This window comes from Pseudoliparis swirei, chromosome 6, assembly GCF_029220125.1.
Source record: "Pseudoliparis swirei isolate HS2019 ecotype Mariana Trench chromosome 6, NWPU_hadal_v1, whole genome shotgun sequence".
In the NCBI taxonomy this organism is placed as follows: domain Eukaryota; kingdom Metazoa; phylum Chordata; class Actinopteri; order Perciformes; family Liparidae; genus Pseudoliparis; species Pseudoliparis swirei.
Window position 1 is genome coordinate 5,579,213 of NC_079393.1, and position 118,161 is coordinate 5,697,373.

The following is a 118,161-nucleotide window of genomic DNA, read 5'->3' on the forward strand; positions in this document are numbered from 1 at the left end:
CCGCCTTGCACATACACACACACACACACACACACACACACACACACACACACACACACACACACGTATACACAGACACACACACAGACACGCACACACATACACTCACAAACTCGCACACACAGACACACACATACAATCACAAGCGCACACACACACAGATGCACAGACACACACACACTCACACACAGAGACACACGCACACAGACACACAGAGACACACACACACAGACACACAGAGACACACACACACAGACACACACAGAGACACACACACAGACACACACACACACAGACACACATACAGAGAGACACACAGAGACACACAGAGACACACACACAGACACACACACACAAACACACACACACACACACACAGACACACAGACACACACATACAGACACACACACGTTTGAATCTGCAGGATTTTTTCCTCAATCGTGATTTTATTGAGTAGTGATCTAAATTCTGGGCCGATGAAGCGGACACACGGTGAACTGGAGACAGGAAGTACTCACAGGTTAACACGTGCCCGCGACGGAACATTTTAATTCCCTTCTGTGGAAATGTTCTGGAAGAAACCGAAAAGTGAGTTTGTCATCTTCTCGTTGGACGTATACGACTTGTTTATGACCAGGTTTAAAAAACCCACATGGATTAATCAATTGTTTTAATAGTAAATAAATTGTAATAATTTAGAATTTTGAATTTTGTGGAAAAACCTGAGCACCAGGTTAAAAAAAACACTTGGATTAATGAATTGTTTTAATAGTAAATATATTGTAACAATTTAGAATTTTGTATTTGAATTTGGAATTTGAATTTTGTATTTTGTGGGAAAACCTGTGCTCCAGGTTACTAAAACCCACTTGGTTAAACATATTCAGTATTAAAACAATTGATTTTTCTTTGTGTGGAAAAACCTGAGCACCAGGTTAAAAAAAACCACTTGGATTAATGAATTGTTTTAATAGTAAATATATTTAACTAATTTTGTATTTTGGGGGGAATCTGAGCACCTGGGTAATAAAACCCACTGAATGTTGAATGAATAGCGTTTGTCATTCACACACTGATGGAGGATCTACCTCCATCAGCGCATCACCTGCCTATCAGGACTACATTCACAAACCGTAGTACAACTACAGGGGCAATGGCCGACCCCTGTTCCCCGTGACCCGTCGGCGCTCCCAGGATCACGAGCGTCTCAAACTCCTCCACCACGTTAAGGTGGCGGTTCACGGAGATTTTTTTTTGTGGGAAAAACCTGAGCACCAGGTTAAAAAAACCCACTTGGATTAATCAATTGTTTTAATAGTAAATAAATTGTAATAATTTAGAATTTTGTATTTGAATTTGGAATTTGAATTCTGGATTTTGTGGGAAAACCTGAGCTCCAGGTTAATAAAACCCACTTCGTTAAACATATTTAGTAAAACAATTGATTTTTCTTTGTGTGGAAAAACCTGAGCACCAGGTTAAAAAAAATCACTTGGATTAATCAATTGTTATAATAGTAAATATATTTAACTAATTTTGAATTTTGTATATTTGGGGGGGGGGGGGGAATCTGAGCACCTGGGTAATAAAACCCACTTGGTTAAACATATTTAGTATTAAAACAATAGATTTTTTGTGTGTGGAAAAACCTGAGCACCAGGTTAAAAAAAACACTTGGATTAATGAATTGTTTTAATCGTAAATATATTTAACTAATTTTGAATTTTGTATTTTGGGGGGGGGGGGGAATCTGAGCACGTGGGTAATAAAACCCACTGAATGTTGAATGAATAGCGTTTGTCATTCACACACTGATGGAGGATCTACCTCCATCAGCGCATCACCTGCCTATCAGGACTACATTCACAAACCGTAGTACAACTACAGGGGCAATGGCCGACCCCTGTTCCCCGTGACCCGTCGGCGCTCCCAGGATCACGAGCCTCTCAAACTCCTCCACCACGTTAAGGTGGCGGTTCACGGAGATTTTTTTTGTGGGAAAAACCTGAGCACCAGGTTAAAAAAAACCACTTGGATTAATCAATTGTTTTAATAGTAAATAAATTGTAGTAATTTAGAATTTTGTATTTGAATTTGGAATTTGAATTTTGGATTTTGTGGGAAAACCTGAGCTCCAGGTTAATAAAACCCACTTGGTTAAACATATTTAGTATTAAAACAATAGATTTTTTGTGTGTGGAAAAACCTGAGCACCAGGTTTAAAAACCCACTTGGATTAATCAATTGTTTTAATAGTAAATATATTTAACTAATTTTGTATTTGGGGGGGGGGGGCATCTGGGTAATAAAACCCACTGAATGTTGAATGGATAGCGTTTGTCATTTACACACTGATGGAGGATCTACCTCCATCAGCGCATCACCTGCCTATCAGGACTACATTCATAAACCGTAGTACAACTACAGGGGCAATGGCCGACCCCTGTTCCCCGTGACCTGTCGGCGCTGGAACCGGCTCCCGACGGGGAACGGGAGTCGGCCTTCGCACTGACGGATGACCGACAGGTTACGAGTCGGCACTTGGACCAACTCCCTTGACCCGTGGCCGCTGCGGCCGGCTCCCGACGGGGAACGGGAGTTGGCCGCATCGCCGGCGGGTCACGGGGAACGGGAGTCGGCCGCAGCGGCGGCGGGTCACGGGGAAAGGGAGTCGGCCGCAGCGGCGGCGGGTCACGGGGAAAGGGAGTCGGCCGCAGCTACGGGGGCAATTTGGAGTCGAGTCATTTACACACTGATGGAGGATCTACCTCCATCAGTGTGTAAATGACGGATGGAGGATCTACCTCCATCAGTGTGTAAATGACGGATGGAGGATCTACCTCCATCAGCGCAGCACCTGCCCATCAGGACTACATTCACAAACCGTAGATCAACTACGGGGGCAATTTGGAGTCGAGTGTCTTGCCCAAGGACACATCAACATTGGCTACCAGAGCCTGGGAGTCTTCCCATGAACAGCGCTTTGTTTCACACACTGTCATTTCCACACTGATGGAGGATCTACCTCCATCAGTGTAGCACCTTCTGTCTACCACGAGACTAACCACTTTTTATTCTCCTCCCTTCATCTTCTTCTTCATCTTGTCCAACTCTGTGTCTCTGTCCTTCATCTTTCTCCCAAAGCAGCCTAGAGTCCTCCTCTTGAGCCGGAGACAGACGTTCTCCAGGATCTGTCTTTCGTCTGTGAGCTGCTGGATCTCTGACTCGTGGCTTTGTTGTTTCTGAACCAGGACCTGCTTCTCCAGCTCCAACCGCTCTGCCGTGTCGATCTGCTCCTGACACTTTTCCTCCACAGCTTTGCATTCTGAGAGCAAATTCTTAATTCTCGTCGCCAAGCCATTTGCCGTCAGGGCGCTCTTCTCTTCAAGAGCGTCATATTTGTCCTGCCAGGACTGGTTGCTCTGGCTGAGCAGCTGCTTTTGGGCCTCAAGTGTCTCAGTGAGACTGAGGATCTTCTCTTCCAGTTGGCTTAAGTGAACTCTGGGCTTAACTGTCAGTGTCTCGCATCTCTTTCTTTCCAGGTCACACACTTGTGTGCATGGGGCTGAAATAACACTCACCGTCTCCTCCTCTTGGTTTTCCACAACCACTTGCTTCCCTTTTTTCTTATTCTGCTTCACCTTTATCTTTTTCTGCTTCACCTCCATCTTATTCTTCATCTTGTCCAACTCTGTGTCTCTGTCCTGCATCTTTCTCCCAAAGAAGCCTAGATTCTTCTTCTTGAGCTGGAGACTGACGTCCTCCAGCATCTTGTTTTGGGCTGTGAGCTGCTGGACCTGCTTGGTCTCTGACTCGTGGTTCTGTTGTTTCTGAGTCAGGACCTGATTTTCCAGTTCCAACCGCTTTGTCTCGGTGAGCAGCTCCTCCAACTGTTCCTCAAACTTTTCCGTCATAGCAAGGCGTTCTGAGAGCAAATTCTGTATTGTTGTCTCCCAATAATCTCCTGTCAGGACAGTCCTCTGTTCAAGAGCCTCACATTTGTCCTGCAAGGCCTGGTTTTGGCTTTCAAGTGTCTGGATCTTTTCTTCCAGTGTCTCTGAGCTTTGGGACTTCTCAAAGAGATGTTCGTTCTCTTCCTTGAGAAAGTGAATTGTCTCAGTTTTCTCATCGAGACGCATCCTCAGACTCTGGATTTCATCTTCAGAATGAAAAATAACCCATTTCAGATGGGCTATATGTTCGTGAGACAATGGAAATTCCCAAGATTGATATTGACCTTGAGGAGGTTCCTGAAGAAGTTCTTGAGTATGGCCCTGAGATTGTTCCTGAGGATGTTCCTGAGGAAGTTCTTGAGGATGGTCCTGTGGAAGGTCTTGTTGATTGTCCTTAAGACGGCGCTGATGACTCCTCTGACGATGGCCTTGTCCACGGCGCCGAGGACGGCCTTGAATAAGTTCTTGAGGATGTTCCTGAGGAAGTTCTTGAGGATGTTCCTGAGGAAGTTCTTGAGGATGGTCCTGTGGAAGGTCTTGTTGATTGTCCTGAGGACGGCCCAGAGGACGTTGCTGGCGACGACCGTGACGGCGGCCAGCGCCGTGTCTTTCGTTATTTCCGCAATCCATGAAGCAAAGGTTTCTGTGGTGAGTCTTTAACAAGACGGTTGTGGTGTATTAATGACTTTGGCGCTGGTTGTCAGTAATAACTTGCCGTGAAGATCCGGAGAAAAAAAGGATTGAAGATGTGCCTTGGCCAGTTGGGTCTCTATATAAAGGTTTCCCCACAGAAAAGTGGCTTTGATGTGACATCATCGTGATGTCACAACATTCTATTCTATTCTGTTTCAAGATCAAAGGTCAACTTGAAGTGTCATATGACTTGTTGTCACAAAGGACAACTTTTCAGACTTGCGACACTTGATCACATGATCACTGCAGAAAAATGTCCCTTCAAAATAAAAGCACAGGATTTTTTTTCTTAAATTCTTTTTAAGAAAATGAAATCATGTTTTTCAAGCCATTGCGGGCGTGGCGTGCAACATCCGGCCCGCAGGCCTTGTTTTTGACTTCAAAATAAAAGCACAGGATTTTTTCTTCTTCATTTTTTAAAAAGAAAAGCCCATCTTGTCTTTCAAGCCGCCGCGGCCGTGGCGTGCAACATCTGGCCCTGCGGGCCTTGTGTTTGACTTCAAAATAAAAGCACAGGATTTTTATTTTTTCATTTTATTTTAAGAAAAGGCAATCATGTCTTTCAAGCCGCCCCGTGCGTGGCGGGCAGCATTCGGCCCTGCGGGCCTTGTGTTTGACTGTGTTGTTGCTTCTGGTTATTACTGCTGTGCGACGCGGAGCCGGGAGACCGAGGGAGGAGGAGGAGGAGGAGCAAAACCAAAACAATAACAAACAAAAGCCTCCAGCTCCGGAAGGAAGAGACAAACGTAAAGATTAGGGCTGGGCACGTTAACGCGTTAATCTTGCGTTAACGCATCAATTAATTAACGCCGACAATTATTTTATCGCGCGTTAACGCAGGTTTTATTATTTATTTTATTCTTGTAAAAGTTTGTTGCTTTTCAATTTAAAGTTCTTAAAGACGGCGGAGTCGACAGAAACAAAGTCATATGTAACCACTGCCAAGATGAATTGTCTTATCACCGGAGTACTTCCAGTCTTAAATATCATTTAAATGCTAAACACACCGTTGATGCAGCGAATCATACAACCAAACACAAGGGAGCGAGGCTTCGGCAGACGACGCTGCAGGGAGGAGATCAACCAAGAGAAGCGAACCAATGCCACAGCGAAGTGGATCGCTACAGACTGCAGGCCGATTAGTCTTGTGGAAGACGTCGGTCTGAGACGCCCTCAAGACACACATCACACGGAGAATACAGATTTTATGGCACTTTAGTTCATATGGCAGTACATTTAAAATAAGTGTCAAGTTCTAGGAATTGACAAACTGCACTGAAAGTGTTTTCTGGTGTCTCACTCTAACAGGGACAACAAATGTTATGGCACTTTCATTCATATGGCAGAACATTTAAAATAGAAGTGCGCTATACACTACTTTTGAATTAATTATTGGATTTTGCGTATACAAATGCGATTAATCGTGATTAATCAGGGAAATCATGCGATTAATCGCGATAAAATGTTTTAATCATTGCCCAGCCCTAGTAAAGATATGACATATATATATAAATACATATATTCAAATATATATATATAAATATATATATATATATGTAAATAAATAAATATATCTATATCTAAATAAATAATTAAAATAAATATATAAAAATACATACAGTATATATATATATAAATAAATATAGACATACAAATATATATATATATTTTAAAAACCTGCATCCCCACACACGAGAAAGCTGAGCAGACATCTGCGTGGTGCCTCTCAGGGAGCTGATTGCTCTGCGGTGAGGGTGCCAGGGCCTCCGGGCTGCAGGCACAATACCAGCTCTGTCGCCGTGACAATAGCTCCACTCTCCGAGTCAGAAGTTGCGGAAGCGCCGTCATTAGTCGGATGAAAAGCTGTTGAAAAGTTCAGGAGTGTGCACTCCGAGGAAGAAATCACGCAGAAGAGCTTTTGGGGAGAGGGAGGAGGGGATGGAGAGCCCCCCCCCCCCCCTCAGCCGGTGCTGCCTTTGAGGAACTCATTGTTAGGGCTGCCAGTGGGAGGCATGGAGGGCCCTGCTGGCATGTGTCGGCCTCACTCCTCGTCAGGGCCTCAGCACCATGACGGCCAAGTGAGTAAAGGGTGTGTGTGTGTGTGTGTGTGTTTTGTGAAGTGGCTGAAAGCTGCAGGTACTGTAAGGGAGGTGACGTCTGGGGGAGATGTTCAGCCTCTCTGCTCTCACTGTACAATCCGGGGGACCACCCACGGAGGTTCCCAGCTCCTCCGAGTCTCACGCCAAGCTGCCAAGAGCCGTCGTCTCTCAGGCCACACACAACAACGTGAGACATTAAAATATTCATTGTTGTTGTTTGAGTGATGAGAAAGAGGGTGGTTTATTTTACACATTACGTTGTGGTCGTTTTAAAGCATTTATAGTGTCATTGGCTCTTCAGAGCTCGTTGAATTACTGGAGTTAATGACAACAATTTGGCTCCGTGTTCCCCAAAATGACCAGTTTCTGAACAAGTGGAATATGAATGCTTTTGGTAAAAATATAGCATGATATTGATTGATCTATTTTTTAAATAAAATGATTACCAGAATCAAGTAAAAGATTAAAATGTGTTTGTTTTTATTTATTTAGAAGATTACTTTTGAAAGGCTAATAACCTAAAATAAAGTAATTAGGTGGTTTCACTTAATCGTAAAGGAAGCTAAAGTCACCCATGTACAGGACTGTCTCAGAAAATTAGAATATTGTGATGAAGTTCTTTATTTTCTGTAATGCAATTAAAAAAACAAAAATGTCATGCATTCTGGATTCATTACAAATCAACTGAAATATTGCAAGCCTTTTATTCTGATTTATTGCTGATTATGGTTTACAGCTTAAGAAAACTCAAATATCCTATCTCTAAATATTAGAATATCATGAAAAAGTATACTAGTAGGGTATTAAACAAATCACTTGAATTGTCTAATTAACTCGAAACACCTGCAAGGGTTTCCTGAGCCTTGACAAACACTCAGCTGTTATAAATCTTTTTTTTTACTTGGTCTGAGGAAATATTAAAATTTTATGAGATAGGATTTTAGAGTTTTCTTAAGCTGTAAGCCATAATCAGCAATATTAAAAGAATAAAAGGCTTGCAATATTTCAGTTGATTTGTAATGAATCCAGAATGCATGACATTTTTGTTTTTTAAAATTGCATTACAGAAAATAAAGAACTTTATCACAATATTCTAATTTTCTGAGACAGTCCTGTATGTATGCAAATATATATCCTGTATGTGTACAATGCGAGGGGCTCTTTGTTGGTGGACAGATGGAGGACTCCCTCTGCAGGATCCTAGAGGGATGACATCCTCTGATGGAGGTTTTCACCAGACTGGAACTTGTGGCTCTGGACTGTAATGTCCTTTTTTTAATCCTCCATGTCTTCAGAGATTTCTGTAAATTAAATCATTATGATGTTAAAGCAGAATTATAATCACGTGTCAGTACTTCCAAGTATTAAATAAATAAATAAATATAACAAAATAAATATATCCAGAATAATGTAATTTATTTAAATAATGTGAAGTTGATCTGATGAAGTAGCAGAAAATTTATGAATTTAATAAGATCGATTCATTTTGAGGTCCAGTGTGAGATCTGGCGACATCTAGTGGCGAGTTTGCAGATGGCAGCAAACTGAAACTTCTCCAGAGCGCTGGGTTTGTCCGCTCTGGGCTGCCGTAGAAACACGGCGCGGGACGAGTAGAATATCTGAACATCCTAATAATAATAGCTCCAATTTAGTCGGATACAAAAATAGTTAACAGTTTTGCAGGCAAAAGGAACATATTCCAGACCTCGTCACCGATTTATGGCATTTTCTTAAGAAACAGATTTGTAAGCTTTTAGCATATCATAAAAAGATATAGTTTAACAATTTTGTACAATTAAGTACAACAATGATTAAATGCACTGGCTGGTTTTAGTGTTCTGGAACTGGTTTTACCCCCCTTGCAGTACTTACTGTAATATATCGATTTATTTAAAATGATGTGCATGAGGCCCGTTTGCTTCTTGAAGTGTTAAATACCAGGAAGTAACATTTAAATACTGTATTTCGAAGAAACACAAGAATAATATGTGGATATTTAATGTGTAAAAAACAAAAAAGATGATCTTTCCCGCCAGTTCACTGAAACACGAATGATTTGTCAAGTGTGAACAAATAAAAAAACTAAATCAACAACTTCACAAAAGGCTCCGTAAGCTACAAATGTCGTTTTTATTATTACTTTAAATAATGTCTAAATAAAGGGACCTAAGACATGCTCGCGTGACTTCCTCCAATATCAAAAATATGGTGTGGGGGGGTGATGATTGCAGCAGAAATCTATCCAGGGAGGGCAGCGTGCGCCTCGAGGCCGAGACCGCTGTGGAGTCTATTCACCTGAAGACAAATTAAATTAAAGTCCCAGCATCCCCCTCGGACGGTGTCGGGTGTAAAAAAAAAAAAAGAGGGCGGGGCAGTGATTCTCCTCTTCTTCGTTTTTTCTTTTTCCAAACCAACGAAATGTAACATTCAGAAAAAAAACCCAGAAGTCATTCCTCATATATAAAAAAAAAATTAAATAAAATGAAAGACCTGGATACATTTCTACTTTTCCACAATTTTTTTTTTTACTCCTGAAAATTAAAAAAAGTAAAGACATAAAAAAAGGAACACAACAAAGGGGGGCAGGGGAAGAAAAGAAAAGAAATGCTATTTTTATAATCAACTCCCTTTGGTAAAAACTGTAATAAATGGTTTTGCATTTGTCTTTTTCATATACATACTAACTTTAGCCATTTATCACTAAAGTCCACAGTAAGCTTGGAAAGTATTACTAGCACGACAACACAGATCTGTCATAAAAAGTCTGAGACTATATACAGTGTATTTACAACGTGAACGACGTGTGGACAGTCCTCACAGAATGAGACAAAACGTGTATGTGTGTGTGTACATGCGTGTGTGTGTGTGTGTGTACAAGCTGGTGTATTGGCAGAGGGCATTTTAAAAAGGTTCACTTCCAGGGCGGCGAGGATCATTTGTGTTAATAGAACTATATATAATATATATATACACACAACACATACACTGGAATACATGTCAGTATCTGACATCCACGAGCTAGACCATTTTACAGTATGAGACCAAAACTGTGTTGTGTGGCAAAAAAAAAAAAAAGTTCTTCTATTTTCAGTTGTTGTTTTTGTACATAAATGCACCCGTCCTGTTTGACCCGACAGTAACTGTTTGGGGCTCAGGAACAGTTCCTAATAATGCTGCCACGTGTGTCTCGGGAGAGGAAGTGTAACTACCCCCCCTCCCCCCCCGCTCCGTCTTGTGATAGGTTACATAATTGTGATTTGACCGTGATGCAGGAATGTCAGACCCCGATCCCCCGGACTGTTGTGCTCCTGTCCAAACCTTCAAATAAACGGTTGAGAAAGGTTTACCTCCTTTCTAAATAAGTGCACTTGTCCACCACATTGTGTCGTCCCCCCCCACGGATACTGTAGAACAACACGATCGTAAGGAAACATTCCCCGTGCGACCGATTCACCTCGATGGAGGTCTCACTCTGACGGCTTCTGACAAAATGGGAAAAAAAATCGAAAACGAAGCTCAGTTGTGATAAAAAAGTACAAAAGAAAAAAAAAAAAAGCACCCCTCTCTCTCTCTCTCTCTCTCATGGGCTCACCGTTTACGTCGCTGAGCCCCCGTAGAAAAGAAAAAAAAAGAGGGGCTCAGGGACGTGAGACGTGGCTCCGAGTGCTGGTGAGTGCCGGGTCGCCGTGACGATTCCTATGTTTTGGCACCGAAAAGGCCCTGGAAAAAAAATAAAACTGGGCCCAGCAGAAAACGCTGGTAAAATCAGTAATCCTGCCGCCCCGTGTGCAACACACACACACACACACACACGGTAGCTAGCTTAGTTGTGCTGCCACGTCGACCTTTAAAAACACGTTAATAAGCCCTCGTCCATACCTCCGCTCCTGACCTGTTTGACCCCAACACCCCCACGAAATCAGTGTCTCTCTCTCCTCCCGTTCGCCCTCGGCTACGGCGCCTTGGCGGCCGGCGGGCCGTATTTGACGCGGTACTTGTTGATGTTCACGAAGTGGAGGATCTCGGGCTGGCAGCTGGTGGTGCAGGGCAGCAGGCCCTCGCGCGCGCTGCCCATCAGCCACTTGGTGGTGTCGGCGCCCATGTCGCGGGTCACGTGCTCCGTGGCCCACGTGTCCACCCAGGCCTGGAAGCGCGTGTGCAGCCGCGTGCTGACCCGCTCGTGTGACTGGGGGGGGGGGGGGGGGGGTGAGAGAGAGAGAGAGAGAGAGAGAGAGTGAGAAGGGGGGGAGACGATGTTATCGGGGTTCACACACACGTTGACTGGTGGATTTCCACGACTTTAAACCCAAATTTCCATGACCAAACATTTTGTGAAATCTCAGGTGTGTACATGAAAAATGTCGTATTTAAACTAATGAGAATTCCAAAGCATACAGTATATAACTTTAAATGACTCACATTAATGAGAGACAATAGTTTGATTAAAAGAATAAACATGCATGTCTTTTAATTAAGGTGCGTTCACTTGCAGGGCGGAGAAATGTGCGCTGCGAATACGAGAGCGTATGCCGGCTTATATTTTGAGCGTTATTTAAAAAAAAGCATATTTCATTATTTAAAACTCAGCACATATGAATATAACACATTTACATGACTTTTCGAGAAAATACGAATGACGCCCGAAGTTTTTTTTAAATGATTTTTTTTTACATCTGCAGCCTCTATTGACGTTTAAAGTTTTGAATGTCTGTCCCAAAAATAAATAAAAATGTAAAGTGTTATTGTAGCTATGTCACGCTGCTGTTAAGATTGCTTTGGGAAAGCGAATCGTTTTTTAACCCAATGAACTTTGTTTTTATTTAAAAAGGCTAAACACCAACAAATACCGATTGAAGGAGAATCTTTTAGTTTGATGAAGAAAAAAATTTAAAAACGTGGGAAATTATTACATAAATCTTTCTCACTACATTGTGACTTTACACCGGAGATGTTTGAAGTCTTGTTTGCCAGCCTCCATGTCACAGGGTGTCAGACGTCTGCATATCTTTGCGTTAATTAAATCCCGAGACGCAACGCCCTCACCGCTCCCCTCCAGGAAAACGGAGATTTGTGTTTTTCTTTTCTTTATTTATTTATTTTTCTTCCTTGTCTAATTCTTCGTATAGTTGGTTGTTATGTAATTTTTATTTATTCGTTGTCGTTTTGGATTGTCTGGTGTAACTTGTAAAAACTTAAAATAAAATGATTGAAAGAAAGAGAAAGGGAGCTGGTCAGAACGGCCCTGTACCTGGTGAGCGCGCAGCAGGGCGGTGCGTCTGTACATGTAGTCCTCAGACTTGAAGACGTACACCATCTTGTAGGAGTTGAGTTTGAACATGCACTCCATCTTCTCCTTCTCCAGGGACTTCTTGCCTCCCTCGCAGGCCTCCTTGTCCAGCTGCTCACGGCCCTTCTGGTACTTCCTGATCCGCCTCAGATTCCTGGGAGCAAAACAACAACAAAAACACGATGAGAGCCGGCACAAAATAATCGATTATCGGTTAATTTAAAATCAAGATGGCACACGTGTTAGACTTTTTGTTTGTTGACATTTGATATTTTTTAATTTATTTGTAACCCTTGTGTCGCCTTCGGGTCAATATGACCCGATTCAATGTTTAACCCTCCTGTTACCTTTATATTTACTAACATATTTTACCCTTGAGGTCAATATGACCCCAGCTATTAAAATCTCCAGAAAATTATTAGAATTAATATTGTTTTCCAAGTTTAAGTGTGAGGTACTTTATGTTTGTTTCTTGACTCCCGAAAGAACACCGACATTAAACATTGAATCGGGTCAAATTGACCCGAAGGCGACAGGAGGGTTAAATATTGAATCGGGTCAAAATGACCCGAAGGCAACACAAGGGTTAAAGGACAGGGGGAGGTAGCAAGACACTGATGTTATGCAAGTAAAATAAAAAGTCCTTACCATTAACATCACCCTACTTTTTCTGCGTCAAAAGACATAAAACTGCATTCACAATTCAAAACTAATATTAGGCAAATTTGAAGAAAATCAAAAATGCACGCCGATGCGACGACTCACCTGGGAAGAAAAACGGGCTTCTGAGCGAGGTGCTCCCTCAGCTCCGGGGTGGTGGAATCGGGGTTTAAGTAGCGGTCGACGTAATCGGACCAGCGCTGCGAACGAGAGGACAAGGAGGAGGCGGAGTTTCAGACGCGAGTTCGGCACATGCACGCTACCACCAACACCGGGATGACCAAAAGGTTGGCAATCGGTCCTTACTGGTTTTACCACTCCCAGATGGGAAAGTAGACCCTCTTACTAGACAGAATGTAAAAACAACTTTTATTTGCATTTATTCGCTAGGTATTTAGCTTCCTCACTTAATATGAAGATAATACTCGAATATAAATACTCACTGACCATTGAGAATCGTTCACTGCCGCTAAGCGCCAGAGTGCAAGACCAGTCAAAAAGCCCCAAAAATATATCGGCCCCCCAAGTCCTTCTAATTGTGTCCGTCACAGACGACTTTTGTTTTACCGGTTTGTCCAAAAAGAAAAAAGGGAAAAAGAAAAAACGTTAAAAAAGCGACCGTCTTTGACGGGACGGGTCGGTTTCATACCTCGTTCTCCATCGGCTCGTCGGAGTTCTCCTCCTCGGTGTCGAGCAGCTCCACCAAGAGCTGCACCTGCGACCGGGTCCTCGAAAACATCACCTGAGAGAAGAGACGGAGGTCAAACGAGTGTGAAGCCAAATAAAGATACGTGTGAAGCGTGTGAAGCCAGGACGTCCCGAGGGCCCAGAGGCCTGAGGGTCAACGTGTTACGGCTCAGTTCCACGGCGTGGTTTGACTTTAACTCCCGTTTGGTCCTTTTCTATACTTCCTTCTAAATATATAATTACATAATATAAGTGATAATAAACACTCAGGGTGGTTGTCAGCGGATTTCCATCACGACGATGTGACCAATCAGTGCTCGGCAGTGTTTTAAGTCGACCTTCTAATAACGTGGGGGTAAAAAAAAAAATACCACAACTATCAACAACTTTTGCTGATGCGAAACCAAAAAGGCGAGCAGAGCCGTGTCTTTCAGTGGAAATGCAACATTAGGTTGAAATTCTGAATTTCAGTGGTTCAGAATTGTTTAATAAATGGAAAAATGGAAAACAAAAACAACTTTTTCTTGCTCTCATGTCACTTTCCCATCAAACTGAAGTGAATAGTAAAAGTTAAATTAAGCCTTCAAAGTGCATCAAACGGAATATTTGCTCGTGGGTGAAAGTTCAGCTTACACCTTACATAAAGAAAAATACTGTGGCAGCGGGGTGTGTTTAAGCTCGGCTGCAGAGTGGGTGGAGCGGGGGTGTGGTTCAGGGAACGGTGTCCGATTGTCATCAGCTGGTCTGAGGACAATCAGACCAGCTGATGACAATCTGTGTTTGTGTATCTGCGAGGCTTTGTCTCCATAAAGGAGCTGGACAGGAGGAAGATGGGGGGTGCTGAGCAGAGACACGGTCTGCTGTCTGGAAACAATAAAATATATTACGAATAACCATCCGACTACTCATTCCATGGTGCTTGAAGGGGGGAACCTACTAGTGCCGGCGAGAGGCGTGTCACACTGGAGCCAAACGTGGAGCCTCTTTTCTTTGGGAAAAAAAAAAAGCAACAATTTTTTTTCGAAAAGCACATGGAGAGCAGTCAGCAACACTCGGATCTGCCGACCCAGCTTTTGATGGCGCTGGGTCAGATGCTGGAGGGGATGGCAGCTATACAGCGGGACCAGGCAGAGGCGAACCGGCAACTCTTGGGGACACTACTGGCCCAGGCAGAGAGGCAGACGGAAGCCCTGGAACGGCTCGCCGCCCGGACAGCTGCGGCTCCACCAGACCCTCCACCCTTGGCGGGGGTGGAGGTCTCTAAGATGACAACGGCAGACGACGTCCAATCATTTCTGGAGATGTTTGAGGTGACGGCGGAGGCGTGTGGCTGGCCGGCGGGGGAGTGGGCGGTCCGTCTACTGCCTCTTCTCACCGGGGAGGCGCAGACAGCGGCGCTGTCGCTGTCCCCGACAGCGCGGCGCGATTACGCAGCCGTGCGTAAAGCCGTCATCGATCGGCTGGGACTGACTCCGCAGGATCACCAGCGGAGGTTCCGGGAGGCAACGCTGGGACCCAAAGACCGGCCGGTTGCCTACGCACACCAGCTGAAGGACGCCGCCACCAGATGGCTACAGCCCGGGAACTCCGGAGGGGCGCAGGCGGCGGTGGAGAAAGTCGTCAGGGAGCAGTTCGTGGAGGGGCTGCCGACCGGAACAGCAGAGTGGGTCCGCTGTCACGGCCCCCCGTCGCTGGAGGCCGCCATTGCACGGGCGGAGGATCACCTGGCGGTGCACCCCGGCGGGCAGGTCGACAGCTCACTGGCTCCGGACAGACCGACGCGACCCATACAGGCCCCAGCAAACACCGGCACCCTTCCCAACCCACAGGTAGTCCCTCAAACACCAGGGCAGGCGTGTTGGAGGTGCAGGCAGCCCGGACACATCCGGCGGGAGTGCCCGCTGATGGAAGTGGGCCAGGTGATCCGGGTTGCCGGCTCTCCAATGCCCTCCCCAGGTCCGGGAGCGACATACCACGTACCGGTAAGAATCCAGGAGGGTGTACATCAGGCAATGGTGGATTCCGGCTGTACACAGTCTATGATCCACCAGAGCCTGGTTCGACCAGGGGCATTGGTGGAGGCATTGTGGGTGAAGATAAGGTGTGTGCATGGGGACATTCACGAGTATCCCATAGTGTCAGCGGAAATTAGACACGGGGGTAAAAAGCATAACGTGAAGGTCACGGTTAGCTCCCGCCTTACGCACCCCTTAATCTTGGGAACCGATTGGTCGGGCTTTGACAAGTTAATGGGGAAGGCTGCGGGGGTGCGTCCACGGCAGACAGGGTCATGCGGTGTGTGCGCCGTGCTCAGCGGTGACGCGAGGTTGTCCGACACTGCAGACGGGGAGGGGGAACCGGCGGAGCCTCCTATGGCGACTCCTCCGGCTCCCGAGTTTTACTCCATGGAAGATTTTCCACTCGAGCAGTCTCGGGACGATACTCTACGCTCAGCCTTTGACCAAGTGATACGAATTGATGGTCAGTTGGTGCACCCTGACGCAGCGCAGACATATCCGCACTTCACATTGATCAGGGACAGGCTGTACAGAGTGAGCCGTGACACTCACACCAGGGCACCCAGTTCATGTCAAGAACACTGAGAGAACTTTACGGGTTACTGGGCATCAAGTCTATTCGGACCAGTGTGTACCACCCACAGACCGACGGTCTGGTGGAGCGTCTGAATAAGACTTTGAAGTCCATGATCCGTAAATTTATTAATGGCGATGAACGTAATTGGGATAAATGGCTTGACTCTCTGTTGTTTGCAGTACGGGAGGTTCCCCAGGCCTCCACGGGATTTTCTCCCTTTGAACTTTTGTTCGGCAGGACTCCACGGGGGGTGCTCGACCTCATTAAAGAAAACTGGGAGGAGGGGCCGAGCACCAGTAAAAACGAGATCCAACACGTCCTGGACCTGCGAGCAAAGCTCCACACACTGGGTCAGCTGTCACGTGAGAATTTGCTCCAGGCCCAGGAGCGTCAGCAGCAGCTGTACAACAGAGGTGCCCGGCTGAGACAATTCACACCGGGAGAGAAGGTACTTGTATTGCTTCCTTCTTCCAGCTCTAAACTCCTCGCCAAGTGGCAAGGGCCCGTTGTGGTCACACGGCGAGTGGGGGTGTCGACTATGAGGTGGTGCGTTCTGATAGGGGCGGAGCCACACAGATTTACCACCTCAACCTCCTAAAAGCATGGAGGGAGGCGGAGTCGGTTTCTCTGGTGTCCTCGGTGTCTGAGAGAGAGGAGCTGGGGCCTGAGGTCCCAAAATCCACCAATCCGGCCTCGCTCCTTTGTGAAGACAGTCTCTCCGGGACCCAGAAAACAGACATTGCCCGGTTGCAGAAGCAGTTTGCTGATGTGTTCTCTCTCCTTCCAGGACGCACAAACCTCATAGAGCACGAGATTGAGACTCCTCCGGGCGTGACAGTGCATTTACGACCCTACAGGATACCTGAACACAAGAGAAAGGTGGTTCAGCGGGAATTGGCTGCAATGCTGGAGATGGGGGTATTAGAAGAGTCCCACAGTGCCTGGTGTAGCCCCATTGTTCTTGTGGTCAAGAAGGATGGGTCTATACGGTTCTGCGTGGACTATCGCAGGGTGAACGATGTGTCACGGTTCGATGCTTACCCAATGCCCCGGGTCGACGAGCTCCTGGACCGACTGGGCACTGCGCGTTTCTTTACGACACTGGATTTAACCAAGGGCTACTGGCAGATTCCTCTGTCGCCAGGGTCTAAGGAAAAAACAGCCTTCTCCACTCCGTTTGGGTTATACCAATTCACCACGCTTCCCTTTGGGTTGTTCGGGGTCCCGGCCACCTTTCAACGCCTCATGGACCGGGTGCTGCGTCCGCACGCTGCATATGCTGCCGCCTACCTGGATGATGTGATCATACACAGCACCACCTGGGCGGAGCATGTGCAGCGGGTGGGCGCGGTGCTGGAGTCCCTGAGGCAGGCGGGCTGACGGCCAACCCGGGAAGTGTGCAGTTGGACGGAGGGAGGCGGTATCTGGGGTACCACTTGGGCGCCGGGCAGGTGCGCCCTCAGGTGGACAAGACCGCCGCCATCGCAGCCTGCCCGGCCCAAGACTAAAAAGAGGTGAGGCAGTTTTGGGGCTGGCGGGCTATTACAGGCGGTTCATCCCGAACTTTGCGGAGCTGACCAGCCCCATGACTGACCTGACCCGGAAAGGTGCCTCAGATCCGGTCCAGTGGACGGAGCGGTGCCAGTTGGTGTTTGAGGAGGTAAAACAAGCTCTCTGTGGGGAACCGCTCCTCCACACACCTAACTTCTCTCTCCCTTTTACTCTGCAGACTGATGCGTCGAACAGAGGGCTGGGGCGTTTGTCCCAGCAGGTAGGGGGGTTTGACCGCCCCGTGCTGGACATCAGCCGCAAGCTGTCGGAGAGGGAGGGCAGGTACAGCACGGTGGAGAAGGAGTGCCTCGCCATCCGGTGGGCGGTCGACTCCCTGCGCTACTACCTCCTGGGGCGCTCATTCACCCTCTGGTCGGACCACGCCCCGCTACAATGGCTCCACCGCATGAAAGATACCAACGCCCGAATCACTCGGTGGTATTTGGCTTTACAGCCTTTTAATTTCAAGGTGATTCATAGGCCGGGGACGCAGATGGTCGTGGCCGACTTCCTCTCCCGCTCTCATGGGGGGGAGGGGGAGTAGGTTAGGCCGGATGTTGCCCCGGCCTAAGTCGGGCGGTGGAGGTATGTGGCAGCGGGGTGTGTTTAAGTTCGGCTGCAGAGTGGGTGGAGCGGGGGTGTGGTTCAGGGAACGGTGTCCGATTGTCATCAGCTGGTCTGAGGACAATCAGACCAGCTGATGACAATCTGTGTTTGTGTATCTGCGAGGCTTTGTCTCCATAAAGGAGCTGGACAGGAGGAAGATGGGGGGTGCTGAGCAGACACGGTCTGCTGTCTGGAAACAATAAAATATATTACGAATAACCATCCGACTACTCATTCCATGGTGCTTGAAGGGGGGAACCTACTAGTGACGGCGAGACACGTGTCACAAATACATAAAATGATATCATGTTTCAATAATTGGTAAACTGCAGAAACACGTTCATATTTAAAATTATTTTAACCTAATTGTAGGTTTAAATGTCGATCCACAGAGAAAAACGCAAAGTTTAATTCGACAATGAGGAGAACAGAATCTCTTAAATACGCTGAATCCTCCGAAAGCTCTCGTGTGGTCGGGGCGGGTCAAACACATTTCCATCTCCGGATTAATTAAAGCAAACATTCTGCATATGGAGGACTTAAATGACACGTAAATGTCACACATAAATAAATGAAGAAATACGTGTGGACACATAAATAAATGAAGAAATACAGAAATGTAGAAATTTATTTAATGATGTCCTGTTGAGTTATAACGTATATGTATTTATTCCTGTATTTAATTATACATTTATTTAAGCCTTTATTTATTCCTGTATTTATTTATACATTTATTTAAGCATTTATTTATTCTTGTTTTTATTCATGCATTTATTTATTTTTACATAAGTCATTTTAAGTCCTCCATCCTGCAGCCTTGTGGGGAAAAATAAAAATAAAATAACTTCTCCTCAGGTGAACTTTAATTGAACCGATTTCCAATATTAAAAAAAATCTTCCGCCCAGCGTTTCATCACCTGTAAGCCGATCGTGTGTCCCCCCCCCCCCCCAACTCTACGGACCGCTGAGCGTTTACCTTGAAGCAGTTCTCGTCGGCCATGAGCTGCTCGGCCTTCCGCTGGTACGCGGCCTCCGCGGAGCTCCTCGAGGACTGGGTGGCGGCGGTTCCCCCGCTGGCGCCGACCGCGCTCTCCGCGAGGTAGAGGTCCGTGACCTGGACGCAGATCTCGTCGCTCACGATGTGCTGGAGCTGGACGGGGAGGAGGAGGAAGGCGGGTTTTAAAAAAAGGCGGGAAAACAGACCGTCTGAAAGTGTCCGAGAACACGGGCGCCATCGGGGGAGGAGGCGTCGAGCGAGAGAACCGACGGGGCGCTTGCCTGCCGCACGATGCTCTGGATGAGCTTGTCCATGGTGAAGGCGACGTACGCGCGGATGGTGAACATCTCCCTCAGCGAGTCTTCGTACTGAGACGCCTCCATGTTGCCATCCAGCAGATTACGAACCATCTCCAGGAAGGCCGAGTAGTAATCCTCCACCTCGATGTCCACTGGGGAGACGCGAGCACAACAAACAGACGACGCGTCAATCCGTCGTCTCTTGGCGAGCGGCGCTCGTTTTGGCGGGAAAGTTACATTTTTAATAAACCCGAGGGATTCTCTGGTTCAATATTCAGGAATTATTTAGATCGTCATCCACTTTTAGTTTTGTTTATTCACTTTTTCTGTAAATTATTTGATTTATTAAGAGAGCAGGAACGTGGCCCAGAAGTCCAGAGACGATGTTTTGCTGTGTCTTCAATGGGAAAACAGAAAAAGACAATAAAAACAATACAGCGGGTTTATATTTAAAAGATTTTGGTTGTTGGAGATAACGGCCGGAGCGGCGTCTCCTTGCTCTCGAAAAATAATGACACGAGACGGCTCAACAAAATAAATTGTGAAAAAACTCAACATGTCTCTTTCCAGAAATCAGGACCTGGCTACTGGAGATCATTCACAGACCTCAGTTTTTTTTCTTTCTTCATGATTCATGGAAAGAGACCGTTGTCGTGGAGTTTTTCCAACATGTTTTTCTGCGCTGAGCCTCATCTCAACATCTCTCCAGCTGACACCTCAAAACACCCCAAACAATCTAGATTGATAAAATAGCGTTACAGGTAGGAAGGACCTGATGTATTTTAGATTCTCGGACGTAATGTCCCTTTAAGAACGTGAAATGTTTTTTATGACTTACTTTTAACAGTATGCATTACTTACTTTTAATGTGCTGTACTGCAGCTTCGCACTGTGTGTATTTTTTGTTTTTCTTACCACATATAATGTAGTGCGTCTCATCCTGTATGTTTGTCATTGTTTTATGTTTGTGATTGTTTTATGTTTATTATGGTCTGTCAAGGGACTACAGAGGCAAATTAGCTGTGTAGCTACAATCTGGTACATCAAATGGTGACATTTAGGCTTCAACTGTACATGGTCCCTTTTAAAAATAAAAATAATAATAATCCCGAACATATTGTTAAATAACTTTTTGCATTTGATTATTGTTTATTCGAGTGTAGGAATATTGTACATAAGACAATTTCTCTAATTTTATAATATAAATCCATTTAATTTGAAAACCTTCAAAATAAAAGCACAGGATTTTTTTTTTTTTTTTTACATTTCCTGAAGAAAAGCTGATCATGCGTGTGTCTGCCTGTCGCTACTCACTGGGCTCCTTCAGCCTCAGCTGGACGGCCGGGTTGTCATTCTTCTCCTTCCTCAGGCCCAGGACCTCCCGCTCCCAGTCCCGCTCCCGGACCTCCGCCTCGATCTGCCGCTCCGCCTGCCCGTAGAGCCGCAGCAGCCGCGAGCACAGCGTCTGGTGCAGCCGCAGGAAGATGTACCAGTTGTTGTTGACGTAGAAGAGGTTGTAGGCGTCGTCGGCACCGCCGCGCAGCTTCTGCGCCGCCGCGCCGCCGAACAGCAGCTTGGACTTGGAGGGGCTCCGGCTGCCGGGCACGCCGTTGTGCTTTTTGGCGGCGCCTTCCTCCGCGTCCATCTCCTCCTCGTCCTCGTCCTCGTCCTCTTCCTCCTCCTCCTCCACGTCGGAGAGCTCGCCGCGCTGGGAGAACAGCATGTCGGGGACGAAGTGGTAGATGATCTGCTTGATCTTGTACTTGTCCTCCTTCTGAATGCCGGCCTGCCGCTTGACGTGGTGGATGATGAGCGCCGCCGCGTCCTCCAGGATCTGGCTGTCCTCGTACGGCAGCGTCAGCTGGGGGCCCGCGGGCGGCGTGGCGTTCTCCTCGGACGCCTGCTCCTGGCGCTGGCACAGAGGGAAGAGCAAATCTACGTCAGCGTGTGGACGCACGGAGCATACGATGAGACCAGCGCGCTTCCACAAGCGGTTTGAGACACAGTTTCCTGTAATTATGCGAGGAAAAAAACAGACGTTGTATACAGGGTTCTTACACATGTTGACCAATGGATTTCCAGGACTTTTCCAGGACTTTAAACCAAATTTCGACGACCAAACTGAAATCTCGGGATAAACATGAACAATTTAGAGAATTTTGAGTTCAAAAAATGAGAATTCCAAAGCATACAGTTTACCTAAAATGAAACAAATGAATGAGACAATAGTTTGATTAAAAGAATAAACATTTCTATTCATGTTTATTCCTTTAACCCTCCTGTTACCTTTAGGGTCAATTTGACCCCATTCAATGTTTAATGTCGGTGTTCTTTGGGGTCAATTTGACCCCAGGCTGTTTTTCACTGTGTCAAACATATAAGAAATATCAACTTTTTTATATATTTAAAGGGCTATTTAGGTAGTCAACAAACAAACATAAAGTGCCTCACACTTAAACTTGGGAAACAATATCAATTCTAATAATTTTCTGGAGGTTTTAATTGCTGGGGTCAAATTGACCCCGAGGGTAAAATATGTTAGTAAATGTAAAGGTAACAGGAGGGTTAAACACTTATATAAATGTTTATTCTTTATGTGCAAATCCATCTGTTTATATTAATTATTTCAAACTCGGCGTATATGAACTTGTGAATATACCAGCATTTCCATGACTTTTTCAAAACTTTTAAGATTTAAGTTTTTTTCTCCATGACTTTTCCAGGCCTGGAAATGACCATTTTAAAATTCCATGACTTTTCCAGGTTTTCCATGACCGTACGAACCCTGTGTATAAAGCTAAGCGCCAACGCGGGCTGTTAATTCAGGCGCCATCATTTGAGAGAAACCCACCTCATCGTAAATGCTTTCGATTTCGTTCAGCAGGGACTTGGAGCGAAGCACTTTGGTGTCGTTCTGTTTGAAGTTGATGCCCTGGTGGTCGAGGGACTTGAGGTAATACTTCTCGTTCTGCTCCCTCCAGATCTTGTTGAAGCTGCGCTGGGCTTCCCGCCACTCGTCCTCCTTGGTCTTTAACCTGGTCGGACGAGAAAGGAACAAGTCGAGTCGCGTGCTATTCAAACATTCGTCTTCCTTTCAAGTCCTTCCGCAGCGATGGAGAACATCGACGCACAGATTTAATCTCAGGAGCCATCTGGGCTGTGGTTCATCTTCTCAGTGCAGCCCCGAAGACAGAAACAGGTGAACACACCTCGATGGAGACAAAGAGCCTGTGCATCACACATAAAATCAAAAAGAAAGACGCGTTCTTCAGCCGACAGTTCGACCCCCACCTCTTCAACACGATGGGGACGGAGACGGCGGGGTTCTTCTTGAGGCCGTCGATGATGTCGGGCGCCTTGTCTCCGTATAACCTCTGGATGGCCTTGCGGTGCACGACCTCCGAGGAGCCGCCCAGCGCGCCGTCCAGGCGGAACTTGGCCTGCTCCTCCGCCGACATGCGGGACAACTTCCGCTGCACCGTCTCCAGGACCCGGATGGTGGCCAGGTTGGTCTCCAGCACCACGTCCAACTGCGGGTGAGAGGAACGGGGGCGGCTCTTAATGTTCACGGCCTTTATCTTCACTGTGAGCTGCAACGGCCACATTACGCATTCTGCTCAGCCTCAGCCATCACGACCTGCCATTATGCATAAATATGTAATGTATTCACGGTCATATTTCCTCACAATGCACTCTGGAGCTTTAATTAGAGCATACGCCTCGCAAAAAAACCCCACTTCTGGCTTCGGAGTTAATTCAAAGGTTATGCCGGCTGCTGAATCTGTGAAGTGGTGCAAATGAAATGCCGCTGTCCCTCTGGCCCATGGCGGCCATGTAAACGACGTCATTCAGAACACATGTTCATATCTGGAGGGGGCCAGTCGATCGTATTATTAAACGTCTCCTTGACAATAGCGGTATGTGGGTTTCTCGTTGCAATACCGTACCTGGCCACAGGGAAATACAACGACGGCGTCGATTTCTTTGATACATCCAAGAGCATGCATCATAAGTGTGTTCCGTGGAGCGTGTTTCTTGATTGTTGTGCTCTGTGGACGGCGTCTTTTGTTGTCTGTATGAATTTTTGGTGGCAAATGAGTTCCCCCACCGGGGATTAATTAAGTTTTCTAATCTAGTGAACATGTTCGCCTGTTTCCTGATTTGGAAAGATGACTTTCTCAATTGTAACTGGTCAATTTTTAACACTCATGTGAATTCTTGATCACATTGAGATATAAATGTATAGCTTTATGTTTTATATTTAAAATACATATATTCTTAATTAAATCAAACCATCTGACAGTACCTCCTCAGTCCACTAGATGGCGCTTAGCGGCTCCAACGGTTGATAGCCGCTGTGAAATATTCTTATATACTTTAGTTTGCCATTTTATTTTATTTTAGTTAGTTTAAAAGTATTTGTTCAGGGGGAAGTTGTAAAAGAAAGAAAACCCGGCGGAGTCACAAGTCAACGGCGAGGCTGCTGCTCACCTCAAAGCGCTCGTCCTCGCATCTGTAGATGTGCTCCTCGTACTGAGTCTTCTTGGAGCTGACAAACGTGGAGTCCTCAGACCAGGAGGGGAAGGAGACCCAGGTGTCGTTTAAGACCTGGACACGGCAGACACACAAAACATGGCGTCGCCGTTGAGTTTCAATTCGACACATTAACGTCGAGATTATTCACCTCGCTGTTAGAAAACACGTTAAAAAAAACAAAGGTAACTTAGAAAACACAAGCGGGAACAACAACGGCTCCTACCTCTTTACAAAGTGGCGTCCTGCCGGTGCACTTGGGCTGCTGGTAGCTTTTGGGCAGCGCTCTGTAACTGGAACCGAGTCTCTTACAGGAAGCATAATCGATCTCCATGGCGATGCCCTCGGTGGCCCGCTCCTTGGGGTACGTTTCGATGTGGGACATCTCCTGATATCCCAGGAAGTTTTTGAACCAGTTGAACAGCTCTGGGAATTTTCTGTTATAAAAACATAATTAAGTGGGGGAAAAAACAACATAATTATGATATAGTCAAAAACTAGAACGGTCACTCGGTAGAGTGCATACCTTCGACGCAGACACATTTTTGGTACCTTTTCATGACCTTGACCTTTGACCAGATCAATCCCAAAATCTAATCAAATGGTCCCCGGATAATAACCAATCATCCCATCAAATTTCATGCGATTCGGTTTAATATTTTTTGAGTTATGCGAATAACACGCATACAAATAAATACACAGCGATCAAAACGTAACCTTCCGCATTCTCGAATGCGTAGGTAAAAAAAAGAAAGGAGGATTTCTTTCCAGCCGAGATGACGGCGTACTCACCCTAAAAATGGAAGCACCAGCTGCACGAGTTCAGCCCTGGAGATCACCTCCTGGTTAAAGATGACCAGACACCGCAGGAAGTTGTCGTAGGCCTCCGAACTTCGCAACGCTTTGCGCACCTGAAGCGGGGAAAAAAAGAAAGCGTAAGAACAGGATGTGACGGAGCCGAGTGTCGGTACGTCAAATAAATAAAATACCCCCCAAAAAAACTGTTTGACGTGCTTCACTAATTCAAGATTTTCTGATGGTTACAAGTTAAAACTATATTAGATAACCAATAATAGACACAATAAGCCAAGTAAATATGAAAGTATTACTTTCTGAGGTTAATTATTGCTGCGTGGCTTAGTGATGGCTTCCTTCCTTCGCAGCTTGTGTCATATCCTGTCATTTAATTAACGTCTGCGATCCCATAAACAGATAAAGGTAAAAACCCTCACCTTCTCGAAGAACAGAGATTCTGTTCCCACTCCATGCTTGTTGGCATCCGCCACCGAGGGATCTTTCAAATTCAGCAACTTGGGCTTCTTCTGTCGCGTCAACAAAACAAATAGCATCGGATCGGTCATGAAAAAAGGAAGAAATAAGGAGGAAACGGGAGTCGAGCTAAAGCGTCGGCGCATGCGCGCGTTACCTTGACGGGGGGCGTGGCCCCCGGAGCGGGATGCCGGCGGATCTGCAAGCCGTTCTGATTGGGCCTCTGTTTGTTGTTGAGCTGCAGCTTCTTGGCCGTGGCGCCGTGGTCGTTCCGTACCGACTCGGCCTTCTCCGCCGTGGTCTTGCTGAGCAGCTACGGAGGAAACGCGACACCGATGAGGACGCGAATACAGACACAGAGGGAGTGCTGCGGCAGGTCAGCAGAATGTTTAACCGGTGGGAAGCATCCAGGTGAGAGAGAGTAACATCTGCACGGCGTCTCCGCTCACCACCGAACTGTTGGCATCGGGGAGAAATTGGCCAAACTCGGAGAGCAGGTCCTCCTGGTTCTTGAAGAGTCTCGCCACCTGAGCGTACACCTCCTGCTCCGTCAGAGCCGGCGTGTAGTTCCCGCCGGCCTCCTTGGCGTTACGTTGCTCCTTCTGTTGCGGAATAAAAAACACACGGCCGCCGTGAATTTGGAAACCGAGTGACACGACGGGCTGCAGAGGCCCCGCGTCTAATCTGAAAATGTACTTTGTCATTCGTTGAAAAAAGGCGTTGAGACTTGGGTTCAACTTGTCGTTAAGCTTTTAAATGACATTTCATTTAGCCGACGCTGTTATCCAAAGCGACTTGCATTCATGCGCCGTAGACACAGCTACGGGGAGCAACTCAGGGTTAAGTTAAGGGCGACTGTGGGTCAGTGGCTAGATAAATTAAATGGATTATTACCTTCGCATTGAAAATGCGGAAGGTTATGTTTTGATCGCCGTGTATTTATTTATTTATTTGTATGCGTGTTACTCGCATAACTCAAAAAGTTTTAAACCGAATCGCATGAAATTTGGTGGGATGATTGGTTATTATCCGGGAACCATTTGATTAGATTTTGGGATCAATCGGGTCAAAGGTCAAGGTCATGAAAAGGTCCAAATCTTTTTTTACCATTGCATGGTCAATTTCTATCCAATTGTCATGCAACTAATGCCAACATGATCAGAATTCAATGCCCAATCTTGTGATATGCGAAGGTATGTGCTCTACCGAGTGCCCGTTCTAGTTATTTTTAATATTATTAAGTGTCTTGCTCAAGGACACATCGACTAGGGCGGGTGTTGAACCACCAACCCCCTGAATTAAAGACGGGCCTGCTGACCACTGACAGTCAACGCGGTGCTCATTTTGGACAACGGCAAGTCACTAAAACGGCAACATTTGAAGTTTCATAAGTGAAAACGGTTTCATTGCAAACACAAGATCAAGCAGTTCCTTCCTTAAACAGGAAGTAAACACAACACGTAATTTTTGCACTACACATTGTGTTTTTTATGTCACAGAAAGATCAATATTGCAATGACAGTTTATCAAGTTGCACATAGTCAAGTTGGCAAAGTATGTGAGCGATACTGACACTTCGCAATTAAATATCTTTAAGCCATAAAAAGTCATTTTCTACCAACTCATCGCGGCGGCTTTCTGACCTGGTACGTGTGGAGAATCTCCAGGAAGGCTTTGTAGATGTCGGGCTGGCCCTGGAAGCGGTTCTTGATCTTGTTGACGTAGTTGATGGCGTGGTTGAACTCCACGGGCTGGTTGTTCTGCGTGGGCGGCCCAGTGGGGGTCCCGCTGAGGGGCGGGTGGAGCTGCATGGGCGGCGAGCGAGGAGAGGTGTACGCGGGGATGGACGGATTGCTCTGATCGCTCGGTGTCAACGGCGGGGGCTGAAGAGGCTGGGGAAGGCCACAGCATGAAAAGGTTTTAGAGGTAATAAACCAGATTCTGCACCGCAAAACAGCTATATATACTGGCTATATATATATACACTATCGTTCAAAAGTTTGGGGTCACCCAGACAATTTCGTGTCTGCCATGAAAAATCACACTTTTATTCATCAAATGAATATAAAATGTAGTCAAGACATTGACAAGGTTAGAAATAATGATGAATATTTGAAGTATTAATTTTGTTCTTCAAACTTCAAGCTCAAAGGAAGGCCAGTTGTATAGCTTATATCACCAGCATAACTGTTTTCAGCTGTGCTAACATAATTGCACAAGGGTTTTCTAATCAGACATTAGTCTTCTAAGGCGATTAGCAAACACAATGTACCATTAGAACACTGGAGTGATAGTTGATGGAAATGGGCCTCTATACACCTCTGGAGGTATTTCATTAGAAACCAGACGTTTCCACCTAGAATAGTCATTTACCACATTAACAATGTATAGTGTGTATTTTTGATTAATGTTATCTTTATTGAAAAAAACAGTGCTTTTCTTTGAAAAATAAAGACATTTCTAAGTGACCCCAAACTTTTGAACGGTAGTGTATATATATATAGACACATACAAAAGGTTCATACACATTTTGACCAATGGACAGGACTTTAAACCAAATTTCTAGAAGCAAACATTTTTTACTTCTCAGTGTATACATGATAAAGTGAGAAAATGTTGAATTTAAACTAACAATGAGAATTTAAAAGCATACAGTATATAAAGCGGTATATAACCTTAAATGACACAAATGAATGAGAGACAATAATTTGATTAAAAGAATAAACATTTTTGTCTTTTCGGTTACGGTGCGTTCACTTGCAGCGCGAAAAATGTGCGAGTATGAAAGAGCGTATGCCGGCTTATAGTTTGAGCGTCATTTAAAAAGCATATTAATTATTTAAAACTCAGCGTGAATGCAATATATAAATATAACTAATTTCCACGACTTTTCCAGCCCTGGAAATAACCACTTTAAAATTCCATGACTTTTCCATGACCCTGTATATAGCTTCTTTTTTTTTCGTCACTTAAATTACTCACCTTGCTCATCTTGGCAGGGGTGGGCTGCATCAGAAGGGGCGGGGCGGCGGCGACGGCGGCGGTCGCAGCAGACGGGAGCTGGGGCGGATGCTGGGTGGCCGCTCCTATTATGGGAATGTTCTGGACTGAAATGCCGTGCGGGGTGATGTGGTGGATCTGACCAGGCGTGGTCACGTTGACCAGGTCGGGGTTCTGGACCTCGATCTTGTAGCCAGGCGGCAGGAAGGTGTTGAAGCCCATGATGAGGTCGGGGTGACCTTTGAAGAGCTGTGACACTCTGCTGATGACCCCGGGGGTGTCAATACTGCAGTGGAATGGGGGGGGGGACAAACAAAAATAAACCGGATGAATTCAAAATGTACCCCGACTGTCATCCTGCCAATCCCGTGGAACTGAACCACATTTATAAGTCAGTGACGGGTCATTGTTTCTAGATTCTGTTAAACACTTCTTTTCATAAATCACACTTGGTAGGACTGACTATGGAGCCTCTAGATGTAAATATTGGAACACTTAATTACGCTAAAATAACACAAACGCTGTGTGAGGAAAAGTGTTTTAGTGGAACGGTTAGTAGAGTGGTGCTTTAATTCTAAGTATAAAAAAAAGTACAATTATGGTCATCAGCTCTTTCTGTATTATGTTTCTACTTGAAGAATAAATCAACTCACTTGTCTCTTGGTTGTATCTCTACAACAACGTTCTGGTTTAAAATAAATCGGCTTCTGCAATTTGCAGACAAGCAAGTTGTTATCATTTTGTTTTGTTATTAATATTATTGTTAGTACGGAATTGTGCATTTTTAGTTACCAAGACACAGTCGCTCAAGGTAGGCCTGAACGAGTAATAACTTTAAAGTTTAGAGTTTAAACACCAAGGTGACTGACTTTGGGTGTGCATCGTGAAAAGAAACACAGAATATTTCATGTGAAATCAAACAGTGTCCTGACCTTTGAGACTTGAACTCCTTCATTATGTCCAGGAAGTCGTTGTAGACCTGAGGCTGGTTGCCAAACTGCAGCTTCACTTGATCCAAGTAAGACAGAGCATCTTCTACCTTTGGGCCAGAGGAGAGAGAAGAGAAGTTCATCCACCGGAAGAGTCGGATTGTTACTTTTTTTACGTTTACTTTTGCCAACTTTCTGAGATTACACATTTACACAGAAAAAGAAAAGTAAATAGACGGATAAATAATTCACACAAAGATTTAAAAAGTATCTACTACAGCAGGGGTCAGGAACCTTTTTGACTGGGAGAGCCATAAAAGCCAAATATATTTCACTGAGAGCCATATAGTATTTTTAACGTATAATAAATTAAATATGTCTTGCTTTTAATGCGACTTCTGGTGCTGATGACATGCTGTTGTGTAAAGACGATCAATAACAGACAGCTGTTTAGTTTAATAAAAGAACAAAGACGTGCTCTTTAAGAAAAGGGACCTTAAATTACTTCTGCTGTAATCTGGCGTGATAGAGAAAATTACAGGGGGGCGGGCGGAGATTTTTTTTTTGTAACTCAAAATTGTCTGGGAGCCATATGCCGTCACCGGAGGAGCCATAGGTTCCCGACCCCTGTACTACAGCGTGCTTTTTGTTCAACGTTTCCCCGTGAACCTCCTCTGCACGGCGAGAAACAAGCATGTAAAGAACCAGAAAAGATGCTCAAACTTCTAGCAACCAACAACTTATCCTCTGACGGAATTTAAAAAATACACGAATGTCACGAAAACCTTGAATACCGTCTGTATTTTTATTTTCGCTGGTGTGAAAATTCCTTGACATTTGCAGGTTTTTCTGTCAAAAAAACGGGCCGACTGACCTTGAGCCTCTGGAACTGCTGGCCCTGTGCGGAGGCCTGGGGAGCCGCCGTGTGGCCGTGCCCCGGCATCACCGAGGGCCCGTGGACCGCCACGGGGCTGTGGTGGTGGGACCCGCCGTGGACGGCCGGGTTCGGGGTGTGCCCATGCACGCCACTGTTCTGGGCCGCAGTGGCGACCTGGGAAAGCAGAGACACCTGTGACGGCGACGGAAAGTAGTTAGCGTTAGTAGATCTGGTGAGACACCCGATGGATACAACTTGGACAACCAATAGAATCGCCACATAAAATGAGTATGTACAGCAATTTATCATAAACAGTGGAACACAGAGCTTCAGTTTTTAAACAGGGTTCAAATGACAGCCGGAGTTATGAGCAACGGGTGACTTAAAACAGCTGTAGTTGACCTAGTTTTACTAAGTCAGTGAGCGTCAAGCTAATCTACGGCGTGTACCTGGTATTGTGGGACGGAGTACTGGACGCCTGCTGTGGGCTGCATGTTGTCAGACGCGGCCTCATACACCGCCGGGGCTGGAGCCGGGGCCAGGACGCGGTGCTGGAAGGCCTCCGGGGTGCCAGCGAGGCGCCGCTGCTGGGACGCAAAAATCGTTTCCTGATCCTCCAGTCGCCGCTTCATTATGAACTCATTCTCGCAAGAGCTGAGAGACCTGCGAATAAAACAAGCGCACGGACCCTATTTTCAGAAACAATTAAAGCAGACTCTTTATTTCATTCAATATTTTGCTGGGGAGCATGTGGCAGAAACTCAACTGAATTTACGGCTGCATGCTGTGCCAGAGAGGTTTTTTTTTAAGACAATAAAACAAACAATACACTCGATGCTTTTCGTGGCACAAAGACGCCCGAGGGTTTACAGAGGTCAACTACATGGGAGCACATTGATTCATTGACTTGTGATCACACATGTCAGCTTTAGTTTGTGATTTTTTTTTCAACTTTCTTTTCAGAGAAGCTACGTCACCAAAGGACTGCTGTAGATGATGGTGGAGAAACAGTTATGCAGAACAAGGACACCGTGTGTGTGAATGAGCCGATTGGAGGGAGGTATTAGAGGAACAGTAAGCAGTTGGGGAGGGGGAGAGACCCCTGAAACTGCAATATACAGATGTTTTCTCATTTAATTAACTGTCTCTGATAGTATATTTTGAGTAATAAAGGTTGACATAAATATTGTGGCATTATTACCCTTCATACATTCTACTCGGCTTGTTATAAATAACCGTTAAATTATCTGAAGACTTGTGTTTGTGTGAATCAAACCTCAAAGCTTTAGAATTGGAGGGAGGTATTAGAGGAACAGTAAGCAGTTAGAGGGGGAGAGCCCCTTGAAACGACAATATACATATAATTTATTTTAATTTATTTAACTGTCTCTGTTTTATTTTAATAAAGGCTGACTTAAAGGTTGTGTCATTATTAACTTTCATACATTCTACCCTGCTTGTTATAAATAACTGTTTAATTATCTGAATAATTATACACCTCAAAGCTTTCGAACTACAAAACGTGCACAAAAAACACAATCTCACAAAAAGCTCTAGGTTTATAAATAAGAAAGAATACGCGTTTAGAGTAAACATAAAACGCTTTTAATTTCACCCCCAGAACGGTTGCCTTGACAACGGGGTTCACGCGCTCATTCAACTCGCGCTGAAGGCATTTCATTGGCTGCGGAAACGGAGAGTTTTTAGAGACTGCCTACGTCACCGATGCAACAAACAGGTGCCGAGGAAGCGTCGGAGTCAGTCTGCCATTCACAACTTCCTCGAGACCGCAACAACTTCACAAGCATTTGAATTCATGACGTTAAGACGGGCATACATTTTTTAAACGACAGGTGAAGAATGGATTACGCTTCGAGCAGAAGTGCCGAAATGGCTTTCTTCTTACTGAAGTGTGTTTTATCAACAACAACAAAAAGTCTCGCTCCAACGAAAGCGAGGCTGCCGTATTTTTAGAAACCTCCGCTTCATGTTTGTGTCGTAACGTGAATAGGTCACGTAAAGACAGATAGAACCCTGTCCGTTAGCTAACCGTTAGATCACCATCCCCTTTACGGCCTGGCAACACAAGCAGCGACCTCGAGTTACAGCGCGCCCGCCATTTAGAGCGTGGCGCGAGTGGGGGGGGGGGGGGGAGGTGTCGCAAAATCACGCTCCCATTTCAGGCACGAGCATGAAAAATAGCTGACTTTTAAACCGCCATGCAGCCTAAAAGTACACGAAACAAATATATTTATTATATTTACAGCGATAAGTCGTTCATGTCGACAGGAGGGGGGGGGGGTGAGCCGCCAGTTAGCTGCTAGCTAATGTAAACAACATGAGTAGTCCGGGGCGAAGCACATGCAGCTAAACGTTAGCGGGGTTTAGGTTTACTGAAACAGGCGACTTGAAGCGAGCGTTGAGATATCGATTTATAAGGAAAACTCGCATCGGGTCTGGTTATGAAGTGAGTGACAGGCAGAGAGCAGCCGATGTTCTCTGCGTGGTGGACTTCACACGTCTGCTCGCGGTCGGTACGTAGCTGCATTAGCTCGCTGAATGAATTCAGCTGAACTCACCCGTCTCCCAAGTAGCAACGCTGAAGATCCCGAATTTGAAAATCCGATATTCGGGCGAAGATGCCAAAGAGACGTATGTGCCGCAAAAAGCAACTTATCGGCGGCTCGTAGTTTTATTAAAATAAACAATTTAAGCGGCTTAGCTGCAAAGTGAAAAGATCCCCGAAAGAGGAAAACAATCTCCGTTCGGTTAGCTCCAGAGAGGGGGCGTGGTTTTCAGATGTAACTCCGCCCCCAGGCAGCCGCCATTGGTCAGTTTGTTCAGGGCATCCGCGGAAGGGCGGGGCGACGGACACGGGTTGTGAGTTTGAACTGTCAATCAAGAATGTTTCTCTCTCCGCCACCATGCACGCCCATTTTGATTTGAAGCGCGACAATACCAGCGGTGTGAACAGTCCCGCCTGTGTTATCTGTGGAAAGTATAACATTTAAAGCAACTGGAAGACCACCTGCAATGTAAATGCGTCTTCAAAATTAGACTTTTTTCTGCTTTTTCTATTTTCAAAAAGTGTCATGCCTCTTTGCACTGTAGGGCCTATTCTTTATCTTATCCAAGTCTCCTTGCGTTAATAACATACTCATATATATAATTATCTTTTTTCCCCTTAACCAAATACTTAACTTACACACACTTTATTTGTTGGGGGGTATTTGTTGTGTATGTGTATTCATAATATCTTAATATATGTATTTTTATTATTAACTTATGTGGAGGCCCCTCAGATAAAGGTGTTTACAACTAGAATGTAAACCATCTTCTATAGATTCACTATAGTTACTTCAAACACCCATGTTGCCCACCAAGCACCTTGTTGTACCAATACGACATAATACAGTATGACTTGACTCACACTAACCATGCAGACCACATCAAACCACCACTTTGATCCGATCTCGATTTCATCAGACAACTCGGGAGCTTCATCCACAACGAGCTACTTCCTGGAGTTTGGCTGAACACGTGACTTTTGTAGGCGGGAGTCTGCTGGGGGTTTTTTTGGACTCGTGTCCCGCCTCCCGTGTGGGACGCTCCAGCCAATCGTCGCAGACAACCGTGATTACAAATCCCCCAAAAAAGGTGGAACTTCGAAAATAAACCACAGCCCACGAACAGGCGGAGCTGCAACACACCAGCCCGGGATTCCTCATTCCAGCCAGGGCGGAGTAATCGGCAGCGCCCGTGGCCTGCGGCCCACACACACACATAGCAATGCTCTATGTAGCCTGGGTTTCGCTACACACTTCCGTGCCGCTCTGCAAAAAACTACAACAACATGCATCACTCCGACCGGAAAACCAAATGCCAATGGTGTACACGCACCATATTAGATTTGCACCCAAAAGTATGTTTTTAAGTGTTGTGCAAAACGCACGAACCCCAACGCACTGCAGGCTGTGGAGCACAACACCGAGCTCCACGGTGAGGAAGATCACCCCCTCCCTCTCCGCATCCATCGACGTGTGTGTGTGTGTGTGTGTGTGTGGACGTTTACAGGCTGCACTCTCCAAACAAAAGGCACTAAAACGCATCATCTGGGGTGGAAATCACGCTTGGTGCCCCCGGTGGAAGCAGGGCCCCGGAAAGCGGCCAACACTGCGTGCCCCCCACCACCCCCCGTAAGACCCGATCCGGTTGCCCTTACCAAACAATGCCAAAGTCAAACGGAACGGGAACTACGGCGTCGGTCGCCGTGTAGAGCCACGCCATTCCCCGCTCGCTCCGCACTCCCAAAACACACACACACACGCAGCCCCATTTTTGTCCTTAGTCTTCTCCCCTACTCTCTTTCACTCGACCGCGACGTTTCACGGATACTATTATGTGTTTACGTCGATAGTCGGGGAGTAAAATGTCTAACATGTCTCCTCTCCACAACAACAACAACACCCCTTCACCCCCTCCTCTCTCGATCCTTTCGCGTTACGCTGCAGAGATGTTTACACTTCCACACACGCAGCGCGCGCAGGGACATTGTTTACTACCCAAAAAATGGACGTCCTGCTGATTTTTGTGGCTATGTAATCGCGTTGTGTATATATATTTTTGCTGGGGGGGGGGGGTGAAGCTATTCTGTAGTCGACCATAAGAAATGTAAAAAGAAGCCCCCCTTCAATTCATTTCAGGACACAAAAGCACGAGGGGGCGACACGCACGTCGTTCACTTTGTTACATCAGGCGACACCGTAAATATTATTTAGTTTTAACCAGCTGTTACATACCCGGGGAGAGAGGAAAAAAAGGACTCCGTACTCCAGGATTCGTGTTTGTAACCAAAGAGTTGGCCACGCCCCCCTCCGTCTCCCATTGGCCCACACTCCTGTGCGCGTCACTTTATTTTGAATATCACCCGCTAAAAATCCGAGCCTCCCAAACTCAACATCTGTGCGGCGGAGGCGGGAAGTAATCGAGTACATTTACTCAACGCGCGTGCTGCAGTGCACGTGCTTTACTCAGGTTTTTATATTATATTCTAGTGAATTTAATACACACGCGTTGCATGACATATGATGCACTGTTGTCGTTTTAACCTCTCAGCCTATTATTGGAGGCCTCATTTAAACACGCCTCACCAGCCACGTCATTAAAACGCTGCCAACGTGTGAGTGATCAGTACTGCATATATGAAATAGTATACATATTTAGAATATTTAGAGAATACACTTGGAAGTAGTCATTCTGTATTATAATAACTTTTACTGTGATATTTACAGTATTTCGGTGATTAGACTTGTTTTGCTTGGACTTTCTAAATAAACATTGAAATATAACTTTTACTTGTAGGCCTACCAACGTATATTTGCTTGCATATGTATATGAGTTATATGAATGCTGATTCCACTCTATAAACTAGTTGCACTTGTCAAACATCAAAATAAAAACATGCCTCAGTATTTATTTATATTATTACAGAACAATTATCACTGTTTAGTTGGCTAATGCTAATTCAGGGCTTGGCAATGCAGTGACCGTATATATATATATACAGGACTGTCTCAGAAAATTAGAATATTGTGATGAAGTTCTTTATTTTCTGTAATGCAATTAAAAAAACAAAAATGTCATGCATTCTGGATTCATTACAAATCAACTGAAATATTGCAAGCCTTTTATTCTGATTTATTGCTGATTATGGCTTACAGCTTAAGAAAACTCAAATATCCTATCTCTAAATATTAGAATATCATGAAAAAGTATACTAGTAGGGTATTAAACAAATCACTTGAATTGTCTAATTAACTCGAAACACCTGCAAGGGTTTCCTGAGCCTTGACAAACACTCAGCTGTTATAAATCTTTTTTTTTACTTGGTCTGAGGAAATATTAAAATTTTATGAGATAGGATTTTAGAGTTTTCTTAAGCTGTAAGCCATAATCAGCAATATTAAAAGAATAAAAGGCTTGCAATATTTCAGTTGATTTGTAATGAATCCAGAATGCATGACATTTTTGTTTTTTTAATTGCATTACAGAAAATAAAGAACTTTATCACAATATTCTAATTTTCTGAGACAGTCCTGTATATATATATATATACACACACACAGAGAGCAATGTTTTTTATTTAAAAGTATATGCGTCATCGTGGGAGTGTTACCGGAGCCACCTCCTCTGCATTTCAAGAGAAAAGATAACAGTGGAGGTCTAATGGTTTAATGTGTAGCTCTAAATACATTTACACTTGACTTAGAGTCATGGCTGCATTATTAAATTAACACCCAAAAGAACTTCCATTCATACATGTTTCTTCAGAGCAGCGTAGAAAAGGAGTAAACGACGAGCAGATACAAATCAACATTATAACTAATTTGTAATCGTGTTTCTAAACATTTGACACAATTGAAGTCCAACATTTGGTCCTTTTCACTCGGTTTTGGTCTCCACCCACTTGAGGAACACATGCACCTCTCTTGTGCAGTGGGTTTATTTATGATACACAACTATATCACTGTAGCACTGTAGCTGTACAGTTACTTATTAAAACACACAACACCCGGATTCACACTTTGTTCACCTTTCCCCATATTGATTTATTTTTAACTTCTTATCTTTCCACATACATGTTATTGTTTTCTTTATATGTTCTTATCTCTACCAGTTTACAATACTCTTTTTATACATGCTCTTCTTTTAGTATTTTAAAATGTGTAATAGTATACAAGACAGAAAAACTGTAATTGCCAAATAAAAAATACAATCAACACGATTAATGAAAAACAAGTAACATTAAATGACCTATAAATCAGATTAATAAGCCAAAAAACACAGCTTTACGAATGAATACGTTGATATTATTTGTATTTAATACAGTTTAGCTTGATTAAATAGTCTTTCGAATGATAAAGTGATAGGTTATATTTGAAGAAATATTAAATTAATGTAGATAACTGTATACGCTGGGTTATCGCTATATACAATAGAACAATTTAAAAGGGGAAAACATTCACTTCGTCATTAAAAGAAAAATAACTCTTAAAATCAAAGTGCATGATCATAGCAGACTTAAAAATGATTCTCCACAAGCAAATTCAATATGAATTCTGTCGCAAAGAAGCCTTTTTTCTTCTCATTTCCTTTTGTTTTCACCCGGCAACAGGGTTCTGGACCTCGATCTTGTAGCCAGGCGGCAGGAAGGTGTTGAAGCCCACGATGAGGTTGGGGTGACCTCTGAAGAGCTGGGACACTCTGCTGATGACCCCGAGGGTGTCAATACTGAGGAGGAGGGGGGAGGGATGGACAGAATTAATTCAAATGTACAGTGACTGTCCTCCTGCCAATCACATCTTTAAATTGAGTAAATGGTAAATGGACCTGGTGGGAGAAGCTAAGGTTCCAGCTACTTGTCCAGGTACATTAGGTTAAAAAAATAATCTTGCAGCCCAATCAAGCTTGAATAAATAGTTTCATTAGCTATGGTAGGAGAATGGACATTTTGTAATACACTTATTTAGAAAAGGACCAACTTCCCTTTTAGATTCTCGGATTATACGCCTAGTATGGACTCATGTTCGATTACGCAACTTTAAAGATGAAGTAAAATTTTAAAAACGAAATCCACAACCTCCCACGAACTCACACACAGCTTTTATTTATCATGCACTCTGGCAAAATAAAGTCTTTCATGTCTGAACAAAACTGTTCTTGTGGAACCGGCGAAGTACAAACTGTCGCCGTCAGCTTCTTCTTACTCGTGTTTCTACTTGAAGAATAAATGAACTCTAGGAAATTCGTCACAAGACAGTCGCTCAAGGTAGGACTGAACGAGTAATAACTTAGTAATAACTAAGTAATAACTAATAATGTAGAGTTTAAACACCAAGGTGACTGACATCGTAAACAAAACCACAGAATATTTCATGTAAAATCAAACCGTGTCCTCACCTTTGAGACTTGAACTCCTTCATTATGGCCAGGAAGTCGTTGTAGACCTGAGGCTGGTTGCCAAACTGCAGCTTCACTTGATCCAAGTAAGACAGAGCATCTTCTACCTTTGGGCCAGAGGAGAGGAGAAGATTCTGATGTTACGTTTTTAAATCTTGACGCGCAATGAAAGAAAAAAAAGAATCTTAATTGGTCAATAAAAGTGTCGACTACACTACAGCATGGTTAAATGTTACCCTGAGAACCTCGTACATGGCTAGAAACAACTACGGGATAAACGTACACACATTTCTCTAAAACCTCTGACAACCTCCGTATATTTATTGTCACTGACGTCTTTGCCGTGAACATTTTCTGGTTTTCCCAACTGCAAGAATGTGTTATGAATAAATAAAATCGCTCCCGGCTGACCTTGAGCCTCTTGAGCTGCTGGCCCTGTGCGGAGGCCTCCGGGCGGCCAAAGAACGTCCCCCGATCCTCCAGTCGTCGCTTCATCGTGAACTCCTCCCTCGTGAGAGGCCTTAGAATAAACAACCAACGACACACTCAATGCTTTTAATGGCACAATGTCACCCGTGAATGAGCCGATTGGAGGGAGGTATTAGAGGAACAGGAAGCAGTTAGAGAGGGGGAGAGCCCCCTGAAATTACAACATACATATAATTTATTTTAATTTATTTTAACTGTCTCTGTTTTATTTTGTGAATTTGTGTGTAAATAAAGGCTAACTTAAAGGTTGTGTCATTATTAACTTTAATACATTCTACCCTGCTTGTTATAAATAACTGTTTAATTATCTGAATACTTATATACCGCAAAGCTTTCGAACTACAACACTTGTACAAAAAACACTGAATATCTTACAAACAGCTTTAGGTTTATGAATAAGAAAGAATAAGTGCGTAGCGTAAAACATAAATATAAAACGCTTTTAATTTCACCCCCAGAACGGTTTCCTTGACAACGGGGTTCACGCGCTCATTCAACTCGCACTGAAGGCATTTCATTGGCTGCGGAGACTGAGAGTTTTTAGAGACTGCCTACGTCACCAATGCAACAAACAGGTGCTGAGGAAGCGTCGGAGTCAGTCTGACATTCACAACTTCCTCGAGAGTGTTTCGGTTTATCTCGTGACCCTGTGTTAACTGGTGACTTCCAGCCGAAAGCGACGATTGTTGTTGTTCTCCTTCTTCGTCATCTTCTTCTTCGTCGATATTTATTGGCAGTTGGCTAAACAACGAATTGGTTCATTACTGCCACCTGCTGGTATGGCGTGTGGATCAGGATGTTTAGAAGTTAGATTATTTTATAACAATAATATTAATATCATAAATAATAATAATGATAATAAATTATGTAAAAAATAATATAAGTTACCATAAGATACAACACACATCGTATTTGATAACACTGTGCATAAATAATATATGATATTATTATTATAAACTGCCATCCAGTGCTATAATAACAATTCAGTCGGATTTTTTAATTACTATTACTATTTATTAACGTGTTTTACTAATTAACTTTACCTTGACTGTATACTTACTTATTCAATATACTTGTTTATCTACTTATGTCTGTTGTTGTTTTTTAGTTGTTTGCACTATCCACTTTGCTGATGTCATCCTGCTTATTTCATCTTACTTCTTGTATACTATATAAAAAAACAAAGTACTTTAATCTGTGCTGAGGTTTCCAACTGGTCGCCTTCTTTCTAGTTCATATTTATTATAGTGTACAATAACATATTTTATTGTTTCCTCTGGTCCACAAAACAAACATTTGCATTTGTATAATGTTCTCCTACTTGTAGGAGAGTGATGTGAAGCCCATTGTGTTCTCATTTAACGTTTAGATATTAGTTTGATGTCCTGTTTCTTTCCTGCACATCTCACGTCTCCCACTTTCCTCTAAACTCCATAAAAACACCTTTAAAAAATAATTCCTCCCATTCCTTTTGCCATTCCTTCAACCTTTTGTTTAATAACACATTTGGTTTCTGCTTTACTGACTCAGCTGACTGCAACACTATTGCAGCTTTTAAAAAAAATCTTATTTTATTTTGTTTTAATTCATCTGCCATTTAATGAGTATAAATACTATATGATATATCCCCATCGTTTGGTTTCTGTGTACTGATAGTGGAGGTCCGGTTTCCTGCCTGAATGGCTGCTCTGTCTGTCGGTGGGCTCATGTTGGTCTGTTGTTGTCAACAGCTGTTGAAAATAGCACGAGAACACGTAGCTGTCCTCGCGACTGCCTCATTGTTTAGTTTATTATTTTTTCTTCATGATAGTGTCTAAAAAAAACCTCTCATATGCGGTCGAGTGGTCAAAACATACCAGATCCGTCGTTGGGAGACTCCTTTGAGGAAACGAGTCCACTCCCGTGTGAAACGTCAGACGTCGTGCGTGTGTGCGCGCGTGCGCGCGCGTGTTGAAACAGGAAGAGAGCAAAGCTGCTCTTCCTTTTAAAATAATAAAGTTTGTAAATACACGTCATCGTGTTCGGAGCCTGTTTTTGGGGTAAACACGTGTCACGCAGAAGAACTACGAAGCACTTTGGAAAGTGAAAAAGAAAATATTGATATTTTAACGGGATTTGAACTCCTATTATTGCGTAAGAAAAATAAGATGGGATGACGCGGGGGCTGTGTGGGTGTACTGTAATACCTATTCGTACACTCTAAATCCCTCCACAGACAACTTCCGGTTTGGATTTCAAAGTAAAAGATCGCGTGTTTTATTTTATGTTATTTGCGATGAAGGAACAGAACAGTAATTTAGGAGCATATTATTTGCACTGACTACTGTCCGGACTACAATTAATAACTATTTATAGTTAATATTAGTTTTGATTGCTGTCTAATAGTGTATAGGCTACTTGTGGAATAGTCCAATGTTTAAATCCCTTCCAGAGACCCAGAATATAGGCTCTCATTTAAATTTGATGTGGAATAAAAAAAAGTGTATTTTTATTTTTTGACTTATTACTTCTAAGACTACTTGCACAGATACTATGAAGGCCAAAATTCCTTCCAGACTCCAAGAATAGTCTTTTTCTTCTAACTTTGATGTCAAATAAAAAACATTTCTGCCACAAGTTTATGAAGCTAATATTTTTAAACTACTGAGACTACAGGCACAAATACTATGAAATACTTCCACTATGTACTTTTTTAAAATAGTCTATTCCAGTTAACAGCTTTAGGAATTAATAGAATACATGCTCCATCACTATGATTTTTTTTCCTCAGGTTTATGATACTCTTTATATATATATACACCTGTCTTGAAGTATCAATGCATTACCATAATCAATCAACTACATAGAATTACCTATAAATCAGCCCCCCCCAGACAAATACAGCTTTACAAATGTATACGTTGACAGTTTGTATTTAATACAGTATAGCTTGATTCAATAGTCATACGAATGATAAAGTAATAGGTTACAATAGAACAAATATAAAATTAATGTAGATAACTGTATATCCTGGGTAATCGTATGAAAACAGTTGTTGAATACAATAGAAAAATAAAATACGGCACAGTTTGCGTCCGTCATTGAAAAGGAAAAAACAAATCGAAAATCAGAGTGCATGACGATGGCAGACTTAAAAATGCTTCACCACAAGCAAATTCAATATGAATTCTGTAGCAAAGAACACATTTTGTTTTTTCTTTGTTTTGTTTTTTTCCACCCGGCGACGACATAATGCAACAACCTACGACACACAGACGCTCAAGTTTTTGTACACGTACTCTAGAATAGAATGGCAAGATACTGGGACCAGATGAAAGCACTGATTACAACCACAGTTTGTAGAACGTAAAAAGTAACACAATAATAATGAAAATATACTTCAGACATAAAATGTCACTCTCGCGTCCCGAGGAGGCCCCTATAGGGCGCAGGCACAGATTTGTGGATGCCCGTCCACCGTCTCTATCGTTCATTTTCTGGCTTTCCCTGTAATAAATCCTCTTGATCGAGCTCTATGCAGATGTTTACAGGACATCCCAAAATGTCACGAAATGTTTCCTATTACAATCGCTAAATTTAACAATAAAGTTATCCCCAGCGTCACATGCAGACCTACGGAATTATGTTTGAATGCGTCGTCCCCACCCCGCCACCAGGACGACTAATCTCAGAGCACATCGGGAAAAGTTATCGGAAAAGTGCTAAGACGTGATTGGTGTGAAAAAAAAGAAATTTAAAAAATGAAACAAAAAGTAAGTATTGCACTACTCATGAGGTCTCAACCGAGGGCTCAACAGAGGTTCGCTGCAGACGGCTCTACATGCGGCCATGAGGTCACCGACGCCCGTCTGTAGAAGTTAGAAAATCTCATATTTAGTGAGACGGAAGGTCAGTGGATATATATATATATATATGGAAAAATTAAATAAAAACTAGAGGATGAATTCACACGGACAGCGATTTTAACGAGTGATCACAGTGGGGACGCGACGGTCATCTCGGATCGTGGATGTGCTTCGCCCCTCGTCACCGAGTCTCTTTCTAAGGCAGAGGAGAATGCGTTATGCCACTTCAGGAGGAATGAGACAACTTCTTGGCAAAAGTTGCTTTATTTTTTTCATTTTATTTGTTTGAAAAGGTCGAGCGGTTTGACCTCCATGTGTTCAGCGAGCTCGTACCGTCTACGCGACATTAACCACGTGCTAAAAAAAGAAAAAAATGCACTACTCGATATTTCCCGGGACACGGGGAGGTGGAGAAACTACGATCCCAATCAAAAGTCACAAGTGGAGATCACGCTCCCGATTTGGAATTTTAAAAAAGAATAAAACGGTGTAAAAAAAAGTGTTTTTTAAAGTGTTTAAAAGGCTCATTTCACCCCAAAATAAATATTCAGTAACTTGCGTGCGTCTCTTATAACGGCAATAAATATAATTTGTATATTAGAAGGAAAAAAATAAAGACTTAAAAATAAGCAAGCTACTGTGGTTCCAGCTCAGCTCTTCTCAAAACCATTAAAAGAAGTTTACCTCTTACATCTGATCAAGATATTACTCAGTAACCATGGCAACAGGTATTCATTTGGCCATTAAAGAACAAACGACAACGACTTTACGCAGCAGTCGTGAGGAGAAAAACAAATGGCAAAGTGAACTTGACTGAAATGCAATTAAAAGTCATAATTAATTTGCAGTCGTACAGAGTTTCGTGGAGTTTAGCCAACATGGCCCGAGTGGATAACGATTGAATATTTATTTTGGGGTGAACTACACCTTTATAAAAATAAAAATAAAGGTCCCCTAAACCGTCGGTTTAAAGTGGCAAATAAATATCTTTGAAAGAAAAAAGGTTAATAAACGTTACCTCTATCACTCCATCACTCCCCCTCCACAAAATGTCACATTCAAACACCGTAAATGTGGACTCTGGTTCCTTTTCCTCGCCCCGCGGCTTCAACGGACGGCTTCTCGGAGGACGTTCACCATCCCGGTCCCACAAATTGGTCCCACAACACAGTTTTGGGGGTTCGACAGATTTGACTGCAGGGATCTCAGGGTGATGGTGGGAATAAAATCGGGGGAGGGGGCGGCAGGGTCGAAGCTCACTGATTGGCTGGGAGCAGGCCCTGCCGCTGGGCGTGCTCCAAAATGGCATTGTAGCAGAAGTAGTACTGGTCCGGGGTTTGAATGCTGAAGGCCCGCTGCGTCCTCATGCGCCGCACCGTCTGGCAAACGTTCAGGGAGCCGACGTCCAGCAGCTGGGACAGACAGATGTCCAGAGCACAGAAGGTACCTGAAAGCAACGCGAGGGCTCGTTAGCGGCGGCATTATGCAATAAATAAAAAAATCTCAACGGCCGTCTTTATGGAGGCAAATTCCGGTTCAGCCGATCCTCAAGTCGGTCTCACCTGTTCTCCCGATGCCCGCGCTGCAATGCACCACCATCGGGGGTCCCTGTGGGTGGCCGGCCCACTGGAGTCCCAAACCCTTCACCAGTTTCCTCTGCTGCCGCTTCACGGCTCCCAGGAAGTCGATGAGCGTCGTGGCCGAGCTGGGGACGCCGTAGTCGGGCCAGCTGAGGTACTGGAAGTGACTCACCTGCCTCTGCTCACAGGTCTGAATGGATACGAGAGGGTTGGAGTTTCAGGCTTCTGGTTCAATCCCGATAGATGGATTGGTTTCATGTTATAGGAAATATGTTTACTTGTTTAGATGAGGAAATATATATATATATATATATAAATATATAAAATAAAAGTGTGTGTATATATATATATACATATCCACACACTTTTATTTTAGGGGCCCCCAAATAAGTTATTCAGGCCAAGAAAATAATAAAAATACATATTTTAAATACACATACAAGACAAATACCCAAAAATCAATTTATAATGCAAGTGGACAGAATTGATTTAGCATTCATTATTGAATATATATATATATATATATATATACACACACACACACACAGCAGTCCATATTGTGTACCTCAGTGTTGTGCAGTTCGAGGGTGGTGTGGTTGTAGTGGGTGTGGTGGTCTACCCTCTGGTTCACCACGGCCATGTGGCCGTAGACCTCCTGCCCCCCCTCCTCCAGAGGCCAATACTGGCCGCACTTCTTCCGACTGCCCTCGTCCGTCCTGCGGCGCAGAGACGGGAAATTATTTGATACTGAATTTATTTAATATTTATAAATATTTGTATACTTTGTTTTTTAATATATAAAATATGTATACATTTATATTTTAAAAATGTTTAATTAAAAAAAATATTTATATTAAAATCTATATTATTTATATTTAAAAAAAAGAAATTCAATAAAATAAAAAAAAATCAGATTACCTGGTTGTCATGACAATAACGAGCATGTTTTGTTCCCAGACCATCCTCCAGAAGTCCCCGTAGGTCTTCTCCAGTGGTCCTGCACCAGAAGGAGAGAAATCTATATTATAAACATTATAATGTGTCCTCTCGGCCCACATGACCCCGACTACAGGCCGAGACGATCAGTTAGTTGGCTCTGAAATAAAAGTTATTTATCCTGCAGCTCACCATCTTCCAACTTAATATTGTGGTACTCGTGTCTATATATATATATATATATATATAAAATGAATTTCATGAGCACAGCTCTACTCCTACAGTCCACCCGGAGATCAATATGTGGGCGAAAGAAGAGGCCACAGAAGTGTCTGTGCCATCGACTCCTGATGACACCCTACTGGACCAACTGATGACACCCTACTGGACCTCCTGATGACACCCTACTGGACCTCCTTATGACACTCTACTGGACCTCCTGATGACACCCTACTGGACCTCCTGATGACACCCTACTGGACCTCCTGATGACACCCTACTGGACCTCCTTATGACACTCTACTGGACCTCCTGATGACACCCTACTGGACCTCCTGATGACACCCTACTGGACCTCCTGATGACACCCTACTGGACCTCCTGATGACACCCTACTGGACCTCCTGATGACACCCTACTGGACCTCATGATGACACCCTGCTGGACCTCCTGATGACACCCTGCTGGACCTCATGACACCCCGCTGGACCTCCAGATGACACCCTGCTGGACCTCCTGATGACACCCTGCTGGACCTCATGATGACACCCTGCTGGACCTCCTGATGACACCCTACTGGACCTCCTGATGACACCCTACTGGACCTCCTGATGACACTCTACTGGACCTCCTGATGACACTCTACTGGACCTCCTGATGACACCCTACTGGACCTCATGATGACACCCTGCTGGACCTCATGATGACACCCTGCTGGACCTCCTGATGACACCCTACTGGACCTCATGATGACACCCTGCTGGACCTCCTGATGACACCCTACTGGACCTCCTGATGACACCCTACTGGACCTCCTGATGACACCCTACTGGACCTCCTGATGACACCCTGCTGGACCTCCTGATGACACCCTGCTGGACCTCCTGATGACACCCTACTGGACCTCCTGATGACACCCTACTGGACCTCCTGATGACACCCAACTGGACCTCCTGATGACACCCTACTGGACCTCAGAGGAGTGCTGAGCCTGGCAGCCAACTGGAGTGAGTCTACATCCCGGTGTCACACAGGTGAGGTGGATTACCATTTGTTCATCTATTGTATTTGAGCCAGTGGGCAGAATCCTTAATTCTTCCCTCTGGACAAAGTGTCCAATCACCATCTTATTCATCTTGAGAAAGTTCTTCAAATAACTTTAACCAGCCACTTGTCCAGCTACACACACACACACATATAAAGTAACTGGTTATATCTTTGAATACTTAAAGGATCCCGTACCTTGGGTTCCGATGTAAGCGTTGCGCTGCTTGTAGCCGTCCATGAAGCTGGCGTTGATGTAGTCGGACCGCTGAGGGAACAACACAAAGCTTCAAAGAGACGGAGGAGAAGGAAAACCTTGAGCCACAGCTCAGCCGTCTGCGTGGGGCTGACGGGGCGTTAAACAGTAACGTCAAAATAATGTGGTTGCACAAATATAAGATGGCTTGTGAATATATGATATTTTTTAAAATTGTATTTGAAAGACAACTGTAATGTGCAGATTAACAATAAAAAATAAATAAAATAAATAAATAAGTATACACAAATAAAATAAAATAATAATAAAATAAATAAGTATACACAAAAAATAAATAAAAATAATAACAATAATAAAATAAATAAGTATACACAAAAAATAAATAAAATAAAAATAAATAAAATAAATCCCCTCACCTCGTTCCTTCTGGTTTTCAAACGAACTCTGGTTTGATCGAGGCACAGCACGTCTCCATAGCGATTCCTCTCCTGGTTGTAAGCTAATCTGGAGACGCAGATAACACAATTGTGACTTCAGCCGCCACTTTGCTTGTTTCACACAACCAACAGTGCAGAAGCAAAACCCGGACTCACTGTGCGCAGTGGAAGCTCCCGGGCGGCGGCTCTTTGCGCAGCTCCTCGTACTCCTGGTGGACGCCGGAGCGCTGCAGCCGGCCGAGGTGCGTCAGCAGCTCCTGCGGCCGCATGGACTCGGCTCCCGGCACGTGGATGGAGGGGTCTTCCACGGGAATGCCCACCAGCTCGTCCACCGGGTCCACGCGGCCGTTCTGGCCCGCCAGCAGCTGCTGGTTCCAGCTGTACGACTCCAGGGGCAGCAGGCCGCCGAGGTGCTGCGGGAGGCAGTCTCTGGGGAGGTGTTGGCGCAGATCGGCCATTTTCACCATCTGCACCTGGAGTTTGGGGGAGAGGGAGAAAGGGGTGAGGCGGCGGATGTGAATGTGAACGTTGACGCGCAGTGGACTGTGAAATCCTTCTGTGGGGGGCCGACAGCGCCGACGAGGAATCAATGTGAATAATCCTCAAACACAATTTACAGTAGACCATCGGGTGAGAAATCCATACTAATGAAACTACCCGGGGGCGGAGCCGCAGGCCGGGTGGACTGGTTGTGGAAGAGAAGCCCCCAAATCAAATCAGCATTTGCAAAAATAAATAAATAAATGACAGGATTGCTCAAAACAGAATTGTTCTAAAACTCTCATAAAGTATCGTCACAAGCAAGCGCTCCACAAATGAGCTCCTCCACTTACCCGCTCCCGGAGCTTCTCCTTGAGGAGCAGGCTGAGCAGATTGTAGGGCACTCGGAACCAAACGGGGGCCCCGACGATCAACACCTTCTTCAGCCTGGCGGGGAACGCCCCCTGGTGGAGAGAGACGGAACAACAGAGTGACTCGGGATGCAACAGGACGCACGCTTCACTGCAACTTGAGAGTTCAGACCGAGGTGAAAACAAAGGGAGCAACTCGAGAGTTAAGCATTAACACGACCATAAAGGTGTGATTTTTTTTTTTTTTAACGGCAGATAATTCGACCTACGTCGTTTCAATAGGTTCAGTCGTGTTGACAATAAGGAAATATACTTCTCATCCTGGGAATATCGCACTGTATTTATAATTTTTTTGCAGGGTTCATACACATTCCAGGACTTTTAACCAAATTTCCATGATCAAACACTTTGTGAAATCTCGGGTGTACACATGAAAAAGTGATAAAATGTCTTGTTAAATCTAACTGAGGATTCCAAAGCATATAGTATACACTGTGTAAATTAACATATTAATATAACAAAATTCCAGGAATTTAAACCAAATTTCCATGATCAAACACTGTGAAATCTCGGGTGTACACATGAAAAAGTGATAAAATGTTGTATTTAAAACTAACAATGAGGATTCCAAAGCATACAGTATACACCGTGTGAATTAACATATGAATATAACAAAATTCCAGGACTTTTCCAGGTTTTCCATGACCGTACGAACCCTGTGTTTAGGCCAGTTAATCTCATATTTATAACCTTATTCGGCGTTTACCGTACGCGTGTAAATTCATTTAACGATGTGAAAAGCGGTGACGCCGACCTTGAGCAGGTTGAGGATCTTCTTGCTGAGGTCCAGCTCAAAGTTGGTGTAGTTGGAGCCCGCCATGTCGTAGATGAACACCAAGCCATTCCGTTGGGTCTCAAAGCTGTGGGCGACACCTCTCCGTTAACGCGTGGGAGATCTTAACAAACAGGTCGGGTAACAAGTCGCGTTTGCAGGCCGGCGCGTCAACGGCAGACTGAAGCGGCGCTTCAGAAAGCAGCGAGAGACGTCTTTGAAACAGTCAAACCACATGTTCAGGGAACACCAACACACATGGAAATAAACTGTGAGATATCCCTTCAACCTCTTATTGTGTGGAAGGCGACCTATAAAACATTTAGAAATTCAACAGTTTTGCTACAAAAACGTGCGATAAGCATCATGAATAATGTCGGCTACTACGAGCACACACACATCCAATGTGTTCCAGATCACATGTTATGAAATTTAATGATTTGGTTTATTATACAATAATGCAGACAATGTACAGAGCTAAAGCAAAGTCACTGCCAGACTGTGTGTACAAAGGTTGTTTTCAATACATGTGTGAATATGATTTGAGAGATTTTTTGTAAATTTACTCTACATAAAGCTAAAAAAGGGATTAAAAGAAGATGTATTTCTATTGTAGGACTCCAATTATGGAACAACGTTAAAACGGATGTAAGAATGGCCAACTCATTTTTGGTTTTCAAAAGGATTATTTATATAACAATTTTGTAAGGTTATAAGTGTGATTGAAACGTGTGTATATATATATATATACACACACACACACATATTTTTATTTTCTTTATTATTTTTTTAATTTTATATTAATTTTCTGATTTATTTGATTATAATAATTTAGCATAGGAATATATAAGCATTTTTTGCTTCTACCTATATCATTTCAGTTTTTCTGATTAGTATATTATATATAATAATATTGTACTGTATTGCAATGATTGACTGAATAAAATACACAACAACAATATATTTGGGGAAATTGAATACCAACTCTGAAGCCGGATGTTCCAGAGACTCACCTTTCCACGGCCCGGTCCAGGAGGTAGAAGAGCGCCTGCAGCACCACGTGGTTGCCCGTCTTGTTGGGGTGGTGCAGTTTGGCCGTGTACAAGGCGATGGAGGCCCCCGAAGGGTCCCGGACACTCTGGAACACACGAGAGGAACCGGTTCCATCAGGGGAGAAACTCAAACTGTACCGAGCCTCGGACACATTTATCAGGGGTTTTATTCTCCTGCATCTCCAATATCAATTTATAATTCGATGCATTTGAAAAAGAATTATTTTTTCTCCAAAAGTTTGACGGATGTCTTCTTTTTTTATAGAAATCTAACATTTACCGGGGGCTTTAAAAGTGAGAATGACCAGTGGCCACAGGGGGGCGCTGAAGAGCACAGGCTGGATCCTGGCAGGCAGCCAGAAATAAAATGGGCCGTCAACAATTCAACAGGGGGAGCGATTCTAGTCATGATGCTGCAGGTCTCCCCCCCCCCCCCCCCCCCGGTTTTCTTGCGGGGGAACGGAGGGGGAGGGGGGAGGGGTAAAATACCTCGGGCAGGATATGAAGCCCGCTGCTGAGGCTGGAGACAGCCGACGTCAGACAAGAGGATGTGCAGCATCAACGCCACGTCAACGGGGAAGGAAGCAGGCAAACACAGGAGAGTGTGTGTGTGTGTGTGTGTGTGTGTGTGGAGGCTAAATTTATCTGGCACAGGAAATCCACTTGAAACATCAGTCAATCAATAAATAACTTGCACCCCAAAAATACCCATAATTCCTTCTGTACTTTTGTACCCTGAACCTTTTTTGTCAATAAGTTATTGATGGATTGATTACAAAGTCCAGAAGAACCGTCATTTCTGGAATTCGACATCTGTCTATTCGAATCCTGTGAAAATACGAAATATCAAATATGGTCAGACTTGGTTCCGACTGAAGATGTGAAGTCTTTAAAAGAAGTCATGGTTTATTAAAAAAATTAAAATAAAAAAGGCTCATTAATTCAATTCAGTTTATTTGTATAGCCCAATTTCACAAATTACAAATTTAAGAGGAGCTGGTGTGTTTTTCGGGGTCTATTGCCACAGCGTGCTTTAGTGAAGATTAAGTGAGCGTTGCAGACGGATCAACCCAAAACCCCACCTCTTAGAATAATGAAGGAACGTGCAACAGCCCTCCTCATTGTTCTCATGTTCGAGGGTTTTTGGGAGAACAATGGAGGTCTATGGGAGAAGACAATACTCGTCATTGGGAGAAATCCACCGCTGGTTCTTGGTCTCGATGTTTGATTTAGTTAAATAAATGAACATCGCATACCGGCGGCTCCTTCAGTCGCGTCCCGCTCTTACCAACACGGTGAACTTCCCGCTGAGCAGCTCCGAGCGCAGCGGCTCCTCCTGCGGCTGCAGCCGCACGATGCCTTCTTTGAGACGCGTTTCCTGGAGACACGCAGATCACAGCAGGTGAAGTCAGACAATGGAGGATGAAAAGGTTTCCATCCCCCCCCACACACACACACACACCTCCAAGGAGGTTGTGTAGGAGTTTCTTGAACTCATTCTGAGGCCCGATGGGACGTTTCTTTTCCATTTATTGTTCTTTTCATCTTTTTTTCTTCTTTCTTCTAAATAATGTGGTTAACTGTGATTAAAAGGGTCTAAAAATAAACGTCACCAGTGACCGCGGGACGAGCCTCACATACCTGGAGGAGAAGTCATCAAACCCCAAATCATGACTTTGTCTTTTTGTAATCAGTCACGTGTAATGATGAGTGATGAGAAATAAACACGGACAGAAAGACTAACATAAAAAAATTTAAATCACAGGATTATATATATATATATATATATCTATAAAATATACCTATTTATTTCATGACAGTAAATACAAATATATATTCCCATTTATTCATTAAAAGATTAATAGGATTATATATATATATATCTTATTAATTTGTTCATAGTAGCAATATTATATGTTTTTTATATACTGTAAAAAATAAATTATAATATTCCTATTTATTTATAAAAAATTTGTATTACAGGACTGTCTCAGAAAATTAGAATATTGTGATGAAGTTCTTTATTTTCTGGAATGCAATTAAAAAAACAAAAATGTCATGCATTCTGGATTCATTACAAATCAACTGAAATATTGCAAGCCTTTTATTCTGATTTATTGCTGATTATGGCTTACAGCTTAAGAAAACTCAAATATCCTATCTCTAAATATTAGAATATCATGAAAAAGTATACTAGTAGGGTATTAAACAAATCACTTGAATTGTCTAATTAACTCGAAACACCTGCAAGGGTTTCCTGAGCCTTGACAAACACTCAGCTGTTATAAATCTTTTTTTTACTTGGTCTGAGGAAATATTAAAATTTTATGAGATAGGATTTTAGAGTTTTCTTAAGCTGTAAACCATAATCAGCAATATTAAAAGAATAAAAGGTTTGCAATATTTCAGTTGATTTGTAATGAATCCAGAATGCATGACATTTTTGTTTTTTAAATTGCATTACAGAAAATAAAGAACTTTATCACAATATTCTAATTTTCTGAGACAGTCCTGTATAATATATATATATATAAAATATACCTATTTATTTTATTACAGTAAATACAAATATATATTCCCATTTATTCATTAAAAGATTAATAGGATTATATATATATAATATCTTATTAATTTGTTCATAGTAGCAATATTACTGTAAAAAATAAATTATATATAATATTCCTATTTATTTATTTAAAAAAATTGTATTATATATATATATACATATACATACACACACAATACAAAAAAACCTGATGTTTCATGCCAGGCTGTACTTGGTTTAAACCCCAGCTTGGCCTGTTGGTTTTAAACGTGGTTATGTATTTTAAATGACATCATTGAATTTGACTTGTTTTGCATGCAGGTCAAACAGCCAACACACACACACTGCCTGTAAAACTGTGTGTTCCTCATTTAACTCTGACCTCCTAACCTCAGCTGGGACCAACCATATGCTTTCCTGGAAAGCAGAGTCTCAGCTCTTATTTTGAAAACCCCTGGTAATACGTTTGCATTATGTGCAGCTGTGACTTGAGTCTACGGTCCCCGTCCTCCACAACCCGCCATCGGTGACTTCTTCCCCTCTGAAACGCTCACAATAAGGCAGCAAGCGGCCGTAACGAGGTTAACGGAGAACATCAGGCGGTCGGCGTAACGAGATTAGACGGTTCCGATGTGGGCGTGGCCTCCTTTGATAACGTCGAAACGGAAGCGTTTCTAAATGTAGGTTTCAGAAAGCTGGGAGAGTAAAACATTGAGAGTTACAGCTGGAGCCGAGTCGTCTCACCTGGAAGCTTCTCCTTCACCTGATGAAACTTCTGGTTCCGTTCCAGCTCTCTGATTGGCCAACGAGCCGCTTTGGGTTTGTCAACTATGGTGGGATTGAAGTCGACTGAAGCCATGAACTCTTTCCCGGTCGCTGTATATATTTAACTATGATAACTTTAGTATGACGAGGCTGAATGTGAACGATTAAAAGAAGGTGTTGAAAAGCGTCCAGAAGTACGAGTCGACCCTGAATGAGCATCGTTTACTTATTCTTTAAATCGCATATTTCTTAAAGCACTCGTGGTCATTTAATTGGGTCCCCAATATGATGTTTTATAGTTTGTTAAACTCATCATGTAGACAATATTTATTATAATAATTAAGATGCTCATTCAATATTGATGCTTCAAGTTGGTGGGCACAATGTATTAAAATGAAAAGTGGGTTTAAATTTGAGATTTAAACCCACAAGAAAAATGCAAATATTCACCTGTAATTTGAATCGTCTTTATTAAAACTCAACCCTCGTTCCCAAAGATCTCATTTGCATTTTTTTTTTTTTTAAAGAGACAAGTTTTCTAACCACTCGAAAGGATGAGGATTCCAACATAGCACCCGGAGAGCCACACACACACACACACACAGAGAGACACACACACACACACACACACACACACACACACACACACAGAGACACAGAGAGACACACAAAGAGACACACACACACACACACAAACAGAGACACAGAGACACACACACACAAACAGAGACACACACACAAAGAGACACACACACACACACACAAACAGAGACACACACACACAAACAGAGACACACACACACAAACAGAGACACAGAGACACACACACACAAACAGAGACACACACACACAAACAGAGACCCCCCCCCCCCCCCTGTTCGTACCCTGTAGCTGTGGAACAGCTCGATGGCTCGCAGGACGTCAAACTTGCGCGCCATGAGGAACTTGACGGCCAATTCCCTGGAGAGCGACGACACGCCATGCTGACTGGTCCACTTGTTGATTTCCTCCAGAAACTGCCTGGTAGCCTGAAACACACACACACACACACACACACACACACACACGTTGTACTCCCACAATCCAAAGGGTCAAACAGAAAGGAAGTGAAACTGGCCTTTACACCCGATGAGTCCGAGAGGAAGCGCCATCGACGGCTCCGCAGAATACCGGAGGGCCTGCCGAGGCCCGGCGGGACGCCTCGGTACCGTTGTGTGCTCGGCGTGCGTGTGTGTGTGTGTGTGTTAACAGACTGAACACACACACACATACAGGGAGGAACTCTAATTAAATGTGTGACCTGTACTTTGTGCAGAAGCCAGAGGGCTCGGCTTGAGCGTTCACCGCGGCTCTTTTGGGGAAAGCGTTGGCTTTTTATGAAAAGGGACAACAAAAAAAGCGAACATGTTGTAAGCAGCATGAGGACGACACAGGGATCGAGTTTAGGAAAAGGAACTTCCAGTTCACAGATAATAATAGTCGCATATTGAGAGGGGGAACAAAGACTAATCTGGACTCGTGCTATAAACAGATGTTTCGGACTTGAAACTGCAATATTTAATAGTGTGTTTGATGGAAATGGAATAAAAAAAAGAATTTTCTATTCCTCTTCCTCTCCTCCGGGCAGCAGAAGAACTCTGATGGTGAAGCCGACAGGTGAACAGGGAACACGTCACATGAAGCCCGTTCGTGTCACAGGATCAGGGGAGAGCGGAAAACAACATTATTATGGATTAAATGTCATTAATTACACGATTTTAAAACTTAAGTCAGACGATTGAGTCTCTGATTTTTGCCAGTGAGTTTCATTTGAAGTCATTGTGAGTTTGAAGTGGACAATATCCAGGTTTTTTAAAGCTTGCATCTTGTATTCACAAAAAATCCAACGTAGTGCATGAGCCTCAAAACATGAATGAAATATATAATGTGAATTCTTTTTTTAAACGGACTGAACATCAGCGTTCATTTGACCACAAGTCCAACATTCACTCTTCTTTTGGCTCCTTTTGGCTCCACCAAACAGCCGAACAGTGTGTGAAAATACGAAGACGGTCGGGAATTAAAGCGAAATTTAAAGTATAGTGAAAAGTAAAAGTTTTTGCACTGAACTCGTCGTCTGACCCGTCTTGCGAATAACTTATGCATTTAGCCGGCAGCCACACACACACGCACACGTTGTGGGGGTCCGCGGCGGCTCTTCAGGAATACTAAACGATCCACTGACGAGACAGGATGCTACTGTCTCTCTCCTCAGTGGGGCTGCAGCTTCTGCTCCGTCCAGCTGCCTTCACATGCACAAGGGGCGGCTGCACCTGACGGGGCTGAGGTCGCTTCTCATGGGGGGGGGGGGGGGGGGGGGAGGATGCATGATGAATCCTGAGCTCTTCCCTAGTGAATAGTTCTGATTATCTTAGAGCAGATTGTACAACATGCACAAATATACAAACTCTAAAAAAGGAAGCGTGAGTTAATCCGTATGGGAGCGGTACGTGTCGATAACCGCGTCTCATGTCGTCCGGCGGATGGAGATTCGACGCGAGAGCTAAACTGGGAAAGGGTCAACGTCGTCGGTCAAGAGAGCAGCGAGGTCGTCTTTGAACGCGCCGGCGCACGTCGTCACTCAACGCCTTTAAGGATTCATCCTTTTCCTTCTTCCGTGTCTGGGGACTTTGCTGCCGTGCGATTAGTCGCGGTCATCGATCTGGCGGACGTCACATGACAAGCGGTCGACTTCCTGCACCCGGAAATCCGTTTCGCCTTCGACGGAGTCGGTTCGGTTCGAGCCGGACGTGAAGCGACAGTCGAGCTCCGTCGCCTCGGTAAACAAAACGGAGGAGAAAAAAAGAGAGCGGCGAGGTTTTGATGCGGCGTGGATCAATGAGAAGAGAGTTTGAAGTGTACAATATCCGGGTTAATAAAAAATAAAAGTTTTAATCTTTCAGCATTTTTTTTCTGAGTAAATAATTTGCAGCAAAAAGAGTTTATTTGTACAAAAATTTAAAAAAAGTTTATTTGTAAAAGAAAAGAAAAACTAAATGGTTTTGATTGAACTTTTGTAATGTTTTTTTCCTTCTTTTATTTGAGAAAAACAAAAGAAAAAAACATTAAAAAAAGTTCAATCAAAACCATTTCGGCTTTATTTTGTACAAATAAACCGTCTTTTTGCTGCAAATTATTTACCCCAAAAAAAAGAAACACACCGAAAAAGATTAAAACATGTTCGTCAACGAGGTGGAAAAAGTGAACAAGCGTCTTTGAGCATTTTGAAAAGCGCTATAGAAATGTAATGCATTAATATTATAACAGGGTTTTCTTCACAGAGAGAGAGAACGTCGTCGTTCTGTAGATTTAGAAAAGGCGGTATTTGATCTCTGGACCTCGCTCAGGTTCTTGGCGCTCGTCCTCCAGCGTGGCCCGTGGGCTCTTTGTTGTCGCGCCGCGTCGGCCAAGGACAACTTCCTGTCGGAGCGCTGTCAGGTACACTCGGGCTTTCCGAGCGTTCAATAGTGTGACAGCTGCTCTTTCTCTCTTGGCCTTTTAAGGAGAGGCTGCCAACTCCAGCCAGTGACCCGGTGTTCCTGGAGAAGCCCGTCTTGTTTGGTTTCTCTGCACTAGGGGCCATATCCGCCCGGAGTGGAATTTGAGGATGAACCAGTTTTTTTTCTTTTTTGCGATAGCACACCAGACTGCACTGGAAGACTCAAAATGCGGAGGAGGCGGGATTTATTCAGTTCCTGGAGGATGCATAAATATTTGCTCCCCTCGCTCCGGTTCTGATGAAAGCACGAGTTTTTTTCTTTCTTAGAAGTTCTTGAAACACTTAATTGTGGCTTTAACTGACCGACACAAATCTAAACGGACGGAAATGAGTCCCTGTGACCACGAGGCTTTATACGCTCCGCTCAGCGTCAGACGTACACCAGGGCAAAGGGCAAAACTGCCTCCAAGAAATGTAATTCTGCCCCCGATATCCAAAGGAGGGGCAAAAAATGCCCCCAGAATTTCCTTGAATAATTCTGATAATTTAATATTGTTTTGTTTTTGTTCTTTGTGTGTGTCTTATCTGTAATGCCTGTACTAGGGAGGTACACACACAAAAATCGATAAATATAAATTTTTATTATTAACAAAATATTTTTTTATAACAATAAATAATCACAATAAAATTGAATAGAATTGTCTGATTTATATATATATATATATTGTAAAAAAAAATCTAAGAAAGCACTTTGAATCCATAGCCTACTGCCTAATCGTCTTATTATTGCCATTTTTATGACAATTGCTCATATCCTGTAAGCCTAAATAAGTATATTTAATATTTTTGAACAAAGGTTAAATGTTTTTTTTTTTTAAAGTGCCCACAATTTATTTTTAAATGCCCCTGAGTTTCAGTCAGTGGGGGAAAAAATTTCCTCCTAAAGAATATGTACATGTCCTCCCCTGGTTCCTCGGATGGAGTGAAACATTTGAAACCACAAACAGCTGACGCTGCATAATCCAGCGCGTGGTCAGGGGGGGGGTTGTTTATCGGCGGTGTTGACGACGGCCGTCGATAAGCGATCGATTTGGTTCACTGCCGTCGGGACACGCCGTGCTGAGCGTCAGTGGATGAAGTTGTCGTTGGGTCTCTGCCAAACGGCCCGAAAAACAAGTCCACGGGTCCAAAAATGCACGACGATGCGTTCAGGCTCCAGTCAGGACAAACTAAAGTATATTCGGCAAAAGTCCATTATAAACATTATTATGGTGTAAAATGTAGTTTGACAATTCAGTTTTCACAGAAATAAAAGAGCAAATAGAGGGAATTATGTCCCGTTAATAATTAGTTTTACAGCTCGGGGAAAGGAATAAAGTGTGAGGAAGAGAAGAAAACGCTATTAAATGATAAATACTCAGTTAATTGAATATCTTTTGTATGGATCTATCGCAAAAGACGAAGAAAACCAGTAATTATTTATATCTCAGAAGCTGGAACCAGTGGGTTTTCCACATGTTTGACTATTTGTGTCAGCGACACATCGGCCGTCAAATATTTACATCTCGAAGAAAACTCACTTTTCCAGAGACCGACCCACGAACTACGAAATATGAAAAGACGGCCCAGCCACTTTCTTGTGATCATCCAGCCGGTCAGGTGGAGCTCCCGATGTCACATGCTGGCTTGCGATGATACACCACCCGCATCTCCAGAAAAAGTTACCGGTGCTAATGTTGCAAAACCAGAGCGGAGGATGAAAACAGATAGTAGGAGAAAGAAAAAGCGACTTTTTTTTAACATTCAAATCATGAAAACATGTTCTAGTAGAAACCCAGAATACAAGTATGAACACAAAGTCTCCTTTAATTTACTGGATTGGCCAAAACGTGTTAAAAAAAAAGAAAAATAGAAGTTTCTCAAGTGAATTTCCAGAAAATTGCATTTATTATGATTTAAAAACTGCCGATCATGCGATAGATGACCGGCCCACCTTCACGGCGCCCATTTTGAGTTGTTGAATGTAGGTCAATTAAATTATATCAATTAACAGTTGCCTTTCATTTCGATGAGTCAGAGCTACGGGGGGGGGGGGGGGGGGGGGGACTAGATTATCCTCATAATGTTTAACGTGATGCTTCTTAGTGTTACGGGATCTAAAGTCAGCGTATTGACATTCCAGCAGGAGTCATAATGCCCGCGCTGACCGTGTTATTGTCTCGGCAGACAGAAACTCCATTGTAGGGGTTATGGAAAGTGGTGTGTGTGTGTGTGTGTGTGTGTGTGTGTGTGTGTGTGTGTGTGTGTGTGTACCGCAGCATCGTGATTACACCTTGAACAGAGAGCTTAATGCATTTCTGTATCTTTAAGAGGAACACACACACACACACACACGCAAAAAAGAAAGAGAGACGGGATTCGTGGCACGACCTTGGCGCGGTCTTTTCCCGAAAAAAATCGGTTTGATTACAGACGCCACGGCAACCTAATTACAAACGTGGGCCTCATGCTGCTGCTGCGAGTCCCATTTGGCACGAGTAGATACCAAAACAGGAAGTCAGTGACGTCACTCTCTCCCTATTCCCCAATTTCTCTCACTCCGCTGCTTCCTGGGAGTAGACTCACACAAACACTCACACACACACACACACACACACACACACACACACACACACACACACACACACACACACACACACACACACACACACACACACACACACACACACACACACACACACACACACACACACACACACACACACACACACACAGCTTTCTCTAAAAAGTACATGACACACACACACACACACAATCGCACTCTGTAACTCATAAACCCCCCCCCCCCTCCCCCATCTAGTGGAAATGCTTTTAACAGCTGCCTTTAGAATAAAGTTCCACTACACCCGTGTGTATGCTCCCGAGAGAGCCACACTGCCACACACACACACACACACACACACACACACACCCACCCCCCACAAGGCTGTGGATGTAATGAGGGCGTCCGGTACCCTAGCGGGGGCCCTGGCTCACACAGGAAATGGAGTAGCCAGATAAGGCTTTCTGCCGGCCAGATGATGAGGAGTCAGAGGAGAAGACTTGAGAAAAATATACATCTAGATACAACTAACTGATTATTATACACACACACACACACACGCACTAACTACACACAAGCTCTCGTTGCTCATGTTGGGCTTCTTGTGGTTTGGTAGGATAACTTTCATGTTTAATTAATCTACAAAAATCAAGATTGAAAAAAACGCAGTTACACGCGTTGCCAGTTTATTAGGTACACCTCATCCGAGCCGTGCATCCAATCTTCAGCGACGTTCTAATGTTTTGAGGTGTCGATGCAGCTGTAACTGGCTAAACTGGGTCAACTGGCCTACCCTCAGATATACTCGTCAGAATATTAGAGACACCTCTCATGGAGAAGACGATTAAACCTGCTTACAAAATGAATTTAAAATCAACTACAATTAAAACGTTCATGGAGATGAGATTTACTGCAGGACTGATTTAACTACTTTAACCTACTTGCAGCGCGGTGGAGAACAGCCTTATGAATACTACTTTGTGTATTAAGAGAACACCAATAAATACACGTTAAGCAAACTAGATTCAGCCGGAAAAAGATTACGATTGGATCTTTTAATCCCTAAAACTAAACCAGGTTCTCAGGGCCTGAATCCATAAAGAATAACACAGGTACGGGTACGGGATGCTACGAGCCGACATGGCTGTTTAGTTCATCAACAGAAACCGGTTCATCTGCAACAACTCTATTCCTTAAAAAAAAAACAAATAGATTACACTTTTTCTGGCTCCAGCTGGTTGATGAGACTATTTGCTGTTTTTGTAAATAAACTTTTGTATTTGCCACTTTAAGTTGTTATTGCAAACAATGGAAACTTAAACTAAGTCTCCTTTTCTTTTTTTAGGGCCTTATATAAACGTTTCACGTTACTATTGATTCATTTAGGCTATATAAAAAATGAAGGAAATGTATTTCCTATTCTTGAAACGTGATTATATATATATCTATATATATGCATGAAAGTTTACATAATATATGTCAAAAGCCACTTTTCTTGTAACCAAGTGTCTGCAATATCTCCACATAACCTCCCTCCACCTCTCAAAATGTGCAATACCCCACATACCTCTCCTCTTTCCTCCTCTTTCCTCCTCTTTTCTCCTCTTTTCTCCTTCTTTTATTTTCACAAGCTTGGAACATAACTCAGGAGTAGCCTATGCATTAACATGAGTCTCCTTTTTATGTTGATAACCTGCTTTTAAAACTGTATTTAACAGTTTACACACTACCACCTTATGTATTGTGTGTGTTTTATATGTTTCTTATCACGCACACTAACTCCAATGTGTCTGGATTGTTGGTTTGTGCACAAATGTCAAATAAAAACCTTAAATCTACCGCCTACATTCCTGAATTGGACCCAATGTGGAGCCAGTTGGTCTCCAACTATTTCCCCGGAGTAACAACACAGTACGTGCCCTTAAAAAAAATCCAAAAAGCACCAGGAATGTTATGTTATATATCTTGTGAGTGCTGATAAAAAGGCCAAAACGGCCTCTGTTTCGCAACGTTGAGCTCGAGCCGCCGGGAGCGGAACTCACGTGGATGCAGCGAGAGCAAAAAATAAAAATAATAAAACAAATGTCACCAATCGATAGAATATTTCCGCGACGCATTCAGGGTGCATTTCGCAACACATAAAAAAAAAACCTCACAGCCCAACTCACATCGCTGCGGTGCGTTCACGGGGCGCAAAAACAAAATATAAAAAAAAACGACGACGGAAACACACGAGAGGAAGAAGAATGTAAAGGAGAAGAAGAGGAAGAAGAAGAAAAAAGGGCCTACCTGTTCTTCCTCCGCCGATAAAGTAGCTGCCATGATCCCACCGTCAGTTTCTCCGGTCACCTTTCTCTTCTTCTTTTTTTTTTTAACCGAGACGCGTCCTTCTTTCATGAAGTGGGGGATGACGGAGACGTTCGCGTGTCGGTCCCCTCGTGTTAAAGAAAACGGGGTTTTAGGGGTTGTCCCTCTCGCTCAAAGTGGAAGAAGGCATCGGAATCGCTGTTTTCTTTTTTCTTCTTCTTCTTCCTCTGGAAACACACGCGGGGTAATGTGCTTCACTCTTTTTGCACAGAAAAAAAAAGAAGAAGAAGAAAAAAAGCCCCGGCTGATTGTGCCGTTTCAGATTTCACCGAGAAGAAGAAAGGAGAGAATAAAAACTAAATATAAAAAGAGGACAACACTCGAGCAGCTAGACGAGGCTGCGCGTGGGCTCGACGGTAACCGGGTTCACACCGCGAGCTGCTGCTCGACCCGCTGACTCCCTCCACGCCATGAATTGCAAGTTTTTTACCCTTGAACCTCGCCTTTATGTTGTGAGAGAGAGACACCGACACACACACAGCGAGAGAGAGAGAGACGCTTATTCATTCTCCACGTTGCTCTCCCCCCTGGTGGTCAGGGCCGGAACTGGTGACGAAAAGCTCACGACCTCCGCCTTCATTCATAAAAATAGGAAACCAAACAGGAAAATCACCATTTTGAGTGTCAGCTTGCAACTCGGAGGAGGAGCGCTGACGTAGACAGCACACACGCGCGCACACGCGCATGATGCTAAAACGAAGAATAACGGATCACTTTTAGTGCACTATTTTTGTGCGTGCACGTTGGTCTGACCTTTAATGCAAAAAAAGTTCGCCGCTTCGAAGAACTCACAAAACTCCCACGTTTGTCCGTTTACGTTAACGCCACGTGACGTGAAGTAATGTCTACGTAGCGTCCACGTAACGTAATAATAAAAATGCAGGGAATTTATTTTTCTTTGTACTCAGATACTTTACATAACATATGTAAAACATCCTATAAAAGCTATACAATAAAAATAACTAAAATTACAATAAAAACTATAAAATAAGAACATAGAGCACAATCACAACGTAACGTGTTAGTTTAAATTAAATAATCCCTATTGCGAGCTTCAGAGGTGATGGTAGATGGATCCTATGTTTTAATTAAATATATTATTTAATTATATATATATTTCGTTTCATATATATGTATATAATATATATATATTATATGTATATCATTATAATATATATTCTATATAATTTAATTATATATATATAATTAATTATATATAAGTAGTGAAAGAAAAAGGCAAAAATTGCAGATAAATAAATACTAAATTGATACACGGATATATTTGTATTATGTGTACAGGTACATTATAGTGCAGGCTTTATATTGTGAGTGATAGATCATCATATACAGTACATAATGAAAATAAACCGAATTAAACCTTTAATAAATCTATAGTAAAGGCAACTGTGGCTATTGTGGCGTTAGAGGGTAATTCCCAGTAAGACTGATGTGTTTCCATCGGGGTGAAGGCCTGCGGGAAGAAGCCGTTCTTGTGTTGTTGTGTTATGTTTGCGCCTCCACCAAGAGGAGAGATGTTTTAAGAGGTCGTGTCCAGGGTGTGAAGGTGTGTGCAGTGAGCATCCTGTTTCCTCTGTCCTGGACGCAGGGCCGGCCGCACCGATGACGTTCAAGAAGTGCATTTACGAGCATGATTTTGGAGATAACACCACAAGTTTTGGAAGACAACTGCAAGCCAAATACGCAACTTCCACAAAGTGGGATGCAGAAACTTGAGGGATCCAGCGAGACTGGACTTTTTGATATATTTAAAAGAAAAAAAGCAGTTAAATTCGTTTGGAAAATTAAAATATTTACTTATTCACATATTCAACACTTATATTCAGAGAATGGGTTAAGCTTTGAAAGTGGAAATAAATGCATTTCATGTCTTTGACTGCTTTTTCAGCCACTATATAGTCTAGTATGTACTTAAAAATATACACTTCTTTTCTGCATATTAGCTATAAGTGTTCAGCGCAAAAAAAACACTCCAAATTATCGCTGCACACTATTAATACTTGAAATAAAGTGAGAGGAAATAACTAATAATAGGAGCAGGATCTTTCCACGATAGTTAGTTGCAAGAATATCAATTTAATTGAGTGGGACTGGACTCATGCATCCTCGAGGCTCCATCATATGACACGTAGGAAGCAGGAAATACACAACTGTATGATAACGTCACTGTAATATGACCCCAACAGGGAGTGTGTGTGTGTGTGTGAAGTTTGGTAAGATTCCTCGATGCCGTGTTAACCTTCTCGTCATCTTGTTACAGTTAAATAAGGAAAAGTGTTTCCGACTTCCGGGCGTTCTTGCAAGAGGTCGGAGGTTGTCTGTACATTCACATGTCGCTTGTATTTTCTTTCCACACACAAAAAAAAAATAGATCCCACAATAGGTCGAACTGTAAATAATAAGGCGTGAGAAAGTCCGGCGAGGGAGTGGACAACAATAGACTTCCTGTCAAAACTAGCTGACATCATGTCATTTGGGAGCATGTGATTGGCTGAGCAATGCCCACGTTATGTCCACCCACCCACACACACACACACACACCAGATGAAGGCCGGATTTAATTTAACTCACTGTGCTGGTTGGTAAAAGTTTAAAAAGAGAGGGAGACGCAGTTTTTCGGCGTCCCCGCAACATCTGTTTACGGCGAGTGTGTGAAAGGCGTCTTTAATAAGTCCAAAATGACTCATATTTATGCCAAGGCTGCATGAAAATCACATTGAGATGTAAAAAAAAAAAAGAATAATCACAAATATCCTGGGTGAGCATTGTGGGACGGGGCCACGGCTCCTGTGGAGGTCAAGGTCTCAGTCTTGTGTTTGAGAATGTGAGTTTTAATGCTTCTTAATAAAGAGTTTACATCCTGCAGTCCCACATCGACCGATATTACACATAACCTTTTATTCAGTTTTTTTATTTTATTTTAAGAGTAAAGATGTTTACATTTTTATTTATTTCTCTCAAAAATTTAAAAGTAAGTTAAAATGATTTTGCGGCAGCATTTGAGAAGATTATATTCATCCCAAAAATATCACCAAACTGTCAAAAGGTCACCGGTCTACATTTCGGGAAGCGCTCTTATTTGCCACCTTGCCAAGATGCCACCGATTAAGACAATTCATAAAACTAAATACATTGTTAAAGCTGTGAACTTTAGAGGAGCCGGTCGGCCGCGTAACACACGTCTGGAGAGTCGCAGGAGAAACACAATTTCACCTTTTTATAGAGATCAGAGGCCTCAAGGAACTAGCATCGTGTGTGTGTGTGTGTGTGAGAGCTGCAGAGTGTAACTGCAGACCGACAGGTGCTCAGTTCCTGGAAAGTGATCGGCGCTGCTGACTAATAGCTGGATTCTCGCAGTAACCACATCCCTCTCGGCTTCGTGGTGACTGAATGTGAAAAGGACAAAAGAAAAAAATATCAGCCGGTAGTCGATGAAATGTGCTTGTCAAGCATTTTGTTGAGATACTAAAAGTCTGGAGGGAGTCAACATACTTTGAACCCTTTATGACATACGTCCTTTATTGAGTGTGAAATCTAAAAGCTGCCACCGTTACATACATGAGATCAGTGATGAATCTCTCCAGGAGTCGGGGATCAGATATTACAACAGTGGTTGAACGAGAGTTCCCTTCGGCAGAATTGTGCGCCTCCCTCTTCTTCCTCCTCTTCTTCTTCTTCTCCTCCTACGTTTCCCAGAATGAGTCACAATGAGTCCCAAGAGGGCCGGTGGAGGCGGCGTCTTCACCTGCTGATGTTCCGTGTCGAGCTGCAACGACGAAAGAGCAAGAAAAAGAGAAAAAGATTTATTTTCTTCCAGCGTGAAAAAAATGACAATTTATATTTTAGCTGCAGTGTCTAGTGAAGCGTGTTCACATGTGGAGTGAAGCGTGTTCACATGTGGAGAGAAGCGTGTTCACATGTGGAGTAAAACATGTTCACATGTGGAGTGAAGCGTGTTCACATGTGGAATGAAGCGTGTTCACATGTGGAGTGAAGTGTGTTCACATGTGGAATGAAGCGTGTTCACATGTGGAGTGAAGCGTGTTCACATGTGGAATGAAGCTTGTTCACATGTGGAGTGAAGCGTGTTCGCATGTGGAGAGAAGCATGTTCACATGTGGAATGAAGCGTGTTCACATGTGGAGTGAAGTGTGTTCACATGTGGAATGAAGCGTGTTCACATGTGGAATGAAGCATGTTCACATGTGGAGTGAAGCATGTTCACATGTGGAATGAAGCATGTTCACATGTGGAGTGAAGCATGTTCACATGTGGAGTGAAGCATGTTCACATGTGGAGTGAAGCATGTTCACATGTGGAATGAAGCGTGTTCACATGTGAAGTGAAGCGTGTTCACATGTGGAGTAAAACATGTTCACATGTGGAATGAAGCGTGTTCAGGAAGAGGAATATCCGGTTGGCTCTCCCTAAACTACTCAGAACCAGCCCAGATGTGGTAACCCGCGGCGACGATCTTCATGTGTTGGCACGCGTCGACGGACACGCCACTCTCTCTCTCTCTCTCTCTCTCTCTCCCGTCTGGTCCTGTCGACAATGTCCGCCCAGCCCTTCGGTTACGCAAACGGCGGTGAGCTCAGCGCGGCGGGGAAAGAGATGCTCCTTCACGGCTGCATGAGTCACGCCTCGCCGTCATCCTGGAACACCAGCGACTGAGAGGGGTGTGTGTGTGTGTGTGTGTGTGTGTGTGTGTGTGTGCAGAGGGTTTTGAGAAATCAGTTTAAAAGGATTTCCACTTTCGTGATGAATAAATTATGAGAATGATATTCATATAAAAGTTTTTCCTGATCTTATTTTGTTGTCGTTGCTTTATCGCAGAACCACTATTCACATTTTAATTCCCTGAAAAATTGGTTTCATACTTTTAATTCCAATATAATTTAAAAGAAATATTTTTGCAATTTCAACACTATTTGAAGTATCAGGAAAAAAAGAAATCAAATATTAAAAATGTTCTCCTCGGGTAATAATCCGATTCAGAAATAGACCTTAAAAACAAATAAAAGCGGCGTAGGTTAATAAAAAAAACATTTATTTAGAAACATGTTAAAAACAATATCGAAAAACAATTTGTAAATGTAACATTTAATCGTAACAGTCTACGTCACTGCTGCCGTTCGTCATCGATCGCAATTTACAGAGCGCCACTCCCCTTTTTGTATTTTATTTTGGCGGGTATGCAACCATGATAGATGTAATCTACCGAGACAAGTGGAACATTTTCTCATGCATTATTCGTTTTAAGCGCATTGTGGCAAAACAACACTTCACAACATTTACCGCTGCACTCGCATCAGAAACCTCTCGTCCGCGATGTGACCGGCGGGAGTTTAAAGACAACGCAGACGAGGCGTCGCTCTGCTAATCTGCGCTCCGAGGGCGTCCCGAGCGGTGCCGGATTAGAATCGGCCACGCTTTGCAATTGGTCAGATCTGCCACCCAAAAAAAGCCGCATGAGGACCTCGCGCTCAAACCTCCATGGTGGCTTCCCTTATGGGCTTTTGATTCAGGAAGGTCAGCGGGTCCCCGCCGCCCCGGTACGGCGTGGACAGGTACTCCAGCTCGTAGCCGCCGCCGCTGTTGGCCGGGCGCACTTCGCTCGACGTCTTCTTGTGTTCCAGGATCTGCTGCAGCTGCTGGCCGGCGTACTCGGGCTTGGCGGTGAGGGGTCCCGCGGGCACCTCGATGCCCAGGATGTCGGTCACCATGTAGGGGCGGAGCCAGCCCACCAGAGGGGTGCTGCCCGGGGTGTAGTGGGTCTGCCGGTGGTAGAAGAGCAGACCGTCCACCTGCGGCCCCCGGAAGAAAACGCAGAATGAAACCAATCAAAAAACCCGACAAAAATAAATCAAATAAAAAACGACAAGACGAGAAGAAGACTTCTCTTACGCCGTAGCTGTACTCGGCCGCCAGGGCGTTCTGGATGGGCTCCGCTGTGCAGGCGACGCTTTGGAGGCTCACAAACCGGAACTGTTGGACCAAACAAGAACCAGAGCGCCGCGTCGTGAGGTCCAAACAGTTTGTCCTCTTGTCAAACGTGAGAAATTGCTTTCCAACGGTGAGTTTACTCTTCAAAAAAGACTAAAGCCCCGATTAAGCTCCCGCTAAGACGGGGAACTCTAAAGTTCACCGGGCTTCCTCAAAGCCCCCGTAATCGTCTGGCATCGCGTTCAATTAGTAGCAGAGATGGGAACGGACGTTTGCCCCTTTATTTTCCTTTGTCTCAAGGTTTAAGTTTGTATATGCAGCGCGGCGTGAAGCACAACAAGATGGAATCCAGAGTTCCAGGATCTCGAAAAGGAGGAAATGGGGCGTAGATGCGAAGCGGCTCGGTTCCCGCTACTCACGGGGTTGCGCTTGGCGATCTCCGATAGGTCGTCCGTCTCCTGGACTTTGGACTGGAGCCAGAAGAACCGGAACTCGGTCTGTTGATGAGAAACAAATACGGTCGACAGACCAGACGAGAAGAAAAAAAAGCAGCTTATTTTCACATACCGAGCCAATAAGACGGGAAATGAGGCCCCAAAAAAAAAAGAAGCACATCTGTGGCCCAGACTCCTTGCTGGAGGAACGGACGCCGGTCTTACCGGGCAGTCGTAGACCGGGTGGCCTCTCCAGCACATGACATCCAGGATGTAGTACGTCCTGTCCACCTCGCTGTAAATGCAGTCCAGGATGGTGTAGTCTGCACAGGGAACACAGAACACACCAAGATAGAACCGGGCTCATACACATGGGGAATAATGGATTTCCAGGACGTTAAAACCAAATTTCCATGACCTAACATTTTGTGAAATCTCAGTGAGTGTCCCGTAAGAGACAATACTTTGATTAAAAGAATACATATTTCAGGGTTCTTACACATGTTGACCAATGGATTTCCATGACTTTTCCATGACTTTTCCAGGTTTTCCATGACCGTACGAACCCTGATATTTACATAGATATTTCCTCTTTTAATCAAACTGCGTGAATTAACATATGAATATAAAACATTTTCCATGACTTTTACAATTTGTAAAAAAAAATTTTTAAAGGACTTTTCCAGGCCTGGAAATAACCATCTTTAAATTGGAGGACTTTTCCAGGTTTTCCATGGCCGTACAAACCCTGTACACACCAATAGATATTTATGATCCCTTATAATCTCAACTCTTTATTTACTGAATAAAAAAGGCAACAAAACCTCATATTGTTGTCCAAATCACTGAGGTTTTCTAAGATTTTCCCAAAAGACATTAAAAAAAACATTGAATGACCAACAATAGAACTTTTCACGAGGTGTTTTAGTCCTAATTGAGCAGTTTTCCCTTCAGTAGCTTTAAGAGTGTAAAAAACATCTTCACTAAAATCTCCTTTTCGATCAAATGGAGACAGTCTCCATATTTTATTATCATTTATACACATTTACCCTAAATTCTGTCATACCTGTGGAAAATCTGTGGCCTCCCCCTCAGCTTGAAAAAGGCCTTGAGTGTAAGGTAAACAACAACAACAACAGGCCCGCCTACCTTTTCCCATGGCCGAGTTGTGTCGGTTCCCCCCGGGCAGCAGGGAGGGGAAGCGGTTCACGCAGTAGCCGCTCTTGGTGTACGCCGCGGTGGAGCCCTACAGGGGGCAAGAAACGCCAAATATCTGATGAGGATATTCACTTATTAGATGATTAGACTTATACCATCATAGCGAGCGATATCGATGTGAACATGGAATATTCAATAATCAGAATACAGGGTGCTAAAGAAAAAAAATTATCTTATCCTCGGCATTAAACCCAACAATATATGTAAATGTATAAAATATAATACATTTTCTTGGAGAATATCTGGAGATGTGAGGGGGAACCCACCATATGTATGTGTGTATGTTTAAATGAGGGTATATTTGATTGTGCTATATATATAAATTAGTGCTGTGAAAAATAACACGTTAACTCAGTTAATCCAATTACAGGTTTAACTAGTTGTTTTTTTTAAACGCATTTAACGCATGCGCAGAATGAGCTTCCAATCCGTCTGTTGTTGGTCGTCGGGACGAAAAAAAAGTCACTTGCAGAATGAGCTTCCAATACACCACTTCAATCTGAACTCTGTCCGCTCTCATGCAGACGGTCTGTTCATCGGTAATGATCCTTCCGCAGGTTCACCTCCGGAAACCTTGTTACGACTTTTACTTCCTGTAGATCAGGGTCTCAACACGTCGATCGCGACCTGCCAGTCGATCGCGGCGTAGTGTCGGTAGATCGCATGACATTAAAGAGATTGGCCCGCCCCCTGACATGTTCTCTATCGCACGTCTTTGTTCTTTTATTAAACTAAACGTCTGTTGTTGATCGTATCTCCACAGCAGCATGTCATTTCTGTCTCTTCGCGTTGCGTTAACACTTATCGATCTCCGTCTGGCTCGCCACAGAGCTCCGTGCGCGCATCGGGACCGAGCAAAAGAAAAGTCACTTGTCAATCTGTCCACCTTTAGATTGTATCATGGTGGAGTTAATGGTTGACAAACAAGAGAAACATGCTCTGTTTAACCCTCCTGTTACCTTTACATTTACTTACATATTTTACCCTCGGGGTCAATTTGACCCCAGCAATTAAAACCTCCACAAAATTATTAGAATTAATATTGCTTCCCAAGTTTAAGTGTGAGGTACTTTATGTTTGTTTGTTGACTACCTAAATAGCCCTTTAAATAAATAAAAAGTTGATATTTCTGATATGTTTGACACAGTGAAAAACAGCCTGGGGTCAAATTGACCCCAAAGAACACCGACATTAAACATTGAATGGGGTCAAATTGACCCGAAAGGTAACAGGAGGGTTAAACATTCTGTTTAGGATGAAGATGTATTAATGTTCCATATGGAAGAAAACTGCTAAATAACTGCTGAGTTGCAGCACCATTGTATAGAAGAATGTATAAATGTATATATCCGTCTTTTGTCATAAATCTCTATGTTCTCACAAAATATACCGAGAATATCGGTAATATGTGATTAATCATGATTAATCCACAAAAACCTGTGATTAATCCGATTAAAAATTGTAATCGTTTCACAGCCCTAATATAAATATATACACTACCATTCAAAAGTTTGGGGTCACTTAGAAATGTCTTTATTTTTCAAAGAAAAGCACTGTTTTTTCAATAAAGATAACATTAATCAAAAATACACACTATACATTGTTAATGTGGTAAATGACTATTCTAGGTGGAAACGTCTGGTTTCTAATGAAATATCTCCAGAGGTGTATAGAGGCCCATTTCCATCAACTATCACTCCAGTGTTCTAATGGTACATTGTGTTTGCTAATTGCCTTAGAAGACTAATGTCTGATTAGAAAACCCTTGTGCAATTATGTTAGCACAGCTGAAAACAGTTATGCTGGTGATATAAGCTATACAACTGGCCTTCCTTTGAGCTTGAAGTTTGAAGAACAAAATGAATACTTCAAATATTAATCATTATTTCTAACCTTGTCAATGTCTTGACTATATTTTCTATTCAATTTTCAATTCATTTGATAAATAAAAGTGAGTTTTCATGGAAGACACGGAATTGTCTGGATGACCCCAAACTTTTGAACGGTAGTGTACATATATATATGTGTGTGTGTAGGTATTGGCATGTTTACCCTTATTTTTATTATTTTATTTAGACTTTATTTTGTATGATTATATGCCTGTGCATCGATGTGTAGAGTGCACATCCTTTCTTTTTCATATTTATATCAAGAAAAAATGAAATAAAAATGAAATATACGATCATGTAGGTGGATATTTCAAAAGTATTGACTTCCCACAGAGCAGCGCCGGAACTTTAAAGACGGAAAAAAAAAGTGTCACGCTGGGTAACCGCAGATTATTGTTAAATACTAGCGAGAGCTCGTCACCGAGATGACACAGATGGCTGCATCCCAGGGTGTGTGTGGCGTGACGCTCGTGTAGCGAGAGGAGCCCTGCAGTCTGGGGCCGGTGGGGCTAGACGGGCATGTCCAGAGCTACCAGGAAGCTAACGGCGGTTAGCATTTTCAAGCCTTTTTTGTTACTCGTAAACCACAAAAAGAAAACAATAGGGAGGTAAACGAAGCGCGAGTTTAACGTCCGACACTTCCGCGGGAAGAACACATGCAACGTGGTAAAAGGTGAGCTGGAAAACCCCCAAAAGTTCCTATTATTATCATATCATTACCTTAGCATTGAAAATGCAGAAGGTTATGTTTTGATCGCCGTGTATTTATTTATTTGTATGCGTGTTACTCGCATAACTCAAAAAGTATTAAACCGAATCGCATGAAATTTGGTGGGATGATTGGTTATTATCCGGGGACCATTTGATTAGATTTTGGGATCAATCGGGTGAAAGGTCAAGGTCAAGAAAAGGTCAAAATCTTCTTTTTACCATAGCACGGTCAATTTTTATCCAATTGGCATGCAACTAATGCCAACATGTTCATAATGCAATGCCCAATCTTGTGATATGCCAAGGTATGCGCTCTACCCAGTGCCCGTTCAAGTTTATGTTGTGATGATTTTGAAAACAGCTGTAGAAGAAATCTTGATGGAGGGGTGGTGGTGGGAAGCAGTTGGTTCGACAGTTTTCTCAGTGTCACCCTGGCTCCAACTCAATTGTTTCAAAAGGAAGTCGAAGCGTTCTCCCACACACTCGGCAAAGAAAGAAAACATTGAGACTTCTTCTTCTTCCTCGAGACTATCGGAGCTACAGCTGTGACTGCGAGATAAAACCTTCAGATCGCAATCGGGGAATTAGATTAATCGTCTCTTGAACAACGGCCACCGAGTTAATGATTGCGCAACAACCTCAAGACGGCAAACAATATTACATGGTAGCTTCAACTTCTTTACTGGAAAGGAAACTGTACAAATTCAACTGTCGCCACGCATTTTGGCTGAAGACATGATCTCCATATTCATAAGAATTATTACCTTCGCATTGAAAATGCCGGAAGGTTATGTTTTGATCGCCGTGTATTTATTTATTTATTTGTATGCGTGTTATTCGCAAAACTCAAAAAGTATTGAACCGAATCGCATGCAATTTGGTGGGATGATTGTTTATTATCCGGGGACCAGTTGATTAGATTTTGGGATCGATCGGGTCAAAGGTCAAGGGTCATGAACAGGTCAAAATCTTTCGCAGAACTCAAAAAGTATTGAACCGAATCGCATGAAATTTGGTGGGATGATTGTTTATTATCCGGGGACCAGTTGATTAGATTGTGGGATCGATCGGGTCAAAGGTCAAAGGTCATGAACAGGTCAAATCTTCTTGAATCACATGGAATTTGGTGGGATGATTGGTTATTATCCGGGGACCATTTGATTAGATTTTGGGATCAATCGGGTCAAAGGTCAAGGTCATACTCTTTTTTTTTACCATAGCACGATACATTTTTGTCCAATTGGCATGCAACTAATGCCAAAATGTTCATAATTCAATGCCCAATCTTGTGATATGCGAAGGTATGCGCTCTACCGAGTGCCCATTCTAGTTACCTCCGCATTGAAAATGCGGAGGTAATGTGTTGATCGCCGTGTATTTGTATGCGTGCGTGTTATTCGCATAAGTAAAAAAGTATTAAACCGAATGGCATAACATTTGGTGGGATGATTGGTTATTATCCGGGGACCATTTGATTAGATTTTGGGATCAATCGGGTCAAAGGTCAAGGTCATGAACAGGTCAACATCTTCTTTTTACCATAGCGCGGTCAATTTGTATCCAATTGGCATGCAACTAATGCCAAGATGTTCATAATTCAATGCCCAATCTTGTGATATGCGAAGGTATGCGCTCTACCGAGTGCCCGTTCTAGTTTTACTGTGAGATTGTAAGAATGCGTGCTGGGGGGGGGGGGGCGCAACATGGCAGCAGTCTTAAAACCAGTGAGCCGCTTCCAAAAGCTGCTTTTCTTCGTCATATATGAATCTTAATTCAATATCTCACGTTTTATACTGTTAGTCGGACAAAAGAAGCTTATTGGAGAAACAGTGAATTGCATTTTGTTTATTGACATTTCATCGACTAAATGCTCAAATCAAAAATAATCCTATCGCTGTTGGCTTGACGGGGAGATGTGAGGAACGCTGCAGAGCAGGCCGAGAGTGCAAAGTTTAAAGAAATTACGGCACAAATATTTCAGAAAGCTGTATAATCGTCGTCCAGCTCCGATACCGAATAGTTTCACTGCGGTATCAACTTCAGCTTTTCTGATGATCCATATTTTTGTTCCGGTTTTGGAGTTCAACGACATCTTTAACGTTTCCGTGAGCGCGTGTTTCCAAATGAACAGTGCAACACAGTGATGTCATTGCAAAAAATAGCTGTCGCTTGTGTGTGTGTGTGTGTGTGGGACACAACGTGCTTCTGGTACTTCTCATTTTATATTTTCTTAACACTTCTTTTTGCATCATATTCTTGTAGTCATGTGACACATTTATGATTTTAAGGTCAAATCTACTATATAGGATCTGGATTTTGTAATGATTATTATCAACTGGATAATTATCAATGTTGTGCCTTCAAATAATCATATTTTTCTTTGCTGAATAAAAAATAAATAATAATTAGAACGGGCACTCGGGAGAGCGCATACCTTCGCCGCAGCCACTTTTTTGGTACTTGGCATAAGAGTGTGGGGAGCTTGATGGCATGTGAACATTTTGGCATTAGTTGCATGCCAATTGGATACAAATTGACCGCGCTATGGTAAAAAGAAGATTTTGACCTTTTCATGACCTTGACCTTTGACTCGAACAATCCCAAAATCAAATCAAATGGTCCCCGGATAATAACCAATCATCCCACCAAATTTCATGCGATTCGGTTTAATACTTTTTGACTTATGCGAATAACACACAAACACACACACACACACACACACACACACAAATAAATACACAGCGATCAAAACATAATAATCCAGGTAGCCAGTAAAACAGAAAAGGGCAGTTCTTACCTTGGAGGCGACGATGAGAGATCTTTTCCCCACAGGACAGACCACCATCACCCAATCAGTGTCCAGTTCTGGCGGCACGTCCACCAGCCACTCTGACAGCATGAGCTGAGGAGGAAGACGAGCAGCATTTCATCTTCATCAACACCGTGTTCAGAGTCGAGGAATGAAAGAAGTTCAACGAACTTGTTGGGCTGTCGTTCGAGGAACCGCCGCGCCCTCTGCTGGCCCAGACGAAGACTGCAACGGACGTCACATCAAGACACCCACCTGGTTGGCGTAATGTTTTGGCAGCTTCCTCCTCTCGATCTCCATGCCCTCTTCTTCCTCCTCCGTGTCGCCGTCTTCCTCCCGTTCCCCCTCCTCTTTCTTCTCCATGTCCTCCTCTCCATCGCTGTCTGCCCCCGTCCAGTCCCCGTCGGCCAGACGCCGAGCGTGGTTGACGAAGTTGAATCTTTTGCTGGAGATGAAAACGTCCGTGTGATTTACCCGTGCACAAGGACTGGCATTCGATCACGCGATTAAAAGAAACGAACAAGGAGAACTAGAACGGGCACTCGGTAGAGCGCATACCTTCGCATATCACAAGATTGGGCATTGAATTATGAACATTTTGGCATTAGCTGCAGGCCAATTGGATATAAATTGACCGTGCTATGGTAAAAAGAAGATCTTGACCTTTTCATGACCTTGACCTTTGACCCGATCGATCCCAAAATCTAATCAAATGGTCCTCGGATAATAACCAATCATCCCACCAAATTTCATGCGATTCGGTTTAAAACTTTTTTTGTTATGCGATTAACACGCATACAAATAAATAAATAAATACACAGCGATCATAACATTACCTTCCGCATTTTCAATGCGAAGGTAATTACAAAGCATACAATATACCTTAAATGAAACCAGTGAATGAGAGACAATAGTTTAATTAAAAGAATAAACATTTGTATACATGTTTATTCTTAGAAACACTTATATAAATGTTTATTCTTTTAATCAAACTATTATACTTTATGTGCAAAACCACCTGTTTGGACTTGGCTTATTTTTTTTGAGCGTCTTCCTTTCAAAAACATATGAATTATTTTAAACTCGACGGAAATAAACATGTGAATATAACAAATTTCCATGACTTTTCCAGGCCTGGAAATGACCATTTTAAAATTCCATGACTCTTCCAGGTTTTCCATGACCGTACGAACCCCGATGGGAGGAAGCCATCTTTAAAGTGCTTTCTGTTTCGCGTGTTTAGGACCGTTACTGTGGTCCTCAGGATGCAGCTTGGAACAGTACAAAGCAGAAGTGAATGGAGAAAAGGGTTTCCGGTGCATCGTCCTGCATTATTTAGTAGCAGTGGTGCTAAAAAAGTGTTCATGGTGCAACGTTAGAAGTAATTAGAGTAGGCGAATCAGTGCTTTATGTAATCTAGGTTGAAGAAATATTATGGACAAACTCCATGCTGTGAACAGGGTTCTTACACATGTTGACCAATGGATTTCCATGACTTTTCCATGACTTTTCCATGACTTTTAAGCAAATTTCCATGACCAAACTGAAATCTCGGTATAAACATGAACAATTTAGAAAATCTTGCGTATCGAGAGCGTAAGGCGGCTTACATTTTGAACGTCTTTCTTTAAAAAAAAATTTATTTTTATTTCAAACGCGGCGTAAATGAACACGTGATTATAACACATTTCCATGACTTTTTCAAAACTGTTATGATCTAAGTTTTGATCATTTTAAAATTCCATGACTTTTCCAGGTTTTCCATGACCGCACGAACCCTGTGTGAAGTAACATTTAAAACCTCAGGGGTCAAATACTGAAACATAAAAGGGTATTTTACCTTTTCTGCAGTTCAAGGAAGCGCCGCCGCCGCTCGCTCTGCTCCAGCACGCTGAACTTGCTCTTGTACTGGGCCAGCCGGGGGTGGGCGGCGGCGGTGCTGTTGGGCTCCTTGGACACAGCGAAGCTGGCCGAGAGGGCTCGGGTCAGGTCGTCCATGGCGGCTCTGTTGAAATAAAATCAATCAAATATCCAGAGATTAATGAAACTGCTCACACTGTGTGTAAAGGTGGTTGATTGCTTGTTTAATGGCCTCAGAAGCTCATTCAGGGAGCGACTGAACACCTTTTAGATGCGTTTTATTTAGATTTAACTGACGTCCATCATGTTTCACTAGGCATTTTCTGGTGATATTTATTCATTATAATGTGTTTCTTGTCTGTGGTGCATTGTGTCCATTTTCAATGCGAAGGTTATGTTTTGATCGCCGTGTATTTATTCATTTATTTGTATGCGTGTTACTCGCATAACTCAAAAAGTATTAAACCGAATCGCATGAAATTTGGTGGGATGATTGGTTATTATCCGGGGACCATTTGATTAGATTTTGGGATCGATCGGGTCAAAGGACAAGGTCATGAAAAGGTCAACATCTTCTTTTTACCATAGCACGGTCAATTTCTATCCAATTGGCATGCAACTAATGCCAACATGTTCATAATTCAATGCCCAATCTTGTGATATGCGAAGGTATGCGCTCGACCGAGTGCCCATTCTAGTTGTAAGAGTTTTTGGTGGCAAACAGTTTCAATAATGTTGATATATGTCTCATCTAAAAGCTTCACAAATCACCTAAACAAAATAGGCTAATTGATATAATTGATGAGGGTGCCATCATTGTTACTGACAGTAACGTAACACAGCTAGAGTAAGACCATATACACGTTAATGGCCAGATTATCTAAACTACCAGTGGCTTCAGAGTGAAGTCAAGATTACTTTCAAAGCTACGACACACGTTACAAAAGCTGAATTAACGCTATCCGCATGTGCTCCAAACACAACGTGACGCTGTGTCCGTTTAGCGGGACGTTTTTACTGAAGCATCCGCACACGTAACTCCATTAAATCCAAATACATAAATGTAATGTGTTTTTTTTTCTTCCAAAAAGCTAGCTACGTGTAGCTAACGTTCATAGTTTTAGCAGCTAGTTAGCACCGTGCTAAAGCTCCTAGTTAACCGGGCCGTTCCTTCAGAATACGCATTTTAGAGCATCACGTCACTACTTTAAATGTTTACCAGCATAAATGTAGGGCACACAATAACGTCAGATGTATATTTTCTCAGTTTATAAGCATCATGAGCTCAGGAGATACCTTGGACATGCAGGGAGGCTGCTGCTGTGACGTCACGCTGTCATCTTTCCCACCAACGGCGACTTAAAGGTTGGCCGACTGAAATACTGAAAACTAACCCGGAGATTTACAGAGCAAACTTTTGTACTTCACAAAGTGGAAGAAATTCTCTAATCTTTTACTTAACGTCAAGTAAAACAGGAAATATACTTCTGTGTATAACTACCCATGTAGAAGTATTTAAAATAGTACCTCAGTTAAAGAACTAAAGCATCAATATATGCTTAAAGTACTCCGCTTTGTGTGTAGAGCTCAACCTATTTCAATGTATCATCATTCATTAGTATATTTATATAGTTTCTATCAATTATCTTAGAAATTTAATTGACGCTGTCAAATAAATGTAGTTTACTAAAATGTAGAATGTCTTGCTGAAATCTTGTAGTAGAAGTATAAAGTTGTATAAAATGGAAGTCCTCAGATATGTGTATATAATGCATATTAAATGCATACTATTATAGCAGGCGCAAAAGTGTTTTAAAGTACTGTTATTTGTTTGTTTACCCTATTTGTATTGTACATTCTAATATTTATAGACATTTTTAAATGATTGTCTCAAGTTATCGCACAGTTTTTGGTTTGTTGTTATTTATTGTTTTGATGTCGTAATCTGTGTCGGAGGCTATACCCTGCCTCTCCTGTTGGGGGCGACGCTGAGCCGGTTTCTCCTGCACAAAGAATATATAGGACGCTAATGCAACAACAACAAAAGAAAAAGAAGGACGAACTTGCCTCCAAGTGTCCAAGCCTCGCGTCATGGAAAGAGTTGCTTTGTAGCAGCGCGAGACTCACCCCAAAGCAACAGCGTCCCGTGGTCCGTGTTGACACTCTGGAGCAGGAGATTGCTTAGTTGCTTCTTTTTTTTGCTGTAGTTTTTTTTCGTGGGTTGGATTGAAGATGGGCAGGAACCTGTTTACAAGGAACACGCAGCAAGTTTGAGTCCCGAGTGTGTGTGTGTGTGTGTGTGTGTGTGTGTGTGTGTGTGTGTGTGTGTGTGTGTGTTTGGGGCTCACAATGCGCAGGGAACCCGTCCCCCATCCCTCCGCGGGGCCACTCCATGCCGGACTCGAGGATCACTTCTCGGCTCCGTGATGAGAAAACTAATGTCCGGATTCCACGGCGAGGTTGCCGGTCCTTTTTTCTGAGGATTAAAAGCACCGACGGAGTTCTTTTGGTGAAACCGTTTTTTTTGTGTGCGCGCGCGCGTGTGTGTGCGTGTTTGAACCTGTTGTGTTTGGGATGTGAAAGGAGGAAGATAGTCCAATTGTTGCTCCTGTTCATGCGTCGTAGAGCGGTTATAGCGTGGACTAGGCAGTCAACAATAGAACTCGAGCCTCAATGGGCTGAGGATACACTTTGTGTGTGTGTGTGGGTTGGGGTGGGGGGGTGGGGAGGCAGATAGAAGTAATATTTTTTACATAAACTGTTGACTTCTGTGTCAGCAGTCAAATGTGCTGAAGTTACACTATGCGGTTGCACACCTGATGCGCCAGCTGCCATGTAATATGAGATGAGTTTAAATATTACAGTGAGCTCTGTGTCCGGACGCTTCCATCACGCCATGCATCCAGACGGCAGCGTCCGTATGACGCCACGCACCATGTGCATGTAGATTTTTTCTTCTTTTTCTTCTTCTTCCGGTTTCCTTTTCGGACCCCACTGGAGACGTCGCGATGTCGGCGAAAGCCAAAGCCAAGGCGATCTACACGTTTCAGAGCGAAAACAAGGCGGAGATCAGCATCCTGGAGAACGAGGAACTGGTCATCTTCGACGAGAACTCGGTGGACGGCTGGTTCCAGGGGGAGAACAGCCGCGGGGAGAAGGGCCTCTTCCCCGCGTCCTACGTGGAAATCATCCGCATGCGCTCCAACTCCAACGCGACCGACTGCTCCATCAGCCCGGCGGGATCTCTGGGGAACGACTCCTTGTATTTCCCGTCGCCCCCGAACCCGCCGCTGCCGGGTTACGACGACGACGACGACGACGACTGGGACGACTGGGACGACCGATCCACCGTGGTGGACGACGGGGAGCGCGGCAGGAGCCCCGGGGCCAACGGGCACGCCCGCCGCCCGCCGTCCAGCAACCCCAACGTGCACTACCGGGCCAAACCGCACATGGAGAGGCAGGACAGCGTCTCCAGCTCGCGGAAGTCCAGCGTGGTGGGCCGGAACCTCAACAGGTTCTCCAGCTTCGTCCGCTCCGGGGTGGAAGCGTTCGTGTTGGGCGACGTGCCCATGATGGCCAAGATGGCCGAGTCCTACACCGTGCAGATGGGACCCGCGGGGCCCCTGTGGCAGGAGAGCCCGCAGCCGTTCTCCTGCTCCATCGAGGACCCCACCAAACAGACCAAGTTCAAGGGCATCAAGACCTACATCTCGTACCGGGTCACGCCGAGCCACACGGGGCGCCCCGTCTACCGGCGCTACAAACACTTCGACTGGCTGTACAACCGCCTGCTGCACAAGTTCACCGTGATCTCGGTGCCCCACCTGCCCGAGAAGCAGGCCACGGGGCGCTTCGAGGAGGACTTCATCGAGAAGCGCAAGCGGCGGCTGGTCCTGTGGATGAACCACATGACCAGCCACCCGGTCCTCTCCCAGTACGAGGGCTTCGAGCACTTCCTGATGTGCGCCGACGACAAGCAGTGGAAGCTGGGCAAGAGGCGGGCGGAGAAGGAGGAGATGGTGGGCGCCCACTTCATGCTGACCCTGCAGATCCCCAACGAGCACCAGGACCTTCAGGACGTGGAGGAGCGGATCGACACCTTCAAGGCCTTCGCCAAGAAGATGGACGACAGCGTGATGCAGCTCACGCACGTCGCCTCGGAGCTGGTGCGGAAGCACCTGGGCGGCTTCCGGAAGGAGTTCCAGCGGCTGGGGAACTCGTTCCAGTCCGTGAGCCTGGCGTTCGCGCTGGACCCCCCCCACGGCTCGGAGGCCCTCAACAAAGCCGTCTCCCACACGGGCCGCACCTACGAGAACATCGGGGAGATGTTCGCGGAGCAACCGAAGAACGACCTCTTCCACATGCTGGACAAGCTGTCGCTGTACCAAGGCCTGCTCGTCAACTTCCCCGACATCATTCACCTGCAGAAAGGTAAGAACCGTGGTGGGTTTTAATCTGCGAGAGAATCCTCTCTGACTTCCTTCTGCACCCCGGCTGTCGATGCAACCCCCCCCCCCCCAAAAGATGCTAACGATGATTACAACCGCGACGAACGCAGATGTTTGGACGCTTCCTCGGCCGCGCATCTGATTTTTATTCCCTGCAGCTTCAGTCATGTTTGAACTGAAATGCCCAAAGGCAGCGATTCATATTTGAATTTAATGAACAGTAAATCTTCTTTTTCCTCCAGCCACACAATGGGCTCTTCATGCCACGGCAATTATAGTTGATCAAAGGGGCGAAGTGGATTATTTATTATTGGACCCCAATTCTCGTTATCGCCGTGTAACGGGTACTGTAGCGTCCTTCGATTATTTAGAGCATCGACCGTGAGAGTTGCGAAGGCTTCAATCATTGTTTTTACGAATATGTCGGCACAGTTTCGGCTAACGGGGAACAGACTGAGCCAAGCAGACGGGCGCTTCCATGTGAAGCTAAAGGTGGGGCACACACACACACACACACACACACACTGGGACTCACATGCACGCTCAGCTGGACCGGCAGTGTAAACAAAGCAAGAGAAGCTCAGATAATAACACACAGTGACTTCCTGTCACTGCTCAGGAAGACATACCTCGACTATATCCTCACAAAGAAAATCATTGTTTGCTGCTAAATGCTCTAATTTCTTTATAATTAAGCACCTTTTAACGGTGACGTCGTCCTTCTTTTCGGGCTCGTTCTGTACTTTAAACTTTTAAAGTGTGTTCGGGCATAATTGTGGTTAACGAGTAACCGTTTTCCTCAAACTGCAATTAACATTCCTGATTTGAATCCTCCGTGACGGTTATGTTTGCGACGGACGATTTTTTCCCCCCCATAAACATAATCTCGAAGTGTTGAAGCTCTGCTCCGGTCGGCATGGCAACGCGGGCGGTTTTTCTTCCGTGAGCCCCGTCCCCCGTGCTCTCAAACAAATACCCGTATCAGCTGTTGGAGGGAAAATGTTATCGCCCGTTCCTTCAAACAGCTGGCGGTCGTTATCGCGGAGGACATTTGTGATGCGATTCGTCACTCCATCCACGAGTAAATGGGAAAAACAAAGCCATCTGAAGGGTCAGTCCACACAAAGCACACACAGCAATGACGTTGTTCTTGAATGCTCTGGAATGTTTAATATTTAAATGCCCTCCAGAATAAAATTCCATTCACCGCCATTATCTTGAAGGTGGTTATCCCCAAAATGTCTGCTTGGCTATATGCACCACCGCGGGAGGGAGGGAGGGGAGTAGAAAAATGTGTCTATTTGTACTTTTGGTCAATTGACCTACAACTTTTTTTTAAAGAAAAATGTTCTTCCTCGTTCAAGGGAAAAGTTTAATACCACCACTACTTCCTCAAGTCAACACAGTCAAGCTGCTGGTGCTTCATGTTGGCTGAAGCTGCGTAACCGACACAACGGAGTCAAATATTTTTGACTCATTTTCCTTTATTTTGAAATGGTCGCATGAAGCCAGACCGACTGTCAATCAAATCAAAAGTTACCTAGCGTCACTTTAAGGCACAGGTGTCAAACACAAGGCCCGCGGGCCGAATGCGGCACACCACGTCATTTTATGTGGCCCCTGACGGCTTGAAAGACATACGATCATCTTTTCCTCAAGAAATTTAAGAAAAATATCCTGTGCTTTTATTTTGAAGGTTTCAAATTGAATTGATTATTGTTATAATATTAGAGAAATGTTCTTATGTACAATATTTCTACACTCAAATAAACAATAATCAAATGCAACGAGAGTTATTTCACAATATGTTCGGGGGTACTTCGTACAGTGTTTCAGGGACGCCGGCCCTTTAAGAGGCGGCCATGATGCTGATGTGGCCCTACGGTGAAAATGAGTTTAACACCCCTGCTTTAAGGGAACACTAGAAGGAAAGGAAACAAGAGAAAGTAATTCAAATGTTTCTTTGCAATCATGTTTGGCATTTAAAAAAATCCCCAATGGATTTATTTTGTTGTTGCCGGGATGAAGAGAATTATATTTTAAGATGACCGGGTCTTGTGCAGACGTTTTATGCCAATAAGACACATTCCAAATTAATTGTTTGCAGCATCTAATATTTCTGAGGAGAACTGACCGTAAGTTTAATAACGTCGTGGTAAGTTGTCAACATACCATTTTAAGTATGTCATACGTTGCTGTAGCTGGACTCTATTTTAGACTTAGAGTAGATCTGTGCATTGAACCTTTTTTAGCATGAATCGTGACACCCTCCTCAGTGATTGTGTATATGTTTATTGCTTTTCCTGATGTTTTTTAAAAATGATTTTATGATTCGGCCTATATTTGACCGTAACCTGTATGTTTATTGCTTTTTATGATGTTCCCGTGATAACCTTCTTCTCCCTGAGTGAAGGCTTGTAATATCTGGCCACGGGAACTACGGTAGAAATGTAGCCTTATAGCTAAGACCGACACATTTACCCCTGGGTTTATTAATGTTGTTTATTGCTGAGTTATGTTCAATGCATTGAGTTGGCACACACTACTTTATCATAACAGTGCACCTTGAACTTTGACCCTCTTGCAGACGACGATGGGTCAGAATGGCCGAAGAGCAGGCTAATTTTATTTCCACTTTTTTCGCAAGTATGGTTTCAATTAAAAGTGAATGAATCCTTCATTCAGATGCAGTCGGTGAAAGTCCCCGAGCCGTGCGAGCCTACGGGCGATGTTATGAACCCAAACACGAGGGCGTTTGATGTTTCCGACGTTTGTGGGACGTCCACAACTCGTATAAAGCGTAAATAGCGGTTATTTATTTCATGGCGGATGGCGGAAGTAAAGCCACGGAGATAAGCCCCGCCCCCTCTCCAGCGCGAATGAAGTGGACGAATGAACCACGAGGAGTCGGGCGAGTAAAGCGTTGGGAATATTCGCCCCGCCTGACCACTTTTGGTTGTGAACGCAGCATGACGCATTTAACTTGTCCGATATGCCGCCGTGCCTCTTGTCCGGCCCTCGCAGCGTGGTGTTAGCCGTTACCATAGTTACGGTCTGGAATTCCTTGTAAGCGTTTATGATCGTCTCTTGCTCGTCAGCGGGGGAAAAAAATCAGCTTTTTCTTTGAGTTTATTTGACTTTGTGCTGTTAGAAAATCATGGTTCGGGTGACCGACGTTTCCCCTTTTTGAAGTAACTATCCTGATTACTGAAGCCTGGTTCCAATCAACTAGATTATTTGAGAGCCTTTGAGAAACTGAGATAGCCTGACTTCAATCATCGGGTTGATAATTTAAGGTGGCTAATAGGACATTTGATCGACTTGGTTGAACCACGTACGAGGACTAAAGGGGCCCAGGAGTTTTGCCTCCAGGTTTTGTGGTTATTTTATTCTGAAAGTCAAACAACAAATGCAAAAGATTGATTTTGTGCTCTTTAATTAAATAGATTGTGATTTAAATCGTGTTTATATTTAAGAGGCACACAAAGCCTTTGTACATCTGGTTGTGTTGGACAACATCAAACACCTGAGTATATTTAAAAAAGAATAATTTGGGAATCTGTACCGAAACTTGGGTATTGTAAATTGTAAATTCTTGCGTACGGTACTCAACCTACAAACTGCTGGCGGTCCTGAAGCAGGTTCTTCGTGGAGGCGGAGACCTTTTCCTTCCGCTGGGTCTTCCCTGCCGGCCCACTCGCTCCCCTGGATTGTCTTGTGTTCTGCTGAAGCAGACGCAGCTGTGGCAACACTCAGAACACACAGAACTGAGGTCGACCTTTTCCGGAGCACTACTCCTCCTCTTCAGGTCCTCGTTGCTTCGTCCCTGCCTGGACTTTGTCCTTCCTCTGAGTTCTATAGGAGCGTAGGAGTTTGTTTTTTGAAGTAGATGTTGTACTGTAACTGTGATCTTGGTGAGCATGTGGACTGCAGGAATGTGAAGTGTGTTGGGCAGGGACTCCATGTGGCCTCCATGAGAAAACCTCTCCTGACATCTCTTTCTCCCATTTGTTTCTCTATCCTGTTTTGGCTTTTGCTCAAATGATAAGTGTCTTTCTTTTGTCTGTGTTGTTGCTCAATCTGCAATCAGCCCTGGTGTCATTAATGGAGAAAGTAGATCTCATCTGGCCTGACCGCTGTGCTGTAATTTGAACCTCCGCCAAAACTAACCCCAAATACCTTTTTAACTCATTTGAATACCACTGACAATCTTGATGTTCAGGGGTAATTGCGTGGCATTGTTGCAGAATAAAGGGCCTGCAAGGTTTTAGGGTGAGACAGATTTGTAACAATTACTTTTTAGGTAATCCAGGAACTGTATTGTATTGTGTCTCTTTGGTTGTTATTGTCCATAATCATAAACTGAGCTTTGAAGGTGTAACCCGCTGAGGTCACAGCAGCGGTGACGCGTCGTGGTGTTCGTGAGAGTAAAGCCGATATCGTGTTCTGGAGCTGGCAACAAGCGGGGACTCTAATCTGAGACAAAACCACCTTGTGACGCTTTGACCGAACACAAAAGAGTGAAACCGACTCCCCCCCCACATCGCCACACACACACACACACACACACGGAGGGCGTATCGGTCTGATCCGATCCGGTGATGAAATGCGAGGCGTTGGCTCTGCGTGCGATCCGGATCCGCGAAGGACTCGTTGAGGAGAGTAAGGCAAGCAGTCGAAGTTGGATTCTTGTGAATAAATTGGACTTTTCAGTCGTGTGCTAAGCTAGAAAAAAACCACACCGGAATAAATGCAGTTTCAAAACTAGAACGGGCACTCGGTCGAGCGCATACCTTCGCATATCACAAGATTGGGCATTGAATTATGAACATTTTGGCATTAGTCGCATGCCAATTGGATACAAATTGACCGCGCTATGGTAAAAAGAAGATGTTGACCTTTCCATGACCTTGACCTTTGATCCGATCGATCCCAAAATTGAATCAAATGGTCCCCGGATAATAACCAATCATCCCACCAAATTTCATGCGATTCGGTTTAATACTATTTGAGTAATGCGAGTAACACGCATACAAATAAATAAATAAATAAATAAATACACGGCGATCAAAACATAACCTTCCGCATTTTCAATGCGAAGGTAAAAAGCACGAGTTCATAAAGGACGTACAACCGAGGGGAAGTAGTCGTGACACGCGTGCAGTGTTTTCAAAATAAAGCGCACCAGAGCTTATCGTCGTTCTCCTTTTATCTGGACTTGCATTGAGATGCAATAGAAAGCGTGTTTGCCTTTTGCCTCCAGCTGCAGCTGATAGTGGGATAAAACCTAGAAACCTTCTGTGGACCCGAGCGAGCTCCTCTTGGACCCCCCCCCCCCCCAGCCCGACTTTATTATCTGGACAAGAAGTGAGTTGTCCTCCATATGGCAACGCATCACAACACCACATGGGAGCTCCATCGGTTCCGAATGCCCCCTTGATCTGAAACAGAGGTCCGTGTTTATTGTGCCTGCGTGCGAGCACACACACACACACACACACACACGAACGAACATCTTTATTTTTATATTGCCTCACAAACGTGGTGCAGATTAACATTCCACACACGGGTTGCGACATGCAAGGAAAAACCGCACCGTCAGCAGCAGGTAGGATGAGGAAAACCTCGGGTTCGGTCGTGCAGCAACTCCCGGACGTCGATTGCGTGTTTTTATTTTTCGCCGCTTTCTGCGGTGGCGACGGAGAGCGAGCGCATTTTCTCTCCCGTTTGCTCGCTCATAAATCTGGACGAAGGCCACGCCCTCGTCTTCGCACAAACTGTCGGTCCTCTGCATTCCTGTCTGCGCTGGCCCAGTTTCACACCGAAGGGGATTACAGATGTCTCCGGGGAGTCGGCTTTTCTACATTCCGTCCAGCTCCCGGAGAATAACTGGAATTGGACGAAACTTTCGAGACCCTTTCAGTGCGATACGAAGTTCAACGCTTTCCCCAACACCGTGTCGACAAAGGCGGTGTTTCACAAAGGAGTGTCAGCTGACTTTTCACAGTTTTAAACGGGGCACGGTCGGTAGCTATGAAGGCCACTTGTAGACAAACAATAGCCTCCTCCTTCGTCTCGATGGTACGGCTGCGAGTCGAACCGCGCTCAACGTTTTCGCCTCGCATCAATGCAACGTGTGTGTGTGCACATGCACTGAAGTGGCCAAATAAGTGCACGTGTCTAATGGTCCTTTCTGTTCCAGTTTCCTGGTTAAGAAGGCAGCAATAAATACAAATCTGCGGTAAAACCCCTTTTTGTATGTAACCTGCCCAAATCACACGGTGAACAGACGACGTTAGCAACGATGCGACGCATCGAGTGTTTTCTCAAGAAGTTGGTGGAGGCCATCGAAGATGCAACATGATTCAAATACATGCTAATGTGGCTCTGTGTCTGATTGTAATACATATATTTTTCACTCAGACAAGATTTCTTGAAACAGGATGCCATATTTAGGCCTTTCGAGATAAAACATAGTTCTTGAAATAAGCTGAGAACTGAATTTAAGCTGTATGTGGAAGTGGTGTGTGACGTCTGCGAAACAGTAGCTTAAAGGTAGAACAAGATGCATTGTCTGAAGTTGAGCTGTCGGCATTGTCAAAGCTCCTGTTTCTTACGAAAATGTGACTTGTTTGGTGATTGCATCTTGTATTAATTGTTCTCAGATATCTTGTATCAATGACCGTGTTTACATGCATTTGAATAACTGGCTTAGTCGGACTGAAATCGAATGATCCGTTTCATGTAAACACCTTTGTTCGACTATGTGCGGTCCGACTACGATCCGATTAACACCCCTGGATAACTCGATCCGATCCGGTTGATAATTCGACTATCGCGGCATGTAACGGTGAATTGGATTAGGAACTGGACTTTGCGTCTTTGCGCATGCTTGAGATCCCGCCGCCCTCCTCCCTCCCATGTCGTGACCCGGAAGTCGAAAGAGACGATAAGTTGTCACTGCCGGGAGCCTGGCCGGCAGAAAACAAACAAACAACGCTCTGGAGAACACAAGAGCCACCACACATCTCTGGACCGAAGAGCAGACAGAATTTATGCTTAATGTATTGAAGGAGTTGAACATACTAAAGTTCATGGTTCTTTCTCGAAATGTTGATGTTGTTGGTTGTTGTTGGTGGTGGTGAAGAGGTCAAGCGGAAATGGCTGTATCACCACGAGTTGTAATGAAAACAGCGCCACCTATCGTATCGGATATGACATGCTTTCGGCCAATGATTCGAATAACTCACTGCCATGTATATTGGGATAATAGCAGATCCCCCAAAAGATAGCATAGTCCGACTAAAGCAAGATTCGAATTATACCATCATGTAAACGCACTGACTGAGGCAGATGAACTTATTTCTTGAGCAGAAGTGGTTCACAGCTGGAGGCCTCCTGTGTGCAGTGTGTGTGTGTCTGTTGGGCCCAAAGGAAGCTCGTCGATGTGACCGGGTGTGTAAGTCCATATCCGGCCTTGTGAAAGACTGGCGACCTGTCCAGGGTGGACACCTCTTGGTCAGTGCACGCCGGGATAGACATGAACAGGAGAAGGGCTTATGGAGGTTGCCTCTCCAAGTCTCTGCGTTGTTATGAATAAATGGAAAACAGAAGTCATCGAAAGGCATCTGCATTTGCTCGTGTTTTGATCAATCCATCCTTTGGCATTGGTTAGCTCACAGATTAACTCCATTAACCTCCGGTGCAGCAAAACAAACCCCCCCCAAAAACTAAAACGTTGTCTTCCTCGTCACGTTTCGAAGGGAGCGTTTACCCCGTCGGCGTCCCACTCGTCTCGCTCCCTTGACGGGAAGCTTTAACTGTCGGGAAAGAGTCTGGCTGTCTGCCAGCGGAGCTGTAGTCATGGTAGCGCTGACGAGATGCTCGGGTGGTTGGCACGGAGACGCCCTTTCTCAGAGGAGAGGACATTGTTTTCGCGGTTGCATTTCGTGCGTCGCGAAGGAGCGCATCGTAAAAGTCGGGACCATGTGCTTCAGAAGAATCATTCTTGGCCTCTCGAATGTTATTGCAACGGTTCTTGCTAGACAAACGTTACAGGGCAAATCAGCAGAGAAAATCACCCATCGGTTCCAGAAGAAAAGGACTGAAACTGTTCTCGATTAATCAAATGTCAACATCGGAATAAAAGAACAGAACGCCTATTAGACTCAGAGGGATCATTATTACACGGGACAATTGTGATGTAACATTGTGTAGTCATTTTACGTGATGTGTGATGACATAACGGCGTAAAACATGTCTGAAAGGAGCGTAGATTTGTAACTGTATAATAGTTTTACATCAGTTTGTCTGTGCATATATATATATATATATTTAGAAAGCATCTGTTTGCTTGAATAAAGAGCTTTAATTGGAGCTATGGGAAGCTTAATGACTCATTTCTTTGACTGTCCTGGTCAAGAAAGAAGTCGATGTGCGCAGAGTAATATCGAGTCTGCGGAGGAAGTCGCCTGATGGCAGACTGAGCATTTCTGGAAACTAATTTTCCTGTACAGACTGGAGAGGGTGGTTCTGTTGTGAACATTCCTCATCCCTGAAGTAATACAAAACAAACAAGAATGGGAAATATTTGTTTCAGTATCCCGTCGCCAATTCACTCACAATAAATTTGACCTAACATTGGTTGTGAGGGACATTCCAGCTCAGGACATAAACTCCAGCTCCAGGTTTTATCTGTGTATCTGATTGGCTGGTGTAAACACCATGATCTAATGTTAGCTTACTCAGCACTAGAGTTTTTTTATGTTTGTGTATCTTCAAGGCTCTTAAGACCCACATTAAACTCTGGCAAACATCACAGTCCTTTTGACCCTGTCATGCATTCTTCAAGCTCAGTTTTTCTTCCACTCTTCTCTCCTAAAGCTTCTCTTTCCTCAGTATTTTCAGCTCTTCTGTGCATGTCGTGTCCTGTCTTTCACTGTCAGCTTTCCTCTCTTCTCCTTTCCATCAGGCTCAAATGTCAGTATTTACTTTGCCTCGTCATTATCGCTACGCCGACGACACACAGCTTTACATCTCCAGCAAATCCATCGCACCCACCACCAGCAACTGCATCGCAGATATAAAGAACTGGATGCAAGCCAACTTACTCGAACTCAACAGCGACAAATCCAAAATCCTGATCATCCACATCCACCAAGACTACAATACATCCAAATCCTCATCATCTACATCCACCAAAACTACAATACATCCAAATCCTCATCATCCACATCCACCAAAACTACAATACATCCAAATCCTGATCATCCACATCCACCAAAACTACAATACATCCAAATCCTCATCATCCACATCCACCAAAACTACAATACATCCAAATCCTCATCATCCACATCCACCAAAACTACAATACATCCAAATCCTGATCATCCACATCCACCAAGACTACAATACATCCAAATCCTCATCATCCACATCCACCAAAACTACAATACATCCAAATCCTGATCATCCACATCCACCAAAACTACAATACATCCAAATCCTCATCATCCAAATCCACCAAAACTACAATACATCCAAATCCTGATCATCCACATCCACCAAAACTACAATACATCCAAATCCTCATCATCCAAATCCACCAAAACTACAATACATCCAAATCCTGATCATCCACATCCACCAAAACTACAATACATCCAAATCCTCATCATCCACATCCACCAAAACTACAATACATCCAAATCCTCATCATCCACATCCACCAAAACTACAATATATCCAAATCCTCATCATCCACATCCACCAAAATCATCAACAAACTACAATACATCCAGCATTCAGCTACTCGTCTCCTCTCCCACCATTAATGCCAGTTAACTGACAGTTCGCTCCTTAAAGCGAACCAAAATGTCAGCTAGCTAGCGGTCTCTAGCTCCAAGGCTTGCGTATCTCTTCAAAAACCGTATTGTTTTGAATAAAATGTACAATCCTGAGGAGTTAATGGCTACAGAGAAAAGAGAAAGAAGACCAGAGAGCTATTGCGACAGATTAGAGGTAGCATGTGTTTTGACTTTGCGAGGGTGTTAGCCGTTAGCCGTTAGCTCACCAGCTAACCCAACATTTTATCCGTCGCTGCCTTAAAATGGAACTTGTGAACTCCACAACGTGGGACGTCACGTTGCCGACGTGCTAAAGGCATTCAGGTGCTACCGTCGTGAGAGCACTTTCTGTGCAACGGCAACGTGGATAATAGCGTTTAGAAGCCACCAAGGCTAACAATTTAGCTAGCTGGCGAGCAGGTGTGGTCCGGGAAATAAAGGCATAACGAAAGTAGTAAAATATGAGGCCGTTGTAAATATCCAAAATATAGTTCAAACATCAAATTTAAAAATAAAAATAAAATATTTTGTGTTGTTGTTGCTATTTTCATTTACCTATTGAGAGATGAAGAGGGAACAAACACCTCATCGGTTCACTGTGGTGCTTTACTCAGTCGGCAGCAGCCCCCTACACACACACACACACACACACACACACACACACACACACTAATGCTTCGTGTTTTGTGGTGACGAGCCTCATTTTTCCGTTTACCCGTCTGTGTTCAATGTGAATAACATCCATTAATCCTTCCCAGTCACGTTAGCTCTTCCTATGTTTGAAATCTTTGGACCGCATTCACAGATTTGTTTATTTGACAGCACACTGATGAGTCATTCTTATTACGCAGATTAGAAAAACACACCATGTTTCCTTGTCAGGAGTTATTTTTGAGATTTAACGGTTTTACTTTGTACACCAAACCATAGCACATTGTCTTCATAAATATTTGTACTTTTTTTGTATGTGAGATATTTATCCCAGTTACAGGTCTTACAGGAAAAAAGGGGGTTTATATGAAGTGCTTTGCAGCAGTGAAGTTAATGCCTTCACATGTTAACCTCGTACTGTTCACACGCCTCTAGAGGATTGTGAAGCAATACGTTTCCCATGTGTTCAATTAACCTCATAAAGAGAAAGGTACAACTTTTGTAGCAGCATATATGGATTTTTAATGATGGGGTCATTTCATATGACAGTTTTCCTAATTTCCTAAATATTTTTTTTTATATACACTACCGTTCAAAAGTTTGGGGTCATCCAGACAATTTCGTGTCTTCCATGAAAACTCACTTTTATTTATCAAATGAATTGAAAATTGAATAGAAAATATAGTCAAGACATTGACAAGGTTAGAAATAATGATTAATATTTGAAGTATTAATTTTGTTCTTCAAACTTCAAGCTCAAAGGAAGGCCAGTTATAGCTTATATCACCAGCATAACTGTTTTCAGCTGTGCTAACATAATTGCACAAGGGTTTTCTAATCAGACATTAGTCTTCTAAGGCGATTAGCAAACACAATGTACCATTAGAACACTGGAGTGATAGTTGATGGAAATGGGCCTCTATACACCTATGGAGATATTTCATTAGAAACCAGACACTTCCACCTAGAAGTCATTTACCACATTAACAATGTATAGTGTGTATTTTTGATTAATGTTATCTTTATTGAAAAAACAGTGCTTTTCTTTGAAAAATAAAGACATTTCTAAGTGACCCCAAACTTTTGAACGGTAGTGTATATTTTGCAAAAGGTCTTGAGAGCCAATTAGTTTTTAGGAAAACGTGTGTCACAGCACCAACACGAGCCACACGACTACATGTTGTTCTGGGATGGAGTTCCATCTCCAGTTAATGACGCCTCCGCTTTGGGATTAAACAGGAAGAATAATTTGATTTAAACCGTGGTCCCAGATGAGAGTTAATTAAAATCAGATCGCACTTTACTTGACACTGCTGTGTGCAAATGTTTGGATCTTTAGAATTGAGCCGTGGAGTTTTGTGGAGAACAAATAATAACGCTGTGGGGAAGTGGGAGATGTCATCAACACTATACACAAGCACGCAAGCAACACACACTGTAAACAAATACAACACATTTTAGAGGGGGGGGGGGGGGCGTTCTCAGTGTGTGTCAAATGGATAGAAGCTGGATGACGGGGAGAAGTGCTGCACTTCCTGAACGCATCACCGCAGTGACCTTGGGCTGCAGGAAGGAGGAGTTCAATTCCCCAAATGGTTGTGGCCATAATTAATCTTGACTAGCCTCATTCTTGTTCACACACACACACACACACACACACACACAAACACACACTGTATAACTGAGTCACAACTAATTGGGAACAAATGTCTTTGTTCCCAATTATCCTAAATAAAAACACTCAAACTATAAGTGGGCTTGTTGCAACAGTGCAGGAGGCACTTCGGCTAGCCACAGCAGATATATAGTGAGCCATCATGAAAACTCATCATGGGTACATTTTAGATTTAGATTTAAAACTCTCATGAACTGAAATGTATTAAACATGGAAGAAATAATTAATCTCCACCCAGCTACTTTTGCAAATTAAATATTATATTATGAAAATATACCACGAGGAACCACTTGTATATACTACTGAGGGGTATAGAAAGAAAAAAAGTGATAACATTATAAACTAGAATGGGCACTCGGTAGAGCGCATACCTTCGCATATCACAAGATTGGGCATTGAATTATGAACATTTTGGCATTAGTTGCATGCCAATTGGATAAAAATTGACCGTGCTATGATAAAAATAATATTTTGACCTATCTATGACCTTGACCTTTGACCCGATTGATCCCAAAATCTAATCAAATGGTCCCCGGATAATAACCAATCATCCCACCGAATTTCATGCGATTCGGTTTAAAACTTTGTTTGTTATGCGAATAACACGCATACAAATAAATAAATAAATACACGGCGATCAAAACATAACCTTCCGCATTTTCAATGCGAAGGTAATAATTCTGGGAGTATATTGTATATAGGTTTTCTCTCACTCCTTCATACATTTGGGTATTTAATTCTATGAAAAGGCCTCACTCGGATTTAACTTCCTCGTCCCTCTGCCCTCCCTCCTTGGTATCTCCCCAGCTCAGACCCATGAAGCTGTCACATGGGAAATAGTTCAACTCTCTCTATCGGTCGCCTGGTTGGGCGAGATAAACAAATCCGGCGACTCTCCAGACCACCGGCCATTTATCATCAAGGCAGGAAAGCCCTTTCGTGGGAAAGAGTTTAAAATATATATAAAAATAACAGTAGGAAACTTCCACTGCTTTTTTTGGAGGTTTTTATTTTTGCAGCTTGTATTTTCAGCTTTAATAGGATCTGTTTTTTTCTTTGTGAGCAGATTTAGTGGCGAGGATGAGCACATGACGCTTTCTTTGTGATGAGATTTTGGATTAGCTGATCTAAAAAAACGTTGATTCAACCCCCTGGTACACACACACACACACACACATACACACACACACACACACACACACAGACAAAGTGCCTTTTTCTTTATGTCCCACAGACGTGCTATCTGGCGATGCACATTCTCCACTCATGTGGAAAACAGAATACATGAATGTAGGTCACCGCCACAGACTGAACGGTCCACACGCCGCCGTCACTGGAACCGCCTGAGTGCTGTTCATGCTTTCCCAGACTTCTGCCAGGGATTCCATACGAAGCCCGGGGCGGCATGAACTCCCAGATACACAGTTAATGGATGAAAAGCTGCAGGCTGCAGCAGACACAGGGCAGACGTTAAAGTAACAACCTGGCATGTGCAAACCGGTCCCCGCTGGTGAGCTCATCTGCGTGTCTTGAGATCAAAGCCGAGCAGGGAGAGCGATCTCTCTTGTTCGAGGCAGACGGCGACTCGCTAATCTGGTGGGAAATGCAGAGCGGCGACGCGCCATTCGTCTGCCATGTTCTTCCCCTGGAAAGTGACGTCGTGCTGAGGTCACAACTTGTCGGCGATATACTGAATCTAGACATTTTGTATGCAACTGAAAGAAAAAGTCATTGTTTCTGAGTCAATTTCTGGGGGGGCAAAGTTACACTGTTGGTCTGTATATATATACATATATATATATATTTATATCTATGTATACATAGATATATATATGTATATATTATTTATATATATTTATACATTTATATATATATTTATTTATATATTTATTTATATATACAATATATATATATATATATATTTATATCTATGTATACATATATATATATGTATATATTATTTATATATATTTATTTATATATTTATATATACAATATATATATATATATACATACATACATACATACATACATATATTCAGACCCACCCAAAGCCCACACAGCAATAAAAATCTCAGACTCTCCTTAACTTTTATTACAACTTTTGTGACAGAGTTTTTATGTTTGTGCTTTCATCAGGACACTTTTACTACTTTTCAGAAAACTCATCGCCGGCATCTCATTGGGGCTCTCCAAGATTGACTTTGGCTTTTTAGTTGATGGTGACTTAAAAAAAAAAAAAAGGCCCGTCCAACTTCTTACAACATAGTCGTTTGGGTTCATCCGCCTCTTTTCAGTGTCTGGATTATCCAGAACAACGATGACATCATGCTTGTGTAAAGACGCCCTGCTGTTCAATGTGTTGACATGCATAGTCGTCTTAAAATCTAAAGAAAAGAAAACCTAAATATCTCAAATAAAGCCCTTATTACTCTTACACACCGCCATGTGATCACAGGAACACGCTGTGGGCTTCTCACCAGCTGGGCAAGTAAAAACACAACGACGTTCCATTGGAGATGAATTAGATTTGTTTTTTTTGTTTTTTTTTATCCCGCTGCACGCACTTTCCTCGATACGCGAGATGAGGATTTTATTTTTCCAAATGTGTCATAAATGTCCTCATGGACTCATGGATGAGAAGCACGGCTTCATGTGTGGAACAGTTCACAAGATAATGTCACAGTTTATAGAATAACATCACTTCTTCTTCTTCTTCTTCTTCTTCACCACCTTTTTCTTCACCACCTCTTCTTCTTCACCACTTTCTATTTCTTCTTCTTCAAAACCTTCTTCTTCTTCTGCTTCTTCTTCTTCTTCACCACATTCTTCTTCTTCTTCACCACCTTATTGACCACCTTTTTCTTCACCACCTTCTTCTTTACCACCTTCCTCTTTTTCTTCTTCACCACCTTCTTCTTCTTCACCACTTTCTTCTTCTTCTTCACCACATTCTTCTTCTTCTTCACCACCTTATTGACCACCTTTTTCTTCACCACCTTCTTCTTCTTCACCACCTTCTTCTTCTTCTTCACCACATTCGTCTTCTTCTTCACCACCATATTGACCACCTTTTTCTTCACCAACTTCTTCTTCTTCTTCTTCTTCTTCTTCTTCACCACCTTCTTCTTCTTCTTCACCACCTTATTGACCACCTTTTTCTTCACCACCTTCTTCTTCTTCAACACCTTCCTCTTCTTCTTCTTCTTCTTCTTCTTCTTCACCACCACCTTCTTATTATTCTTCTTCTTCACCACCTTATTGACCACCTTCTTCTTCACCACCTTCTTCTTCTTCAACACCTTCTTCTTCTTCTTCTTCTTCTTCTTCTTCTTCTTCACCACCACCTTCTTATTATTCTTCTTCTTCTTCGTCTTCGCCCAGGTGCCTTTGCCAAGGTGAAGGAGAGCCAGCGGATGAGCGACGAGGGGAAGATGGACCAGGCCGAGGCCGACGGCATCAGGAAGCGCTGCCGGACGGTGGGCTTCGCCCTGCAGGCCGAGATGAGCCACTTCCACCAGCAGCGAGAGGTGGACTTCAAAGACATGATGCAGGCCTACCTCACGGAGCAGATCGCCTTCTACCAGCGCGTCGTCCAGCAGCTGGAGCGCTCGCTGCACATGTACGACGGTCTGTGACGCCGCCGCCGAGCGGCTGTCCGGTTCAAGATACCAAAAAAAGACAACAACAACAACACAAAAACGAGAAACAAAGATCCGAGTCGTGACTCTTTTATCGAGACATTTTGTGTTGGAAAAAGACTTGCGGATAAATTAAGCGATAGTTACTGGAATTTTTTTAAATAAAACACATACAGTCTTTCACTTTGATGGATTCAAAGTCACTTTTTTGTTTTCCAAGACCTACTGTACCTTTCTATTCCTGAAATATGCATCCCGTAGGAAATATCACAGCATATTGTTTATTTTACATAATTTAATGTGTTTGTAACTATAGGTTTCAGATTCATAGCGAATCTGTCGATTGTTCTAAAGTGTAACACCATGAAACGGGTCCTGTTTGGAAATTGTCCCCTTCTCTCCAACATCATGCACTTTGGCTTCTATTTTTTTTTACCCCCCCCCCCCCATATATTTTGGTTTATTTACAGATTTTTCCCCTTGGAGCATAAAAAGATCGTATTTCTGGCCACTGCGTACTTCAGTGACTTTAACTCTTAGTTAAAGTCACAAATGTCCATCTTAACGTCGCACCGTGTTGAAAACTTACAAATCAGCTTTTTTCTTTTTGTTGCTTTTTTCATGCATTAAGTGCCTTTTAAGAATCTTGAGGGAATCTGCTGGAATATTCTTGAGTCTTATTGTGGGAATTATTACAAATGGAGTTGCATTTAGAATCAAGTTTGCACATGCTTTTATACGTGTGTGTGTGTGTGTGTGTGTGTGTCTTAAATCAACTGCTGCGCTGATCAATTCCCTTTTTCACGGTGGAAAAAACGAAATCTTGATTCTTTTCTGTTTCCTGTTAGGATTTTAAACATCTAATGCACAAACATTACCAAATGGTATAATTCCGATCATCTGTATACTCTGTAGCCGTAATAACTAAAATGCGCTTCTTTGCTTTCGGGCCATGAGTTTGACGAGATGATCAACACCACTCTTGCGTCAATATAAAGCTACGACGAGCAGATGGTTAGCTTAGCCTAGCGTGAAGACTGGAAAGAGGGGGACGCAGCTAGCGTGGCTCCGTCCAACGCTAATCTAATACGTACTGATTCATAATGTTTTGTTTAAACCTGTACGAAAAACAAAATGTACAAACTTAAATTAGTTTTAAAACCACAACTCATCGCCGAGCTAGCTAGTTTCCCCCGGTTTCCAGGCAGTATGCTAAGCTAAGCTAACACGCTGTTAGCTAGAGCCAAGAACAAAATGCAAATGGGAATATTTCCCAAAATGTTGACGTATTCCTTTAGTAATAATACCGTAACGCTCTGTGATCACGTTGAATGAGACTTAAGGGACCGCGAAGACTCTTCACTGCCTGAATGAGATGTTTATAACTCAATCAGAGTTCTTCCAGTCGCATGACTCACCCGGTTTAACAGGAGAAATACAGAAAAAATAATGGCAACTTGCGGTTTTTGGCGAGGCTATCTTTAGCGACGCGCTAACCTATTTACGCGGAGTCTGCGTCTGCAATTATAAGCATTCTACACGTGTAGAGACTGTTTGATGTGAGCTCGACACGCGCCTCCTCGAGCCCGCCGGTTAATTCCTCAGTGGACTCTTCATTTTTCGGCTCGATCTCTCGGCGGTGCGTTTGAGGGCGGATGAAACGTGAAAGGAAACATAATTCTGTGACCTCTCCGCTCCGTGTTTGTGCGGTTATTCGCAAAATGTGAAAGTTAGAGCTTTATTATGGTTCTCACTCAACAACGAAGTGCTGATTCAGTAAACACATGGCTTGTGTGTGTGTGTGTGTGTGTGTGTGTGTGCGTGACTCAGATATGTGTCAGTCCACATCTGCAGCCTTTAACTTTTTGCTGTCTCTGCTGTTGTTTCTGTTTCTTTTTTAACAACCCTTTTGCTTTTCATACTTTTTCCGTCAGCATTTGCACTCATCACAGTTTCTCCGAAGACCAAAGAGGTTACATTTTCTCCTGGGCTTCCTTTAAAAAAACTGTAGTCCGTTAGGTTGAAGTGAAATTGAATGTTCTCTCTGGTTTTGTCATTGAATCTGTTTCGACTCTGAAAGGGAGCATTTTGGAAGAAAAAAAAAAACATTCCACAAAGAAACTGTAAAGGACACCAAATGAAGAGACATATTTGAGGTTAAATGAAAGGTGCAAAAGAAAAGAGAAACGTTCGCGCTCAATTAGGTTTCATAACTACATGTTCCTCTCATGTTCCAAAGAGGCATGACAAGTAAAGCGCCAGGCGTTTCACACAGGTGGCTGCTTCTTGACATGGATGTGCGATGTGCGGGTGAGTTGCTGGAATTTCAGTGAAATAACAGATGTCGATTTTCCATAAGTACTTTGTCACTTGATTTAAGGGAAGGGGACCGACATTTTTTTAAATAAAAGTAATGAGGATGATCGCCTGCTGTCTTTCTCTTCTTTCTGGATTTGTCCAGTAACACTGTGAATTTTCTTTCCATGCAGACTTCATTATATATAGACTACTATACTGTTTTATAGTTGGGAAATGTGAGAATCATATTTTATTTACAATTGCCCGAATATGACCCCTCTCCTTTATCCAATGAATCTTTGTTTTCTGTATTGTTGTTTCTTAAAACAAGGATATCTGTGACAGTTTTTCCTGAATGTAACCAAAACAGTGACATCCAGGAGCTGCTATCCAAAATGTCTGTGCGCACGCAAACACGACGACGCGCCAAGAAATGTGCGTGCGTCTCGCTTCGGGGTCTGAACAGAGCAGACGCATCAATTCAAGGTCGGGTTGCAGTGGGCAATCTGGTCGGTCTATTATCTGTGTGTTTTCACCAAGAGAGCATGTGTCCCTGTGTTTTTAGCCATGGTAACGTTGCGGCTGGCATTAGTCTGTCGGACTGAAATATCTCAACAGCCATTGGGTGAGTTTGCCGTGACATTTTGTACAGACACTCATGTTTCCCACAGATGCTGATGTTTCCGATCCTCCCCGGGCCACCGGAGAGGGGAACCGTTTTGGTTTTGAGTCAAATCTACTCGATGGATTACTTGCTGCAGACCTTCACGGTCCCTATAGACTAACTTTTGTTTACACTTAAAGCGAGACAAGTTCACCCCAACATTTAAAATGGGCTACAGTAGTTTTGTGTTAAAACGCTCACAACAAGGTCTCCAGATTTCTTGTCGCTTTGAGCCAATAGCCTTATTGTCCAATTATGTCCAATGACGGCCGAACAGAGCCTGGCAGTTCTCTCTCTGTCTTGTTTCACATGAATTCATTCTTAAAGGCCACATGGCGATGGCTGAACCGGCAGTGAGCAGCTAACAGAAAGAACAGCAGCTAACGGTGCTAACAGAAAGAACAGCAGCTAAAGGTGCTAACAGAAAGAACAGCAGCTAACGGTGCTAACAGAAAGAACAGCAGCTAAAGGTGCTAACAGAAAGAACAGCAGCTAACGGTGCTAACAGAAAGAACAGCAGCTAAAGGTGCTAACAGAAAGAACAGCAGCTAACGGTGCTAACAGAAAGAACAGCAGCTAGTGGTGCTAACAGAAAGAACAGCAGCTAGTGGTGCTAACAGAAAGAACAGCAGCTAACGGTGCTAACAGAAAGAACAGCAGCTAAAGGTGCTAACAGAAAGAACAGAAGCTAACGGTGCTAACAGAAAGAACAGCAGCTAGTGGTGCTAACAGAAAGAACAGCAGCTAGTGGTGCTAACAGAAAGAACAGCAGCTAACGATGCTAACAGAAAGAACAGAAGCTAACGGTGCTAACAGAAAGAACAGCAGCTAGTGGTGCTAACAGAAAGAACAGCAGCTAGTGGTGCTAACAGAAAGAACAGCAGCTAATGATGCTAACAGAAAGAACAGAAACTAACGGTGCTAACAGAAAGAACAGAAGCTAACAGTGCCAACAGAAAGAACAGCAGCTAGTGGTGCTAACAGAAAGAACAGCAGCTAACGGTGCTAACAGAAAGAACAGAAGCTAACGGTGCTAACAGAAAGAACAGAAACTAACGGTGCTAACAGAAAGAACAGAAGCTAACGGTGCTAACAGAAAGAACAGCAGCTAGTGGTGCTAACAGAAAGAACAGCAGCTAGTGGTGCTAACAGAAAGAACAGAAGCTAACGGTGCTAACAGAAAGAACAGAAGCTAATGGTGCTAACAGAAAGAACAGAAGCTAATGGTGCTAACAGAAAGAACAGAAGCTAATGGTGCTAACAGAAAGAACAGAAGCTAGTGGTGCTAACAGAAAGAACAGAAGCTAATGATGCTAACAGAAAGAACAGAAACTAACGGTGCTAACAGAAAGAACAGAAGCTAACGGTGCCAACAGAAAGAACAGCAGCTAGTGGTGCTAACAGAAAGAACAGAAGCTAACGGTGCTAACAGAAAGAACAGAAGCTAACGGTGCTAACAGAAAGAACAGCAGCTAACGGTGCTAACAGAAAGAACAGAAGCTAACGGTGCTAACAGAAAGAACAGAAGCTAACGGTGCTAACAGAAAGAACAGCAGCTAACGGTGCTAACAGAAAGAACAGCAGCTAACGGTGCTAACAGAAAGAACAGAAGCTAACGGTGCTAACAGAAAGAACCGTCTACATGAAGAAACCAGAGAGAAGCTTGGATTACAACACATAGAGGGAGAGTTACATCACTATCGGCTCAGTGCGCCATTACGTCACGATACCTTTACAAAGCAAATAGTAGTTTATTGCTGTATTCATAATTGGAATTTCGAAGGAAGAAACAGCGAACACACATTCTCCCATGTTCACTTTTAGTCGAAGAATACTTTTTTGAAAGTTCCGTTGAATGAGTGAAGCTCTCCGTCTGGCTTCATGCTTGGAGACAGCTGACGATTGCCAAGCTGTAATCTCCGACAGTATGTTAAAGAGAGAACCCCCCCGCTTTCCCATTTACTCTGTTCCAGATGTTTTGGAAGCACACGTTTCATTTGGACAGCTCAAAATCGACAGCTCCATTGAAGGGAAGGAGGCGTTGGCATGAATCTAGATCATATTGAGCTCCCTGTTCTACTTTAACCCCAACTTCAGGTGTCTTTGTTTTGTAGCATATTATAGGAACACATCCTCACTGTCGCGTTGACATAATGGAGACACACAGCTTCACAGTTGCTCCACTGGTTGCCAAGAACAATTTGTAAGTTACAGATGCACCTCCTATCATTACAACTTTTAAAACTAGAACGGGCACTCGCTAGAGCGCATACCTTCACATATCACAAGAGTGGGCATTGAATTATGAAGATTTTACACATTAGTTGCATGTCAATTGGATACAAATTGACACAAAGAAGATGTTGATCTTTTCATGACCTTGACCTTGACCTTTGACCCGATCGATCCCAAAATCTAATCAAATGGTCCCCGGATAATAACCAATCATCCCACCAAATTTCATGCAATTCGGTTTAATACTTTTTGAGTTATGCGAGTAACACGCATACAAATAAATAAATACACGGCGATCAAAACATAACCTTCCGCATTTTCAATGCGAAGGTAATAAAAGAAACAAGAATCCAGATGTTTCTATTTGAACCCCGCGCCTGGGTCCGATGGTAATGTTTGTGGGTTTTTCTCAGGTTTGGTGTATCAGGAACTGGAACGGCAGAGTGATGTCACCTTCATGATACGCGCCAGGAGGAGGTGGCGTCATCAAGACTCACAGAGGAGTGCATATCTACGTTTTAACCATAAATCCCCACACCAAATTGGGTTTAAACGTTGTTTTCAGACTTATTAACACTTCAATATTGCACACCGCAGAGTATTAGTGCAGCAAAAAGGCCTCAATGGTCGTAAAATGACACTTTGGAAAAAAGGTTCCAAGAGCCTACGGTATTGCCAAAGTAATGCTAACGGTGCACTTCTCCGCAGCCACCCAGTTCGTGTGAGGGAGGAAGTGGGGGAGATGAAAACCGGTTAACTTTGCCTCCTTTTAGGCTTTTTCCATCAGACGCAGCTGGAGCCTGAACGAGCCGACTACCTCGTTTCCAGAAGAGAACAGATGTTGATACTGATCCAGCCAAGTGTTAAAATTGTTGTATCATTAAAAAAAACTGTTGCTACTGGTCACATTTACATTACTTAGCACATTCTTCTCTTCATGCCCGTAACCTGCAATGCAACACACCTGGCTCATCTAAAAAGGATGTAAAAGTGTTTTTCTTTCTTTCAGGTCTGCAACGCTGCTCCTGCTGCTGCTGCTGGGGCACATGGTAAAAACGTTATGGCCCAAAGTGCCAGCAGATGTCCATTAAAAAAACAAAAAAAAACAAGATGCTGAGCGAAGGGGAAGGAGCAGTTTCATGTCTGCGTAGCCTCGGGAGGAAAAGTGCACCTCCAGCCCCCGGATGGGACGCCTCGGAGGACACGACGTACCCAGAGTCCTCGTTTGTTTGCCGTAATGAAAGAACAAATCAGTCTGAGGACAGAAGCAAATGTGCGAAGGTTCAACTGTTTGACTGCAGACATGAATCACACTTATTCAAACATGTCAAAACTCCAAGTTTTAAACCCCAAAGTTTCCAGAAGTAAGTTTCCCCAAAGAGTTTTGTCTGTATGTGAAGCCCCCAAAAGGGGATTATTGCGTTAAAAGTGTCATCACTATCGCTTTTCATGGTTGACCTGTAGAGGAATGACATGGACGTGACCTCGGAGGTGCAGAGGATTACAGCGTCCTCCTCCTCCTCCTCCTCCTCCTCCTTGAGCATGTGAAAGAAAAAAAGGCAACAGATGGTCAAATCAACACACATGGTGGGTTTGGTAATCCCGCCTCCTCGGCTCAACGTTCAGACCAGTTTGGGGAGTTAGTTTGGGAGAGGAGTCTGGGCACTGCCAGTCTTTGAGGTTGGTTATTTCCCCTTTAGGGTATTACCGATATGAGCTACATATATATTTCAACCTTTCCGGAGAGATCACGGTTAGTATTTCCTCCTCATTGCAGACGTTTTAAGCTTGTAATCTTGTCAAATTAAGCAATATCCTCTGGTAAAGGTGCACCGTGAAATAGCCAGAGCCAGCTGCTCCAAAGAAACAGGGGGCAGAATGTCATCTCTATACAATCTTAAATGTAGATAAGTATAAAAGTTATGTGAGATTGAGTATTGGTCTGTGGAGAAGAAAGGGGCCAACACTGAGGTTAAAGGTCACAGCGTCACTGGCTCCACAATGTTTGATGACATGAGGTCACCTTCTGGGATAAAAGTATCAACCTCGGGTTCATATTAGCACTTCTTCTCTTATACACATGCCAAAAACAATTTGTATACCGACCCAAAGCCAGCCTGGCTACACTAGAGGACATTCCAGTGGGTTGGACCTGAAATACTTCCACATTGTTTCCAGGAAAGACCCAGAAGAAGATTTTTTACTGGTGGAGTTTGTTTTGCAAGAAAGTCTTCCGACGCGTTTATTATCCTCGACGCGGACGTCACGGCCGGGTGACGTCCGCGTCGAGGTGTGTCAACAGAGGAGATCGGTAAATATTCTCCCTGCTTTAAGATTTAAAAATGGAGATTTAAATTGAATCCCGTCCACTCAGCGTTTATCGACTGATTTCTTTGCCAACATTTTTAAAAACAAGAGAGACAGAGAGACGAACAGCCTGGAGCGGCTCCGCAGACGGTGAATAGGAAACTGATTGTATGTACTTATGGAGCTGATTTATGAGCCAGCATCATATTTGTCTTGTGATAATAGTCACACATCACACACTCTGTGAGGAAGTATCAGTGGTAAATAATTAACTCGAGTACAACTTTGAGGCATCGGTCCATTTTCTACGAGATACTTTACAACCCCAGAGGAAAATACTCCACTTTTTACTCCTCTCCATTTATTCGTTGACGTTCGAGTGCATTTCAAGTGCATTTCAAGTGCTGTGAACGGACTTTGCACACATTGTTCTCCTTGTGATTTTGTTCGCTGGGATAAACACATGAGATACTTACATCCTGGTACTTAACAGATGTCTACTCGGGCTGCGAATGCATACATGTGTGTATGTGGTTTCCCTTAAATCGATGACACACTCTCTTTGCCAAGGGCCCAAACCGGTAACTCATTTTTGAGTGATTTCGAGACGTCGCGATGGCGACGTCTTGTTTCTGCGTGAGTGAAGAGATTGGGAAATCCGAAAAAAATTATTCTTTCGTCAGCAAGCGAAGACAGCCAGGAGACTTCTGGGTGAACTAAGAGAACAGCTCCGGCTCAGATCAGACGAGGCCTGCACACGATGATTGCAGCTGCTCCATCTGGTCCACAGACTCCAATCGATCAAAACAAAAGTTCTGCTGCGTCATCATCGCATGGAAACTGCAGTGATGGTAATTCTAATCCGGGCACGTCTGTATTTTTACAAAGCTGTCACTTCGTTATTTAAGCAAAGCGTCGACATGTGTTTGCTCTATTTGTATACGTCTCCATTTGTGTGAATGCACAGGACATGTGTTTACATTGTGAGAAGACATGTGGCAACAGAAGTAGTGTTGGAAGTATTTGTTCATCTCCAGCTGTAATGTAGGGGGGTGGGGGGGGGGTTGTCTATTGTCTATTGTCTTGGTCTCACTTGTCTTTGGATTTGATCGAGTCCAGTTGCAGTTGTCTGTATCAATTCCCCTTAAATATGCAAACTTCTCAATGCTTATTTTCAGGAGCGTGCCATGTGCCAAGCATTTTCTAAATATATTGTATACTTCCACAGTGAGCTTGTAACTTTTAAACATAATATTTAGTTTATAATATAATCACATGTTACAGCGTAAGATTTCAGATTGCACTAACTGAAACTCAGGAGAAGTATGGAGGCCGATGCAACGAGCAGCCCAGTGGAGATGCGGCGTTGGGTTAAGATGCCGGTGCAACATGGCGGACTCCATTAAGTACGTGTGTTTAGGATCACACTGATGTTGAGATGGGTCACGTAGAAAAACGAGTTTTAGTGAACCTGAAGGCCGCTTGAGAGAGTTCTCCTCTAACGAGCTGTTAGAGAGACGAAGAGCTGTTTCAGGACGTTTAAAGGATATTCACATTTTGGCTTTCAAAAGGATTATTTATAAAACAATTTTTGAGGGTTATAAGTGTGATTGAAATATATATATATACACACATATATATGTATATACATAAATATATTATTTTCTTTATTATTTCTCTTTATTTTATATTCATTTTCTGATTTATTTGATTATAATAATTTAGGATAGGATTACATAAGCATTTTTTGCTCCTATACCTTTTCAATCTTTCTGTTTTGTATATGAAATAGAATAATGTTGTATTGTAATCCAATGATTGTGTAAGGGTTACAGGTACTGGAACCCAAAAGCACAACACAAACACAGGAGTGCAGGAGGAGGCTCTTTACTTAGTGGTTCAGGCAGGGTCAGAACCAGGTGGTCCGTCAAAACAAGGCAACAAATCCAAAAAGGGGCAGGCAAACATCTGAAGTCGGGTCAACAGGCAAGTAGGGTCGTAACAGGCAGATCAGAACTAGTACTTAAGAATTCTCTGGAAGTTTGGCGCTGACACACAAGACAATCTGGCAGAGGACAAGTGGAAGTGAGGGAGCTAAATAGTGAGGGACTAATGAGGTGATGGGCTGCAGGTGAGAAGGGCGTGAGGACCAGGTGAAGGGAATGAGGGACTAACGAGGTGATCAGAGGCAGGTGAGAAGGGCGTGAGGACCAGGTGAAGGGAATGAGGGACTAACGAGGTGATCAGAGGCAGGTGAGCAGGGCGTGAGGACCAGGTGAAGGGAATGAGAGACTAACGAGGTGAGGATGACAGGATCTGGAATGACAGGAGAGTTAATTAAGCATGCATATAACTATGAAGGTGGGGAAATCGTGACAGATTGACTGAATAAAATACACAATACAATACAATTCAATACATAACATATTCGGCTTCAAACTGTAACCCTCGTTGATCGTGTATGAAATAGCTGTCGGGATACAAATAGGAAAAATAGAGAAAAAGGTCGATGTTAAGTGTTTTGTAAAGCTGAAAGTGACAACAAGAAAGACAAATACAGCATGAGGGAGAAAGATGCAAGTCACGCATATGAATACAGGAGGGAGTGACTAACTGGAGATGATGTCATCACACCATCATTATGTCGTCTTTCACGGTGCTGAAAAGATCATTGTATGTTTTAAAGGCAACTGAGAAACAAAAAGCACAATAAAACCCCCCAAACCTTAAAATCTGGAGGAAATGAAAGCGCCCTGTTCCAAATAGACCTCAATAAAAAGGCACCGGGCCACAAAGGGTGTTGGGCTGTGCTGGTGCTTCTCTTTATTGAGTATTCAGAACCGTAAAACGGTCATTAACAGGTAATAAGGGGGAGAAAACCAGTTAGCCCGCAGCCCTCTCACCCATCCGCCAAATGCATTCTCACTGACTCAGATTTGTTGGCCAAGGAGATGCAAACTCATTGTGCTCATTTAAAAAGTGGTTCGGTGATCTGACCCGTATCAAACTCAGGGGGATGCTTCCCAAACTGAAATATCCTCATGAAAACTGAGCTCCCATTTGAGGCTGTAAACAGGTGTGTTGTATTATCCCGTTGTTTGTTAATGTGGAATTAATAGTTCAACCCGTTCGACACACACAAAGTGTCCGTCGACCTTCAGCCTCTCCCTTCATGGGTCTGCCGTCGGGCCGGAGAAGTTCCCTCTGGAGACGGTAACCACTTCCTTAGAAAACGGTCCGCATTCCTGAGACACTGTCCAACCCCTGTAAACAACATTCCTGCTTTGGGACGAACAAAAGCCACAAAAAAACATTCTCTCTCTCTCTCTCTCTCTCTCTCTCGACTGTAGGCAACCCTTATGAACCATAGACTGAATATAAAAAGTGGGCGTGGTCATCGTGACGTCAACCATTGATTTTTGGATTACCATTTTGAAGCCTTGAGCCATCTTGGCCGACCCCATCTTGGACCAGGTACCGCATGACTCCCACCTGTTACTCAAAGCGTCTTCACCTTTCATACCCCCTCTTCCCCCCTCTCTCCCTCCCCTACACCCTCCATTATCACAGCAGAGACAAGAAGTCCAAACTGACTTGTATTCTGACTGTATAATAAGATGGGCGACATGACAGCTCGGCAAAAATGAAGGCAAAACGTCTTGATCGCCTCCTGGTGGCTGGCTCCGCCCCCTGGTGGCTGCCTCCCTTGCTCCGCCCCCTGGTGGCTCGCTCTGCCCCCTGGTGGCTGCCTCCCTTGCTCCGCCCCCTGGTGGCTCGCTCTGCCCCCTGGTGGCTGTCTCCCTGGCTCCGCCCCCTGGTGGCTGGCTTTGTCCCCTGGTGGCTGCCTCCCTGGCTCCGCCCCCTGGTAGCTGGCTCCGCCCCCTCTATGTTAGCAGATGGAGCCAAACTAAAAAGTCCACGTACGTAAAGGTTTCTGTCGATTTGGTTCTGAACACGTTCAAATCTTCATTTTTTTTCACATGATCAATTTGGTTTTGATTCGTTATTTGATGCTAAATCAAATGAGGGTTTGAAGTCACGACCAACAAGTTGCGAGGGAAGTAGTTACGAAGCCCGACGACTTCAAGTACGATAAGTACGAAGAAACAGGCCAAGGAAATCCTCGGGTCACAGATAGCGAACAACACGCAGCTTCCAGGTTCCTACACTGACATTCCCCTTGTATTCAGAGGCGAATGGGTTAAACCGACGGGTCAGCCACGGTCTGTGCACATGTTGGGTCGGACGGTCTCATTCGGCCCCCGTCTCATCTCGCCCGGGACAATCTGTCCGTGAAGAATGGACAAAGCAAACATCAGTACACCGCCAGGCGTGATTAAAAGGTTTTAATCCAACAACACAGACGTCCCCGCCCTGAAGAATGAATTGCTAAATATTTCCAGAGAAGAGATGATTTCATGCGGCACAACATGAATCACGTGATGTTCTCCCCCCAGCGCCCACAGGGTTCTGGGTTCGGGTGTGACTGAGTTTTGAAATTATGGATCTACTGTTGGAAGAGAGATCTACTTTGATAACTAATCCCTCACTAAACTCAAAATCTGATAATTAGAGTTCAGCCAGAGAGCCTAATCCAGAAGAAATACTTTGGTTCAAAGACAGAAAGGCAGAGCCCTGATTGTTAGCATCTGAGAGCTAATTGTTCTCATTTGTAAAATTTGAGGTCATTTCCCCAGAGAAAAACAAGTACAATATTCCATTCGATGATGTTAATTCTTCACCAGATAGGAGCAACACCCAGCCGCTGATTCGGGAACTCTGCTTAACAACAAACAACAAGAATGACGGAGAGAGTTGCAGCCCGGCCCAGAACTGTAATCGCTCTCTCATTCCAGGAGTCACTTCAGAGGCGGGATGTAGGAAAAGTACAGGTCCCAGATAGCCTTATAAAGTGTAAGGACTTTATCTGCTCACGTCTCGCCCTGTGCAAATGTCAGCGCGCGATGGGGAAGAGATAAGAACAAAGGCTCTGCTCCGGTTGTTCAGCTGCACGGCCAAACATTCCCCCAGAGCCGTGCTTTGAAAAAAAATAATTCTTCCACTCTCACTGGTTTCAAGCATTCCTGGATGTTTGGAGACTAATCTGTGACCGGATATTACCAGCAATTAGACAGATCCCAGTATGTCCGACATGCCAGCAGAGAAAACATCCACGAAATGTGCAAACAAGTTGCCATATATGACCAGAGAGCTCCTCCCCCTCAGGGAACTGCGGTGGCCTTCAGGTACCAACACGAAGGGCCACAGTTTGGTTTGTCCACTCTGGGCTGCCGTAGAAACACGTGAAGAGGACCCACTTCAAATGTAGATATAAATGTCTCAATCTATAATTTTGATAAGACAACAGGTTCTCATAGTTTCAGGTGATTGTAAACCAATCATCGTTATGAACATTATATTCAATCATTAGAACATATGTGTGTGTGTATTTTATTCAGTCAATCATTGCAATACAATACAATATTGTTCTATTTCATACAGAAAGACTGAAAAGGTAGAGGTAGAAGCAAAAAATGCTTATATATTCCTATCCTAGATTATTATTATAAAATAAATCAGAACATGTATATAAAATAATTTTAAAAAAAGTATATATATATATATAAATATAAATATATATATCCACATACATCTTCTATATTCATACGTTTCAATCACACTTATAACCCTGGAAATTTGTTTTATAAATAATCCTTTTGAAAACCAAAAATGAGTTCTTACCATTCTTACATCCATTTTAACGTTGTTCCATAAATGGAGTCCTAAAATAGAAATCTTTTTTTGGTGCTTTTTGTACAGTAAACTTACAAACATCTCTTAAATTCTATTTACACTATTGAAAACAAACTTTCATTGTCATACATGAGGACTCGTGCTTTTCCGAAACCAACTGCATGTTGAAAAACTATGTTTTATGAAAAAGTATTTTAACGATGCTGTTGGAGCTATTTAATTTGACTTTTGTATTTAGGTTTTATTGTAAAGTAATATTGATTATTTATTGCTTATTACCTTCGCATTGAAAATGCGGAAGGTTATGTTTTGATCGCCGTGTATTTGTATGCGTGCGTGCGTGTTATTCGCATAAGTCAAAAAGTATTAAACCGAATCGCATGAAATTTGGTGAAATGATTGGTTATTATCCGGGGACCATTTGATTAGATTTTGGGATCGATCGGGTCAAAGGTCAAGGTCAAAGTCATGAAAAGGTCATCATCTTCTTTTTACCATCAATTTTTATCCAATTGGCATGCAACTAATGCCAACATGTTCATAATTCAATGCCCAATCTTGTGATATGCGAAGGTATGCGCTCTACCGAGTGCCCCTTCTAGTTTAGGTTATGTTTTGATATGTTGGTTGTAATTGTAATTTAGTTTAATATATTTAATTGTAGGTTCACTGATTGGGTAACACTGGGCACCTGTGGTTATATGTAGAGGTGGATAGGCACAGGACCAGCATGCACCAGGGTGGCCAATGGTTTTTTACCACAGCACATAGAAATGTCAACATTTTGTTTGTTCTTTATTTTGTTGGTTTAAGAAATAAATTCTCAGAATACTAACAGGCGGAAATGGACAGTACTTTCTTTTGCATGCGTCAACACCAAAACCCACGGTGCATCAGTGGCGGTTTGATTTACGTTTTTGTTTGATTTCGGACGACAAATGGCCGCCACAGATGCGTTTGTGGATAGAAAAACGAGTCGTGATTAAAAGAACCAGGATCGCGTTCTCATCGGGCGACATAACCCTGTGTTCTCTCCGAAGTGATTCGTGCTGTGATTGGCCGGTCTGTGACTTCACAAAGGGTCAATGGATGTCTCGTGTTTCCCAATTTGAGGTTTAGCAAATAACATTTTCCCTTTTTTTCCCATCACGTTAGCTTTTTCTCGCTTTTGTTAGGTTGTAATAGTTTATTTGGATAACATGTGCAGAGGTCTTATGCTTTAAATTAATACATATAGAAAGATATTATAATAGGAAATATTAGGGAGAATATTGATATTGTTAACTTCGCATTGAAAATGCGGAAGGTTATGTTTTGATCGCCGTGTATTTATTTATTTATTTGTATGCGTGTTACGCGCATAACGAGAAAAGTATTAAACCAAATCGCATGAAATTTGGTGGGATGATAGGTTATTATCCGGGGACCATTTGATTAGATTTAGGGATCGATCAGGTCAAAGGTCAAGGTCATGAAAAGGTCAAAATCTTCTTTTTACCATAGCGCGGTCAATTTGAATCCAATTGGCATGCAACTAATGCCAACATGTTCACAATTCAATGCCCAATCTTGTGATATGCGAAGGTATGCGCTCTACCGAGTGCTCGTTCTAGTTATAAATGTATTATGAAGCATAGGGGTAATGTTTACTCTATGCAAATGTAAAAAAAGCAAGAATTAATGTATGTTGCATGAGAGTGACTATGTTAGTATTATAGATTGACGAAGTGACTTACAATAATAGACGGGACTTTTATTGTGAAAATACTTGTTTAGTGACTTGACCGGAAGTGACGTCTTGACCTGGGGTTCAGTGATTAAATGTTGATAACTTAATTCACGCGCGTCCGGAAGCCTGTTTTCCATCATTTGCGAAGTGCCCAGTTTCAGAACTTCCTTATACTTTCCTTATTTAATTTGTTTGTGTTTCCATGATGGCGACGCGTAAAGGACGTCAAGACGACGATCCTTCATGCTCTTGCGTCAGACCGTTTGTTGCTGTAGTTCCCAAGCACAAAGCAAAGACGTCTGAAGTTATCTCAGAGCTCGTCCAGAGACACAGGAAGTCATGAATCAGCTGTTTTCACAGGCCGAACAAACTCACTTTGACATGGAAAGATAGTCGAGTGTTCTTATAGTCGAGTACATTAGTCGTGGCATATTACCGGATGTACACATTGTTCAGTTACATTTTAAATGTTTCGAGGACCCCCCCCCCCTCCCTGTAGGGATGAAGAGCAGCGCAGGCAGACAGGTCTAAGTGGATTTCCAGAAGGACTTTCTTCCTCTCAGAATAACTTCCCAGAAGGTCACGCACACCTTCTCGTCTCTGCGCTGATCTGACCACCGACTCATGTCGCACGCGCACCTCCAGGGCACCTCCAGGGCCACCTCAGGACCGCGCCTCCTCCGGTCATGTTACAGGTTGGTGGCTTTTCGTCGGTCCAAAATCAACAGGGCAGAACTTTCGGCCTTAATACACAAACCAAGAAATAACGAGGAGGGAAACTTTGGCCAATTGTAAAGAAAAAACAACAAACCGCCGGCCAACGTGGACGTCATCGTCATCTTTCATTTCTTTTTGGGTGGAAAAGATGGCAAACTAATGCAATTTATTTCGTATTGACAGAATAAACCCTGGAAAAGAGAGCTCCGCCCTGAAAGCCGGACGGAGAATCGACACAAGCCAGATCTGAGGTCATGACCCCCACCCCTCCCCCGGCTTTCACGGGAGGGGCGACGGGGGTCCACTCTGGGTATTTCCTGCCCTGGCCAGACTCTTGGCCTCTCTTCCCGGACATTTAGGAGAGCATGAAATGGCGAGGATAGAGGGTGGGTGGTGAAGGAGGGGAGAGGGATGAAGGGATGAAAGGAGGGCGGGAGGCCGATGTTAGACCAGTTGCCGTGTTTTTCTTGGCTCTCCCTGTAGTCTGTCCCACCCCCACTGCAGGGTATCACACAGGGATTTCCATGACAATAGTGTTCCAGCCGGTGGGAGCGACCGCAGAGGGTGAAAGTCTCTCTTGCCGTCGGAGCCGAGGAATCATCCGCTCCGCCGGTCGGGCCACAAAAAAACCACAAAATATTAATATATATATATATATATATATATATATCAATATATTTGTATATATATATCAAAATATGTATATTAAAATATATGTATTGATATATATATTTTAAAAAGTGCAATAGTTCGACATCTCCTTACACAACGGCGCATTTTTTATCTTACAAAGTGTGCTCCTCATTTTCTGGGTGTTTTTCACGACGAGGTCCTACAACATGCGTCAATGTCCGCTCATTTACATGCGTATGATGTTTTATTAATTTAGATTCAGGCCAAAATACCAATACCACAAATCTACAATATATATATATATATATTGAAATAAATAAATATTAATATATATATATATAAATATATTTGTATATATATATTAAAATATACTGTATATATCAAAATATGTATATTAAAATATATGTATTGATATATATATTTTAAAAAGTGCAATAGTTCATCTCCTCACACAACGGTTCATATTTTATCTTACAAAGAGGTTGCTCCTCATTTTTTTGGTGTTTTTCAAGATGAAGGTCCTGCAACACGCGCCAATGTCCGCTCATTGACAAGCATATGATGTTTTATTAACTTAGATTTAGGCCACAATACCATAAAGTTAGCTTGAGGAAAAGATTGTTGTTTGGGGTCAAATATCGATGGGAAGTGTGCAGAAGAACGCAGGTTTTGTGACAAACTAAACTTCTCGTTTCGCGTGGGGAACAAACGGCGGTTTAGCGGGTGGAAGATCCATATTTGTTTTGCCTATTCAGTCTGAATAGTTACATAGTTTTGTTCTAAACCACGAAACATGAACCCCAAAACCTTATAAATAATGATGCAAACTGTCCATTGAAATCATTCAGTACAGTTTACAGACAAAGCCTGTGGTTTATTTTCACCCCAACAGTCGTGGAAACCTAATTTCACTGCGAGTGGAGCTTGGAAGACGAGGTCAAAGGGTCAAGGGGAGGAAAATAAGCAACAATATCTGTGTTGAAACAATATAGAATGAAAAAACACTCTTGTTAGCTTATCATACGGGATGTGTCCTCCTTCCTGTTTTGTTGATTTTCCAAAGAGATAACATGTCTGTAGCTAACAGACGATAGATCAGTGGGATCTTTTGGGACAGTAGACATTTATTAAACAATAAGCAACTATTCAAATTCTTCAGATTATCTAGATTACTGGTAATTCATCTTCCAGACATAGTCAATATGTTGTAACTAGAATCTAGTTCCTAGATGGTGGTTTGAATGATTAAATACCTTTTTAAAACAGTCATTAAAATGATACTCAACCATAAAATCAATGTTTTGAGTGTCAAATTCTCACTCCCTTGCAGACTTGACAGCTGAACGTAAAACATCAATAATTTTGTATCTGACAAAGAAACTGCCGTGGCCATATGAATCCTGATTCTATAAAAAATCTACAAAATATATATATATATATTGAAATAAATAAATATTAATATATATGTAAATATATATATTTATATATAAAAACATATACATCTATATTAATATATATATATAACAAATATATATACATCATATCCATATATATATATTTAAATATGTATTATTACTTTTCTGCCATCCATCAATATGATTCATGTAACGGTTTGTATCTGGACCCAAATGCAATCAACCGATTCCAAGGATTTTTGACCTTTTATTTAAAACTCCTGGAACCAGCAGGCAGAGTAACAATCAAACAGAAGGCTGGTGGAGTTACCGGGAGTCGGGCTAGCGGGCTAAACAGGGACGGGCAACAGGAGATCGTCTGAGAACAAGTGCTGGAGAGTCCGGCATGAAAAAAAAACTGACGAGAACAATTTGGCCAGGTGTGTCTGGAAGGGAGGAGCCTAAATAGGGACTTGATTAATGATCAGAGGCAGGTGAGTGAACAGGTGAAGGGAGTTAGACTGACGAGGTGGGCGTGGCTGAAATTAGAGTGAGGAGGGTGTGGAATGTCTGAAAGAAGTTGTAAACACAACATTGACATCCTATCACCATAAAATGTTGACGTGGGGAACATATTCACATGCAGTCGCCTATTTACACACACACACACACACACACACACACACACACACACACACACACACACACACACACACACACACACACACACACACACACACACACAGCCGGCAGAGAGCAACACCAGCATCCATTTAGAGTCGTGTTTCCAATATTCACTTGGTTTTTAGCTCCATTTTTGGTCTCCACCGACTCTCCATTCTGCCTATTCAGCTGATACACAGCTGAGATCAGGACACTCTTGAAAAGGGATTCTTCATCTCAGTGATGCAAAAGGACAGGAAGGCGATTGATTCATTGTCTTGTAAACACACACACACACACACACAGTGTCTGTAGTGGGCCGTCTCCAGCTGTCTGTGCGTGTCCTTCTGTCTCAAAGTCTCCTGACCCCCCCAAACACCCGGAGACTTCAACCTACAGCTGCGTGAACACAGACTGAATGTCACTAACTCATAAATAAATCTCCTTTCCAGCATTTATTTGACTTAGCTACAAAGAAGCGTGTGTATAGTGTGTATTTTGGTGCATTTTATTTCCAAACTTGGATTCAGTTGGTTGTTACCATGACAATAAACTAAATTTCAGTAAAGCTGTAAAACACCAACATCTGCAGTTTTACTGCTTCCTGTCGCGTGCAAACTTTGAATTATTCCCATTTGCTCAAACTCGGACTAAAAGAAATAATAACATGAATAACTTTTTTTATGCACACATAAAAATTACAGTCAAAGACTACAAAGAACCTTATTGTATCTGTATGACAGGTATGAGTGTGTATCGGTCTTTGTTTATCGCAGTAGACAGGAACAGTTTCATGGAAATATTTAACTCTAAAATTATGATTAAAAGCTCAGTGGAAGTTCATGTCACCATATCACATATTTTATATGTGTATAGCTCTGGCATCTTTTTGCACACGTTGCATGTTTAAAATAAATAAATAGATGAATGCCTCCCACAGGAAATTATGACGGGGAAATATGAATAACATAATAAACAGTGGAAGAGATCCGTGAGATAGCCGCATCATTCGGAGAGAATTGGAGGATTAAATTTGACGAGAGGTTTTATGTAAACATTTGTTTCTCACTTCTTGAACGCCACTTACTGCGTGTGGAGCGCATAGATAACCTGCCACATCGTTTAATGTGGCCCCTGGCGGCTTTAAAGACACGTGATCACCTTTTCTTAAAGAAATTGGAGAAAAAAATATCCCGTGCTTTTATTTTGAAGGTTTAGGATGAAATAGATTTATATTGTAATATTATAGACATTTCCTTATGTACAACATTTCTACACTCTAAACAATAATCAAATGCAAAGAGAGTTATTTAACAATATGTTCGAGGAGTTTATAAAGTGTTTCTTTAAAGACACGTGATCACCTTTTCTTAAAGAAATTGGAGAAAAAAAATCCTGTGCTTTTATTTTGAAGGTTTAGGATGAAATGGATTTATATTGTAATATTATAGACATTTCCTTATGTACAACATTTCTACACACTCAACAATAATTTTATTTAACAATACGTTCGAGGAGTTTCTAAAGTGTTTCCGGCCCTTTAAGAGGGCGGCCATGATGCTGATTTGGCCCACGCTGAACATGAGTTTGACTCCCCTGTTGTAAAGCATCTCTTTTATTATCTTGAACATTTCCTTGCGGGGAAAGTGCGCCACAGATGTGTTGAAAACATCTGTCTGATTTGGTATCTCTTCTGGTAATTCTCTTTTCCGAAATTGCCGGACGACGGTGACGACTTTTTGCAATTCTGATCCCTCTTTTGGTTGAAGGGCCTTTCAGCCGACGGATTCCTCCTCCCGTCCTCCTGTGTTTTTCATTCCTCTCGGTCTTCAGGGAGGAAGGAGCTCAGCATCTGTCCATCATTCTCACCAGGCCCAACACATCAAGGAGGTGTCCGGCGTCGAGGAACATCTGTGGGAGGCGTCCGCTCGGCATCAGGAGAAGGACACGATGTCTTCCTCGACACGGCAAACACTCACTCCTTCAACGTCAGAACACAAAGTCTCCGCACACATTGTTTTTTTACTCCTCTGAATATAAGCTTATACAACATAGAGCAGCATTATTAATGTTTGAGCTGCAGATCATTGAGAAAACAAAGTAGTATTTTAGCTTTGACCTCTGGATATCTACTCTCCGCCTGGGCTGTACTTTATTGCTAGAGACCTTTTTATTAAGTTGGGTTTCGTGTTAGCGATGTTTTATTTTTTACAGAACAGTAAACAGTATTTTCATTGTATTCATTTCCACATACATCCAACTTGCACAGGGAGAGCTCAGAGACCACGACACACGACACATGTGGAGCAACAGCTGAGCGACCGGTGGCACTGGGAGAGGAGTAGAGGGCGACCGGTGGCACTGGGAGAAGAGAGAAAAGCAGGGGAATGCTCGGAGCTGAGAGAAAACACTTTAAGCAAAAGGCCATTCACTGGAAAGAATGACGGACGGAGAGATTCCTTGTTAAATGCTGACGAACGGCTGAGACCTGTTCTGGTTTCTATCAGGGCGGGTTCGCACCCTGGCGCCCCCTGGTGGTCAAAAGAAAAAGGTTGACAAAAAAACATGTTTCCCTGAGAAAGATGCAGCGCTTTCCTTTACGGTAAATAATGAAAACATAGGAAGATCCTCTGGGGAAAAGATTTTTAAATTGTTTTCGCTGTAAAAAATATTGTGTGTTTAAGTTAAGACACACACATTCTAAGTAATTCAACACATTCAACATGTGTAGTGTCATTATGTTACATTATGTGACATAGAATGCATAAACACCAAGTTTTCCTTTGAGTAAACTTAAATAAATATATTGTGCGACTCTTAACTACGCTATAATATTAATTACTGCATGGACAGCAAATAATAGAGCATAAATTACCACAAATTAAAGGATTGATGTTTTAAAAAAGGATGATTTTTTCCCCAAGAAATTCTGCCTTTACTATTGTTTTCTTTTCTAGGCAAATAATTGTGTCAGTAAAGATTTCTTTAAGAGCAGACACATCTGTTTAGAAAAGCAAGAGCATATTTTATAGTTTTTTTATTGTCAATATATTTGTAAAATCTAACTAATAATGAGAGGTTCATGCACACTCTCCTTCCAATTTAAGCCAACTGACATGGGACAGACTCTACGTTACTATGTATGCTGAAGAAATCTGAATTTTGCTTTGTGCAGCGCTAAAATATGTTTATTTTTGAACGATAAAGATAAGGCCAACACTACAGAAGACACCATTCAGCTCCAGAGTATAACGAATTAAAGAATTAGACGAGATTTGAACAGCAAAACAACAAAAGTCACCGACTGAAAACAAATAACGCAGGTTTTTTTTGCAAGTTTTTATTTCCATTAGTGCCGAGAT

At 43.2% G+C, this 118,161-nt stretch overlaps 5 protein-coding genes across 8 annotated transcripts; 1 reads left to right on the top strand and 4 right to left on the bottom strand.

Annotated features, from left to right (window-relative positions):
- Positions 1–8,857: 8,857 nt before the first annotated feature.
- sin3aa (SIN3 transcription regulator family member Aa) lies at positions 8,858–34,882 on the bottom strand. 3 transcript variants are annotated; one of them, XM_056416345.1, is made up of 22 exons: positions 34,836–34,882; positions 30,486–30,699; positions 30,034–30,228; positions 29,163–29,269; positions 28,884–28,937; positions 28,213–28,516; positions 26,874–27,122; positions 25,680–25,832; positions 25,388–25,543; positions 25,194–25,283; positions 24,754–24,872; positions 24,188–24,398; positions 23,920–24,036; positions 22,720–22,958; positions 22,280–22,463; positions 20,743–21,340; positions 19,411–19,580; positions 19,109–19,282; positions 13,343–13,435; positions 12,799–12,893; positions 11,995–12,187; positions 8,858–10,932 (listed from the first exon to the last, which is right to left on the bottom strand). In XM_056416345.1, exons 2-22 carry the CDS (start codon positions 30,666–30,668, stop codon positions 10,699–10,701), a joined length of 3,918 nt encoding a protein of 1,305 aa, XP_056272320.1. In that variant the 5' UTR covers positions 30,669–30,699; positions 34,836–34,882; the 3' UTR covers positions 8,858–10,698. The 3 variants fall into 3 exon arrangements, with proteins under 3 accessions (XP_056272320.1, XP_056272319.1, XP_056272321.1); XM_056416344.1 differs by lacking the exon at positions 34,836–34,882 and adding an exon at positions 32,616–32,774; XM_056416346.1 differs by lacking the exons at positions 28,884–28,937; positions 34,836–34,882 and adding an exon at positions 32,616–32,774.
- A 1,276-nt stretch (positions 34,883–36,158) lies between these two features.
- On the bottom strand, positions 36,159–40,446 carry LOC130195087 (paired amphipathic helix protein Sin3a-like). Its single transcript, XM_056416377.1, has 4 exons — positions 40,341–40,446; positions 38,407–38,515; positions 37,996–38,102; positions 36,159–37,326 (listed from the first exon to the last, which is right to left on the bottom strand). The coding sequence occupies exons 2-4, from the start codon at positions 38,488–38,490 to the stop codon at positions 37,197–37,199; spliced, it is 321 nt and encodes a 106-aa protein (XP_056272352.1). The 5' UTR covers positions 38,491–38,515; positions 40,341–40,446; the 3' UTR covers positions 36,159–37,196.
- A 934-nt stretch (positions 40,447–41,380) lies between these two features.
- On the bottom strand, positions 41,381–62,013 carry ptpn9a (protein tyrosine phosphatase non-receptor type 9a). The gene is made up of 13 exons (XM_056416352.1): positions 61,177–62,013; positions 53,692–53,835; positions 50,786–50,875; positions 49,459–49,583; positions 48,428–48,533; positions 47,596–47,706; positions 46,919–47,235; positions 46,742–46,829; positions 46,307–46,376; positions 44,828–44,906; positions 44,475–44,625; positions 43,892–44,099; positions 41,381–43,776 (listed from the first exon to the last, which is right to left on the bottom strand). The coding sequence occupies exons 1-13, from the start codon at positions 61,282–61,284 to the stop codon at positions 43,586–43,588; spliced, it is 1,788 nt and encodes a 595-aa protein (XP_056272327.1). The 5' UTR covers positions 61,285–62,013; the 3' UTR covers positions 41,381–43,585.
- Positions 62,014–63,327: 1,314 nt separating this feature from the next.
- Positions 63,328–78,100, bottom strand: snupn (snurportin 1). The gene is made up of 11 exons (XM_056416359.1): positions 77,436–78,100; positions 76,120–76,284; positions 74,535–74,724; positions 74,268–74,372; positions 68,802–68,898; positions 67,878–67,975; positions 67,638–67,715; positions 67,180–67,260; positions 66,765–67,079; positions 64,831–65,038; positions 63,328–64,658 (listed from the first exon to the last, which is right to left on the bottom strand). Exons 2-10 carry the CDS (start codon positions 76,275–76,277, stop codon positions 64,874–64,876), a joined length of 1,287 nt encoding a protein of 428 aa, XP_056272334.1. The 5' UTR covers positions 76,278–76,284; positions 77,436–78,100; the 3' UTR covers positions 63,328–64,658; positions 64,831–64,873.
- Positions 78,101–78,267: 167 nt separating this feature from the next.
- Positions 78,268–103,653, top strand: snx33 (sorting nexin 33). Of its 2 annotated transcripts, none has more exons than XM_056416354.1 (2): positions 78,268–80,573; positions 102,612–103,653. In XM_056416354.1, the coding sequence occupies exons 1-2, from the start codon at positions 79,148–79,150 to the stop codon at positions 102,653–102,655; spliced, it is 1,470 nt and encodes a 489-aa protein (XP_056272329.1). In that variant the 5' UTR covers positions 78,268–79,147; the 3' UTR covers positions 102,656–103,653. The 2 variants fall into 2 exon arrangements, with proteins under 2 accessions (XP_056272329.1, XP_056272328.1); XM_056416353.1 differs by lacking the exon at positions 102,612–103,653 and adding an exon at positions 96,149–96,592.
- Positions 103,654–118,161: the final 14,508 nt, after the last annotated feature.

What these genes read in the sequence shown, in the direction of transcription:
- snupn (XM_056416359.1), bottom strand. Translation starts at nt 76,277, where the DNA reads ATGGACGACCTGACCCGAGCCCTCTCGGCCAGCTTCGCTGTGTCCAAG. An exon ending in CTCTCATCGTCGCCTCCAAG is followed by an intron (nt 68,899 to 74,267) that starts GTAAGAACTGCC and finishes TGCCCCCTGTAG; the next exon opens with GGCTCCACCGCGGCGTACAC. An exon ending in AGATCGCCAAGCGCAACCCC is followed by an intron (nt 67,261 to 67,637) that starts GTGAGTAGCGGG and finishes TTGGTCCAACAG; the next exon opens with TTCCGGTTTGTGAGCCTCCA.
- sin3aa (XM_056416345.1), bottom strand. Translation starts at nt 30,668, where the DNA reads ATGAAGCGGCGACTGGAGGATCAGGAAACGATTTTTGCGTCCCAGCAG. An exon ending in GGACGCCACTTTGTAAAGAG is followed by an intron (nt 24,037 to 24,187) that starts GTAGGAGCCGTT and finishes TGCCGTGTCCAG; the next exon opens with GTCTTAAACGACACCTGGGT. An exon ending in GTCCCCATCGTGTTGAAGAG is followed by an intron (nt 22,464 to 22,719) that starts GTGGGGGTCGAA and finishes TCGTCCGACCAG; the next exon opens with GTTAAAGACCAAGGAGGACG.
- snx33 (XM_056416353.1), top strand. Translation starts at nt 79,148, where the DNA reads ATGTCGGCGAAAGCCAAAGCCAAGGCGATCTACACGTTTCAGAGCGAA. An exon ending in CATCATTCACCTGCAGAAAG is followed by an intron (nt 80,574 to 96,148) that starts GTAAGAACCGTG and finishes GTCTTCGCCCAG; the next exon opens with GTGCCTTTGCCAAGGTGAAG.
- LOC130195087 (XM_056416377.1), bottom strand. Translation starts at nt 38,490, where the DNA reads ATGAAGCGACGACTGGAGGATCGGGGGACGTTCTTTGGCCGCCCGGAG. An exon ending in AGCAGCTCAAGAGGCTCAAG is followed by an intron (nt 38,103 to 38,406) that starts GTCAGCCGGGAG and finishes TCTGGCCCAAAG; the next exon opens with GTAGAAGATGCTCTGTCTTA. An exon ending in AAGGAGTTCAAGTCTCAAAG is followed by an intron (nt 37,327 to 37,995) that starts GTGAGGACACGG and finishes CCTCCTCCTCAG; the next exon opens with TATTGACACCCTCGGGGTCA.
- ptpn9a (XM_056416352.1), bottom strand. Translation starts at nt 61,284, where the DNA reads ATGAAAGAAGGACGCGTCTCGGTTAAAAAAAAAAAGAAGAAGAGAAAG. An exon ending in CTGGACCGGGCCGTGGAAAG is followed by an intron (nt 48,534 to 49,458) that starts GTGAGTCTCTGG and finishes TGTCGCCCACAG; the next exon opens with CTTTGAGACCCAACGGAATG. An exon ending in TCGAACTGCACAACACTGAG is followed by an intron (nt 44,100 to 44,474) that starts GTACACAATATG and finishes GTATCCATTCAG; the next exon opens with ACCTGTGAGCAGAGGCAGGT.